This window comes from Glycine soja, chromosome 16 (assembly GCF_004193775.1).
Source record: "Glycine soja cultivar W05 chromosome 16, ASM419377v2, whole genome shotgun sequence".
Lineage (NCBI taxonomy): Eukaryota > Viridiplantae > Streptophyta > Magnoliopsida > Fabales > Fabaceae > Glycine > Glycine soja.
Window position 1 is genome coordinate 27316960 of NC_041017.1, and position 144179 is coordinate 27461138.

General features: G+C 32.3%; 9 protein-coding genes, 1 long non-coding RNA gene and 2 pseudogenes across 17 annotated transcripts; 6 read left to right on the forward strand and 6 right to left on the reverse strand.

Moving 5' to 3' along the window:
• The first annotated feature begins 4973 nt into the window (after window positions 1-4973).
• LOC114390058 lies at window positions 4974-12184 on the forward strand. Of its 2 annotated transcripts, none has more exons than XM_028350739.1 (10): window positions 4974-5135; window positions 5630-5666; window positions 5828-5961; window positions 6881-6949; window positions 7989-8018; window positions 8749-8781; window positions 10173-10243; window positions 10570-10651; window positions 11566-11658; window positions 11801-12184. In XM_028350739.1, the coding sequence occupies exons 3-10, from the start codon at window positions 5830-5832 to the stop codon at window positions 11855-11857; spliced, it is 567 nt and encodes a 188-aa protein (XP_028206540.1). In that variant the 5' UTR covers window positions 4974-5135; window positions 5630-5666; window positions 5828-5829; the 3' UTR covers window positions 11858-12184. The 2 variants fall into 2 exon arrangements, with proteins under 2 accessions (XP_028206540.1, XP_028206539.1); XM_028350738.1 differs by having other exon boundaries at window positions 4975-5135; window positions 5814-5961.
• Window positions 12185-24592: 12408 nt separating this feature from the next.
• Window positions 24593-26373, reverse strand: LOC114391133 (SKP1-like protein 1A). Its single transcript, XM_028352127.1, has 2 exons — window positions 25873-26373; window positions 24593-25045 (listed from the first exon to the last, which is right to left on the reverse strand). Exons 1-2 carry the CDS (start codon window positions 26164-26166, stop codon window positions 24872-24874), a joined length of 468 nt encoding a protein of 155 aa, XP_028207928.1. The 5' UTR covers window positions 26167-26373; the 3' UTR covers window positions 24593-24871.
• Window positions 26374-33501: 7128 nt separating this feature from the next.
• LOC114389447 (protein MID1-COMPLEMENTING ACTIVITY 1-like) lies at window positions 33502-38746 on the reverse strand. 7 transcript variants are annotated; one of them, XM_028350126.1, is made up of 9 exons: window positions 38603-38746; window positions 37833-37934; window positions 37241-37668; window positions 35875-36284; window positions 35452-35552; window positions 34877-34948; window positions 34449-34555; window positions 33932-34025; window positions 33502-33715 (listed from the first exon to the last, which is right to left on the reverse strand). In XM_028350126.1, the coding sequence occupies exons 3-9, from the start codon at window positions 37649-37651 to the stop codon at window positions 33663-33665; spliced, it is 1248 nt and encodes a 415-aa protein (XP_028205927.1). In that variant the 5' UTR covers window positions 37652-37668; window positions 37833-37934; window positions 38603-38746; the 3' UTR covers window positions 33502-33662. The 7 variants fall into 7 exon arrangements, with proteins under 7 accessions (XP_028205927.1, XP_028205928.1, XP_028205926.1 ...); XM_028350127.1 differs by having other exon boundaries at window positions 38670-38712; XM_028350125.1 differs by lacking the exon at window positions 38603-38746 and adding an exon at window positions 38303-38596.
• Window positions 38747-54614: 15868 nt separating this feature from the next.
• Window positions 54615-57552, forward strand: LOC114389426 (F-box protein At4g35930-like). The gene is made up of 5 exons (XM_028350097.1): window positions 54615-54714; window positions 54801-55249; window positions 56347-56421; window positions 56526-56635; window positions 56955-57552. The coding sequence occupies exons 2-5, from the start codon at window positions 54842-54844 to the stop codon at window positions 57214-57216; spliced, it is 855 nt and encodes a 284-aa protein (XP_028205898.1). The 5' UTR covers window positions 54615-54714; window positions 54801-54841; the 3' UTR covers window positions 57217-57552.
• Window positions 57553-58920: 1368 nt separating this feature from the next.
• LOC114389913 (GDSL esterase/lipase EXL3-like) lies at window positions 58921-60851 on the reverse strand. Its single transcript, XM_028350618.1, has 5 exons — window positions 60623-60851; window positions 60253-60383; window positions 59900-60139; window positions 59299-59554; window positions 58921-59120 (listed from the first exon to the last, which is right to left on the reverse strand). The coding sequence occupies exons 1-5, from the start codon at window positions 60840-60842 to the stop codon at window positions 58921-58923; spliced, it is 1047 nt and encodes a 348-aa protein (XP_028206419.1). The 5' UTR covers window positions 60843-60851.
• A 5689-nt stretch (window positions 60852-66540) lies between these two features.
• On the reverse strand, window positions 66541-68763 carry LOC114389366 (annotated as a pseudogene).
• Window positions 68764-74358: 5595 nt separating this feature from the next.
• LOC114389914 lies at window positions 74359-76712 on the reverse strand (annotated as a pseudogene).
• Window positions 76713-86395: 9683 nt separating this feature from the next.
• LOC114389084 (GDSL esterase/lipase EXL3-like) lies at window positions 86396-88905 on the reverse strand. The gene is made up of 5 exons (XM_028349676.1): window positions 88522-88905; window positions 88273-88403; window positions 87936-88169; window positions 87291-87546; window positions 86396-86653 (listed from the first exon to the last, which is right to left on the reverse strand). The coding sequence occupies exons 1-5, from the start codon at window positions 88805-88807 to the stop codon at window positions 86460-86462; spliced, it is 1101 nt and encodes a 366-aa protein (XP_028205477.1). The 5' UTR covers window positions 88808-88905; the 3' UTR covers window positions 86396-86459.
• Window positions 88906-101813: 12908 nt separating this feature from the next.
• On the forward strand, window positions 101814-102864 carry LOC114388905 (sulfate transporter 4.1, chloroplastic-like). Its single transcript, XM_028349446.1, has 3 exons — window positions 101814-101865; window positions 102288-102364; window positions 102469-102864. The coding sequence occupies exons 1-3, from the start codon at window positions 101859-101861 to the stop codon at window positions 102793-102795; spliced, it is 411 nt and encodes a 136-aa protein (XP_028205247.1). The 5' UTR covers window positions 101814-101858; the 3' UTR covers window positions 102796-102864.
• A 90-nt stretch (window positions 102865-102954) lies between these two features.
• On the forward strand, window positions 102955-104221 carry LOC114388906. Its single transcript, XR_003661647.1, has 4 exons — window positions 102955-103019; window positions 103676-103747; window positions 103938-104024; window positions 104187-104221. It is a non-coding gene; the product is annotated as an uncharacterized LOC114388906 (long non-coding RNA).
• A 9993-nt stretch (window positions 104222-114214) lies between these two features.
• Window positions 114215-118058, forward strand: LOC114388943 (rac-like GTP-binding protein RHO1). The gene is made up of 8 exons (XM_028349491.1): window positions 114215-114331; window positions 114601-114839; window positions 115646-115733; window positions 115814-115923; window positions 116102-116165; window positions 117299-117363; window positions 117473-117538; window positions 117625-118058. Exons 2-8 carry the CDS (start codon window positions 114741-114743, stop codon window positions 117724-117726), a joined length of 594 nt encoding a protein of 197 aa, XP_028205292.1. The 5' UTR covers window positions 114215-114331; window positions 114601-114740; the 3' UTR covers window positions 117727-118058.
• Window positions 118059-129040: 10982 nt separating this feature from the next.
• LOC114391105 (cell cycle checkpoint protein RAD17) lies at window positions 129041-134790 on the forward strand. The gene is made up of 12 exons (XM_028352089.1): window positions 129041-129455; window positions 129672-129729; window positions 130957-131042; window positions 131126-131173; window positions 131609-131665; window positions 132008-132110; window positions 132393-132703; window positions 132791-133121; window positions 133237-133362; window positions 133503-133701; window positions 133784-133841; window positions 134250-134790. Exons 1-12 carry the CDS (start codon window positions 129258-129260, stop codon window positions 134487-134489), a joined length of 1815 nt encoding a protein of 604 aa, XP_028207890.1. The 5' UTR covers window positions 129041-129257; the 3' UTR covers window positions 134490-134790.
• Window positions 134791-144179: the final 9389 nt, after the last annotated feature.

Here is a 144179-nt window from a genome sequence, read left to right on the forward strand (position 1 = left end):
GTAGGGGGGTTAGATGTAACTCAACACATCTGCTTAAAACATGGACAATGTATCCGCTCTTGTGTATTGCAATGGTGACATGATTCCAATAGACGAACGGATAGTGTTTGATTACCCTACTGAACCAAAAGTCATCACAATAATTGAGGACACGTCGCTTGCTACCTTATGGAAAATAAGTTTTTACGCCAACAGAGGCTGCAAAATTTTAATAAATGCTTTTTTAGCATCAACCAAAATATATAGGTGATGATTTTGTTGCATATGACTGTGTGGAGATCCAACATGATGATGATGTCGGGAAAATATTTTTCATCTATTCAAAATACAGTAGCAAATGTCTAATTGAGTTAAATGAAACTTTTGGGCGTTCTCTAGAGGAAATCCTTACCCAACTGCGCAAACCAAGAATGGTTGATGAGTTAATTTCTCTGATGCGTGATGAATCTTTGTAGTCATTACGCAAAGTACTTGTTGTCAGTTTAGAATAAACTTGCAATTCATAAATGGAATTTTGTTGTTGCTTTCTTTTTAAACATTATCTACTTTAATCGTGTTAGTCCCAGAGGATTATGATGCTTGTCTAAGTTTCATCTTTGGAATTTTTGTTGTTGCCATTCATCATTCGTCTTCTTCAAACTAGAAAAATTTTGTTTTCTTTAAGGATTAATTATTTTTTTAAAAAAATACTATTTAAGTAATAATAGTTTTACATAAATTAATGCATACTATTAAAATTGAAAATGTTGTATTTGTTTAGGGAAAATAATTATATAACTTAATTATTTGTATTTTTGATAAATATTTAAAAAAAATATATTTATATTGAATATTCAAATATATGCATTTACTATTCACCCATCAAGAATTCTACAATATTTTATCCTCTGTGCCAGAAAAAGGAGTGGTCGAGATTGCATTGACGACAATCGATGACCCATAACACATTCATGTAAAAAAGGTTACTATTTACCCGTCAGAAATCTTGCATAGCTTTGTCCTCCATGCTAAAAAAGGAGTGGTTGAGATTACACCGACGACAATCAACGACCCATAATGCATTTAGGTAAACGAGGTTACTTTTCACCCGTCAGGAATCCTATAGAGCTTTGTCCTCTGTGCTAGTAGAGTGACCGAGATTGCACTAATGACATTTAACAGCCTATAACGTATTCACATTAATGAAGTTATTGTTCACCTATCAGGAATCCTATCCTTTGTGCCAGAAAAAGGATGTGTCCCCACATTGCTTTTCCCCATACGATTTTTACCTCACATTGCATGTTTCAAGACGATGTGACTGAACAATGCTTTCTACGAGACAATTAGACTAAACATTGATTTTTGCGAATAGCGCAAACCAAAAGTAGTTAATTAAGACTCGATCTAAACTGTTTATATTATCGGTAAGATCTTAGTCGTTCATATCAGTCACGTGAAAACAGTAGATTACCTATTATATATATAGTAGGGGGATTAGCTCCAGCTCAACACCTTTGTCTGCTACTCACCCTTTCTCATCATCCTCAAACTATTTATTTTTCTCACAAAGTTTAATTCATAATGGAAAACAATCCATGGGAGCTTCTCAACATTGATAACTCAAACCTCCCATCATTTGTTTGCCCAACTAATCATTCATCCTCCAGTTCAACAAGACATATTCCTGGTCCAGCTAGGGCCGTACAAGCTGCCACGATGAATCAACAATCTAGGGAGTCACTCCTAACTCAAGAATTCATAATGCGCGCCCACCAAGTATGATGGAAGCTTGCTTGTGGGGCTTCTATGGAGGCTGGATCTTTGAGCTTCAATGAGGTCCTTTAATGGTGATTTTCCACCATGAAGATGCAACGAAAGACAAAGGATAAGAGGTGAGAGGAGGCGTCATCCACTAGGGAATAAGCCATGAAAAAAGGAGCTTCACCACCAAGATGAGCCTTGGATAAGAAGCTTGGAGAGGATGCTTCAATGGAGGAAAAGAAAGAGGGAGAGAAAGAGAGAGGGGGGAGCACGAAATTGAAGGAAGAAAAAGGGAGAGAAGTTGAACTTTGAGTTGTGTCTCACAAGACTCTCATTCATCAAAGTTACAACAAGTGTTACACATGCTTCTATTTATAGACTAGGTAGCTTCCTTGAGAAGCTTTCTTGAGAAAACTTCCTTGAGAAGCTTCTTTGAGAAAACTTCCTTGGGAAGCTAGAGCTTAGCTACACACACCCCTCTCATAACTAAGCTCACCTCTTTGAGAAGATTCCTAAAGAAGCTAGAGCTTAGCTACACACACCTTTCTAATAGTTAAGCTCATCTCCTTGAGATGAGAAGCTAGAGCTTAGCTACACACCCCCTATAATAGCTAAGCTCACCCCCATGACAAAATACATGAAAATACAAAAAATTCCCTACTACAAAGACTACTCAAAACGCCCTGAAATACAAGGCTAAAATCTTATATTATTAGAATGACCAAAATACAAGACCTAAAAGAAGAAAAAAACCTATTCTAATATTTACAAAGAAGAGAGGACCCAACCTTGGTCCATGGGCTCAGAAATCTAGCATGGGGTTCATGAGAACCCCAAGGCCTTCTTTAGCAGCTCTAGTCCAATCCTGTTGGAGTCTTCTATCCAATATCCTTGGGGGATAGGATTGCATCAAAGTAACCTAACATGAATTTAAAAAAAAATTCATGGTTATATACTTTAGATTTCTTTCGATCACAAGGTCAACTACCATTAAACATTTATTGTATTTCATACACCTAAACATTCAATTGATTGTTGGATTCATATAATTATAGGATCATAAATGTTTATGACACGCCTCACGGGACACTGTTAAAGTTCGTTGATCATACTTTTGACCGTGTACCTTTAAGGATCATCATTGTCAAAAGTTATACCTCCAAAGATTTTGGCGACATGAGACTTATACTCAAGGTAGTTCACTTTAATTTGCTTTCTAACGATTACATTGCTATTTTTCGGATATGCATTCATGAGAGTTTTAATTTCACGATTCTACAGGAACTATTAATGCCATCATGAAATGGACAATTATAGAAGGTCAAGATTGTAGCCCATATATGACGGACATTCACGTTGGTTCTATCTTAGTTCCGCGAGATGTAACTTTCTTACTCTTGTTAATTTCTTACGTTCTATGTCGTATAGAGTTTATTTTTTTATTAAACTAGATGGTATACTCAACAAGCGGTTGTGTTTTATCCTTTTCCTCTTCACTCCAAATGTTATTTGTATATTACATTGCACAATATTGTCAAAGTCATGTATATGCATTTTAGGTTACCAATAATTTTGGTATTAACAAATTTGCATTGGATACCCATATCTTGTTCATATTTGACGCAGGTGTTTCCGAAGGAGAATTAACCTCTTGTGAAGTAGTCTTTGTTTTGTGCGTGCAACATGTTATCAACTTTCTTTCATCAATAGCTTTATCATTTATCTTTCTTTTTATGTGTAATGTTTTATTTCGTGCGTGTAATGTTGTTTCATTTTATGGATTATTGTTTATGTACTAAGGATTTGGGAAGACTATTTACATCGGTAAAATTGTTTGGTTTCATTTAAGGATTAATTATTTTTTAAAACACTAGTATAGATTAATTCATATTAAAGTACTCGTAGTTTTACACCAATGCAAACTATCTAAATTGAACATGTTTCATTTATTTAATTCGTTTTGCTAAAATAATTACATCACTTAAATATAAGATTTTTTTCATAAATATTTATCCAAATTATATTTATAGTAATTATTTAAATATGTGGATTTTTATTAAATGTTTTTCTACCTAAATTCTATTTAAATTAGTGGACTAAAAAAAAATAAAACAAATAAAACCAAAAACAAACAGTTCATTTTAAATGAAAAGGCAAACAAAATAAAAAATAATTTTAAATAAAAAAGTAAAAAAAACTCAACTAAATAATTTAAAAAATAGTTTATTTTTAAATAAAAAACCAAAAAAATAAAAAAAAATAAATAAACAAAAACAAAACACTCAAATAAATAAATATAAAAAACAGATAATTTTAAATAAAAAAACAAATACAAAAAAATAAATAGAAAAAAAATTTCTCAATTGCATTTTTTTAAAAGCTTTACTACATTAGTTCCCCATAAACCGATTTCTTAACGCAAAATAAAAATAAAACATAGGTGAAAAATCGGTTTGGGAAAACCGATTTCTTACATATGAAAGGTAAATTAAATCATGTATGTAAATGATTATTGGCTTATATTATTTGGATAAATATTTATTTTATTTGTATTATTAGGGTCAAAAATTCGTAAATATGTTTTATTAACCCAATTATGTGTAATGTTTTAGTTGTTCCTTTTGATTTTCATTTTGCATGCTAGTTGCAAACAGAAGGAAACTTTTAGCATAGGGGACAAACTGGTCAATCATTTCACCTGTGACTAATTCTGTTTGGGCTGAAATTTTACTAGTAACTTAAGAAAAATGATACCAAGGAAAGAATTTCAAATAGCTATATTATTTTAGGAATTATAAAAATAAATTGATGACCAATTTTTACTAAATCCGATGTTAAGGAACTAAAACTAAAAAATGAAAATTTTATATTGACTAAAATCAGAAGGAATAAAGTTTACCAGCATTAAAAATCAATTTTAAAATTTTGGAAGAACTAAAAGTGACAATAGAACATGGTGTCATATGATATACTTATAAGACTTATAAGTGACATTTTTTGGGAATGTCATGTGATACTTTCATGAAGATCTATTTGTCATGTTAATATTTAACGATTGTCATGTTAATATTTAAGACTAAAAATACCAACAAAAAATTAACAGAAAACTAAAAGTTATAAAAATATATTGAAATTCTAAAAATTAGAATATGAATAAAGTTTATAAACTAAAACTTAATTAACCCAGCAAATAAAAATAGCTGAGAGGCGCAAAAATAATCTGTTTATGGAATAGCTGGAAAGCGGAGTCAGTCACATCGATAAAAAAAAAAAAAAAAGGGCGGGAAAGGAAGGGTGTGTCAAAATTTTGAGAGCCACTCCCAGTTTTGCACCCTCCCACAAAATCAAAATCTTCGTTCCGTGTTTTAGCAATCGGTAGAGAGCGAGACACGGTATGCGATTTCTATTTACACTATCGATTCTCCTTTCTGCAATTCTCTTTGTTACTGTAATTAGGTCACAACCAGTTTTGCTTCCATCACCGATTGATTGTTGCAACTGCTTTCTTCAGAACAAACAATTGGCTTGGATGGAGTGATTTAGTGTGCCGTGAATTTAAAATTCTCGTTAAATTCTGGCAATTTTACGGTGTATTTAATTAACTGAACAGGAATTTGAAAATTCATCCAAAAACTCTCCCTCCGCACTGTCTCGGGTCACTCGCTCTCTCTGTTGGTTCTGGTCATTTCTGATGTTTATGAATCTCACCTAATGTGTGAATATGTGACTTTAAACTTGTTTTGACAACTGGTCTGTAAACAAGATTCCAAAATTTGATAATACTGTAGCTCATAATGCTAGTAAATGAGTGTCATATGCTTGTAATTTTGAGCCAATATCCATCTACTCAATCTCATATGTAATCTCAACATGCTATTTCTTTCAGGTTTCTGCATTATTGCTTTCAGAGGGACTCATTGCAGGTAATTGTTGCTCACATCTTTGCTTCAAAGTTCACTCATTTCAATGACATATGATAATATGATTTGCGTGCGTGAGCTTCACCTTCCTTCTTTTGGATTTTATTTCTGTTCTGTTTGTTCTGTTCTGTGTCTGATGATTTTTCATAGTCATTGATTGTAAGCAATGGAGAAAACGCCCAAACAAGGTTCCAATGCATCACTTTTTCCTTCTACTGGAATTGGATCGAGGTTCTCCAATTTGAACAAGTCTTTCAAATATTCTCTCAGATCTTTGCTCACTTCATGCTCAAAGGAGGTTCTTTGTTTCTTCTTTCTTCTCTCTTCTCATGGCTGTTTTTAATTGTGTTATAAAATGAAAAGGGAAACAATAGGTATGTAAAAAAAATTAACTTCTTAAACCTGCATGTTGTTTCCAATTATAATAAATTTGTTAGTAGAGAAACTGAATATCCCCAACATTTTAAGCTTTTAAGTTAATAGAAACTATTTGACCTAAGGGGAAATCAAGATGTGAGAATTGAATTCCCCACCCCTAACCACAGCTTCCTGGGAAAAACCAGGATCAACAAGTATTGCCTAGTTTTTTTATTTTTAATTTTATTTTTATAAAGACAAGGATCAACAAGTATTTACTGTGTTTATTTTATTTTATTTTTTCATGTATTGGTCCCCTTTAGAATTTAGATTTGTTGATTCTCACATCACATCACATCACAAGCACTAGTGCCACACCCTTCTTATGTGCTAGTCCTGTAACTAGTATGAAGAAGTTGGCGAGGAGTTCAAGTCAATAAACTAGATGACTATGCCCATTACAAAGCTAGACCAAAAGAAATGATTGATGATAGGTTGATATTGGGGATTTCTTGAATAATACCTTCTGACACATACAGATGAGTTGGTAACTCACATCACAATTGTGTGGTATCACTCCCTTGTAGTCTATAGACGTGTAAAATGTTGCCCACATTTATCTCATTAGTTCAGATCAGATGCTTTTACTCTAAAAAGAGAGCCATGGCATGTTTATGCTGTGATATTGGCTAAATAGAAATTTTAAAAAGATGTTTTTGCACTAACCCATTTTGTGATAGCATACCTCATTATCTCACAGTTAGAGTAAGACTGCTCAACAATAAATCTAAGATTATGTTGATATTTTGCATTTTAAAATGGCTATATATTGATATATGTTTCTGTTTTGATGCTTAAAGGAATTTTATAAAGCATTTTCAAGTTTCTCTAACACTGAAAAGGAATTGCTCCATCGCCTATTTCTTCAGGTATGAACTCTTGATATTAATTTGTTCAAATTAGAAATATATTTCTGAATGTTACATTGAGGTTTTGCCAATAAGAAAAATGTGACAATGAGTTTGACCTAGGTCATCATTTTTCTTTTTCATATCTGGTTTTCCAAATCAATTGTGTTTTGAAATCAGGGCAGTGATCCCTTGGATTTCAATGATATCCTTTATACTGACACTCAGATGAGAATTTATACTGACAATTTATGTCAGTGTTAATCTTGAAAACTTTTGGTGCAACCTTGTGGTTAGAGTTATATAATAATTATATTCCTCAGCCACTTAATACTAAGTAGGTCCACAGAAGGTATTGACTATTGACTATAAAAAAGAGGTCAAATTAAAAAAGTCATCTTTACACTTTACATGTGAATTAAGTGAAATGAATAAGGCCTTAAATGTGATTAATTAGCAACATCTAGTTAGATTTGAAATCAAACAAGACATTTGTTGGTATCAAGCATATATGTCTATCGAGAAACATATGTATCATAAACCTACTATCCCAAATCATTGAGTGAAGGCATAACAGGCCTGATGCCCCCCTCACACTAGTGCCTTACAAGACTTGAAGACTTAAAAGTTCAGACAATGCACAGGCACACTTTACCTTGTGTTGAAATTTAACTTTTCTTTTAAAGCATAAAGGCTCTAATACCAACCTACCTATGAACAATTTCTAAGTGCTTGCAAGAAAATAATCTCAGCCTGCACTGATTTTATAAAATACAAGATTATACCATAAAATATGTGAATTATTGGGATTGATGGTTTAATACTCCTATTTACCTATTTACAGCAAGTATTCACTTTCCTAATTATAAAAGGAATCAATGAATATTATTAGCTAATCAAGCTATATCAACACTATGGATAGTTGTATATCATTCCTCATATCTCAACTGAATGCGATGCACATAAACTCCTTTACTCTATTTTTCCAAGGCTAAGTGTCAATAAATGCTCGGAGTTTCATTTATTTGTATTGTGATTGACTTTTTGTATCATATTTCAGGTCATTACTTCGTTGCATGAAAACTTAGAGGTACGTTTCTGATAAGTGCTGATGTGAAATTATGAATCCATTCCATCGCAAATATAAACACTTGACGAGATCCTCATGCAATGATTGAGGATGCTATCTAAATATCACTTGAGATGTTTTCCTTCAGTCAAATCACCTATTTCTCAAGTTAAAAGCCTGATGAGGTTTCACTATTTCAGATACTTGGTATTGATGTCTGTCACGTGTCATCTATGGCTTGAGTCAGTAAACTAAACTATTTTCTTGAAATTGTGTTAGTGTATGTTTAATGCATGCAACAGAAGTTCATTAGAATATCTTATCCTAGTTCTGCTTTTTATCGGCTTAGGAACATTGGAGCCTGTTTGGTGGACATTTTGGATATAGAGGAATGTTTTATAATTTGTAAACAAACTGTTATTGTTGTCTTCTTCATAAACTAAATCTGAAACTAAGGTTTCCTTTTAAAAAGTAAAAACAGTCCTAGATAGTTATGTAATGGTTTTTTAGTATTTATCTTTTATTTCTTTTAAAATGATAGGATCATATTCATGATTTGTTGTAACTGTGCAATTTTGTTTTCTTGCTTTTACCTTTCCTCTTTCACACACATGTTGATAGATTTCAGATTTGTCAAGAAACATTGTATCCTCTAACTATTTATTCACACGTTTGAAGCATTTTAGCACCAAGATTTTGTTATTATGATAAAAATGTTAATTTTAAATGCTCTGTCAATTAATTTTTACAGGATGGGTTTGAGACGGTCTGTCTTCAAACACAGGTATAACTGAACTATTGTTTCTGTTGTTTTATTCTAAAATTTACACAAAAGATTGTATAATTTTGTATTTGATTGCTCAACATTTACATAATGCAATTTAGTTAGGATTTCAACAATACATAAGGCTTGCATTCAACTAGGCATGGCAACGGAGAAGGGCAAGTTGAATTTTGCCTTCCCCCTTCCCCTTCCCCGCCACTGCCACCACCAAGGATGGGGGCAGGTTTGCAGTCAGGTTTGAAGAAGTGGGGATGAAAAAATTAAACCCAATCTCATTCTCATTGGGTTCGAGGGGACCCCATGGAAAACGTGTCCCACCCTATTTGTTTTCTTAGATAATTTTTTAAAATAAATCATATATCAAGTACATTTTAATTCAAATAATAGATAAAAGTTGACATAAAACAAATCTTTTGAGTCATTTTTATGAGAGTGTTGGAGATCTCACATTGACTGTTCATATGACCAATATAGAGTATGTAAGTTGGGGGCAACCCTCACCTTACAAGCTGGTTTTGTGAGGTTGAGTTATGCTTAAACTCAAATTCTAAGATGGTATCATGGCCTATTCTAGCGATTGTTATTAGGCCTATCGGGTCACCTGCTATCGGGCCATTTCGAACCACCCAAAAATGTCCAATCCTGCAAACTTCACGTTCAAGATGTCTAGTCCTCGGCATGAGGAAGAGGGTGTTGGTGATCCCACACCAATTAGTGATATGACCAAAATAGAGTATATGAGTGTGGGGTAACCCTCACCTTACAAATTGATTTTGTAGTGTTGAGTTAGGCTTAGATCCAAATTGTAAGAGAGTGAAAGGAGTAAATCCAAGTCATACATGGATGGTTAAGATTTAATGTCACGTGACTTTTTAAAAAATTCACATCACTTTATATGTATTAATTTTGACCATTCATGACCTGATCTAATGGTCAATATTCATTCTTCTCACTCTCACATAAGAAAGGTCCTCTCAACCAATTGAAAGTGGGTTTTCTTATTTTAATTAAATCTGCATTTAATTCAAAATTATGAATATTTCAATTAAGGGAATCTTAGAACATGCTGAGATAGTTAAGAAGTTGAACCTTTTTAATTCTATCTGAGTTTCAACAACCAGCTCTCTACAAGTTATGCTTTGGCTTTGGAGATATTCTTTTTAAAATCACAGCACCATTCACAGTTACACCCTTTCCCTAAAGTGAAAGTATTGAACACTTTTATATAACTTAACATAGGTCAGAGAGGGGGGGGGGGGGGGGGGCAGGAAGGGGCCATATGCAGGCTTTGATACTCTTACTGCCATACTCTGTGTAAGACATAGGGATGCGCTTGCAATATTCTACTATATCCTAGTTAGTCTGTCATTTTGAGTTCATCTTTCTTGCAGGCAGGAGCTACTCTTGATGCTGTGGAGGAAATTGTGGAAGAACAAGATCTGGATGTCTTATTTTCAGATAGGTATTATTGGATTTTGCCAAGAATATTTTAAGTAGTTTATTGTAGGATGCTATCATTATAATAAACGTGAGGTGGCCTTATTGAAAAGTTCCATTCATATTAACAATTAGTGAAGCTTAATCTTCAACCTCACGTGGTTCTATTTAGTTAATCCCAATTTTATATATGTTGATAGAGGTTTCAGATTATACTTGGGGACCAATGCTGATTATTATTTTTAACACGATAGTTATTCAATTTGCCTGCTTATCATACATTTATTGGTTATTAAATTTACAATATGATGGTTATTTGAACTAAATAGTGAAACATTGATACAAATGCAGGAGTAACATAATGGATGTTGCTGAGAATCTGTCTATGGCAAAGAAGAATGAAATCCAACACTTAAAGCATATGGTTCAATTGGTAGGTACACTATCAGAATGCATCCTTGTCAAATTATGCTGCAAGTGGACTAGAAAACAAGTACTTTCTAGTATTATTCATTGATTAAGGGATTGTACATCTTGAGTCTTTTTGACCAACCATCTTCATATTATCCTATCCCTTCTTTCTAATCAACAATTTATGTTTTTCATTCTCAAATTGGAAAAGACAAAAAAGTTTGTCTTCCTTGGTCGTGTGGAACTAACCACTTTGTTATGGCCTTAATCTCGAGTTATTCCTTACAGTGCAACAGTGATAATCTTTGCCTACAACTCTACATGCAGTTTAAGGTTACAGAGAAAACCTGTATTAAACGGCTTGTGAATGTGAATATTAATCACTTTAATAGACACTAAAACTTGAAATCATGTGCAAATTTGTATATACGGCTGAAAGATAATGTCTTGAACTTGAAAAGTACTACAAACTAATTTTGGCTGGGCCACAAATGACATTACCAGTTGTGGTTTTCCTTAGGCCTTTACATAGTGTTTGGTTAGAAGGAAGTGGAGCCAAAGAGAGGTACCTTTATATATTTTTTCTTATTTGGTTCAAAATTTTGGAGCGGAGTGGAGGGAAAGTGAGGGAGCTAAAATCCCTCTATTGAGGGGATCAAGAGGGGAGGGGAAATGGTTATAATATTTGGATTGCACTTACTAAATTATCTTGAGATTTTATTTTTTTTCTACCCTTTTCATTAGTATTACTATTTATAAAGGTATAACATTGTTTTACTTTTATTTTTTGTCCACTCCCCTTGCAAACCAAACAAATATCATTCCCTTCTCTAACCAAACCAATTAAGAGGATATACCCTTCTCTTCTACTTTTGAATCGTTTTTTCTCCTTCGAGTCTTGTATTCCATTTGGCTGATCATCATATTGATTGTTAGGGAGAGGAACATAATCAAATGTTGCGCACTCGACTGCAACTCCTTAGAGAAGGCAATCAAGTGTTATCTGGTGCCTCACAAGCTGTTGAGAAGGTGAAAGTTTTCTGAACTTCTCTTAAATCATTCCATTGGTCCAAAGGTTATAATTTTGATGTCTTGTTATTATTTGGGGGTTTCTTTTTTGGCTGATGTGTGGCTCTCCTATCTGTTGTTTGTTTATATGCATAATTAACAGTTCAAAAGCATGAATGTAAATTATGGGGCAAACAGCGGTGATGGCCATGATGTATAACATGTCTTGCTCATTCTCTCCTGCAAATTGACGAAGGTTCATTCTCTGGTGAATAATTCCCATTGTTTTATGTTGTAGCAATGTTTCTTAAGATTCTTACTTCACGAGTAAGTCTACCTTAGTCCTTGAGATTATAGGGTCATGTATTTTAGAAGCTAAGATTTTAAAAATCGTGCATTAGTTCCTGACTTTATAAAACATACTAATTTGCTTTAGTCTTTTTTATATTTTATTTTTCATTATCGTTTTTACACTAGTAAGAACTGAAGTGAATGTTAACATTGTATATTATCATTATTAATTTAAGTTCTGTGAAAAAACAAAGTAGCTTTTGTTATCATCAATTCTTGCTTTAGTACTGTCTATTCTCAGCTCTGTAATTGAGTGACTTTCGGTCTTTTTAATGAGCCTTCCGCAGTGTTGGCAGAGTGTATATATGATGGATTTCTGAATCATCCTTTCAAACACTTTTAAATCTCAGACCAGCGGACTAGTTGAACTGATTCGATCATGGATCATGAACTAGCTGTTTTCAATTTGAATATTTTCTGGTTTAATCGCATTTTAGTCATGGATCATCTATAAATCTAGTTTTAGTCATGAATAAAAAAGTTGACTTTGAGGTCTCGATAGTTAATCTCTATCCTGGATAAGTTAAATTTTCTTACTAACAGACAGTACTCATGAGAACACGACACACGAAAACAATATTAGCACAAAAGAAAATCATTTTTACCTGGGAGTGGGCCATTTTCTTTTTTCTTTTGGTGAATGAATATTATTCAGGAAGACTAGAAGCCTCTAGGGAAACAAATCTGAGCTATATCAGCTCTAAGCTCATTTACAATGAAATTAGGCGGAAAATGAAATATATGGAAATCAACTTCTGTCGTTAGAGCATACTCCATCGGTTCCAGAATATATGATGTTTAAGATTTTTGCACAAGGATAAAAAAATTTAATTAATTTGTTGAATTTTAAAGAAAATATTAGGTAACTTTTTAATGTCTTTTATCTTTTTAATTAATGACTTATTTATTCTTGTTATGCACTGCTCATACTAAACATTTATTAAGGATAGTCTTAAAAAAAGTATTTAATATAACGATTTTGTAAAACGACTTATATTTTATTTTGAAATGGAGGGAGTAGCTGGCTAATCTATCAGCAGTTTGATTAGCCTCTCTCAAGAAATGGTTCCAAACAACATTTCCAGTGCTATTATGGATAGCGTGAATGGCTTTAATAATACTGAAGCTAGGATGCGATCTGCAGCAACATGAAGTCAGAAGCTTCACAACTAGAACTGAGCAACCTCCCAAGTTAGAGATAGATACTCCAATGAGTTCCCCGGTACTGTCTCGCAAAACACCTCCACAAGCAGACTTATTATCTCTGTCCGTTGGAAAATATTCAAGTCCCACATCGACTGCCTCACTTCTTGGAGTACAACTTATATATTTGTTGGATAACTTCAATTAAAATCAATTGATTTTAAGATGAAATCTAACCCTGTGGGTCACAACTCCATCCAATTAAGAGCAATATAACTTGGAAACATCCACGAGATGTTCAAAACATTTGAGCCCATGGAGAGGTTTGAAATTTTTTGCATTGTCACTATAAGACCGTGCCATGTTGCAAGCTGTTGTGATGATGTCTTGAGCATTCCACGCCTTTCCTTGGAAAATCACCTAGTTTCATCTCCACGAAATGACACTAAGAAGAACCCCAAACATCAGACTCCACTGAACACCATGATACACATTATTAGAGGGATCCGATAGCATCCAGTTCTTCCAACTTTCATCAGAATAAAACGCAACTCCTCTATCACAAGTAAATACAAGATTAGCGTAACAAACAACAAGTAATTCTTGAAGGTGGTCATTGGATGTGTTTGTTTAAATTATATTTCTTAAGGGAGGATACTATCGTTGTCCCATATGCTATGGCCTATGGGCTAGTTGTCCATCTTGGGTCATTTTTGTAAATAAAATATCAATGAGTCTATTACGAAATAATTTTGACCACTAAATTTAATGTGAACAGTCATCTTCTCCTTAAATCTACTAATCAAAATAGTAATTTTTGACCGATCAATGATTAAAACCGACTCATATCTTTTAATTGTTTTAGAACTTACTAATATTTTGTTTGTTAAAATGACTCAATGCTCAATTAGCCTGGCATCTACTGCCACATTGGTAAACATCTGCAGGACATGTATCAAAAAGGGTAAAAGATAAGCTAGACTTTGCTCCTTCCTTTGCTAACGAATTCACAGCAAACTTGCCTTGTCTCAACGTATGCTTGAAGTAGAGATCCCAAGAGAATTGCATGAAGGAACGAATAGCATCCACAATGGCAACATGAGGGTGAAAATCGCAACTCCTTTATATATGAATTGTAGAGACATAGTTGAATCCGTATGACAAATTACATGCATGTAACCATCTTGTTTAGCCACTTTAAGACCATAATAGATAGCTTAGAGCTCAGCAGTGGTATTTGTTGAAAAAACCACAACTACCCAGGTATCTCAAAAGCCAATTTCCCAAAGCATCGCGAAGCAGGCCACCAAACCCAGAAGAATCGGGATTACCGAAAGAGCTTCCATCAATGTTAATCTTAATGACATTGAGAGGAGGTGGTTCCCATTTGACAAGAGCTATAGGCTTGAAGTGCTCTTTAAACACAGCGAATCCGTTGCTCTAGAAGGTGTAGCACTTCAAAATTCAAATAGGTTGCATTTGATGGGCTAATGTGAACAAGATAAAATATGTTGGTTGAAGTAACAAGATTTAAGCACAAACTTTTTTTTAGCTTGACCTAAAACTTAACCTAAAATTATTTCAAAAGAGCATGTTATCATTTTTATGGTTTGAAAAATTGAAAGTTGAAGCAATATTAGCAATTGGATTAATTGTTAGAATTAATGTCTCATGTGAGAGGCATGTGACTTATGTAGAGATTAATAAATAAATAATTAATAATGAAGGACTAAGTTGTAATTGGGTTAAATAGGAAAAATTTCTGGAGGTAAGTGCTACATGATGAGAGTAGTGGGTATAAAAGGGGTTAATACCTACTAACGTGAAACAAGGTCCCCTTCCCGACATAAAAGTTCTCTCTCACCCATAGCCATTACGAACATAAGTGAAATCTTGTTTCTCTCCTCTTCTAAGAAAATCAAAGTACACCAGAGAGAAGTTTTCCTATGGAGAAAAGACACACATTATGTATAATGTGTTTATTTATTGTTTGTGAGAATCATAGGTTTCAAGATCCTGTTGGTTTCCTATAATTGATAATCTAATAAATCCCTTAAAGTTTTACATGTGGTATCAGAACATGTGTTATGAAATTCATGATTCTCCAAGAATGATTTATTTTCTCTAAATTATGCATAAACCCTAATTAGGAAATTTAGGGATTTTAATTTCTGTTACATGTACTTTCAATTATATGTTTAGATAATGTGCTTTTGGCATTAATTATGTTTTTCCGCTGCAAAGTATGAAATTTTGTATCAAAGGAATATTATACAAAACTTCATGAGAAAGCTTCTACCGCCATGTACGCACGTTAATCATTTAATTAGAATGAAGAAAGTACACGGATCATTTTGAACGTGGAGAAAGCCATTAACGCTGCCTGTTTTTATTTCTAATGAAGAAAAACTTATGATATTTACTTTGAATTGTACATATAAAATTTGGAAGAAAGATTTCAAATTTATATTTTGTGCAATCTGATTTGATTCAATGATAATGGTGACTGGTGTTGGTGTTTTTTTTTCATATAATGTGAGAAAGCCATTACCGTGATCGTAAGTTTCCAATTCTTTGAAAAGCGCCGCCTGCATGTACTTGTTTGCAGGGATGAAAGATTCTTTTTCAAATTGCTATTTGCAAAACCCATTTTGCTATTCTCAACCCCACCTATTTTTTTTCGAATACTATTTTTAAACATGATTAAAGGATTGAAATTTTATGTTCTACAATTAAATTAATGTGAATGATTTGAAATTATTGGTAGCAGTAAATATGTATATGTTGCATATCTCCTTGAACATGTTTGAATGCAAAAAGAAAATAAATGTGAATATTATTTTATGGCCTAGAATGAGATTAATAGAATGACTATGAATTGTTAATAGCAATAAGTATGTGCAGGCCATATATATTTGGTTGGAATTAAGTGTATGATAGATTTGTTAGTCACCAAAGTGGCTAAGTCTATAAGGTTATTTAATTCCAAATTAATGATTATTTCAATTACTCATAGAATAATGGATGCTAAATTATATGATTATTGGTTTATGGGTACATTGAAATTCATTGTTATAAGACATTTATGGATCGCCCAAAGGTTGATTAGTTGTTCTTATAATTAATGAATATAATTGTAGGCGATTTGTGTGTATCATTAGTTTTATTTATATACCTAAAGGAAATAAATACTACTAATTGGTGCATATTTAATTGCCAAATAATGTTAAGAATTTTTATTAGCATCATCATGTTTGTATGTTGTGTGTTGGTGTATCACCCAAAGCAGAACATCAATATACATTGATTGTTATCTAAATGAATCATATGTATGACATGTATTTTATGTCTCAAAACACTTATGTGAATTTTATTATGTAATACATGTCCCCAATTCACTGAATTCTAGTGTATCATTTGTGTCAATTTTAATGGGCTTAACTTTTCTAACTGGAATGAGCAAGTCCAATTTCATCTCGGTATTTTGGATCTTGATCTTGCTATGTTGGAAGATAAGCTTGTTACTATTATTGATGTTAGTAGCAATTAAGAGAAACCCATTATAAAGCTTAGGAAAGATTTGATAGACTCAGCCTAATGTAAATGAGAATGACTGTTGCAAACAATATTAAGACAACTCTCCCTAAAATTGAAAGTGCTAAAAAAGTTTATGGGATTAGTGGGAGAGCACTCTCAAACAGCTGATAAGTCTGTTCCTGGGACAATAATGAGTACACTGATCACCATGAAGTTTGATGGTTCACGTACTATGCATGAACATGTCATTGAGATGACAAACATTGCAGCAAGACTTAAGACCTTGTGAATGGCTGTGAATGAGAACTTTCTTGTTCAGTTTATTCTAAACTCATTACTGTCTGAGTATGACCTATTCCAAATGAGTTATAATATCATGAAAGATAAATGGAATGTGCATGAATTGCACAGTATGTTAGTTCAGGAAGAAACAAGGCTTAAGAATCAAGGAAGTCACTTAGTCCATTATGTAAGCCACTAAGGGAATCAAAGAGCTGGAAAGAAATTTATGAAGAAGCATGATAAAGGAAAAGAGTCATTAAAGATCAATGACGACTGTTTGCAAATCCATAAGAAGATATCAAAGGGCAATAATTGTCAATTTTGTAGGAAATCAGGACATTTCCAAAAGGATTTCCAAAAGTGTAAGTCTTGGTTCAAAAAGAAAGGTGAGCTTAATACTCATGTATGTTTTGAATCAAACTTAACTGAAGTTTCCCATAATACATGATGGATTAATTCTGGATGTATGACTCATGTTTCTAACACTATGTAGAGATTCTTTACAATCCAAACCATAAGCCCAAATGAGAAGTTCATCTTCATGAGGAATAGAGTGAAAGCTCCAGTGGAAGCAATCGAGACTTATTGTTTAAAACTCGACACTAGACATCGTTTAGATTTACTGGAAACTCTTTATGTACCTAGTTTATCTAGGAATTTAGTTTCATTATCTAAACTTAATGTACTGGATATTCTTTTAATTTTGGTAATGAGTGTTTCAGTTTATTTAAGCATAATCATCTCATTGGTACTGGAGTTCTTTGTGATGATTTATATAAATTAAAATTAAATGGTTTGTATGTTGAAATCATTTTAATTCTGCACCATAATGTTGGCATTAAACTTAGTTTAGTGAATGAACAATCTGTTTTCTTGTGGCATAAACGTTTAGGTCACATTTCTAGAGAAATGATGGAAAGATTAATAAAGAATGAAATTCTTCCTGATCTAGATTTTATGGATCTAAATGTTTGTGTGGATTGTATCAAGGGAAAATAAATAAGACATACAAAGAAAGGAACTACAAGAAGCACTCATCTTCTTGAAATTGTGCATACTGATATTTGTGGACCTTTTAATGTTAGTTCTTTCGGAAGGGAAATATACTTCATCACCTTTATTGATGATTATTCACGTTACGGTTATGTCTACTTACTGCATGAGAAATCTCAGGCAGTGAATGCCTTAGAAATTTACTTGAATGAAATAGAAAGACAATTAGACAGAAAGGTGAAAATTATTAGATCTGATAAAGGTGGTGAGTATTACGAAAGATACAATGAAACTGGGCAACACCCAGGTCCATTTGCTAAGCTTCTTCAGAAACGTGACATTTGTGCGCAATACACAATGCCTGATACACCACAACAAAATGGTGTATCAGAAAGGCGTAACACAACTTTAATGGATATGGTTAGGAGTATGTTAATAAATTCAACTTTACCTGTATCTTTATGTATGTATACCTTGAAAGCTGCCATGTATTTATTGAATAAGGTTCCTAGTAAGGCAGTTCCAAAGACACCTTTTGAATTGTGGATGAATAGGACACCTAGTATAAGGGCACTTGCACGTTTGGGGTTGCCAGACAGAAATAAGGATTCATAATCCGCAAGAAAGAAAATTGGATGTAAGAACAATTAATGGATATTTCATTGGTTATCTAGAAAAGTCAAATGGGTATATGTTTTATTGTCCTAATCATAGTGTGAGAATTATCGAAACTGAAAATGCAAGGTTCATTGAAAATGGTGAAATCAGTGAGTACAGTTCCACGAGAAGTGAAAATTAAAGAAGTTAGAGTGCAAGTCCCTTTAGCTTGTGCCTCTAGCAGTAAGGTAATTGCTCCTTCAGTTATTGTTACAAAAAATATTGAAGAAGCACAACACAATAATGAGCCTATGATACATAATAAACCTATTGTGGAAGAACCGCATGAAGTAGCATTAAGGAGGTCTCAAAGAGAAAGGAGATCAGCTATTTCGAATGACTATGTAGTATACCTACATGAAACAGAAACAAACTTAAGTATTAATGATAATGATCCAGTTTCGTTTTCACAAGCTATAAGCTGTGATAATTCTAAGAAGTGGTTAAATGCCATGAAAGAAGAGATAAATTCCATGGAACATAATAGTGTTTGGGACCTTGTAGAATTACCAAAGGATTGTAAGAGAGTTGATTGTAAGTGGGTCTTCAAGACTAAACGTGACTCTCATGACAACCTTGAATGTTACAAGGCTAAACTTGTTGCTAAGGAATTTACTCAGAAAGATGACATTGTTTATAAAGACACGTTTTCACTAGTCTCACAAAAGGATTCTTTCAGGATTATCATGACATTAGTGGCCCATTATGACTTAGGGCTACATCAGATGGATGTGAAAATTATCTTTCTTAATGGAGATTTAGAGGAGAATGTTTATATGGACCAACCAATTGGGTTCTTAGTTGAAGGAAAGGAACACATGGTGTGCAAATTAAAGAAATCAATATACGATCTTAAGCAAGCTTCCCGCCAATGGTATTTGAAGTTTAATGATACCATTGCTTCCTTTAGATTTAAGGAAAATATTGTTAATCAGTGTATATATCTAAAGGTTAGTGGAAGTAAGGTTATTTTTCAATTATGTATGTTGATGATATCTTGCTTGCAACTAACGATCTTAGTCTTCTTCGTGAGACTAAGAAGTTTCTTTCTAGTAACTTTGAAATGAAGGATATGGGTGAGGCAAGCTATGTGATAGGGATAGACATATTCTGCAATAGATCACAAAAACTGTTAGGCTTATCTCAGAAAACATATATCAATAAAGTACTAGAGAGATTTAGGATGGAAAGGTGTTTAACATCACCTGTTCCAATTTAGAAAGGAGATAAATTTAGTCTCACACAATGTCCCAGAAATGATATGGAACGAAAACAAATGGATGCAATTCTATATGCATCAATTGTTGTTGCATCTATCATGAAAGCTGAACTTGTAGCATGTTTTGAGGCTACAATTTGGGCTAATTGGTTGTGGAACTTTATTTCAGGGCTTGAAATTGTCGACAGTATTGTTGGGCCGCGGAAAATGTATTTTGATAACTCCGTAGCAATATTTTTGTAAGAATGACAAGTATTCTAAGGGGGTTAAGCATATGAAATTGAAGTACTTTGTGGTGAAGGAAAAAATTCAAAAACAAAGAGTGTCAATAAAACATATTAGCACAAACCTTATGATAGTTGACCCTTTGAATAAGGGATTACTGTCCAAAACATTATAGAACATGTTGAAAGTATGGACATTATTATTATTGATAATCATTAAGTGTAACTTATCTTATGCATTTTAATCACACAAGAAAATTCAAACTTACGCAAGTCTAATCTTGCTTTACTCAAACTAATCCTGGCAAGTATTAATGTATTATTGTAGGTTATTAATGGAATACCTTTGTTCCTGATTTTCTATTGATTGTGACTTATTCTATTATGAGAAAGTTAGAGATTATAGGAGTACGAAAAAAGCTACGTGAGTTTGAAGCTTGACAAAGACTTTGATAGGCTATGGGGTGTGATCTTTTGTTTGTGTTGATTCCTCTCATGTTTTTTGAAAAATGATTAATGAGTGATTATGCAAGCTCTGCATCATTTTCCTTATAAACCACGGGAAGTTTGCCATCCACAAAAGAGACTAATTAAAAAAAAAGGGCAATGTGAGCTGTATCACCTTATGTTATAGTATACAATTTGCGTAGTCTTTATGAATATATATAATTAAATTTAATTTTAATCATCAAAAAAATATTACTTATTGTACTCATTATTTATTTTAAAAAAATCTTATCATCACTTAATTGTGAATAATAAACATTTAAGCATGCCAGTTATTAATCATAATGAGACAACACAATTAAGTGAGAGTTGTCTTCCTATTCTACATAACGGTCCGATAACAAATAATTTGATACACTCAACAACTCTTTAGATAAATTTTGATACTTTTTTATAATCTATTTTAAGTAATTTAATTATAAAAATTAACTCATATAAAGTGATTCCTTATTCATATATATTATTTTAATCCTAATATGAGATCTCTAACATGACATATCTACAAGTACTTCACATTAATAATAAGTGATGATATGAATCAATTTTATAAATTTTAGAATTTGAGAACTAAAATAATAAAAAAATAGAAAACTAAAATTATTTTGAGTTATATTTTTTATTTATCATGATATTGATATGAAATATTTATTAATTTTATTGATAATTAATTTTTATTAAAAAATCCGGCTGACAATCTTTAATATAAAATTTTTCCAATAATATATTTTTTTATTTACAATACTCGAATTAGAATCTTGCTTAAAAATTTAAATCCGTACATTTGATTGGATCAATGACATGTTAATTAGTCAATTTCAACTATATTTATAGACACTAAAAAAATATTATCATAATTGATCCCATGATAATAATTAAATGATAGTATTTATTGACCTTTGGCAGAGGTCAAATGCATAAAACTCTATTCTGTTCATATTTTACATAACAAGTAGAATAGAATTTCCATACGTTTTCTTCGATGATATATCCCAACCTCACTTGGAGGAGTATACGGGGTGCAAGAAATGGATCCTGGAAGAAGTAGATGATTGGCTATTGCTACAGCAAGGTGGGGTTATGGTGCTTCTAAATTCAGGATGGGTGGCTACCTCTTAAAATGCATCGTGTTTTCAATTTTTACAAATGTTAATCGGTATCTTGTGACATTAATTAAAGAATATCATTAAAAAGAAAAAAAATAAAAAAGAAAAAAAAATATTGGAATGTGAAAATTTATATTATTCATAATGTTCTTATTTTTTCTTATTTATACCTTTGAATAGGAGAAGTTTCTAAAAGATGATATTTTGAATTAATATTTTATATTAGTCAAAAGATAAGTTAATTATATTTTGAATTAATATGATTATATATTTTAATTTGACTTTATTTTTAGTTGATGTGGGACTTAAATTTTTTTATTAATCTTGGATATGTTCTCATATCATCTTAGCATTCTTAAGAATGTAAATTTAAATTTAATTTAACCTCAAAAGTTAGTTAAGAGGTGAGAGTTACTCCTTACTTATATATTCTAACTTGATTTTATTTTTAGATGATGTAAGGCTATGATTTGTTGTCAACATTACGTCATGATATTTTGAACTAATATTTCATGCTAGCCAAAAAAGACAAGTTAATGATGCAAGTGCAGTGTAAAAGCAAATTCCCATAATCTCAACCTCACTCTCATTTCATTTCGCTCTAGATGTGTTGTGTGCGACTATTAATTATTCCGCCAACTTTTCGATTTTAGATATCTAGATCTTTGTAGCTTTTTGCCTTAATTAATTTTGTTTCCATTTTAAAATGAGTCTTCCTAATCAAGTGTCCTTAGAGTTGCATTAGAAAATATGAAAGAATATACCTTTATACTATTCAATATTCTTTTCATTCCAAAATAAATATTGTTCTACATTGTTTTATACGAACAAAGTAAATTTAATAAATAGACTAAAGAGAATAAATTTTTTTTATAAAATTAACCTTATTAAATAGATGAAAGAAAATAATATTAATTAAATTTCATGAAAAAAAACTAGAAATGAAAAGAGAGCTTTAATACCATAAAAGAAATATCAGAGAGAATTTAGAAATTTGAGTTGAGGTGAAAGAGATATTATTCAAGCCAAGAGGAAAATAGATTACAACTCAATTTTTATAATCAGTACATGACTGTGACTGTCAACTAACCTGGGTTAGTTAGTGATAGGTGTCAAACAATTGTCCTAACAGCTAACTAACTAATTATAGACTAACTATTAGCTGTCCTTTAGCTTTTACAGATTAGCTAAGAAAAATAAAACTACATTATCAAGTAAGATACTCCTAAAAACTAAAGTAATAATTAGTAGGAATATCAGGAAAAAAGAACAATTAATATTACATTGAAAAGTTAAATATAACACTTATTTTAAAAGGTAGTAAAAACTTTTCACTTTTGATAGAGGTAGTTGCATTGTGTGATTAACATAGAATCATAATATCATCCCAAGTGATACTCAATAATACATATGTGGTATCATGCCAACACATGATTTCCAACAAAATTTAAGGATTAGAACTGTTAGTCTGTTATAATGAATGCTATTGAGGATGGAATAAAAATATCAATTTCAAAGATTGAGGAGATAAAAACCAAAAAATAAAATTATCAGGAACAAAACTAAAATTTATTCATTTTACAAGGACAAAAGTGATGATTTCAAATTATAAGGGATAAAAACTAAAGAAAAAATGTATGAGTCTACTATTTTTTAGATTATGTACATACTAGTGATTTTATCCTCCTGGTTGCATGGACTAAACATGTTTCATAATTAAGTTATAATAAATAAATAGATTTAGCGAACATATGTAGGGATGTTGGGACAACAATGATAAAACCTTGGGAACTGGAAAGGTATTATGATATTTTTTCTAATATCATCATAAACATGAGAAAACAAATAAATTTAGACGCTCATGTATAATAAGGGAAAGGTGGAGTGGGTAGAGTTGAGTACTAAGTTATCAGTACTCACACTTGTATAAGTTAAAATTTGTAACTAATTACTCATACGCTACCCCATAATACTCATTAAGTGAGTAATTATCCTTTCCATCATGCGTAATTTTTGTGGGATACCCAATACCATCCCCAAAACATATGCAAGTATGCACATGCAAATGTGTTAATTATTTATTGTCATTTTCTCTTAATCATAAAAAATAATTCTCACAAAAAATAATTCAATTTGAATTATATATCTTGTGTTCCAATTATCTCTTTTCTCCCAATGATATCTCTCTTTATTATATTCTATTTTTTTATAAAAAAAACTCAACATTTATTGCAATTATATTTTTCTGAAAAAAATCTAAATAGTCTTACATTATTTCGCATTAAAACCACATCAAGCAAAGACAATTTATTTTTAAAAAAATCCTAAATAAAAGAGGGTGGCCAAAAATAAAATGAGTTTCAACTTTGGGATTAAAGGTTAGGCAAAGGAAGGAAGGTGACTAGATAAAAATAAGGAGTTGGGGATTTGAATAGAGGGGAGTGGGGCTAAGGAAAGGGGTAAAAATGAGGGGTTGAAATTTTGAGATGGGGAAAATGGGAGGAAGGATGGGTAAATAAAGGGAGTTGAATTTTGTGATAGAATAATGGGTCAGAGAAGGTGGCAAAAAAACATTAGAGTTGAAATTTCAAGATGAGAGAAGATAATGACATGAAAGATGAATTTTTTTAATTTTATTTTGAGAGATAATTGAATAAAAAGAAACAATTTTTTTGTTAATACAAAAAAATAACGCTAATAACATGTGCATGCATAAATATTGGGAGAATGAAGTTATTTGCACAAGGATTCAAGTTAATCCTTACTATTGTACAATCAATTAAACTTTTCAAGAAAAATAATGAAACACAATTTTTCGTCTCCTTCCTTTCAAAATTTATTTACTTCTATAGAAATCTCATTTTAACATTCTAATCACGTTATTTTTGCTAAAAAGTGAAAGTTTAAAAGAATTAAGAATGAGATCTTCACACTTGAAGTTCAAAAGTTCTTTTTCTCCACTTTAAAGGATGGATATCTAGGAGGATCAGAAGTGTTTGACAATGAATTAACAATAAAGCTGAGATACCAGATTCAAAAGCATTCCTCCCACCATATTCAACTATTACTTACAATTTCAAGATTGCCCAAGTTCAAAAAAGAAGACAAGTTTGATACGCGAAACATAAATAAAACAAACAAAATAGTCAGAAACATAAACTAGAAACTATAGGGCATATCTTTTCATTGAAATTTCAAAAGCAGCAGAATCATAAAACTTATTCAAACGCCCATTGGTTTTCCCTACGAACTTCCTCCTCTTCCTCAGGGGTGAAGTCATTCTTGATGTTGAATGTCTTGCGAATTTCCTCAGGAGTCTTTCCCTTGATCATGTCTGCTACTGTCTGGCAAGTAAGGTCCAAAAGGCTCTTGATGTTCAAGTAGTTTGCAGCCTGTATAGGAAATTTTGAAAGAGTGTTAATTGACATAATAAAGAGTAAACCTAAGATTAAAAATATGCAAACACAGGCAGACAAAAGTCTACAATGGTTAACACATTGGAAAAAAGACTATAAGACACAATCATAAGCAGAGGAGTTTGGATCCCCTGAAATCTTAAAAAATCAAGAGACAGATCTAAATAATAATCAACACTACATTAAAAACAAGAAAAAAAAAAAGAGCATAGGGTTTTGAGGGTAGTGATTTTCACTAGAGAGAATAGTATCCATTCCCATGGGCAGAGACAACCACAGACCAAAGAAAAACCATTATCATGAGAATGTAACCACGATTTTCAGAAACTACATAAAACATGCTATAATCAATTATGAATAATATTTTTCTGATGCAATTTTGCCTAAACACAAGGGTATGCATACATATCCTCAAATTTACTAGAGTTTAAAAACCACTATATCAATAAAACAATAATGCTCTTTGTTTACTTTAGAAGAAGGTCTTGTATACCAAAAGAACCAGAAAACTAAATTTAAGAATCAATTTTTCAATCCATATCACACAAATACAACAGCACAACAACGTTACTCACTAACAATATCATAAGACCAACGTATTAATAAAACAACATCAAAAGAAAATTCCAAATTTCAAGAAAAAAAAAAACATCACATAATAATAATCGAATCCAAACCAAACCTTCAAGCCACATAACCCTAACAAACACCGAAACCCCCAATCGCAAAAACCCGAACCCCCAATCCAAAACCCAAACCATAAAAAAACAGCCAAAAAAGAAACATCGAAGGAAAACCCTCACCAGAATGAGATCGAAGAGAGTGGCCTGATCAACGTTGACGAAATCCACGTCCCAAGCCTTGAGCACATCCTCACTGGGCTTCTCATCAGCACTGTTCGCCTCAACGTGCTTCTTGCAGTACTCGATAACCTTCGCCAGAATCTTGCTGGTGACATTGGGGAGAGGGATTCCACTGTCGGCGCAGTCGTCCTCGATCATGTGCTTGATCGTCTGCGACTCCAGCGCCACCGCCTCCTCCACCTCGAAGGCCTCACCGTCCGAACTCTTCAGGGTGATCTTCTTAGTCGATGCCATCTCTCAAAATCCCTAACCCTAACTTTTCTTTTTCTTTTCCCCTCTTTCGATTCTATGCGTTTCGCTTTCTCAATTGAGAATGGATTTTTGTAGGTACAAGGTGTGGCCTGGCTCCTCTATTTATGCGCTGGGAGGCTTCACTGTGTGCAGTGTGGGCCCAACCCCTCCATTTCGTAAACCTCTTCTAGTACGTTCTCCTCATCTTTAATATTAAGCTTTTGACTTCTTAGAAGATGAATATATGAGATGATATTATTTTTTAAGAAAATATGTTTTTAATCCTTTAAATAAATATTTATTGTTTTTTTTCTTTTTTTTAAATTTTTGAAAAGTTAATTTTATTTTTATGTTAATGATATTGCAATTTATGATAGTTTTTATTGTTATAATATTTTTTATAAATTTAATTTCTATGAAACATTATGGGATGGAATGATGAGCCACTATGAAGCATTGAGACACCTGTTAGGTGGCGTTCCCCGTTCCTAGTACTACACAAGGATGGGATAAGTACGATGAGGGGACAATGTTGACTTATTGAATACGGGTGATCAAGATGATCTCATTGTTGACTTATTGAGTACGGGTGATCAAGACGAGGATGGTGTCCTCATTTTGTAGGGATGTATTAGGGGGATTTGGATTCTTTGTTGTCCCTTTTCAAGTTGTCTATGTGCTGCCTATTCAAAATGATATCGCATAACAATTGTGTTAATATTTAATCGTAAACCCACTCCATAAAAATCATGAAAACAATATCGCTTCGAAGGAATAGCACAAGGACAGCTTGAAAAGGAACATTAGAAAAACCAAATGCATATTGGGGACCACGAGGGACTACACGTGGTGTCCCCACATTTCTTTTCTTTTTTCTTTTTGAAAAATAAAAACATAAAAAAGAGGAGGAAAGAAGAGAATGCACATTTCACTTTTTAAAAAATTAGGACTTCTTCTCTTTCACTCTCTCCTCGTTGGGCCACCACCAGGTGAACAACTGATGAACCACAAGCAGAACCACCAGCAAGGTTTGCTTTCACTCTCTCTCTCTCTCTTTCTCTTTGAATTTCCTTTTTTTTATACAATAAGGGCCCACCATTGATAAAGAAGTCGCTCACTGATAAAGAAGTTGTAGTCGCCGCTGTCTTCTTCAGTCACCGTTGCAATCCTCTTTCAGCAAAACCCCTTCTTCCCATTCACACTCTCACCCATATTCTCACACACACAAAATAAAAAACACAACACAACACTGACCTTGGTGGCACAAAGTGATAACATGATACAGGATATTTTTGTAAGTAATTCAAGAGAGGGATGAGTAGTTAGAATAACAGAATTTCCCAATGGGGAAGCTGTTAGACATAAATAGAGGTTGATCCCTTTGATTCAGTTTGGATTAGAATTTTGTAAAAACACTCTTGTATCTCAATTTCCTTCCTAATAAGATTCGGATGTCGTTCTTTCATTGGCTTCCCTACTCTTCTCTGTAATTCTTCGAGTCTCCTTCTAGAATTACCTTAACAAGTGGTATCAGCCTATAACCTTCCAAGTGTGACCAGACATGGCAGATGCTACACGAAATCGTGTTCTTGAGCATGAAATTGAAGATTGCGTGGAGAATCGTCTCAGTTCCAAGATTGATGAAAGATTCATGGAGATGGCAGCTTCGATGCAACAAACTCTTCACGATTCCCTAACACAGTCGTTAGCCTTGTCGATATCACAACAAATGCAGGACCTTCTACATAATAATAGTAAGGGCACAACTCATTCTTCAAAGGGGGAAACCCAATTCGAGGTGAGAGATCTTCTTATTCTTGCGGAACACGTCTAACTAGAATTGATTTTCCATGTTTCTCTAGTCATGATGTTAAACAATGGTTAATCCAATGTGATACGTTATTCTCTATTGATAGCACACCCGAGGAGTTTAAGGTGAGGTTGGCGGTGGTACATTTCGAAGGGAGAGCCCTTCAATGGCATAGCTCTTATGTGAAATCTGTAGGATTGCAAAACTTACCACCTTCGTCAGAATATAAAAGAATTTTAATTGAAAGGTTTAGCAAAGTATGTGATGATCCTATGGCTGAATTGATGCAATTGAGGCAGAAGGGATCAATAGTGGAGTACCATGAAGCTTTTAATGCTATTGTAGCTCGTTTGGATATGAGTGAGGAGCATAGGCTGAGTTGCTTTTTGGGGGGGCTTAAACAAGAAGTCCATATGCTTGTTCGAATGTTTCAACCAAATTCTGTCTGACGGGCCTTCACATTAGCAAAAATGCATGAGGCAGCAACTGTGCATGGTTCTGTTACAAAATCATGGAATAAGCAGTCTAAACCTGAGGCTTCTTCTAAACCACCATTGTTGCCTACACCTCCTAAAACTATTTCCAAGACACAAGATATCCCCAAAACAAAATAGTAAGCCTCTAAAACTTTAACCCCTGCATATATGAGTGATAGAAGAGCAAAAGGGTTATGTTATTTCTGTGATGAACCCTTTATGCCTGAGCATGGATTGAGTCATAAAACATTGCAGTTGCATGTGATGGAAGTGGATGAGTTACAGGAGTGTGCAGAGGAAGAAGTGTTGCTTGAAAACTGAATGGGGCCCAACTCTATAGATCCTCAAATTTCTGTCCATGCCCTCACGAGAATTGCCAATTTCCACACCATGTGTGTGACAGGCTACTACCAAAAGAAGCCTCTCTATGTGTTGATTGACAGTGGGAGTACCCACAATTTTCTGGACATTGAGGTGGCCAAGAGATTGGGTTGCAAAAGTAATGCTTTTGATTCCCTGAGTGTGGTGGTTGCTGATGGCACAAAGTTAAACGTGTCTGCCGTCGTTAGAGGATTCTAATGGACAATTCAGCAAACCAAATTCACTTCTGATATGTTACTCATTCCATTGGGATGCTGTGATTTGGTCTTGGGAGTGGAGTGGTTGGTTTCCTTGGGTGATATTGTATGGAATTTTAATAAGTTACAGATGAAGTTCTATGTTAAGGGAAGGAGACATGTGTTGAGAAGGGCCTCTACTGGATTGAAAACAGTTAAGAGCCAACAATTGGGGAAGGCTATGTCAACTGGTGTTCATTTGTCAATTTTGCAAGTATGTGATGGACAAAGGGGTCTTCTGAATTCACTTACAACTCAAGCTGCTGATAAAGAAGTCCCTCCTACTCTTGCCAAGTTATTGGATGAGTTCTCTGATTTATTTCAAGAACCTAGTGGGTTACCTCCTAGAAGACTTGGTCATGACCATTGAATTCCACTAGTTCAAGGTGTTGGTCCTATCAGTAAGAGACCATACAGGTATGCTAAACAACATAAAGATGAGATTGGTAAAAGTTGGTGCGGGAATATTTGTCGGCTGGTAAAATTCAAAACAATAGTAACCCTTTTACAAGCCCAGTAGTCTTGGTGGGTAAAAAGGACGGATCATGGAGGTTGTGTGTGGATTATAGGGATCTTAACAAGCATACTGTTAAGAACAAGTTTCCAATCCCTTTAGTAGATGATTTATTGGATGAATTGGTCAGTTCTAGCATTTTCTCCAAAATCGATTTGAGGTCAGGATATAATCAAGTGAGAATGGATCCTGCTGATGTGTATAAGACTGCTTTTAAGACTCATGCTGGGCATTTTGAATACTTAGTGATGCCCTTTGGTCTCATTAATGCACCTACAACATTTCAAGGGCTTATGAACTCAATTTTTAAGGAGTTTTTGAGGAAGTTTATGCTGGTGTTCTTTGAAGACATTTTGGTTTATAGTTGTTCATTGGAAGACCATTTGCTGCATTTACACAAAGTTTTGGCAACTATGAGGGCAAATTCCTTGTTTGCTAAGAGGAGTAAGTGTTATTTTGAGGTTTCTAAAGTAGAGTACCTTGGCCACTTCATTTCTAAGGAGGGGGTATCAACTGATCCAGTTAAAGTGCATGCAGCAGAACAGTGGCCACTACCTAAAACTTTGAAACAACTTAGAGGCTTCCTGGGGTTAGCTGGATATTACAGAAGGTTTGTCAAGGGATATGGTGGCATTGCTAAACCCTTAACTAACATGCTTAAAAAAGATAACTTTATTTGGTCTGATGCAGCAAAACTGGCTTTTTAGCAATTAAAGAAGAAGCTTACTGAGACTCCAGTTTTGGCTTTACTCGACTTTTCAAAAATCTTTGTGGTAGAGGTGGATGCTTCAGGTTTGGGAATTGGAGCAGTCTTAATGCAAGATCACCACCCTATAGCTTACATAAGTAGACACTTGAATCACCAACAACAGTCTTACTCTACTTATGAAAAGGAGTTACTGGCTATGGCTATGGCTGTCTAAAAATGGAGACATTATTTGCTGAATACTCATTTTATCATTAGAACTGATCATCAAAGCTTGAAGTTCATTTTGGATAAAAAAATGGACTACTGCATTTCAGCAAAGGTGGTTGGTGAAATTAATGGAGTTTGATTTTTCAATTGAGTATAAGCAGGGACATGATAATGTAGTTGCTGATGCCTTGTCGCGAGTGGAACCAGTTGCTTGTCAAGCTCTCGCAGTTCATCAGGTGGTTTCTGAATTGGTGATAAAGATTAAAGCCTCTTGGGATTCAGATCCTGCAGTTCAGAGGTTGATTTTAGAATTACAAGCAAACTCTGGTTTTCACAAACATTATTCTTGGAAGGATAGGGGGTTAATGAGGAAAGAAAGACTAGTATTGGGTAGAGATGATGCTTTAAGACAAGATATTCTTCTGCATTTTCATGCTTCTGCCGCTGCTGGTCACTCAGGAAGAAATGCAACCTTAGAAAGGCTCAAATCTATGGTTTATTGGAAAGGGATGAGTAAAGATGTTAGAGCTTTTGTTCAGAAATACAGTGTATGTCTGAAGTGTAAATATGAGACCAAGGCTTTTCCTGGATTGCTGCAACCATTGCCTATTTCGGATCTGATTTGGCAACACATTACCATGGATTTTATAGAAGGCTTGCCTAGTTCCTTTGGTAAGCAGGTGATTTTTGTAGTAGTTGATAGGTTGAGCAAGGCAGCCCACTTTATGGCTCTTTCTCATCCTTATTCTGCTGCTGATGTTGCTCAATCCTTCCTTGATCATGTATTCAAGTTGCATGGATTTCCAGATTCTATCACCAATGACAGAGATTCAATATTTCTCAGTCAGTTTTGGCAGGACCTTATGGCTTTTCAAGGTGTTCAGGTCCAGCTCTCCACAGCTTATTACCCTCAGACGGACGACCAAACAGAGATTGTTAACAGGTGTTTGGAAACATATTTGAGGTGTATGTGTGCAAATTCACCCGCTCAATGGTCTAAGTGGTTACCCCTAGCTGAATGGTGGTAAACACCACCTTTCACAGCTCTATTCGAGCTACTCCTTATGAAGTGGTCTATGGACAACCGCCACCTGTGAATCTGCCTTACTTAGCAGGAGCTTCTAAGATTGAGTTGGTGGATAGAAGCCTCTTGAGGAGGGAGGAGATGTTGAAACTCATTAAATTTCACATGAAGAGGGCCCAAAATAGAATGAAACAGCTAGCAGATAAACATAGATCTGAGAGGCAGTTCAGTGTGGGCGATATGGTCTATGTTAAATTGCACCCTTACCGGCAAATTTCCGTAGTTGCCAGAAGCAATGTGAAGTTGTCCCCCAAGTTTTATGGCCCATTTCAGGTATTGGAACAGATTGGTGCAGTGGCCTACAAGATCAAGCTTCCTTCGAGTTCAAGCATGCATGATGTATTCCATGTATCTCAGTTGAAGAAGTATGTAGGTGAAGCAGTAACTTCTTCGAGTCTTCCAAGTTCAGTAGAAGGAGATCCTCTAATCAAAGAACCTGAAGCTATTTTGGATCGCATGACAGTAAAGAGAAGGGGTCGAGCTGTTACAAAGGTCCTAGTAAAGTGGAAGCATAGCTTGCTAGAGGATGCAACTTGGGAATTTTTCTTTGATGTTAGACATAAATAGAGGTTGATCCCTCTGATTCAGTTTGGATTAGAATTTTGTAAAAACACTATTGTATCTCAATTTCCTTCCTTATAAGATTCGGATGCCATTCTTTCATTGGTTTCCCTACTCTTCTTTGTAATTCTTCGAGTCTCCTCCTAGAATTACCTTAACATAACAATTCAAAGAAACACATAAATACATAGACACGAACAATGGCTGGCAGATTCTGTGAGCTGAGGAAAAGGGGAGTCTTTGATATGAAGTAAAAAGTAGTTCATTTTGTCTTTCTATGTTTTCCTTTTCCTATTTTATTTTTCATTTTTACATTTCAGTATTATATTATATTATAGGAGTACTTTATTAGTTTTTATTTAATTTAATATTATCTTTATTTAATTTAATATTATCTATAATTTAGTATGTTAATAGAGGATTGGATTATCTTTAAATTTATAATAAGTTAGTGTTATTACTTATTTCTCATGTTTTTTTTTTCAATTTTTTTAAATAATAAAAAATATTTAAAAAATTGTCATTTTCTAACCGTAGTGGAATTTCTAATTTTGCCATTTCCCGTCCTGGTATATGTTGCCGTTTTGGTGCATCTAGATTGGCCATAAGCCAAATCAAAAATTTAATTTTTTTTTTCTGGGCATTTTATACGCCAAATCCAACTCCAATTGCTAGTAGCATCAAAACTGAGAGTTTGATTTAAAAGCCATTTATAACCAAGACTAGCTGTGTATAAAGCTGTTGTATCTTGGTTATAAATTTGTTGCATATTACTCATAATTGATCATAAACCTCATTTAAGTATTCTATTTGATATTTTAGATTGATTGTTTTTATTCACTGAGTTTTATTTCTGCTAAAAGTAACGTATCTTCTTAGCCAAAAACTAATTCCACAAGACGTATAAAGCCTGAGTTTTACCTCTCCTAATAATTTTTTTTTTATCATTGAACTTCTAATTCATACTCTGACTCAAATAATTTTATCGGGGTTTAATATTATATTAGTAATTCAAATATTGAGTATGTACCAACTAATCTTCCTCTCATCAAGTTAAATCCATTTTAGGGTAAAATAAAACCTTCAATAGCAATTTCATTCCTAAATTGGGGATTTTTTTTATTTGGTTCAACCACCACAATTAGGGTCTATAACTCGGTGGAATATGAGGTATCTCCGATCCCCACAAGCTTTAATTCTTTGAATCGATTATAAGATTAATCTTTGGTCTAGGGCTTAATGATACTTAAAGTGTATTTTGCCAGGTCGAACTCAGGTCTTCTCCCACAAACTCATCGTGTGTTGCATATTAAACTACACCCATTGGATTCAATCCAAGTGGGAAATTGAACGTCATACATAAAACAGACAACCTACTTTACATTCGAATAATTGATGCCGAGTGGTGTGAGAATCAAAATACATAGGCACTGGCTTCCCGTGACAGTTCTAATAGTTAATTGTCTCTAATTTATGTGTTATTCAAGCCCTAAACAAGCAAATGTTAATTTCATTTTTTATTTATGATTCCATGTACTGTGAGGGTGGAGGTCTTGTGTTGGTCTTCTCAGGACCTGCAAAATGGTTTAACAAAAACACATTTTACATGCAGTTTGAGCACCAATCAATCAGCATCATGTTAGTTCTATAAAATTCCAACAGAAAATGTCATAGTAAAATCGAAATTTATAACACCAAAGCTGGATCCAATTCAATAGGTTTTTCCAAGTAAAGGAAAGACAAGCCCAAATAATGCCAAGTGTGGAGAAATCTGAATGACGAAGTCATACCTTCAACACCACGGATCTCCACTTCTCTCCTTTCTTGCACAAGGGCACAGCAACAACACATCAAATGAGAAAGAAAATCATCAATAAAGCCCCCCTGGCATAGAATGTCAATGGCTAATAAAACATAGAAGATACTAGAAAATGAAAAAACAAGTCTCCATATAACACTAAATTCCAAAGAGTACTACAACCTTAACAAATACTACATATATTTATGTTTTCAATCAACTTGTAAATTGATCCATCAGGATCCAATAAACATAAATCAGATTTCGTATAAATTTCTAGCAGAAAAGAAACAAAAAAAGTAGTAATACAGAATACTTATATATATTAGCTAATAGCCATCAAGTTTACAAAATAGTTCTAAGTTTATCCCTTGGAATAATGTGGATATATCTTTCATCATGCAATGAAAAAATGATGCCTACAATTTTTTTATCTGAATATTTATAAGTACAACCTACATAATAGAGGGCACCTAAGGTCATGTTATGCAAAAGGAAGGAAGCATTACCCTGATGTTCAACATCTTCCGAAGCTTCCTCCTTATGCAGCAAGTATAGCAACAGCAAGATAAAATTAATGAATATGCCATCAATTCATTACATGTTTCTGCAGAAGCTGAAAACCCACAAAATTGAAATTATAGCAGCACGACCTCATTTTTTAGTGTGGCAAATGAACCAAATAGATAGTAAGAATAATATAAAAAGCAGAAAATATTTGCAACTTAAAGAAAACCTTAGTATTGATTTATATATATATATGAAGTCAAGGCAACCAAAAATAGACATTTTTTGGAGCTGAAAAATCTATATTGAATGCGCATAATGATAGCAACTTGATCTAGTCTAATTCTAGCTTTGTTAGCAACAAAACAGTGAAACAGAATTCTGAAAGATTCAAGGTTTTCATGTTAACAATACATTATAGCTCACTTACATATTGGCCTGTTATTTGCAACAGTAGCAATCTTTGACAATGTCCCACAAGGATAGAAGCATGTCTTTATACCTGCAAATCAAATTATCCAGTTATTACATTAGATGAAAAGTAAAGCAGGATTGGAGAGCTCCGTTGAGATTCTCCTCCCCTTATTCTATTGGTTTAAGAGCTAAGAGGATTGCTGAAGAAACTTGGGAGACCACTCTACAAAAGCTAGCTATTATAGTTGAAGGGCCCAAAAGCCTTCCCATACTTCTAATATGGTGTTCCATTCCTTGCAATTGGATCCTAACAGATTTTCACTTTTTCCTCAATAACTTCTTTGGAGAACAAGGGGGTTATTACTTATTATGCTCATTGAAACTACACCTATACAATTACTACAACTTAACACAAGTAAAATGCGAAAAGAAATTCAGATCCAACAATTACCCCTACTAACTTCTATCCTCACTCAATCTTCATAGTGAAACACAATGTACTTGTGATAACCCTCTGGGTGAAGAAAGAAATTATTCTATTATAGCTGACCAAACTAAAGAAAATGAAATTAACAGAACGAGAGAACATACAAAGACAAGGTTCAGAACAACAGGCAAGTAAATCAGTATGCCAATCTTCCCAATGATATGAGCCTCCAGTTGATAGCTGATCCTTTTCTGAAACTGATGATCTGGTTGAAACCAGGAATATGAAGAATCAGACTCAATTCAATAAGTAATATTTAAGGTAAAAACAGTATATTTTTTATCTTTCAGAAGTCATTATTGACTACATGGCAACACAATGAAAGATTGGAGGAAGCAGTACTGCAGGATACTTAGCATTGCGTAAGCTGGTCACAGTAATAACTAAGGAAAAACATTGAGTCTTCCTAGAGGTCAGATGTGTAATGCTCAAAATTCATTTAACTACTATAAATTAGAATGTTGGTCAAGTAGCTTTCCTGATATTACCCAAAACACATAAAATCTGGACAAGTGTGATAAGGCTACCTTGATGTGGAATGAGTATCATTCTTTTCGTGGATTTTTTCATTAGAAGAATGACCTTTGTCACCATTGGCATCAGAAAAACTGTAGTCACTGTACTCTACTGTCTTGTGACTTTTTTCAGAATGATAAAGAGCTGCAACTTCTGTGACATCTAGTAAATGTTGAATGAATTCATACTGATGTAAATCCATATTTGCTTGTGAATGTTGTAGCTCTACTTGAAGTTTTTCATTTTCTTTTTTAAGTGCTTCAGTGAAAGAAAAGTTGGGGTAAGAACAGGAAAGAGTTTTCTTCAGCACCACAGCATCAACTTTTTCGGGCTCAGGTTTCAAAATAACACTCTGCACCTTTTGCTCTTCATCATCTAATGTATACTCACATTGATCCTTTTCAATAACTTCAAGTCTCTCCTGAATATTTCAAATAAGCAAGAGATTGTTAACAGTATTCAGACCAAATTTATGAACACAAATGTCCATGAAAGTTACTATAAAAAGTAGATCAGTCTTAAGGAAGGTTCAGAAATTTGCAAATTCTGATTATTAATACAAAAGCAAAATGCTGTAACTTGTGTGCTACACCACATCATACCTACTCACAAGAACCGGGATTTCACTAATTCTTAAAGGACTACATGTTTGAACTTGGGATACTGACTTTTATATAGATGCTTTTAGAAAAGATAACTAAGGCTATGAATGGAATGCAAGAGAATGAACTGAAAGGAAAGGGATAAGAAGGCCTATTTAAAACATTTTAAAATAACCTTTGATCTTGGCTAATGCATTGGAGTTCTGCATTATCAAATGTCACCTTTTCCTTATAGCATGTAGTGAAACACAAATCATCAGGGGATATAGTTGTAAATATACATGGAGGGAAGAGAAGTAATCTCTATAAATTGAGTTTCAAAAAGAGTGGATGCTCAAATCTCATTTAGACATGTACTCTAAATGGATCCTTACAAATGCATATTTCATATATTCAAGAACACTGCCCATTTTTCTGAGTTGTGTCTAGCAACAAATAAGCCACATTATGCGGTTGGCTTGCTGTACAAATTCAGCACATGCAACTCACTGACACAGGACCCTGAATTTTACAGGCCAGGATTTTACGATTGCTATGCAGGATTTTATCGCTTTTGGTAGAGGACCTGCTGAATTATATCCCTAGGCAATACTTAAATTTCCCCTAAATAATGGCAAACTAACAAAGATGACTTATGCAAACAATACAAATTTGAAGTAGGCACAACCTTAGCACGATAATGATTGATCAATAGCAACAAAGATGTTCAAAGAATAATCCCAATGACTAATGAGTATTAAGCAAGACAATTGTACAGCGAAGAAATAGCATATACCCTGACTCGATTATTATCGACTAGTGAAATGAGAGGAACAAGGTGCAAGTATCTGTCAATTTCACTCTGAGCCTTCCTGAACTGATAAACAATGTTCCATCCCATGGCCAGCAAATAAAGATAGCTCCGGTCCTGACAACTATTGACCAAAATGTAAGACCTTCTAAGGGCATCTTCTAGCTGCTCCAGAGGCTCCCGGGTTTCGGGGTACTTCTTAAGCTCCGAGATCTTTAGCTGGTCCAGCAAATTCCCTATCAACTTCAGATGCTGAGCAAATTGCCTGCAATTCTTCTTGTGCATCCGTGCTGTATTTGCAGCTTTCACAATCATCCCAATTAACCTCACCGCATCTATGCCCGTTAGCTGAGCCACATTTGCAATCTCCCCAAAATATTCCCATGAAGATGCCATCCTCTCCCCAAATCAACCTAAAATATCCATCTACATCAGCTCATATCACAGTTCCAAACAAAAAAAGATCATAATCATTGGTTTAATCAGCAGAATTGGAAAAAGAAAATGTAATTGATTCTTTACATAAAGGGTTAAAACCATTGTAGACTTTAGATAGTTCATTGCTTCATTTCTTTACCTTTGATTATGCAAATAACATTGACATCTCAAGCCTTTGAAATCTCCCCCTGTATGGTGTTCTCATTACTCAGAAACAACATTGTCTTTCAAGATCTTGGCACTGCAATGCAACACATGGCAAATGCAATTCAAGCAGCTGAAAAAACAAAGCGGAAAAGTGCAACCAAACAAATCTTGAGAGTGTGAATGACTCTTAATCTCTTATTCATTCCCTTCTATAAACACCATTTTTCAGCCTTTCAAAAAAAAAAAAACACAATTTTCACCCATTTCACAAAAACCTGTTCAGATTAATCACACTATTTTTTTCTCGCTTAAGAAAATAAAAAACAGTATCTGGGTTATCAGTTAAGAAACCTGTTAGAATATTCAAGGCTTCATGCTCACAATGCGTAACGGAATGCAAGGCTTATGCTTTAAACAAAAAGAGCAAAACATTCATTAAAAGAAAGAAGAAAAAAGACTCACACGCTACAACAACTACGTCAAAATCAGAGAGAGATAAAAAGGAACATAGAGTTCGAGTAATGGCACGCATTGCTTTGCGTGAAGGACCTTTTGTTGTTTTGTAGTAAGGAAAAGAAAAAACAGAAACGTCCCCTGAGAAACTGTCTCTCTCTCTCTCTCTCGTTGGTTTTATCGCTTACGGTTTCGGTTCTTTGTTGCTTTATGGTAATGGCCTCAACTCAAGTGAATGTAACTAGCATGTTTGGAAACTCGTTGATTATAGAAAAATCACATTTGAGACGTGGAAGTTATAACTATTACTTTCTAAAAATCACGTTCCAAACATGAAACCAAACAAGCTATGAGTGCTTCTGTTCTGTGCCTTAACTTGGCCATAGCCCCATACTCTAACATCATGGGCAGCGACACTCGAAATGTGAAATATCTTATGTTTGAATTTGTTTGGAACTTAATTTGGGGGAGAAAACTTATAAAGCAATCTAAACAAGGTGTTTAGAATAGCATAGCTGCTGGTAGTTGACACCGACGTGGAACCAATGTACGTGAATGAGTGGGTAGCTTGCATCTTTCTTTCTGTTTTGAGATATCTCTAAAAGTGATTAGTGCCAAGCTACCTACCTGTCCTCACCTTTTTTTTACCCCCAAAATGGGGGAAAAGATTCTTGTTTTCACAAAATTGCATAAGATTTCAGCCCTTGATTAATTTTAATTTATGAAAGAGAGAAAAAATATGCATGAATAGTAAGATAGCCTTTGTGTCACTCAAATATTAAAGCTTTCCCAGCATCTCTAAGAATCAAAATTTAAGATACTTACTTTGAATATGTCAGAGTATATTAAATTACTTTTTATTCTCAATAAACTTTGGAGATGGGTTGTTTATATAAGATATTCACCCCAAAACTTAAGAAATCCACAATATTAAATGAACTTCTCCAATACCAAAAGAATAAAAATATTTTAAAGAACTCATCAAGCATCTTCCATTGGAGATGAACTGATTTTTTTTTACCACTATACATCATATAACTGATTTTTATTTTCATCAAATTATATGACCCACCAAACTTATTCTCTTTCTTTCTCTTTCAGGGTGTCAAGTAATATAGATGTGTATATGCATCTTTATTCAAAATATTAACATGATACTCAAAAAGTATAATTTGAAAATTTAAAAAAATTAAACAATGAAATTGTGTTTCAATTACAAAAGAAGGTGTAAAAATATATATAATTAATGGAAAGACGATATAAGTCGGAACTTTGTTTCTGTTTACATATTTTATATACCCATTCCAACAACGAAAAGGTGATTTTGTGACATTCAATAAAAAAAAAATGTTCAAGAGAGACCACATACAGTTCACACTCTCAAACCCTTTCTTACCCCCAAACCTCTCCTCACAACAAAACCTACATTTTCTTGTTCCCAAACTCTTTCTCTCGTCATCGGACACACCCTCTCCTTTGCCCGAAGAGGGAAAAGACTGTTTTGTGTCGTGATGGGGTGGAACGAGCTGCAGTGGGGTGGGGTTGTGTCGCGAAACACAAATGGGAGGGGGTGCAAGGATTTAGTGAATTGGCAAAAGAGAGATTTCATATAATGTGTGGGTGAGAATAGCAACCCCTTTTGTTTTTTATGTGAGCAGATCCTCAGTTGTAATTTGGTTTGGTGTTCGGGCTTTATGCCCCTTTCAATAAAATTAAAAAAAAAACTCGGGTTTTTGAAAGAATAAGAAAAAAAAGGAAACACGGGAAAGGAAGGTTTCTCCCAAGTTTTGCCAAAGTTTTTTATACAATAGAATAATGTAAAACACCAATAAATGAAATAAAATAAATTTTAAAAATTGTGATATTTTATTTAAACTTTTCGTATCGTAAGAATTTCAAATGAGAACATTTATACAAATTAAGGTGGGACTTGGATTAGAAGTTACGGATTGAGAGGGATATGAAAACCAACCACGTTTTTTTTCATTCTTTTTCGTGAATTAATAGTAATATTAGCCAATTATAAACGGGAAAATGTAATTAACACGGAATAATTCTTTTACGTGATTTTTTATTGGCAAAATTGTAAATTTGGTCCTCCAATTTTGGATTTGATCCCCAGTAAATTAATTTACAAATTTTGTCCTCTTATTTTCTAAAATCATGCAATGTTGGTCCTCAAGCCTACAATTGGATGTTAACTGTTTGAATGTTAAATGTCACGTGTCACGTTCTTATTGGATGATGACTGTCACGTGTCATGTTCTGATTGGTCAATGAAAACAACAATGTATTTCATCTTTCATGGAGTTGACATTCAATCAGAACATAACACGTGGCAATCATTATCCAATAAGAAAGTGACACGTTGCAGTCAACGTCACTTGCTAACAATCAACGTCCAGTTGTGGGCTAGGGGATCAACATTGCATGATTTTAGAAAATAGGAGGACAAAATTTGTGAATTAATTTATTGGGGGACAAAATTCGGAATTAGAGATAAACTAGGGGACCAAAAATGTAATTTTGCCTTTTTTATATGATACCGTCAAGTAAAAGAGAGGTCAATATAAAAATAAAAGATTATAAACGAATTATTAGACTATGTTAAAATTTATTAATTTTTTATCTATTTTTTATGCTATCTTATCTCATTAAAAATGTACATAAAAATAATTGGTCATTCAAATGTAAATAGGACTCAAGATGAGTCAAACTGAGTCGAGTTCATTCTAGGTCGAATCGGCTTAATAAGAAATGACTTAGCTTGCAGTTTGACTCGAGTTCGACATAAATATTTATTTTTGGCTCAAACTCGACTTAATAAAACTCACGAACAGATTGATTCAACTCATTTACTCAACTCAATTTAAAATTATAATATTTTACATACTTTTATTAATTTATTCACTTATTTTGCAAAGTAAATTTTTGTTCATGAATCAATCGAAGTGAGCTATACATAGCTCAAGTTTATCTCGTTTATTTAACGAATTCATCTTAGCTCAAGTTCAGCTCTATTGGTAACCAAATATAAAAATTCACTTAGCAAAAGTTGGTTACAATCAAAAGATAGAGGGCAATCTTAATAGATGGTTAGTTGTCGATACCATACAGGGTGTTGATATTGGGATGTCGATGAAGATAAAGCATTGGGCCTTAGACTTGTTAAAGCCTAATTGACTAAAGGAGTCCATTAGCTACTCACTCGTGAAAGGATAAGGATTGAAGGGGTCAGAATCGAGTGGAGCAATTAGGATATAGGATCCCTAAAATTAAGGAGCAAGGCTTAGTTAGTAGGCTAAACTTATTTTGATAGTGAATACCGATTAAAGTGGATTAGTTTGTTTATCTATACATATTCAAATTGTAAACACCAAACTTTCTATTATTTCTAGCATTTATGAATTCCCTTTACTATTTTCAAGTTAGTTTTTGTTACTTCATCTACACCAAGTGCTCTCTAGAGTAACTTGAGAATCCATTGTTAGGAAGCAAATTTTCCTTTCTAATGTCAATTTCTTGAACATTATTTTGGAATTGTGTTGGAGCTTTCAGCTAATACAATTAGACAACAAAATTGGTACGTCTGGTGGGACCAAAGTAGGTGAATTGATAGATCAGTTTGAATCTAACGTTGGGTTGCATCAACTTATGCATTTATGCTCTATTAAAAACTACAAGAGATATGAATCCACAACAAAAGAAAACCTGCAGCAAGAAGACAAATGAGAGAATGACTTTGGGTCATTACTAAAAAAATCACTTTTTATGACGATTTTGAGGGGTTTTTTACCATTGTTTTCTACTGTCAACGATTTTCAAATTGTCTTAAAAAAGTATAATTTTTAAAACACTTTTTCCAAAAATCGTCTTAGAATATTTTTTAAAAAAAATTGAAAATATTGAGGATTCTAAAACGGTTTTTTTGGGAAAAATCATCTTAGAAAGTAGAATTTCTAAGATAGTTTTTCAGAGTATCGTCTTGGAATATCTCTTTTTAAAAAAAATTATAAAAAAATAAAATAATGAATTTGAGTATAACACAATTTTATTTCAATTTCATATATTCTTATGATCATTCATTTCACATCACAAGTTTCATAAATGTTGAAATAATCTAATCATCAACTATATATAGTTCCATTTTTTTCAAGGTGGAGAATGTAGGAAATAAGATGAGTAAATTAATTTTCTTATCAAAAGTAATTTTGTTCAAATTGAATAGAATTGCCATGATGATTATTCAACTAATATATCCAAAACTGGAATGTCAAACCACTAAACAAGAATACAACAAGAAGAAATCATGGGCAAAATTATTAACAAGAATAGAGAAGGCAAAATTGATCTATGTAAACAAAATTGATCTATGTAGGCAAAGATTAAATTTACTTTAAACATGCTTTCACTTTAAGTTATAGTTGATCATGATTAAAATTAAGAAAATGGAATAAATTTCAAACATTTATAATCTTAAAATATCATCATTCAATACAAATAGGAAAGAATGACCATTTCAAATTTCCTGGCCTTTCTTGGAACAATAGGTTCATTGCCATAGGCTTGCAACCATTGCTATAGCCACCCCCCGCATTACTAATTGACAAGCAACTTACACCATTGCTGGTATATCAACAGAAAAATACCTTATATATTTGGAGGGGGATGAGATATATAAGAATGATGGACAAAAGAAAATTACTTTATATGTCTTATTAAAGAACTATATCATTGCAGAAATTCTAGTGTTGAATCGTGTGCCCTCAATTTCATTTTACTTATCATTGTAGAAATTCCACTAGTACTCCATGTTTTTTAGTCTCTCAGATTAAAAGAAAATCAAGGAATAACATGAGTTAAAGTTAAAGTCCTTATCAGAACAAGACCCACAACTTCGTAGTCTCAGGCTCCCCTAACCCACCCAAAGAAATGAATATCTATATCTAAAAGTATAATCTAGCACAAGAGGAAAAGCAAATGGAATTACTATGTCCACGACTGGAAATACTATGTCCACAGTTGTTGCTAGATGCTTTGCTAAATAAGACAAAGTGTGGAAACTTTGGACAAGGCTACAAATTCAACAAGTTAACATCTTTACTCTCATAATTTCAAATGTAAATTATTCTATATGATATTTTATGAGTATTTATTCCATACATTGAAGGGAAATTAATGAAAAAGGAATTGTTAGTAAAAATGTTTCCATTTCAAGAACATTTAACCACACAAATGATTTATTGAATCAGTGAGTGGTTATTCATTAACCACTTGTTGAAAATTACTGATCAGATGCATGGTTCATTATTCCAAAATTGGAAATACTTTCACTAAAACTTTATTGTAATGTTCCATAATTTGATAGGGTACACTAACTTTTCAAGTTTAAAGGAAATTCTCTAGCATAAAGAGATCACCAAATAGACATTTCACTTATCTATGTTTATTGGGCAACCTCAATACGGTCACGAGGATCTTTCATGGAATAAACAAACTTCTTTCTAAAATCTGTGAAAGGAATAGACAAAATTATTAGATAAGAGCAATAATACAACTTAAATGAAATTGTTCAAATGAGAAAAAAAAGTTAATAAACTTTAAAATTGTGTAGGTTATTCTAAATTCAAGTAAATTACATAAATTGAACCAAGCAAAATCATCCAATTCGTGAAAACCCACTCAGTGAGTAACACAATTCCTTCTAAAATGACCCTTAACAAGAACATAGTAAATATATACATTACCTAATTACTATATCTGTATGTCAGATGATGCTGAAAGCATATTCCATTGATCTTAATAGACTTATCCCATTAATTGAGGAGAGAGCATAAAAGTAAGGTAGCAAAAATCATTACCTAATTATTAGTATTTTATATAACATCTTCAAGATGGGGCAAAGCTCCACTCGGGCAACGAGCTTGTTTTCTTTAGGATTTAGGACATTTAAGCTAGATTGACTAAGTAGCTCATAGAATGCTTTAACTGTAGAGACTCCCTACAACATGCACAACAAAATATATATCATTGATAAGCAACAACATAAAAACTTGAATGAAATTCTAATTAGACAATAAGAGCCACAAAATATATGCCTAAATTGTCCCCTTGCCCTTGATTTTGTCACCCATTTCAAGGCTCAACTCCCCTTTAGCCAACTACAACATGAAATAGTATGTCAGCCTCTGACTAATATCAATTCTATTCTATTGGTCTATTTAACGCAAAATTTTATTTGAAAATTGAAAATTTATTCACAAATTATTTCTATTTGATAAAATCAAGACCTCAAGAATGAATGATTTAAGATATTGAATATCATCTTCTAGTAACTGATTTCGATTTTGAAAAAAGAACTAATAAGCCCCAATCCATTTGAGAAAACATTCAAAGCAAAAAATTTCCATCTCAAAAGTTAAAAAAAAAAAAAAGATTCAACCATTCAAAGCAAAGCACAATTCACACCCTTGAATGAAACGAGTAACTTGAGAAAGCATACAAAAATTCATCCTTAAAACAAATGCATTCTGATCCCACAAAGTCAACCACTTCAGAATCAAAATTCCAATCCCCATTCTCAAGAAATACTCATTATTCAAAACACAATCCCACAAGAACCAGAACACTACAAATCCATCTTGGGAAAAAAAACTTTTTTTAAAAAAAATAAAAGGTGCACAAGTGAAATTTTTTTTATTTTTAATAAAGTAGAAACAAAACAAAAATGAAAAGGATTATGATGGGGTTACCTTGTTCGTTGCGCGCGATGAAGATGATGGTGCCGGTTTCGTCACCGATGAGGCACTCGGTGATAAGAGTGGGACAAATGTTATGCAAAGAAGAGGGTCCTCCCTTCGGCAAGACAATGTTAGAGGACAACACCTTTGCAACCATAGTGTGATTCTTAGTTCCCGATTTCAGCTAACCTCCTGCAAAGTGAACGACGTCGTTGGGGTCGAGGGAGGAGAGGAGGGAGGGGTGACATGGAGGGAGGGAAGGGGAAAGGGTTTTGGGTTTGGTTTGAGATATATCAAGGCAAAAGGAGAGGAATGGGCACGAGGGGAATGAAAGGTTAAAAACGAGCAACACTCTGAGAGTGCATGAACCACGAAAAATAAAAACCCACTCATGACTGTTTCTTTGTAAAATTGACGTTAAGTATCTAATTTCAAGGGCAATTTTTACAAAAACCATAAAAAAAACTTCTTTGAAAAGATGTTTTAAAGACGTTTTTGCAAGAATCGTCTTTGAAAATTTGCAATTATTTACAAAAATACCACTAATACCCAAATGACGACGATTTTTTCACAACCGTCTTTAAATGTATGCCATAAAAAACACTTTTTTTAGTAGTAGGTATGCCAACATCACTATTGCTGACAACACAACCTATTTTGACAATGTTGATGTCCCCTCCTATGGTTATCTCTACTGCTTGATACCATGACGGTGGCAACAAAAGTGCCTGGTATGATAACTACGTTGCTCATTAGGCAACAAATTGATTTAGACATTCATGATATAATGTGCCAAGTTTTCGAACAACTTGTTGATATTGTCAAACCAATGGTACACAACAAATATCATAATGCAAAAGAGTCAGATAGGAACATAATAGAAAGGTCAACATAATCCTATGACATAGATGATGCATATTGGTGGAGTTGTTCTTTCTATTTTACCTAGTATTACCTTCTTACAAATATGAAAAAATATATTATTATCTCCACATTCTTGGGAATCCAAAAAGATATTGTGAAACAAACATCTCCTAAAAAATATGTTCAAAAGTAAATTGTTACTTGCAAACTTAATTTATTGAGAACAAAAACTTGGGATATTTTTTTATAAATTATTTTGCATTCTTAATTTCTTGAGTAAAATTATTTTTAAACTTCAATCCTAACATAACATGCATTAGTTTTTATGTTATTGTATAGTATTTTGAATTTCTTTTATATTTTTTCAAGTGTTGATTAGTTGTTATACATGATATTCCTTTATCAACCATCTCAAGTTACTGCTGAGATAGATTGTTTTATTCATATCAAAGGACTAATGCATTTAGTCAATCCATTACTAAAAAAATGGTCTTTTACGATGTTGCTTTTACGATGGTTCTAAAAAAAATTGATGTCATAAATTAAGCGGTGACATTTTTTTAAATAAATGCAACTTTTTAAAGACGATTTTTCCAAAATTGTCTTGGAAAATGTATTACGACATCGGTTTGTTAAGAACTGGTGTAGAATGTGAGAATACAAAGATGGTTTTAGAAAACCGTCTTGGAAAGGAATGAAAGAATGCATATTCTAGAACATTGGGTTGGGTTTTTCTCTTTTCCCTTTCTCTCCTCTAATTTTTGATTCCAAAAACAGCTAGGGTTTTGAAATCGACCACACCTTCTCCTCCATGTTTCCCCAACAACTAGGGAGATTTAGGTTGTGTTTGACGACGACAGTGACCCCGATCCAGCCTCCAACAGGGATGTTGTCATCTTCCTCCCTTAGTTTTCGCCGACACAACCACCTTGACTAGTCCCCCCCCTGACTAAGATGATGAAGCAAGTATTGCAAAGTTTGATTCTAAAGATCAAGAAGAAAAAAGACCAACATGAATTAAGGGTTGCACCTATGGGTCACTTTCCTACAAATTGATGAAGATGCTTTGAGGCTAACTTGAAGAATCACTTTGGAAAGTCCAATTTACAAGACAAGAAGCATTCATAGGTTGAGTTGATCAATTTTGGTAAACTATTAATATTGGGCTGATTAGATAATAACTAAGTCTAATTTCTGTCATTTTATTTGTAATTTTCGTACCAGTTTTTTGACGTAATTTTCTGGTGATTTTTCATTTTCTCTTATCCTTACTAAATGCTTTCTAGAATGCTCTAGGTCATTTAGTGGCTAGTGGGAATTTATTTTCATTTAGTGGCCTACAATTATAAATGCATTTGGTAAATGCATATTAGTGGGATATAACATTATAATATTAGCCTATAGGGAACTCTTGTATTGTCCAAAGGCAGAATTTGAAGATGAATGAAATTTGAGAGTTTCTTTATTGTGAGATCTTTTCCTTTGTTCTTGGTTAAAAACTTAATAATGTTGGTTCTATCGGCGGGTCGGGTTAGGGTCACGCTCCTTTTGATAACTTTTGTTTTATAGGAAATTCGCGGTTAGGGTCAAGTTCCTTTCTTTTTATACCTGTTTTCAAGACGATCATAAGTGTTCTCTTATCAGCTTCCAAATTCGTAGTATCTACCATGTACGCGTGGACTATGTTGTCTTCTTATAATTTTTATTTAATCATATTTCTAATAGTATTAACATAAAAAGAAACAATTTGGAAAGTGCATGTACATGCTTGAGTTTAAAATAATGAGTTACTAAATCTAATTTAAAATATGCATGCAGTCCTAAAACATCAACCAGACACTATATATATTGTTCCAATCCAATCATAAAATTCAATATTTAAAATTATAAGGGTTACAAGAGAACCAAAATATGAGGCGGCTTCACCTTGTTGATAACCTTCTCCTAAGGGTGACTTTTCCCTCATGATTGTTTCCATCAAATTGAAAATCCTTGCTTATCTTAACTATAGTCATATCATATTATCTCATCCTTCAATAGGGCTCTATCTTGTTGATAACCTTCCACGTGTTCCATTGGCTCCATCTAATGGGTAGTCTTTCCATTCGTTGGTGATTAGGGTTGTTCATGGTTTGGTTATTCAAATAATCATAACCATAACTACTAAATAACCAGATTTTGATTATTGAAAGCAAAAAGTTTCAATTTCAATCATCAAGCCTATGTAACCTGCTTGAAGGTGTATTTGAAGATAGAAAAATGATTGATAATTGATGTCACACAAAAGGAATAAATCTTGTAGGGCTTGCTCTAGGAATTTCCTATTTATTATGAAAAATAGCTGAGTTGAAGAAATATGTCTTTTCACATAAGAAAACTTTTTTAAAAAAATTATAAAAATAATAATAATAATAATAATAATAATTTGGTAAGGTTATGAAATAATAAAATATAAGGAAACTTTTATAAAAAAATTATAAAAAAAAGACATTCTAAGACGATTCATTGAAAAACCGTCTTAGAAAGTCTACACTAGAATTTTCAATTTTTTTTTAAAAAAAAATATTCTAAGACAATTCTTTGAAAATCCGTCTTAGACTAGTTTTGGGAAAATCTTCTTAGAATTCTCATTTTTTTTAAAAAATACATTCCAAGACAGTTTTTTTTTCTAGAAACCGTCATAGAAAATAACAATGGCTTTAATGACTCAAATAAAAGGCACCATTTCAAATTCGTAGTATCTACCATGTACGCGTGGAGAGAGAAATGTATAGGATTGGGTTAGGTTAATAATTACAAATTAAATAAACATGATCAAACTATTTGATCATTTTTTAAAAAAATCAAGTTTTTTTTAAATTTAATTTGACTTAACTTGTGTTCACCCTTGTTTTTTAACTTAATAAACACATTTTTAATCACAAGCGAAGCTTTACAAAACATTTCTCCATTTTATTATCTCTACTCCACTCAAATATTATTATTTATATATTTTTAATTTCTTTGTCAATTTTAATCATATGTCAAATATATTCAAATTATGCATCTTTCAAAACAATATCATCCTCTCATCTTGAAGTATTCTTCAACTAGTATCTTACAAAATTTGCATTTCATGTATTTTTTCCCACTTTCTTATAAGGTAAGAAATAAGAATAATATTGATACCAAACACTAGTACCTGAGTTGAAGCATATCACCTAATATAGGTTGAGTCCGAAAAAAATCCATTAAAAGCCCGTAAGAATCGAACCTTTTTAGGACTTGAGCTTTATTATTTAGGCCCAAAATGAATTCGTTTTTTTTGCTCCAATCAATTATAGCTCGTAACCTGTATTGGGTTGGCCTACATTGGGTCAGATAACTTTTTTTGCCATCTATACAACTGAGGAGTTTAGTTCATTTTGTTGAGAAAGATGTGAGTTATTATAATACCTTCAATATTGTCTTTGATTCCTTGAGACTCTTTTAAGAGACCTTTTTGCTTGTGATGTTGATTCACTACTCCTCACAACCAATTGATTAGCACACTGAAAAATATAGAAAATCCACTTTCTACTAATATTGTCACCACATCATTAATAATTCAAATACTCTTTTATATATCTAAAGCATTTCACATAGGGATTCAAAACACTTGCCTCCTTATCCTATCCCAATTCATGTCCCACCACTAATATAATGGCATGTCATTTAAAACAATTTCTTATATCTTTTTTCACATTATCGTTATTGCCCTTAATCCTTTTCTCTTGCAACCACCTGAATGCCCCAAATCCATTCGCACACATCATCATGTTGCTTTGCTCCTTTTTGTCCTTCTAGTACCTGGTAGCAGTGCCTGACGATGAATTGGACCTATTGTTGAATTTGTATGAAGATGCTTCCTCGTTGATCTCTTACAGCTCTCGTCTTCGTCAACAACAAAGATTTTGGGAAGAATAAAGGAGATGGCATCACCAATGGCGGAGAATTGGTGTTGTGACCCGTAAGGTTGGTGGATGAAATGAACCATTTCATTAAAAGGAAAAAAATACATTAATATGATAGCAATAAAATAAAACAACCCCTTCCCTTTTCTTTAATGAACCTAAAACCCTTCCCCTTCTTTTCTCAATCTTTTCCTTTTGAACAAAACCCTCCATTTCTCATAGCTCTTTCCATCCCCACCTTTATCAATTTCTCCTTTTATTCTACCACCCTTGTTCCTCCATTTTCTCAAAACTTATAAATTCCTTGCACCTATAAGCACTCAGGCATGGGAAAGTGACTTGAGTTGAGAGGAAAATTTTCAATTCCCTTAAACATTCTCTACTTGAGCTCCTTGAGGTAAATCTTTAACCCATTGAGTTAGAAGAGTATTTTTATGACATAGATTAGTTATGGATTGTGTGTGGCAAGTTAGAAAAATTAAATAATAGGATTATTGTGGTTTACTCAAAACCCTAAACATGTTAAATTTGGAGATTTTATTTAATCTTTTGTTCTTTTAATTTAAATTCCTTGATTTCGTGGAAAATACAGTGGTGGCTCCTCCCAACAGCATTGGAAGACATTGATTGTGTTTTCTTTGGTTGTGAGTAGCTAATATACTCAGTTACAATTTTAACTGTCTTTAGGAGAAACAAGTAAATTTTAAAATAAGCTCGTTTGGTGAATAGGATTTCTATGAGTACTTGAGGATGAACTATAACATTTATTTTACTTAGTTGGAATTGATTCTTTGTGATCCTTAATGGTTTGATGAGTATTTTAATATAACTTGATAATGTATTTTAAATGTGAAATTGGTTTATCATTGTCGATGTTGTGATTGATTTTCGTTTATTGCAACGAAGAGATAATGTAGCATATGAGTCAAATACTCATAGTATATGTATTCTATTTGCTACAACGAAGAGATAATGCAGTCTATGAGTCAAATACTCATAATATATTTATTTTTCATTCGTTGCAACAAAGAGAGAATGCGACCTATGAGTTGAATATCCATAGTTCCTATTTTTCGTTTGCTACAACGAAGAGATCATGTTGTTTAGTTTATCATTCATCACAACAAAGAGATAATGTGGTCTGTACGCACATAGTAATAAATGAAAGTTCATATAAAGTTTATTACATTTGATTATGATGTTGATTATATTTCCAATGAGCTTTCAAAGGAGTAAATATTAATTTTCATGAAAGTGAGTTTATTTATTTTCACTTTTATGACATGTTGATTCAAAGATAACTCATAGTATATCTTCGAATACTCATAGTATATTAATTTTCGTAATTGCACGTTGATTACATTTCAATTCTTTTTGAATGAAAAACTCGTGCTATGTTTGTTTTGTCCTTCTTGTCCACTTTGTATTTTATGTTCTCCCTAAGTCCTCATGACTTATCCCTTTCTTCCGTTTCCCCCTCAGATACATGGGTGGCTGAGTAGCCAACTTCTTGGGATTTACCGACTTACCTAGAAATTTGTTCATCTTTTTTATAGGCATTTATTGCATATGATGGAGAATATATTTTGGTGACTTCAGTATGATGCAACTATAGGGATAAGGATAGACATACATAATGAGAAAATTCCTTTATTTTGAGTTGTAGATAATTTATCCTTAGATATATATGCTAATGATGTAATTACGATGTTTTAAGACACTTTGATGATTACTATGTATAAATTGTATTAATACTAGTTGATATTTTGGATATTATATCAAGGCCCTATGTTGTCATTTATGGCCTTGATACACACACACACACACATATGTGTGTATGTATACACACACATGGATATATGATATGTTTTCACAAATTATTTAATATGAGGTTTGCTATGTTTTTAGGGAGAACTCTGTTGGATTTTTGATAATCCCTTTGGGTTAGTGATTTATTTGTGTTTAGTGTGAGATACTATTAGGCTAGCTAGATTAGGAAAGTCATAGTTTGTGTGACTTCAATTCTTTAAAAAAATATTTTAATATAATAAAAAATGAAATCGTGCTTTCATATATAATTTTTTCGTGATGAAATCATATATTAAAATACGATTTATCCATTTTCATAATTTTATAAAAATATCTATTTTGATAATTTTTTTTTAAAAAATATATCCATTTCCATAATTAAACCCAGGGTTAGAAGACATTTTTTTATACGGGAGGAAAGGATACAGGTGATTTGAATCCTTGACAAATTTGGTAAACAAACTTGTCGTCATTATTTTAAGAAGTCGCGGAAAGATTACCAGCATATACCATAGCATATCATTACTTGTTAGACTTCAGACTTATTACCACTTGTTGGGATATTCCAGTGGATGAATAAATTGGAGTCCTAGTCAAAAGACAATATGCGACTTCCTTTTTAAGTTTTAACCATAATAATTAACGCTGCAACCTGAGGACCTACACAGTCAACATTCAATCAATGAATTAATTTGATTGCCAAATCGAAAGCCTAGGATCCTATGCTCTATTAGTTAATCATTAAAAGTATCTTTGGATGAAGTATTTAAATAGGAATTTAAAATTTTTTAAGATAAAATTTGGTGTTTAAATATTTTATTTGAAAGATTTTAAAATTCAAGAAATTTTAAACATAAATTTTAGTTAACTAAAATTAAAGAATTTTAATTTGTGACTAAAGTGAGAGAATTTGAAATTTCTCGTTTACTCATTTTTCAGACTTATCCTCATACTCTTACTCGATTTCTTTTTCATACTCTTGCTCGACCCTCACACACTCTCACAATTACTATCACTTTCATAGTTCCATTGCTCTTTCTCTCTGGTTCATTGGTTTCTCATCTTTGCTTTTTTCTTATTCTAATCTAGGATTAACATGACTTTTCCTCTTTGCAAATTGATCCGATGCCAACGGGCTACATCAAATTTCACAAAATATTCTCTTCATCTTTAAAACCCAAATCCAACCAAACCCACTCAAAAGGGCAAGTGTGCTGAAAGTTGACAAAAAGGAGATGTTTGTGCAAAAATATAATGTTTGTGCTTAAGAAATTTAATTAACATTTTCAAATAAAATATTTCTTAAGCACAACTATTATATTTTTTATGATACACAATATTTAGTAATTCATGGTGGTAATTAGTACTTTTTTATTTAAAGATGAAGAAAATTTTGAAAATGAAAAAATTTAATTACTTTATTTAAATACAAAATTTTAAAAATAAAAGGATTTATTGTAGAGATGCATGTGCACGAGGAAGCAAAACAATAATTTATCCTAGTTGCATTGGGAAAGCCTTGGAATTCATTAGTGATTTTCGTATAGTTCGTATTGTGTTTTTCTTTGACTCAAAAACCATGAATACTATCATGTTAATATTTCTTAATTGATTAATCAGCATTCTTAGCATTCTTAGAATACTGATTTATTAAGAAAATGGGAAGTAATTCTTTTATTAAAAATTAAGTTAAAATATAATAAAAAAGCCATAATAAAAGTGTAGAAATGATTAACGTTTTGGTATATTTATTTCTTATTTGTCAATCCATCAATTTGATGAGTGCGCTTCCGTTTTTCGGGTAACCGTAACACAATCACAGTTGCTAATTCGTAGTCCTATACAGTAATTTTTTTGTTTTTTTGTTAAACTAGCTTTCAAAAGCCAAGTTAATATTCACCTGGGATTATTACAAAATAGAAAAATATTTTCTAATGAGTCTTTCCAAAAACATAAAAATAACAAATTTGAAAGTACATGTTATGTGTTACTGTACATGCCGTCTTTTGTCTGTTCTATCGGGTAATTTTGCGAAGCGCGGAACTCACGTGCGAGTGATGAATTAATAAAGGGGCGATTCCGTATTTTTGCGCATTGAATCACTCATGAGTTATAATATGACACGAGGGTTGCCACCTTCTCAGGGCACAGCGTTCAAGTGAGGGCAAATTAGTCATTCAATTATTATTAATTTTCTCATTTCTTCTCCAACATACCAGATTAACTTCCAATGCAAAAAATATACTTTGAAGTATTTAAAATACATGATCTTTTCCTCTATTGTCATCGTAATATTATTAATTTTATAATAATCATGTCAAAAGTCTTCTTAAGAATAATTTTATCATCAAATAGGTATATCAATATAATTTAATTGATAACAGATAAAAAAAAGAAATATAAATTTGTAAAAAAAAATCACATAATATACTTTTGGGAAATGATAAGAAACCTTAAATATAATTAAATTTTGGATCCAATAATTACGATGCTAATAAAAAATGCATATATCAATTGTTATAACTTTTTATTTACAAATTAACGAAATTATTAAACTTTAATTATAAATGTATTTTATTTTATAATTATGTAGTAAAGTAATGTTTCTGTCCCTTAAAAGGCGTAACTCTCAAAATGGCAGAGGCCACTGGGCAGCTCATTATAAATTTTAAAACCTAATTAAATGAAATAACCAAATAAGGATAAACCACTAGAAAACAAATAATCTCCCAATTCCAACCTCCCCAAATTAATCGAAATCCACGCCGTGGCACGAGGTCCGCAATCAATCAGTGACTCCTGCGGGACCCACATGGCCTAGGATACCAAAAACAACCAACCACAACACGCCACGTCATCAAAGGTAGATCGAGTGCAGGCACCCCCACGAGTCCGATTCCTGTGGAGCAAAACAAAGCACAGTTCACCGAAATTTGGCGGGCACCTTAATGTGTGACCAAATTCAAACAACGAAGAATAAAAACCCTAGCGGCCCCATTATTCACTCACTTTCTTATTGTTAAGTTTCCCTCTCTCTCTCTCTGCTCCTCCGTTTCTATTTCCCAGTCATCATCATGTAACAAGCTTTCTCTCTCTGTTTTTTTTTTTTTTCTCTTTCTCCCTCTTTTTATTATTTTTTTTGAGTTTGTGATTATTTTTCAGGTTGGGTTGAATAGTGTGAGCGAGGAACAGGAGAAACAGTAATGGGGAAGGTGTCGCTGAAAGAGAAGGGTTGGAGGGTTAAGGGTCGGAGGCAGGTTCGGAGCTCCGGGAACAAGTACCTGAGACCCGGAGCCCTGGCTCAGCTTCGGTGCTCCAAGCCTTCAGGTTCGGGTGGTGGAGGTAAGTGTTGCTGTACCGATCTCGGAAAAAAGAGAGTGGCGGTGTTGCACTCCAGAAAGAGTGGTGGTGGTTGTGGCGGCGGCGGCGGTGGTTCTGTACAGCAGCGGTATGTGGAGAATAATATTAGGGTTTTCGATAAGAGTCCTGTGATGTTGTCGCCGGTGAATTTGGTGAAACACAACAGTGGTTTCGTTGGGACCCCCAAAACCCCTCGCCTCGACGATTCGCTGTCGGAATCGAAGCTTGAGTCTCTCCCCATGGATTTGTTGGTATGTTATGGTTTTTGTGGAGTTCCCAATTTAAATTAATGAGTTTTCCCCCCCTCTAATTTGGGTGTTTTTTGTTTGATATGTGCTTGTTTGTGAGGGTATAGATGGAAATCGTGTGTGATTGTTGTTTCCCGGGATTTAAATTAATGAGTTTTCCCTAATTTGGGTTTTTTTGTTTTTTGTTGTTTTACCGATTTAATATGTGGTTGATTGTGAATTTAAATTGAGAGAAATGGTATGTTGGAAGGGGAAAAAGAGATTATTGTTGTTTCTCTGTTGCTGAAAGCCAATGTTAATGGGTCATGATTGTAGGTACTCTATTTTTTTTTACGGTGGTTGCCTTGAACTTGAAGGATGTATTGGGATATACTTGTGTTAACTATTTGTTTGCCTTGCACGTGATTGTATCTCAATTTTGCTGGTTTGATGTTTTTGCACACTGTTTCTTGTATTCTTGTATTGGGTCATTTTCTTTTTGTTGATTTTGATTTGTTGAATTTTATGCCTTGCCGGTGTTTTATGTATTTGTAATCTGTGGGTTTCAGTGTTGTGTCCTCACTTGATTGAATGTAGAAGATGTTATTACCGTGATAAAGTAGGAATACAGGAGTATTGGTTTTGTTGATTGCACAGTATTATCTTGCGTATGTGCTTTGAAAGTGGTGCAAAATACTGATGCCATTGGAAAAACTGACTGAGATTGATAGGGGATGGCCTGTTTCTTCTTGCTTGCTTTTATTGATTTGTATGATGTTCAAGAGCATATCTGGTTTTCAGTTTATTTTTGCTAAGTATATTATTATAACTGAAATCTCTTTATCCACCTCTCTCTCTCTCTCTCTCTCTCTTGTGTTTGTGTGTTTATTGTTTTAACCTATATGCTAATTTTAATTATGGAGGAAGTCAGGAATTAATCAATCTTGTCAAGTATTATTAAGGTTGTCAATAGCCGCACAACTACAAACACAAACATATGCAGACTACTTTTTTATATTTGCATTTTACTGTATTCAATTGATTGGCTTAAGTTATGTATTAATTCTTATCTGTTTGAACCATTTCTGTTATGTTGACACGTTCTCTTTCACTTAATTGAGGTTAAAATTCTGTGCCACCTGCACCATGACCAACTGAGGGCTGTCTTCCATGTTTCTCAAAAAATTAGAAAAGCTGTAAGTTGTGTCTCTGCTGTGTTTATATGCCTTTAAATGTTCTCTTATGATTTTGCTATAGTTTTGGCTGCTTTTTAATGACTGACTCTTTCTAATATTGTTAGGTTATAATTGCAAGGCAGTTTCACTTCAATTATACTACTCCAGATCGCTCTCGGCAGGAGATGTTAAGTACAATGACTCCTCGTCCTACTGAGCATTGGCCTTTTTTGTGGTAGGTGTTTCTGACAGTAAGGTCCGATTTGGATAAACTTGTCTATAGACACTTATAGGGAAAGAAAATAAGGGAAAATGAATTAAGGTTTTTTCATAAATTAAAATCAATTGTTACACCTTAGCTTTTGGAGAAGTTAGATAAGAGAGCTTTTACAAAAGTAAAGTGCATAAGTTGATTTTAACTTGTAGAAGAAGCTCAATTCATTTTACCTATTTCCCCCATAAGTACTTATGCAGAAGTTCATCTAAATATGGCCAAAATATTTTTCTGCTGTTTTTAATGCATGTATTAATCAGATTGCTATTAATTTTTGCAGCAAGGGTGATGGGAAGGGAGTTAGGATTCCAAGCCCACACACACCTAAAGCACCTAGACATGGCCCTCGACCTCCTTCTCGCCTAAAAATTTCAGAGATGAGGCAGGTTACAGCTGTTCTTTTCCCAGAGTCAGCATTCCCTTCTCATTGCTTGGTGCCATCAGTTATATCAAAGCCCCTATGCAAATCCTTGGCTTCGAATAGAGTTCTCTTCTATGAAGATGAACTATGTCAGGCAGTTGCTCAGAATAAACTACGCTGAAGCAATTGTCTTCAAAATTCCTTTTTCTTCACTGCCTCATAGTCATGTTTCTCTGCTGTGTATATTCTCTTTCGGTCTCTCTAGCAAATGTTAGGATAGTAAAAATGCAATTTTGTAGTCTGTCTTGGGGCAGTTTAGCTGGTGTGGATATTTGATATGTCTAAATAGATGTGGAGGGTTGGTTATGTTTTCTGGTGCAGTTTAGCTTGTGGTAATAATATTATAATATAATCATTACTTGTATATGTTTTGTATGCCTGGAACAATTGAGTTTCCTTTATAAACAATTGAAGGATCTACTATATTAGTTTCAAAGGTTGTGCTCTTTTACCTATATGCTTTCTTGATTGCAACGAGTTTGTTGAAATCTGTTGGCAAATAGTTTTGTCGAAGTGCAAGTTGCTTCTACTTTTAGCTACAATATTATGATTGAGAACGACCAGTGGTTGCATGTATGTTATCGTGTTTGATGGAAATTCATTGAATTAGTTTTTCTAAAGTTAATGCCTAATCGGGTAGGTGGAACATCAGGCAAAGGGAATGCTACAAAAATGGCTGATTTGCTGATGTAAGTTCTGTTTAGTTGGGTGAAACTAATTTTTAACTGTTCAACATAATTCAGACACGTTCTAATTAATTTGATTTTAGATTTTTCTTTGGAATGTGTTTGCAGTAGAGGAAATTGATTGAGGATATTTACCAAATACTCAGTCACTCATGTATTGTGACATAAATAATCTCTGATTGAGGATTTTTCACTGGAATGTGGTCTACATGAGTTCATTTTTTAACCCTTCAATGTTAGAACTCGTTTATGTAAAAAATCTAAATAAATACGAAGCTATTTCTGTGGATGGTAAATATCCCAATGCATGCCATATATTCTGATTTCACCAAACAAAAATAAGAAACATATATTCTGATTAGTTATAGATAAATCCTACAATTGGAAAAGGCTGTGTACCCGTTACCCCGGACATGTCACATAATACAATCAAAACCATGAAATATCACAAGGATTTTTTTCTCCTTATATAGATGTTAGGTCACATTCTATATATCCATAACAGAGAGGGTGGGAGGGAAAAGGGCAGGCTGAACGACGATTAGAAGAGGAAGATTGTTTTTTTAGAACAAACAGAAAGGATTACATTTTTGTTTTTAATTCTTCAAAATATGAAAATTTCAGATGGAACAGAAATTATTTTCATTATGTTTTTATTATTTCAAACATAAAAATCGTCCCTGCATCATCTATCCGTCACTATTTGCAAGGTAGACTGCATCCAAGCCTAGTGTTTGTAGTGCTCTGCGTCAAATCGTCAAATCATAGATTGTGGTCGTTATTGATGAAGACAAAAAAGACAGAATGAAATGATTTGGGTCCCAGCCAGTAACCACATAAGGTGTACTTATTGTGGTAGTATCAATCTAATTTCTTGAGATTATCCATCTAGAGGACGATTTCTATTTTTTGGTTCATTAAGAGATAATACTTCTATATCTAGCTATATAAGATTTTCATAACATTTTTAAAAGTTTGTATACTTCACACAAAATATTAAAAATATCGGTATCAGATATGAATTATATATAAATACGTAAATCAAATTAAAGTATCAATATTTCACAAGTTCAACCTCGTTTCACACCCATAACTCATCTCAATTGAATTACGAAATCGGTACAAAAAGGAGAGGATTTTCAAACAAACTTATGAATGTTCTTTTTTACAATATCTGAGACAAGTATATTATAAGTTCGCTCTGTGGGGTGAACACTGTCCCAGAACACATATTTAGTTGCATCTTCACATATTTTAAAGGACAAAGAATTACAGACAGGGCCTGGTCCACAACATGCACTATCCTCCACTTCAAATCCTGATCCACAAGCAACGAGTCAGTGAATCATAATTCATGTTGTAATTTGGTTGGTAATCTTTTTCTTCTTCCAGAGAAATACTCTAATCATAATAAAAATATTAGGACCTAATATAGGCTATATAGTGCATACCATGAAATTTAGCTATGGTGACACAACAAAAAGAGTATAAGGCTAAATATAAATGAAGAAACTTACCGAATTGTTTGTGGTGTTGGATTAGTTTATTGAATTCACTATAGTTTTCAAGGTAGACAAGTCTAGCTTCTGAAAGCTTTTTGTTGAGAGCCATTATTGAAGAAGAAAGCTTGGAGTTGTAGACCGTGGCTGCCTGGTTTATTGATTCTACACAATCCCTTTCTTTGCCTCCCCCTATTGTTCTTTGCAACGGCACACATCCTATTGGTGATAGGCTCACTACTCCAATCTTTCTTGCTCCAAATTTATATAGTTCCTTCCATTAAATTTCATGACATTTCCGTCAAATTGTGACCTTTTCTAATAAAAGGGATGTTATTGTTAATATAATAAGATGACTTAAGCTTCTTTTTTCATGAGGTTCTAGATTCAAACTTTAATGCTGTCATTATACAGCAAAAAACTTATAGCTTCTTCAATTTTAAATCCTAGGTTGTACTAATTATTGTTTCTCTTAAAAAATATTTTGCCAACAAAATGCAGGATCGGACCTTTCAATGAGTTAAGATTGATTATTAAAATGCATTAACTGATAATATAGTTGAACTGCACAGGACATTGATATTTTTTTCTATCTTGGATTCAAATATTTTTCACATCAAAAGCATACCTGTAGAAAATTTGAAGATATATTGACTAGCATACTTGTATACTCTTGAATATTATACTCTCTGCGGAATGATGTCATAAAATATGTTCCTGCAATGTCATTACTTCCCATGCTGATGATAAATATGCTTTTTGCTAGAATGAGAGCTGTCCTTGCTTCTCCCACAGCTGCCTTCAGTTTTCCTATGTATCCTTTGAACATATTCAGTTGATCCTCCACTGACAACACTGACTGATACAACATAAATGCAAAAACTGTTTTGGAATAGTGGTAAAACAAAGTTGAAAATAGGATTGAAATGTTAAGAGATACAAAGACAATGGTGGCTGCAGACTGATGATTACTGCTATTTCTACTGTTAGATGATCATATCCTGAGCCGGCAGAGGCAAAACACACCCCAGTTAAGAGGTCTTCGACCTTCAGATTTGGATCAAGATAGGGTGGCAAGGTCTCCTTTATTCCAAGTATTTCAGCTGAAATTATATGCAAATTTCTAAGTATAATGAACCATGACAGCATTTTCTGCCAAATTCTGTTTATAGTTGTGTTATACATTCAACAACTCTTTCTGTGTCTATCTTTTTCTATCGCATCATTTATTACATCTCATATTCTCTTTTCCCTCTTTTCTCTCTTAATTGTATAATTTGTTATAAAAATAACATTTCTCTTCTATTTGTAAGCTATCTTTATAAGCATTAGTAAGAAGTACCTAAAAAGTCTGAAGGGATCCTGCCATTGCTAAACCTTCCCGTGGCTTGTCCTCCAATGAAATCCCTCCCATATGGTTTGAAATTTGCCTTCACTATTGTTTCAATATAATTGTTGTTCCCAGTATCCAAGACTGAATCACCAAAAGCTATAAGAGCAGGAAATGTAAAGTTCCTATATTTTGTTTGTGATGTGGCTGTTACAGCAAATGGATAAAACATAACAACTAAAAGGCATGCATCAAGAGATTTAAGGGATGAAAGCTTCATCATGTGATTTGAATTTGACTCTTATGCTACGGTTTCCAGCAATATAAATTTACAATGGCGATTGTTTGACATATTTTGTTGATTGGAACTCGATAATCATTTACTTGTTGGTATTAGCTACTACTTAAGTGAGGCAGCTGTAGTTATTCAACCATTAGGAAATCTTGTTTTCACGTTTTTTACGAAACATAGCTCATACATATAATGTGTTTCCTTTAAAGTACCTGTTTACATGCATAACTAGTCATTTTTCCTGTTGATAGGAAACCACCAGCAATCGTCCATATGCTGCTTGGACTCCGGCTTTTACTTAGGGAAAGTAAATCTTTAGATCAGAGATAGCCAAATATTTTATATAGCTATATCTAGTATTTTTTTTTATCAATTTAATGAAGAGAATGGAAAACTCTGAAAACTATTACATGGTAGAGAGCATTTTCTAGTGTCTGAACATAAGTTTCCAATGAATCCCTTGTCATGAGACGTGTTTGATGTGTTCATCACAAATACGGGTTATCATCAAACTTGGATAATTATAAAGAGATTAGGTCATCAAATAACGGTTAGTGATAGCGATTTGTGTCTCTTAATCAAGTGGTTTAGGATTCGAATCCTGATTGATGTTTGGGTATGAAATAAATAATGTTAGGAGCATCATACCCATCTTATGTGTGTACACGGTCCTCGATGAAGATTAGTGATTGCTTCTTATGGGATAACTTCGTACTAATATCATGGTTAGCAAAAAAAAAATAAAAATCCCACACACATGTACTGACATTTAGGGTTGGTAGTCCAACCCATCTCAACACATCCTATAAACATGTCAATCCAACCAAACTCACTTAAGGTTGAGTCTTGAAAATATTGGCTTAGTTTGGCCCACCACAAGCTAGTGGGTTAAATAGTTTGACCCATCAGTCCACCTAAAATTAAAAAAAAAATTATTTTTTTTAAAAATTCAACAGAAAATCAACTTTTTAAGAAAAATAAATTTGAATAAATCAGAAAATTATTAGTTAAATGAAATCCTCCACTATCCACACACCACACCTACAACAAAAATATATTATCACAAGGTAGAACTATAATAACAAAAATTTAGAAAAATGACAAGCATTTTATGTTTACATAATAGTCTAGAATAAAATAGTCTTGAACAAGACACTAAATAAACAAAATTGAAGTCTAGAACTTTGAAATCTTAAAATAATATTACAAAATATTAAGAGTCTAGAACTTTGAAGTCTTTAAACTATTATAAAATACTAGGTTTTTTTAAGGTGGGTTAGGTAGACCAACCAGACTCATTATGGGTTCAACCCAGATCGTAAGTGGACTGAGTCTAGTTTCTCAACAATTGCAACTTATGTGACTTTTTTGGGTCCAACTTGAACCCATGGAGGTGTGAATGTATGTATACATGATTTTGATGATATCAAAAGAATAATAAAACAAAGTTGCTTCAAAAGATAAACATGGCTTCAAGATTAATACAAGATTGCTTCAACAAACAAAGTCTTGCTTCAAGATTAACTCAAGATCAAGCCTTGCCTTAAAACAAAGTGTTTTCAAGACATTCAAGGCTCTGGTAATCGATTACCAAGCAATGTAATCGATTACCAAAAGATAGGGTTGAGAAATAGCCGTTGAAAAGGGTTTTGAATTTGAATTTTCAACATGTAATCGATTACCATATGTCTGTAATCGATTACCAGCAACGAAACTCCTGAAATTCAAATTCAAAAGTCACGACCCTTCAAATTATAACTATGAAATCGATTACACAAACATTGTAATCGATTACCAGTGGAAAATTTTCAAAAAATATGCCAACAGTAACATCTTTTCATTGGATTTGTGAATGACCATCAAAGGCATATAAATAGGTGACTTGGACACGAATTTTATAAGAGAGTTTTGCTAGTCCAAAATGTCTTATCCTCTCAAAAGAAAATGAGAGAGATTCCAAGAGAATTTCATTACCAAATGCTCTCTCAAGAACTCTTGGGCAAACACTTGCAAATTCATTAAGAGTTCATCCATAGATCTTCATTGTAATATTCTTCTCTTGAAGAGAGAATTCTTCTTCCATTCTTCTTACTCAATGAAATTGATTAAGGGACCGAGAGTCTCTTGAGTTGTAAGAATTCTTGAACACAAGGGATGAGTTGTCCCTGTGTGGTTCAGGATTTTACAAAGATAGTGGAAATCTCAAGTGGGTTGCTTGAGTACTGGACGTAGGCACGGAATTTGCCGAACCAGTATAAAACTGTGTTTGCATACTCTCTTCCCTTATCTTATTTATTTTGATGCAATCAATTGTGTCTTGCATGTTTAAAGAACATTATTAAATTGATTACTGCTTCTTCTGCATTCTGAGTCTATCTCTTTTAGAAGGGGGGGGGGTTAAAAGTTTGTTAGTGGAAAATTAATTCACCCCTTCGTAAGTTATTGAGGCCACAAGGTCCAACAGGAGGGCCGGGTTAGCCCATGGGTTTGGGTTTGTTTTGACGAATTTACTCACAGTTGCACATGCACATAAAATATAGTGACATCTTGAACTCGTGAAAACGCCATGGATTAAGCCAACATTTTAAAAAAAAGATAAAAATTGGCTAAAATATACAAATGGTCCACTAACTTACTTTTTTGTTTTTAAATTAGTTTCCTAATTCTTACAAGTTTTAAAATGGTCCCCTTATTTAATAAAGGACATATTAGTCCTTTTGAAAAGTTTGTCATTTTTGGTTTTTGGACGCAATTTTGAATATTTTTTTTATTGATTCAAGATGTGAAATTTATCCTATTAGATACACCTACATGAAAAATATGAAACCAACTAACTTTTGAAACTAAAGGATAATAAACGTAATAAAAATTACGGGAAAAATGAGTCTCATGAACACAAAAAGAATATAATATTAGATTTTTTAGTTTTTAGGTTACTTGTGAGAGTCACCATGTAATTTTACCTTGTTTATGTCTAGATAAATTTAATAGAAGACTTATTATGTCTGGAAACAATAAACAAAGTTTAAAATTATGTTTCAAAATTAAAAATTATAAGTTTTATGAAAAAACTAATGGATTAATTAAATAAGATGACTATTTTAAAACTTTTAAAAATTAAAGGAACAATTTAGAAATAAAAAATTACTTGTTACAAGACCATTAGTATATTTTAGCAAAAAATAATTAAATGAGACTAAATATATTTTAACCTAAAGAATAAATAAAATCACAAATTAACCAACAATGAAAATTAAATATAAAAATATATTTTAATCTATAATAATATTTTAATGAAGATGATATAGCTACTTATTATAGTTATAGTTATAGGTAAATCCTACCATTGGAGAAGGCCACGTAAACTTTGCCTCGTACACAATACAATCAAAATCATGTCATATCGAAAGAATTATTATTATTATTATTATTATTATTATTATTATTATTATTATATAATACTAATATTATGTTGGCTTAAATATACAATTTTTTTTATAAATTAATTATTTTTTATTTTTATTTTTGTCCCTATAAGATTTTTTATTTATAAAAAAGTCCATATATAATAGTTGTCAATATTTTTTCATTTAGTCATTGTCATTAAAAATTACCAACTGCGGTTGACATCACAGCAGGAACTAAAAATAAAAAAATAATTATAGGACATGTTTTTTTCATAGGAACTAAAATAATAATTTATAATAATAATTTATAATGACTAAACAAAAATAATATAATTTATAGGGATTACTAATTTATAAATTTATTATACATGGCAATTTATGATTAGACATCGGTATAAAATTATTTTAAATTATCATCAATTCTACATTGTTAGTGATAATCTATTTTCTCACAAAATAAATATATAATTAGAACCCTATATATAAATAATTTAGTTTTTATATAGTATAAAATATTTTTTATTATCAACAAATTAAAAATCATGATGACTTTTCAGTAATTTTTGTAAGAATGATTAAATTTATCAGACATAACAATTTTTTATTAAATAACAATGTAAAAACTTTTTATCCTATTAGTGTATAAACTATTTTCTCTTTTCATAAATCCTTACTAATTGTCAATTAATATAATAATATTAAGGCTATGTTGGACACACCATTTAAGTTATCTTTTTTACTTTTATTTTTAGTTGAAAAATTTGTTTAATTGTTTGGTAAACATTAAATAAGTTTACTAATTTCTAGCACTTTCTGACTTGCTACTTCAAATAATATTTTTTAAAAGGTCAACTTTTAGTTTACTTTTTTTTTTATTTCTTAAAATATTTATTAAATTTTTTTATTACTCTTTTTAAATAAAACAAGATTTATAATTCATTTGTTTTGTTCACTCATTCACACGTTTGAAATATTACCGTTCTTGCTCATCACATTTTTTTTCACTCTCTTTTTTAACTTTATTTTGAACTTAATTAAGAAAATCTTAAGATATAATATAAGATTAATAGTAGAATACATAATATAATATGTAAATAACTTATTTCTAAATAAAAAATTGTAAGAGTTTAAAATTATTTAAAAACTTGAATTATATGACACACCTGTATAAAAATGGTGTTAGATTTTGCTTGTTCCGTCTTCCTAAAATCATATGACACCCCATGCCATTCTCTAAAAAAAATGACATACCATACCATAATGCTTGATCCCTTTACATGTGGAATTACCACATTTATTAATTGAAATCTGTTTTTTTTAACTATTTCATTGAGTCAAAAGTCTTACATTACTTAGGAGTTGAGGTCAAAGATAATTTAGTTTATGATATCGCACTATTACAAAAAACAACTTCTATGTCGATTGATTTGGGCATTCTATGACGGTTGTTAACTGTCGTCGTAGCCAACATCATAGAAAGTCTTCACTTCTACGATGGTTCCATAGAAAACCGTCTTAGAAAATGTGTTATTCTAAAACGTTTCTTAGCTAAAAATAATCTTAAAATAATACATTTTTAAGACAATTTTTATTTAAAAACCGTCTTAGAAGGGTAGACTTTCTAAGATAGTTTTTATAAAATCATCATAGAATGTATTTTTTTAAAAATAAATATATTGAGGATTTTAAGACGATTTTTTTTAAAAATCATCTAACTTCTTCCTTTTTTGTTCGTATTTGATACAATTTTATTAGATAGCATACATACATAATTATAACTACATTGTTTAAGACTTTCAATTATGCTTGTTTTAAGGGACAATGTTTTTTGTTCCTTTTTTTTCCTTGTATCTATTAGCATGTAGAGTATATGAAATAACATGTGGTTAGGAATAAAAATATGAGATTCAGGGTAAAAAATTTATATGAGATTTTTAATTTTTTTAAAAAGAAACACATTCTAAGACGATTTTTAAAAAATTAAAAATCTCATATACATTTTTTACCCTCAATCTCAAAATTCTATTCCTAACCACATGTTATTTCATATACTCTGCATGCTAATAGATACGAAAAAAAAGGAACAAAAAACATTGTCCCCTAAAACAAGCATAATAGAAAGTCTTAAACAATGTAGTTATAATTATTAATGCATGTTATCTAATAAAATTGTATCAAATATAAATAAAAAGGTAAAAGTTATAATTTGTAATTTCCTTCTTGGTGGAACTTCGCTCACCTAGCAAAGAAAGACAACTCCTTGGACTATGGTTGTCATATCTTACAAGCTACCCCAGACCCTACTGATATGTTTTTCTTTGTTATTGACGAATGATTAGGGAATGTTGTCAGAGTGCAAAGAAATTTACATTAACAAGCATAAGGGTAAAAGGACACTGTTCAGAATCACGCATATACAAGTTCAATATTCAAATTCTGGTGATTTCCTTGGCTTTGTGATAATGTCACTTTTCCTTCAATAAGTTGATCCTTGTTCCAGTTCTATTGGCTCATAAAATTATATCAAGGTCTGCAAAACATAATTATTAAACCGAGAAACCAGGATAATATAAAAAAAGATGCAACTTGGAGCATGTGATAGTATAGACATTTAACATATACCAGATGACTATATTATATTCATTACACTATCCATTAACTCATCATCCATCACCCATCATTTACCAGAAAGTAACTGGGTTTAGATATCTTATCATATCCATTTGTCTTTAAATATGCTTAAGATAAGAATTGTACAAATATTTGAATGTACGCATCTCTTGAACAATGAAACTAGGCCTACATATTAAAATTAGAAGTTGAAAATATTTAACGTACTTGTTGCCAATGTGTGGGCAGGGCTTTAGGTGCAGTGGACAAGAGTAGTGTAGGGTCTCTCAAATTTTGTCTTTGTCTATCCACTGGATGATCGTCAACAAGTGAAGTTGATAACTGAAAAATTATTGGCTCTGGTGATAGCCTAGTAAATTCAACATCAAACCAAAATGCAAAACCATGTAGTGGTGCTGGAAAAAACAAAAAATATGCATCAAGGATTACTTAGATATTACAGGCATGAGAAAAAGGAAGTGGAAAAACTAGCATCATTGATCTGACCAAGGGAGAGGTGACACGTTAGCTATAAACAGAAATTGTAGCAGCAAGAGACAAGATGCTCAGGGAATGACAACTCTATCTCATGATCATAATGATCATTGACAAAACACATGGTCCTTACAAGGTTGGTCCCATCCAGGCATGGAAAATAAGTGATACTTGAAGCAATATGCCTCATTATCGCTAGTATCTGTCTCATGATCTTCTTGTCACTCTTTTCCATTTAGACACTGAAAGATTAAAAAGAACAAATAAAAAAAATGAAAAACAAACACCAAGGGAGGAGTTTTTGAAGGAAGATAATTTAGTCTGGGATTCATGCACTGTTTGAATAAACTTTTCCATACACTTAGACAAATAGATAGGTAAAATGAATCAAGCTTCTCCAATAAGTTAAAATCAACAAATGAACGCCAACTTTTGGAGAAATTAGATGAAAGTTTATATACAAGTTAAGTAGATAAGTGAATTTTAAATTATGGAGAAACTCAACTTTTATAAGTTTTCATAGAGAATTTTATCTAAACAAAGCCTTAGTTATGTCAAGTTACCCACCCATTCTCAACAACCTCACTGTTAGTCTCAATGTTGAAGTTCCACCTTTCAAGCACTTCACTAGTGGCCTTGCTCATTATAACAAGGACCACCCTCTGCAACTTGCCAGCTTCAAGCAATTCTTTTCAAAATTCAAAAGCAATAATCAACAATGATACCACAACTAAATTGCTACCAAAGCATTGCAAAAAACAAGGAAATCTAAAAAATGATAACAAATTCAAAACCATTTCTTAAAATGAACTTTTATACTATGAATAAATTAATCCAAAACAATAATTCCCAACAAAACAATGACTTATTGTCATTTCTCTACAACTTCCAAGAGATCAAAAAAGAACCACGACAAAAGAAACAAATTAGGGATGTTAGTTACCAGAGAGCTGAGTAGTTAGATTTGCTAGAAAAGATTTGACACCCTCATATTTCGTTAGCAACATGGGGAGGCCGTATTTCTTAACCTTCACAAAGCTTTTTTTCTAGATAAACTCCACAGTTGTAGAGAATGCTGATCAAATTCCCATATTAAAATACTTATAAATATCACAACTTTTTCAGCCACATGCATAATTGCAATGCAAAAAAATAAGGCCCAAAATAAATTAAAAAAAAAGCAGGATACAAGGATCAAACTTGTTGGCAGCATATCCTGATTTGAAAAAATCACAAAAAAAATCAGGAAAAAGTTCACAAAAAAATACACTAATTTCGAAGAACTCGCTAATGATTGCTGCGAAACCGCGAAGAGTGATTATGTCTTTGGCAACTGTTCTTGTAGCCATGTCTTTTCTTTTGTAATCAGAGTCTAATTTCGAACAACAAACGTTCAAGTTTTCGACTTAGGGTTGGGTGTAACTTGTTCGCACGATGAAGCAAAATGGGGAAGCTTTTGTTTCGATTGTGGGAACACTAGTAAGTGAAATGAACTGGTTTTGAAAAGGGGAAAATAATGGCAATAAATTAGGGATTGGAAGTGGAAATAATAAAACTTGATGGGGAAGGACCGTAACGGCTACAAAAGGGGTACCAGTGCTGCAAGAAGTTGGTGGGTCTTTTTGCAAGTCCTTGAGCTTCTTGAGGATGCACTTTGAAGCCATGGGAGGGACGATACACGTTCATATCTAAAAGGGAAAAGGGATCTGAATACATGGTTTTGGTTGTGCGGCACCAAAAACCATAACCAGTGAAAGAGGGATCTGAAAGGGAAAGAGGGAAAGAGTGAGAGTGACAGGTCTATGTGGCTCTCGCTTACGGAAAGTGAGAGCAAACGTTTAAGCGTGTGAGAGGGAGACATAAAAATTAAAAACATACTCCCTTCTAAGACAATTTTTACAAAACCGTCTTAGAATGATAATCTTTTAAGAGGGTTTTTTCAAAATCGTCATGAAAGGGTAGTTTTTAAGACCCCATATTTACAAAATTGCCACTGTCTTTGCATACTAAGACGGTTCTTGAGGAACCGTCGTCGTTTTGCTGATGTAAAAAATGTTTTTTCTAGTAGTGTTGTTAGAGTCAGTGATTCAAATTAGCGTTGGAGATCAAGTAATTAAGTCAATTGGTCACGTCACGAAACTGTCTAACAGAGAAAATAATGATGTTCAGGTAGGTCTTCCTCTTGGAGATGGATGATTCTTTATGAAGCATTGTGGGTAGACGTGCTTGGAAGCGAAAATTATGTTTTCTTTTTTGTTGTTTTGTAGTCATTCATATGTGTATAGTGGGACCAACTTAGGATTTTATGTATTACTTTGCAAAGAGATATAAACATGTTTGTATATGAATGGTCTATCTTTGAGTTTTGTTTTCTAATTTCTAGTTTTAGATCTTTGAAAAATTGTCAAGCGTGCTTTTTTTTTCGGTTAAAAATAAGAAATAAAATCTTGGATTTTGTTAGATACATAACTAGGCAGGTCATTACAACTTCAAGTAGTATTTTTTTAAATATTAACTTTTAATTTTTTTATTTTATTTTTTATTCTTAAAATATTTATTAAATTCTCTAATTACTCTTTTTAAAATAAAACAAGATTTATAATTTATTTGTTTTGCTCACTAGTTCACACGTTTGAAGTATCACCCTTCTTGCTCATCACACTTTTTTCACTCTTTTTTTTTTTTACTTTATTTTGAACTTAATTAAAATATCTCAAAATATAGTATAAGATTAATAGTAGAATAGATATGAAAAAAATATATAATAATTCAATCTAAAAATATAATGACAATAATTTATCTCTATATAAAAAAATGTAAAAGTTTTAAATTATTTAAAAACCTAAATTATATGACACAACCTGTGTAAAATCGGTGTTACATTTTGCTTGTTTCGTCTTTCTAAAATCATGACACCCCATGCCATTCTCTCTAAAAAAAAAAAGACTCACCATACCATAATGCTTGATTTCTTTACATGTTGAATTACACATTTGTTAATTGAAATTTGATTTTTGAACTCTTCAGTAAGCCAAAAGTCTTATATTACTTAGGAGTTAAGATCAAAGATAATTTAATTTATAATATGATTAGAGTCAATGCATTCAAATTATTGTCTACTTTTGTTTGTTATAAAACATCCTAATGACTTAAAAAAAGAAAGTCTTAATAAATTATTATTAGTCTTGACTCATAGGTAATGTGACTGGCGCATTACGGTATAATGTGTTGGACCTTGTGGCCTCAATAATCTTAAGAGGGATAGGCTTAGAATGCAGAAGAAGCAACAATATTCAATTTAACAATGTTCTTTAAACAAGCAAGACACAATTGATTGTAACAAAATAAATAAGATAAGGGAAGAGAGAATGCAAACACAATTTTATACTGGTTCGACCACTTCCTGTGCCTACGTCCAGTACTCAAGCAACCCACTTGAGATTTCCACTATCTTTGTAAAATCCTTTACAAAGTCTGAACCACACAGGGACAACCCATCCCTTGTGTTCAGATGCTTTACAACAAGAGACTTACAGTCTCTTAACCAATCTCATTGAATAAGAAGAATGGAAGAAGAATTCTCTCTTCAAGAGAAGAATATTACAATGAAGATCATGTAAAAATCCTTATAGATTTGGCAAGTGTTTGGCCAAGGATTTCTTTTGAGAGAACATTTGACAATGAAGTTCTTTTGGAATCTCTCTCATTGTCTTTTGAGAGGATAAGACATTTTTTTTTATCAATCAAGACTTTCTCTTAAAATTCGTGCACAAGTCACCTATTTATAAGCCTTTGATGGCCATTCACAAATCCAATGAAGAGATGTGACTGTTGGCATATTTTCTGAAAACTCTTCACTGATAATCGATTACAATGTTTGTGTAATCGATTACACAGTTATAATTTGAAGGGTCATGACTTTTGAATTTGAATTTCAGAAGTTTCATTGCTGGTAATCAATTACAAACATATGGTAATCGATTACATGTTGAAAATTCAAATTCAAAATCCTTTTCAACAGCTATTTCTCAACCTTGTCTTCTGGTAATCGATTACACTTCCTGGTAATCGATTACCAGAGCCTTACACGTCTTGAAAGCACTTTGTTTTAAGGCAAGGCTTGGTCTTTAGTGAATCTTGAAACAAAGATTTGTTTGTTGAAGCAATCTTGAATTATTCTTGAAGCAAATGCTTATCATTTGAAGCAGCCTTGTTTGATTCTTCTTTGGCATCATCAAAATCATGTATACATACATTCACATTCTCCCCCCTTTTGATGATGAAAAACATGTGATTTCTTTTCGACATCATCAAAGCTTGCATGATTCACATTCTCCCCCTTTGTCAAGCAAATTCTTTTTGATATTATCAAAACCTGCATGATTTACATTCTCCCCCTTTTTGATGATGACATCCACCTGTAGGTTAGGAGCAACAACAAAGAAAAAATATCTATTTGCATATAGTTTACTCCCCCTTGGTTTTTCAATGTTTGCTTATATAAGACAATTGAAGATTTCATAATTTTTATATATAAAAAGTTTTCTCATAAAAAATAGATAATTTTTCTTATTATTTTATCTTTTATCTTTCTCTCCCCCTTTGTCAACATCAAAAACAAATCATGAATAGAGAGGAGAAAAAATGTTACCACTTGTTGTAATGTATGAGAATCAAGTGATACCAAAAGGCATTAAACCAATCATTCAATATTGATCAAGCAAAAACAAGTATAGTAACACATCAATCAAAAACACAATCAATCAAATATACAATAAAAAACAATCAACAAAACACAATAAAAAAACAATTATCAAAGACAATCAAAAGTTAAAAATCATAGACAAAAATCATCAAAAGTAATCAATCAAAGACAAGTGACCTGTTGGTATCATTTGATATTACTTGTTGGGGTTGTTGATCAAGTGGCCTTTGTTTGTTGTCTCTATAAATCGCATATTCACTTTTCTTGGGGAGAAATGTGGCCTTCGTTTGTTATCTCCATAAATCACATATTCATTTATCTTGGGGAGAAATATGAATAAATTTTGATGCATGCCATGTGTTTGGAGAAATTGCTATCAATGTATCGACTTTGCTCTTCTCCATTTTCATAGTCTTTCATCATGATACCCAGACTTATGATTTTCTTCTGTGAATCACTTGAATAATTTATGACATTATCTTCCCAAGTGATATATCATTTCTTTTCTTTCTTCTCTTTGAAATTCATCTTGTCGGATTTTTCCATTCTTCTTTTAGACACAGGACAATTGAATCTCATGTGCCTAAGTTGATCGCACTCAGCATTTTGGGGCTAAAGAGGAATCTTCTTCTTTCTTCTTTCATCATCATCTTCTTTCTTCTCTAGTTTTTTTTTATGTAGTTGCATTTCTCTCTACCATTGTAGGAATAAATGAATCAAATTCAATGGCTTCCCATATCTTTAAATCTATGGCTTCTACAAAGATATGCATTCGGGTTTTCCAATAATGATAACCTTCACCATTGAGCATAAGATAGATGATGCCATATCTATTCTTGAAGTTTCTAAACTTTATACAAGAATCCTGCTCTGATACCACTTGTTGGACCTTGTGACCTCAATAATCTTAAGAGGGATAGGCTTAGAATGCAGAAGAAGCAACAATAATCAATTTAACAATGTTCTTTAAACAAGCAAGACACAATTGATTGTAACAAAATAAATAAGATAAGGGAAGAGAGAATGCAAACACAATTTTATACTGGTTTGGCCACTTCCCGTGCCTACGTCCAGTACTCAAGCAACCCACTTGAGATTTCCACTATCTTTGTAAAATCCTTTACAAAGTCTGAACCACACAGAGACAACCCATCCTTTGTCTTCAGATGCTTTACAACAAGAGACTCACAGTCTCTTAACCAATCTCATTGAATAAGAAGAATGGAAGAGGAATTCTCTCTTCAAGAGAAGAATATTACAATAAAGATCATGTAAGAATCCTTATAGATTTGGCAAGTGTTTGACCAAGGATTTCTTTTGAGAGAGCATTTGACAATGAAGTTCTTTTGGAATCTCTCATTGTCTTTTGAGAGGATAAGACATTTTTTTATCAATCAAGACTCTCTCTTAAAATTCGTGCCCAAGTCATCTATTTATAAGCCTTTGATGGCCATTCACAAATCCAATGAAAAGATGTGACTGTTGGCATATTTTCTGAAAACTCTTCACTGGTAATCGATTACAATGTTTGTGTAATCGATTACACAGTTATAATTTGAAGGGTCATGACTTTTGAATTTGAATTTCAGAAGTTTCATTGCTGGTAATCGATTACAGACATACGGTAATCGATTACATGTTGAAAATTTAAATTCAAAATCCTTTTCAACAACTATTTCTCAACCCTGTCTTCTGGTAATCGATTACACATGTTGAAAAGATGTGACTGTTGTCATATTTTCTGAAAACTCTTCACTGGTAATCGATTACACAATTATAATTTGAAGGGTCATGACTTTTGAATTTGAATTTCAGAAGTTTCATTGCTGGTAATCGATTACAGACATACGGTAATCGATTACATGTTGAAAATTTAAATTCAAAATCCTTTTCAACAACTATTTCTCAACCCTGTCTTCTGGTAATCGATTACACTTCCTGGTAATCGATTACCAGAGCCTTGCATGTTTTGAAAGCACTTTGTTTTAAGGCAAGGCTTGGTCTTTAGTGAATCTTGAAACAAGGCTTTGTTTGTTGAAGCAATCTTAAATTATTCTTGAAGCAAATGTTTATCATTTGAAGCAGCCTTGTTTGATTCTTCTTTGGCATCATCAAAATCATGTATACATACATTCACATAATGCATAACATAAACCAAGCGTGTTACCATAGTTGAACCTAATTTTACAACATAATCCATTAACCGGTTCCATATATTAATTTAAAAAAGAAGGTATTTTCAAACAAACTTGTCAATGTCCCTTCTTATGACATCTGAGACTAATATATTGTATCTGCGCTCCGTGGGGTGTAACTGTCCAAGAATACATAATTACTAGCATTTTCACATACTTCTGAGGTCAAAGAATTACAGAGTGGGCCTAATTCAACATTTGCAACGCCACAACATGTACTATTCACCTCTTCAAATCCTGATCCACAAGCAATGAGTCAGTGAATCACAATTCGTGTTACCATAGAAATACTCTCATCATAATAAAAATATCAATATAGGTTGCATTCATAGCATGAAATTTAGCAAAGGTGACACAACATTAAGGGTACAAAGCTAAATAAATATAGATGAGGAAATTTAATTTTCCAAATTGATTGGGGTGATGGATAAGTTCATCTAATTCCCTATAGTTTTCACAGTAGACAAGCCTAGATTCTGGAAGACTTTTGTTGAGTGCCACAATTGAAGAAGAAAGCTTGGAGTTGTAGACCACGACGACCTGGTTTATTGATTCTACACAATCCCTTTCTTCGCCTCCCCATATTGTTCTTTACAGTGGCCCATATCCTATTAGAGATAGGTTGAGTACTCCAATCCTTCTTGCTCCAAATTTATAAAGTTCCTTTCATTAAATTTCATGACATTTCCATCAAAGGGATGTTATTGTTAATATCTTAACTAATGAACTGTTAAATGACTCAAAGTTTAGTCTTATTTAAAAGATTATCAGAAAAGAAAGAAAAAAAGTTGTATCTTAGGACAATGTTCAGCTGTAGGTAATTTAACGGGAAGTTTTAATTTTAAATCCTTGTTTGTACCAATTATTGTTTCTCTTAAAAGAACAAGTTGCCAACAAAATGCAGGATTGAACCTTTCAATGAGTTATGATTTAATGATAGAATGCATTAACTGATAACATAGTTGAAGTTCACATGACATTGATATTTTTTTCTATCTTGAATTCAAATATTGTTCACATCAAAAGCATACCTGTAGAAAATTTGAAGATATATTGACTAGCATAGTTGTATACTCTTCAACATTGTACTCATCTCTCCGGTATTGTTTCATGAAATATGTTCCTGCAATGTCATTACTTCCCATGCTGATGGTAAATAAGCTTTTTGCTAGAATGAGAGTTGTCCTTGCTTCCCCCACAACTGCCTTTAGTTTTCCTATGTACTCGTTGAACATATTCAGTTGATCCTCCACTGACAACATTGACTGATACAACACAAATGAAAAAAAAAATTGTTATGGCATAGTTGTAAGACAAAGATGGAAAATGAATTGAAATGTTAAGAGATAGAAAATAGACTATGGTGGTTGAGTAGAGAAATGATTACTGCTAGTTCTATTGTTATAGGATCAAATCCTGTGCCAGCAGAGGTAAAACACACCTCAGTTAAGAGGTCTTCAATCTCCAGATTTGGATCAAGAAAGTGTGGCAAGGCCTCTTTTAGTCCAAGTATTTCAGCTGAAATTATATGCAAATTTCAAAGCATAATGAACCATGGTATTATTTTCTATTGGAAAATTTTATTTAATAGACAATCTTTATAATCATTAGTTAGAATTTTAATTTGAAGTACCTAAAAAGTCTAAAGGGATTCTGCCATTGGAAAACCGTCCTGTACATGGCTTCTTCTCCAATGAAATCCCTGCCCTATGTTTTGAAATTTGCCCTCATAATTGTTTCAATGTAATTGTTGTTCCCAGTATCCAAGATTGAATCACCAAAAGCTATAACAGTAGGAAATGATAAGTTCCTATATTTTTTGTTTGATATGGATGTTACAACAAATAGATAAAACATAACAACAAAAGGAAACACATTAAAATTTTAACTGAGGAAAGTAATTTATCAAAGAATTTAAATTTTTGTAATCTAAAATTCATTGTTTGGATATTTTATTGTGAAGAATTTAAATTTTTGATTTAAATTTTTGGAATTTTAAAACAAAATTTTAAACAACTAAAAACGTGAAGTTTCAATTTTCTTCTAAAAGGTGAAAAATTGAAATTTTCTTCTTGACATAAGAATCTTCTAAAACGTTCGCCTATTTCTTTATAACATTCATCCTTTCTTTCACCTGAAAGTTCCCGAAATCCCGTTCTTGAACTCGCGACTCTTCCCTCACGCCGATGATCCTCTTCTTCAAGAAATACCATCTGAGCTCATGGAGCATCGATCGGGTGTAGGCGTAAGGGGGCATGTATAACTGCACCCACCAATCAGGGGAGCAGCCGTCGCTATTCATCACACAGCGGAGGTGTTCGCTGGCGCGGAGGGTCTGGGTCATGCCTTGAGCTGTTGACTGAATGTTGTGGTCAGGTGTGGTGGTGTACGCCGTCATATTCCAATTCTCCTACAACTTCCCATGTCGCATCCGTATTCTTCTCTTTGGAAGCACACCAACCATATCTTCTCTTCTCTTTGCATTCGTTTTCTTTCACCCTCAAAATTTTAATTTTTTTTGTTCAAACATAAAATTTTAAAAATAAAATAATTTCAATTGAAGTATTTGAAATTCTTTAAAAAAAAATTTAAAATTTAAAATTCTCTATGTTTGGATAGAGAATTTTAACTGAGGAAAGTAATTTATCAGAAAATTTGAATTTCTATAATTTAGAATTCATTGTTTGGATGTTTTTTTTGTGAAGAATTTAAATTTTTGGAATTTTAAAACAGAATTTTAAACAACTAAAAATCTGAAATTTCAATTTCCTTCTAAAAGATGAGAAATTGAAATTCTCTTCTTACAGTCTTATTCAAGAAACACCATATGAGATTGTGAAACATTGATCGGGTTTGAGCGTAGAGGAACACGTATAACTAGCAGACCAATCATATATTTTCTTTTTTTTCATTCATTTTTTTTTCACCCTCATAATTTTAACTTTTTTTATCCAAACATAAAATTTTGAAAATAAAAGAATTTCAATTGAAGTATTTGAAATTCTTAGAATTTAAAATTTTTCAGAATTTTAAATTCCTCCATCCAAACACACTCTAACAGATTTAAGGTTGGGAAGCTTCATCGCATGACTTGAATTTCACTCTTATACTACGGTTTTCAGTGATATAAATTTATAATGGCGATGGTCATGTTTGACAATTTTTTTTGTTGGAACTCAATAACCATTTACTTGTTGGTATTAGCTAGTTAAGTGAGGCAGCTGGATTATTCAACCATTAGGAAATCTAGTCTCCAAGTTTTTCACGAAACTTGGCTCATACATATAATGTGTTTCCTTAAAAGTACCTGTTAGTTGGTATTACTAGTCATTTTTTCTAGAAACCATCAGCAATCATGCATATGCTGCTTGGACTCTAGCTTTTAACGAGGGAAAGTAAATCTTTAGACTAGAGATAGCCCAAATTTATCAATTTAATGAAGAGAAAGGAATTTTTTTGGAAGCGTTTAATTTCTGCGTGTAAAATTAACTCATAAATCATATCACAATATGTATGATTTTTAAGATGAGATAACAATTTACGATTAAATATCGATATTTACATGTACTATTTACTCATAAAAACATTAAATGGTAATATAAAGCGCATTTTCTAGAGTTTGAACAAGAATTTCCAATAAATTCCTTGTCATGGGGCACGTTTGATGTTGTCATCATAAATACGGGACATTATCGGACTTGGGTAATTATAAACATGTTTGAATATTTTTTTTATAAATACTTATAAGAGAAGAATATAAGAAGAAAAATGAAACAACTTTTTTCACAAGTTAAAATTAGTATTTGCTGATGAAGTTAATTTGTAGAAGTTTTCTTATATTAATTTTTTTATAAGCTTATTTTTATGTTATGTTTAAGCTAATTTTAACTTAAGAAAAATATTTTTTTCTTCTTATAAATGTTTAGTGTAACACTCTCTACCCCGACATATATATAATCAAAACATAATATCATTCAACCAATCAATAATGGTCAATACACAAGCGTTATGCAACAAATATACTAAGACTCAATCCTATATGCGATGTGGTACAATGTTAGTGAAAAATCTCATCGGACACCTAGGAGTACATGACAAGACAGACCACACACTGGTAAGTCAGGTCACTCTCACTAGGTAAAATCATAGGGAGACCAGTCAGGGTCACACTGTTTTACAAGAATGCTCCAACCATGTGGGATCGACACAAATTTAAAGGAGCACTCAAATTGGGTGTATTTACTCTCAAGGCCTAGACTCCGAAGAGTTCATTAGGGTCTCCCTCCTTATTTAGGTCCAACCCAGAAAACATTTTAGTGCACATACTCTATCTATGAACTATACAAAACACATGACTCCTCAATTGTTCTCAAAATAATTTTATTTCATCCCGCCTCAAAGTGATTAAACTCGTCGGGTTCCCATAGTGGTTTCCATCCCAATGCTCGTCGTGCATTAATTTCTCACCCTTAAAGGGTCTTATGGTCATGCGATTGTATGATTCATAGCTCACAATTCAATGCACACAACATCTCAATACACATGTATCTCACAATTAGTCACTTATTTACAATTTCATGATCTCAATATAACAATTTATCATGCTAATCTAGTAAATCTTGTAAAAAAATACAAACAATTTATATAACAAATGCTTCTCACAACATGAGGAGTAAAACCCGTTAAATAATTTCACATAATCATATCAAAATCAAGGAATCAAAATCATAGACCAAAAACATGAAAACACTAACAGTACTCAATTTTATCAACCAATTCGCATCAGGACATCAATTGGTCCATCAAACACAACAATATCATAATTATAATCATAAAGGAACATTTATAATTCAATAAACATCCCAAAATAAATCCTAATTTAATTCTTTAAGGATCCCTACACATATTCATTCTAATCCCAATTGCGATAAACGATGCCTTACCTCTAAGCGGGCTCAGGAGTGTAGTCCGACAATGATAGCGACGTCTCTAGGGGTTCCCTAAGATTCCTCAAACTTTTCTTCTGGTTGCTCTGCTAGGGTTTCCAAGCGTTAGAAAGAAGGAGAAGCGATTGAAGCCTTCATTCCATTGTCTACATGCGAGGAGTAGCTCTCCCTCCAAGAGCATTATTTTACAAATCCTAATGGTGAAGATGTGCGGAAATGCTCTAACATGTTGTTCAAATTTCCCAAAGATCCAACGGTTAAAAATTCCAGGATCATAGTTTTACTTAGATAGATTTGGGTGTATGTGTGAAAGAAAGAGAGCTCCATGTGAGGGACATTTATGTCACCACAAACACTATTGTGAAAATCTCAACGGTGGGGATGTGAAAACATGAGTTCTAAACCTGGTGTTTAAATTTAACAATGATCCAACGGTTAACAAGTCTAGAATTGTAGTTTTACTGGGATATATTTGAGTGTATGCTGGAAAAAAAAGGATTTTGAAAGAGAGAAGGAAAAAAGAGAAAAGAGAGAGCGTAGTTACATATCATAAATATAAACTTACCTAATATGTATTTATTTATAGTTAAGGTATTCTCAGTTTATTATTTACACTTTTTTTTCTTTATTTTATTATTTTACAAAAATGAATTATATTTTACTTCCTATCAAATGAATAATTAAAACATCTTTTTTTTTTAATTTTCTAAGAACATATATTTATTTTATTTACCTTAAAAAAATATTTTAATTAATAAAATTGTTTCTCCTTATTTATTTAATTACAAAAATCTCATTATTTTCCTAAAAAAATATTTATTTTTAATTTATTTTATGGAAAATGGGATGTTACAATTCCACCACCCTGAATAGAAGTTTCATCCTCGAAACTTCACTGAAAATTTGAGAAGAAAGAAATTACACATCTAGTTCCCAATACCAAGCTGTGTACCCAGTTGAAGCGCTTTTCAGTGACTTCAACCGCAAGACTCATTTGCACTTAACGACTAAGTCTGGCGATTCTCGTTTTCTCAATGATAGTATTTCATAAGTCAAGTTTTCTCACGATAATGACATCTCAATAATAATAGAATGTGAATGGCATATTATTTCAAGTTGAGTAATATCATAGGAGATATTGATGAGAATCTAAAATGAACAAACAGACACAAGGAAACACAATTAGCCATATGACCGACTCTTTTTCGAACATGAGACTATTCAAGAAAAGAGGTATAAGTTTTGAGATTCCAATGCTCTATCAATCCTAGTCCACACGTGACTCTCGAGAATACATGACTTACCTACCTTCAAATCTAGGTCTTTTCCCTCAATACGATCTTCCTCACTTCGGTATACTTGACTTGTAACTCTCACTTAGGTTCAAGGGATTCTAATGATTTCACTCTAAGGTTTTGTACTTGATACTAATTGGGTGCTAACTGGATAAGCAAAGCAGACTCCTCACTTTCCTAAACTTGTTCTAGCTTAAGGTAATCTTGACACACCTATACTTATGCCACTATATAACTTTGAACTTAAGGTCGAGTGTTTGACTGTTGTTTAGGGTATCTAACTCTCTAACTAGGATATTGGTCACATCAAGGGTTTCTTACTCAAGCTCCAATTACTAAGCTAGTGCTAATGGTTGAAACTAAACTCACAACAAGATTCTTAAGAATTTTACTCATCTCTTATACCTCATCTTTAACTTTTAAGGTTCTCACAACGTATTTGAGTAACAATAATGCCTCCAAAATGTGAAGGTGAAAACCATGGCTACCAACTCTAGATCATGCATAGATAAATCCTTTTGTGAGTCTTGAGCCGTCGAGAAAACATAGGCTACTGCTTGGCCTTCTAGATAAGCATTCCTTTAAACTGAAAGCCTACTCTGGGTACTTCACTACCCAACAAGAACCTGCTCTTCTAAGATAACACTCAATGTTTTACGCTGGCCAACTTCTCTATGAAGTTAGGGTTTACTTCCTAGAGGGGTCTCACTAGAAAGCTTAAGCTTACTCGAGTCATATCTAACAAGGGTTAAGGTTAATTCAAGGAATCATAGAACAACTTCTTGGTTCATCTACTACTTAGGGGAGTCTAATCTTAACCTTAGGTTTCCTCTCATTCCAAAATAACTTATACTCAAGAAGGATCTATAATTATCTTTCACCTAGATGTAGCATACTCTAAGGGTCATCCTCGTCTAGCTAAAATGCGTACTAAAACACCTAGCACGAAAAATGATTCTCAAGGGTCTATAACTACCTTAAGATACTCCACATACTCCAACTTAGCTTGAAACACACTAAAGCACTAATCACCGAAACCACTACAAGAGCTAACTCAGGGTGGGAGATCCTATCCATGCAACCCATGAACACATAGGGGCATCAATCTTGTTAGACATGACTAGGTACACGTAGAGTCCACAACAGGTACTAAGGTAGTCATCAAAGCATCCTCAAACTTTGCCCGGATTAAAGGTAAAGAGAACTAAGATCTATCTCACTAATCATACAACTATCACCACTAATTCTTTAGGTCATCTACCTTATGCAAGAACACTCACTCTCGAACCCCTCTATGCTCAACAAAACAACGCCCTACTAATGACCTTACACTTTCTTAAGGTTTCCCACTAAACCTCTTAACTACTCTTCACAATTTTCTAAACTACTCTATATGCTCTACAACTTTATACCAAACATCTCTACGGTTACAATTTTCTATGGGTACTAGACCTACTAGATTCTCAATCTCGCACTTAGGGGGTGAACTAAGCACATCCTCAAGGAACACAAGTACAGGACTTGCTAAGCTTGACTATCGTCTACAGGCAACAAGGATCATGCATACTTGGGTACTTCCTCTCGAAACACCTTAACATGATTGGCAAGGGTGAAGATGAGTTCTAAATCTGATGTTTAAATTTCACAACGATCCAATGGTTAACGAGTCCATGATCGTAGTTTTAGTGGGATAGGTTGGTTTGATTGTATGTGGAAAAAAAGAGGATTTTAAGAGAGGGAGAAGAGAAAACAAATTTGAGAGAAGAGAGAACGTAGTGATGTATCGTAAATGTAAAACTGACATATGTTTCTATTTATAGTTAAGGTACTCTCAACTTATTATTTAAACTATTTTTTTATTTTATTATTTTATGAAAATAAATTTTATTTTATTTCCTATCAATAAATAAAACTTTTTTTTATTTTCTGAAAACGTGTATTTATGTTATTTACTTTAAAATTATTATTTTAATTAATAAAATTATTTCTCCTTATTTATTTAATTACAAAAATTTTATTATTTTTCTAAAACTCTATTTATTTTTAAATAAAATTCTTTTTAATTTATTTTACAGACAAAATAGGTGTTACATTTACAGAGAAGTTTTTCTAAATAAATAGTGATAGATACAATATAACTAATACCTTTTCGTATTTCAACATTGATTTTGTTTCAAGCACAAGCAGGTAACATCCGATTTTGAACTGTGTTCTATTAAAGAAGCAACGAAATAAATAAAGCAAAGATACTTAACAGTTACACCACTGACTCATCAACTATGAACGTGTGCGAAGATTAGGACTCTGGGTTTGAAAAAGGTGCCGGGCTTGTGTCATCTTGAACTCATGGAAAACGCATGGATTAAGTAAACAGTTAAAAATAAAGATAAAAGAAAATGAGACAAATTAACAAATGAGTAAACATAGAAAATTAAAGATTAAAATTTAGCCTATAATAATATTTTAATGAAGGGAAAATCATGTTTGAGTGAATAACTAACTGACTTCATCAAGACCTTACTTATATTCATTACAATCAACCTGTTTCTTAGAGAAATTTAAAAAATAAAAGACTTCTTAGATGTGGCAAAATAATTCATTTGTTCATGATATATCCATATAAAATTCAATCTAATCCATCAAAATGTTTTTAAAAAATAGTTGGAGTGGATTGGATGGTCATATAATTAGATGGATGGACAACAACAATCCATCTTATTTTATTTTCAAATTCATTGGATGATCAAATTAATGTTTTATGAGCCAAAATCAGTCTAACATGATTTTTTATTTCATATTTGATTTCTTAAAATTTATTAAAAAAAATTAGAATAGTTTCTTCTTTATTAATTTTATGACTTATTTTGAATATTATAAATTTTTAAAAATAACTATTTATTTTTAAAGATCATCTTAAAAATCAATAAAAAATTTATTTAAAGTGAATTAAACAAAAAAATTATACTTTTTTTAATAAAATGTAGATAAATGAGAGAGAGTATTTTGAAAGTCATAAAAATATTTGACTTTTAAAATAATTTATAAATCCATCCATAAAAAAATTCAATGAGTCGATTGAATGGATTTTATTATATGAATCATGGAAGATGGACTGATTTTTTTAAAATGAATTGTAAATGGATTTTTTTTTATCCATCATTTATAATTAAAAAAATTATTTAGCCCATATGTTTAATTGGCCTATGGTTTCGCGATCGCGGGCTATCATCATACTAAATGTAGATTGTGACGGATAAAAAAGTTAAGAATGTGCTTTTTAGAATTTGTAATGTACATTTCCAAATTGAGAAAAAAATATTAACCACACACCCACACCATTCAATTATAATTCATCATATATATTAAATTTATTAATTTTTAAAATAATTTTAATAATTTATAATTAAATAATAATATAAACTTATTTTACATGATATTAAACTCTTACAAATTTCAAGATACAACATAAAGAATAAATAATTTATTGTTATGAGAGTAAAAGTATTTTAAATTTTCCCAACTGTCGTACAAACATACACGTAGTTTCCCAATTTTAATATCACTCAGCATACATATATTAAAGGCAAATTTAGCCTAATAATAATAAATAATTGCTGGAACAAATAAAAGAAAATAAATATGTTCAATATATTCTCTTTACAAAATAATGATAGGTTCATACAAATACAAATACTCCGGACTTATGCGATATATAGTTACATGGAGTTAGAGGTGGGTAAGCAGATCCGTCCGTTTCACGTAAGGGGCCAGTCTGTGTAAGTTTACATTGGCAGCGGACTGAATCAACCCACCTCGCACTTTTCCACATATCTAATAAATTGGTTTATCCCCGCCTCGTCGATCGTGTGGGTCAAATGGGCTGGTCCGTGGGCCTAATTTTAAAAAATTACAATTTCAACAAAAATATAACACAATCAAATTAAGATCAACACAAATGTAAATAAAATCTCAACAATTAATCAATTACATCAATAAAATAAATAATGTCTTAATAAAAGAAAATCCAAATAAAAAATCTAAAATATGAAACTTAAACATCTTCAATAACAAATGATTTTTTAATTGAATGGAAGTAAACGTTGTATCACATACAATGTATGAATGAGTCTTAAAGTCGCACTTGTACTACAATTAATGTGTGCTACAAAATGCTAATGATACATCTCTTACCGTACATGTTTTTAAGTAAAGTTTGAATTATTTTTCAATTAAAATTTAAGTTGTAGTTAGTAATTTGTATAATAAAAATTTATATTAAAAGATTATACATATTATCAAGATAAAACTTTATTAGTTCTAATTTAAAAAAATAACACAGATAGTACTTAAAAGTTACTCTAGTAAAGAAATTCCATTTAAGTTTTTGTCTTATTTAATATGCACAACAATGCCTAACACTTTTTGATTTTTAACTAAAAATGTATATTTGGACTTAGTAAGCGGGCTTACGGACCAACCCGCGAACCATGTAGACCAAACCCTATGGACCATAGATTGTTTAAAAAAATTGATTCATTACCCGCGTGAATCGCAGGTCAATCCACGGACCCGACCCGCTTACCCACCCTTACATGGAGGCGTTTAAATTTATAATACTCCTTACAACAAATTCTAATTTGAGTACACACTACTATTCACTAGGAGAACGAGAAAATGACTTAATAAAGCTAATTAAGGGGTGTATAAATTAGGATTTCAAATCATTTTAAAAGAATTTATTTTTTACAAAAAAAGTCTTGTGGTATTCAATCGGTATAAAAAAGTTTTGTGGTATTCAATTATGATTTTGAAATAGTATGAATAAATTTTATAGTATTCAATTAAGATTTTTTAAAGAAGACAACAAAATTAGGTAGTATTCAATTATGATTTTCTTATAACTTATAGAAAGTCTTTTGGTATTAAAAAATATACAAATTTCGATTAACTATTTTTAAGAAGAATTTTGATGGATTTCATCAGATTTTTCAGTAGAAAACATCAATCAGATTAACTATTCTTTTTCTATTAGTTATTAAACTATTTTTTCTCTCGCCACACATACCCTTGTCCCTCTTTTAATATTCTTCAAGATGCAGGTATCATATATATTTTTCTATTCTTTTAGAATAAAAAATGTCAAATATATTTCTCTCTTATGCACTTTTTTCTTTGTTTTCTAAATTATATCAATGTTTGTCTTATATGCTAAGACTAACCATGTTTTTCTCACATTAAGTATGTTCATCATCTCTTTAACACAATACTTTCCTGACTGTCATCATCTCTTTAACACAATACTTTCCTGACTATCATCATTAATTTCGTCATCCACATAATTCGGTAATCTTCCTACCAAATTTTCACCCTCACTCCTTTCTTCTAGTATATACTTATTATTGAACCACATTTAAACATGTTATTAGATTTATCATGAAATAATTATAGTAATTAAAAAAATTAGAAAATCAATATATAATTTTAAATTTATTGTTTAAATCCAAAAGTGAGAATGAGAAGATATTATTGCAAGAAATGTTATTATAGGACATAAAGTTAGAATCAATATACCTGTCAAAAGATTAAAAAAATATATTGATTTTTTTTATCCAAACCTCATCATTTCTTAGTATTTTTTTCACTGACTCTTGTCGTTTTGAATATATTTTTAAAAATTCATAAAATCCTTTTAAATCTTATAAATCTATAAAGTACTTTTAAATCCTTTTAATTTTTATGATATAAATCCATTAAAACCCAAACGATCGTAAAAATCTAATAAAGAAATCTAATAAGTCATTATATTCTTACATAATCTTTAAAATTCATAAGAGTTTTTTTTATGCTAAAATGGTCTTTTAAAATATTAATCAAATACAGATGACGTAGGCACTCCAATTGTTCTCAGAAGAAGTCCTTAATTTTGTTATCAAACACTAGAGAACTAAGGGCAAGATAAGCCTCCTGTGTAGGATGATAACTGTCCCAGAACAAGTAGTGAGTGGTGTTAGAGCATGTGTTTATGCTGTAACGGTTGCACAAAATGCTCACTTCTATATCCCCCGTGCCACAGCATCCTTTCTTTATCACTTCGAAACCTTGACCACCAAATATTAAAAAAAAAAAACGATGAGTCCAAGACATGAAAAAAGTGCTAGTGACAAGAAATTCAACAATAGACTAAATCACTAAATCAACACAACTTAGGTAGATTATATAGAATTTCTCCTACATCATAACCTGTGTCATGATAGTACCCCTGCCACACGAGGATCTTATTCTAGTGCTTTATTGAGTTGAGGGTTTTCCATGCTAATTGGTAGGTTGCATGGAAAGTACATGAAGGAGAGACAGAGTAAACACAATAATTATATGAAGATGTAAATGAATTTTTGCAGCTAGTTACTGATATCTTTTATGACAAAATATCTCTATGAATATAATATAATGTTACATTCTAAGTGTGACTTTGACGGTACAAATAATGACATAAAATTGGTGTACATAGGCAGCAAGGTATAATGGATAGATTGGTGTACAAATTATTATGAGGTGGTCCTGAACTACCATTTGTTCATGATCTTAACTAATCTTTATATGACATGCATTTAAAATTTTTAATTTATGAAAAAAAATTTAATAACACTTGCTTGATTATATGTTATAAAGATTAATGAGGACCATGTGATCAAAGACCACCTAGTAACGTAATGAATGCGATTGATTAGTGATTACCAAATTTAGCAGGATTTTGAAGCATGTTAAGAAATCCGTTGTAAGAATCAAGATAAACAAGCCTAGAGTCTGAAAACTTTTTTCCAAGCACAACCATCTGGGAGTTGAGCTTCGAGTTGAAGAGCATTGCTGCTTGGTTAGAAGAATCTAAGCATGCTCTATTCAAGCCTCCACCGAGTGTTCTTTGTGAGGGCACACACCCTATAACTGATAAACCAAATACTCCAATTCTTCTAGCTCCTAGTCCATAAAGTTCCTGCATCCCATTTATTAAATGTTTTTTTTCTTTTCTGAAAAAGATTGGGGAAAGAGAAATAAAATAAAATGTATGAAAAGAAAATTCCAAAGTCCAAAGTTTGGTATGTGGTTTATCAAGGAGTGGAGAATTCAAAAATGAGAGATGCCATTCATTCTCCCCTCTTTAAAGAAATTAATGTAATGAGCAGAAAAGTCATAAATGTGAGATGCCATTTGTCTACCACTATCATGCTGCTCTACCTGAATTTGATTGTTGTACAAAGGGTGGCAGTAAAATGACCAAAGATTGAAGATTAACATTTATTTATCCCTTGAATTTGTATTTATAAATTAGTTAAATTCAAAACTCACAAGAAAAGTGCACATTCATGACTTTCCAAAGCATACCTGCAAGAATTTTGAGGCTTCTGAAGCCATGAAGTCCGTGTATGAAGGAATATCATACTCAGCACTCCTAAAAGGTGATTGATAATAAGTATTGGCAATGTCATCACTTCCTACACATACTATGTATATGCTCTTAGATACTATCATTGTCGTTCTGTTTCTTCCAACCGCTTCATTTATCTTCTTTATGTATTCCTTGAACATGTCTAATTGATCTGACAATGACATCACATTCTTGTGACAAGGAGAAAATAGACTGGAGTTAGCTCTAAGATGTGCCAAAGTAAATTATTAATTGATAGATAGCATGAACAAGGTTGAATATATGGTTATGTACCACTAATTCAGCTGTTAGAGGATCATATCCGGCACCGCCTGAGGCAAAGCTTACACCAGTGAGGAGATCTTGAAGTTGCAAATTTGGGTCAAGATAAGCAGGTAAAAGCTTCTTGACTCCAAGTTTTGCAGCTGAAAATGAAGAAAAGAAGTTAGTAAGAAATTTAGCAAAGAACAAGTTCATTCTATTCTTTATCCATAACTATACAAGATACATGTTTTAAGAGCATAAAGGTATGTAACTTTCTACCAATTATGTCTGATGGAACTAAGCCATTGCTGAACCTCCCAGTTGGTTGATTTCCTTCACCAAAATCTCTACCATATGGTGGGAAATTGCATTTGACAAGTGTGGTGATATAGTTGTTGTTTCCCGGATCTACTATAGAGTCCCCAAATACCATCACCGCTGGCACAGTCTCATTGTTTGGTAGGCTCATAACAGAAACATGTTGAAAGATGGGGGCTATAATAGAACACCAAAGAATGGCTATAAGCCATCGAGAAAGGAGCTTTTTTTGATAGAGTAAATTCATGTTTCTGTGACTACTGTTTCCCACCTTTTCTTCCTTTTGGAAGTAAGGTATCTTTTATACCTGCCTGACAACCTTGCGGTGTAGATCCCCCAAGTGGGTTTTATCCCGTTCAACAAAGTTTTTTTCATATGTACAATCAGAAAATTTAAAGACAATATGCTTAAGAAACTTACGTTTATCAACTGAACTTTGTTGGTGTCATACGTCACTAGTTAATTGTTTATATGTTTATCAGAAAGCCTAACAATATATCTATACCTTAAAATAAATATTAGAGACAAAAAATAATGATTTCAGATTTTAAAGAATGAAAAATAAAAAAAATTATATGACAAATCAAAATCTTCTTTTTTTTATAAGGATTAAAAATATAATTATCAGTTTCAATTTCAAATACTATTACACAAACCAACTTTTATAAATCTCTTGCAATTGATTGACTACAGAAGGTTGGAACTTTACATAAAATTCTTATAATTGATACAATTATACTTATAATGCACTCTAAAAACATCAATCCAATATTTGTGCCTTTAATTAGATGTTTATGGTTAATTTTTCATAACCATAGACGAAAAAATCCAATTCAAAAAAGATCAGGGACTCAATTAAAAAAGTTTATAAACCTAATTAAAAATTTGTTAAAAGTACAGCAACCAACAGAATAATTAAACAAAAAATAATCAATGTTTTCTGGATATAAACCGAAATTTATAAAAAAAAAATTAAAGAAAAAGAGGTTGTTTTCATGAACGTGAAAAAATTGAAATTTACGATAATTTCTCTGCCCATTTTTTTCCCCTAAAAATATATTATGCTAAATTATCCGTAAATTTTCACTTTTTTTTTCTCTTTCACTTTTTTTTCCCAACCGCCTGTTTGTTTTGATTTCGAAGCCCACTTTAGGTGCATTGGCCAGAAGCTATACCCCATTACTTTTGCATAAATTTATACAGGATAAAATATATTTGGGTTCATCTAAAATTTAAAAAATATTAATTTTATCTTATAAAATTTTGGATAAATAGTCACTTCAGTTTTTTTATTTTGTAATTTGTTGGCACTTTAGTTCTTCAAAGACGAAAAATTAAAATTTTGTTGTTGAATTTACGAAAAGTGTAACAATTTAGTCCAAATGTTAAATATCTTTATCAAAACAAATGAAATATTTTACTTGACATTTGTGGTCGGATTTGTCGGCAAAATTTTTCCTATGTGTGTTGTTGACTCCGTTGATATGTAGGATGAACTAATTTGTTAGTAAATTTTTTATGGACTAATTGTTTTTTAATTGAAAAAGTTTTGTAAGAAAGTAACCATTGAGTTGCAACAACTATTCCTTCTCCAACCACCATTATATGTTGTTCTCTTCTAGAGGTAGTTCCATTTTCTTCTCCCAACTTCACCGGCTATTTTTTTTTCCCCGAGTTGAACACAATTTTTCTTCTTCTAGTCTTCAACGCAAGTTTTGTTGTTCTCCCTCTATTGCACAAATTTTGTGGAAATGGATTGCTAGGTAATAGAAAAGCTATGATACTTATATTCCTAATTCTACAACTAAAAGGGATAAAATAAACAATTATGAATTCTTCGTTCCTTTCTCAAAGATACCAAAAGGCTACATAGAGCTAAAACACTGAGGATACACATGTCCACAATTCCAATTCCAATGATAACTACAACTACTACCAACTAATAAAAGGCTGAACTTAGAACAAAGCTATTTCTATTGAAATCAAAGTTGAAATCCCCTACAAGATCCGAGGTCGTCATGTTCCTTCTTGGACTTTCAACAGCATGAGGCCCAATATTGGTGATGGACCTTTCATTCACACGATGGGTATGGTGGAAAAAGAAGCCATGGGGAAGGTGGGTCGTCCAACAATGGTAGTGGTAACCATGAGTGTAATATTGAATGCTGGTGTGAGTTGAAGGCCGTAATAAGAACATCCAAAACATCTAAAAATCCAAGCTCAATCCTTTGGACGAGGGGTGGATATGAAAGAATTGAGAGTAAGGACAAATGCCTTGCAAATGGAGTTAAAGATAATCAAATACTATATTTTTCTTTTGCTTTTGGTCATGGTTGCATGTTCATGGTTGGTTTAGGGGTGGTAAATGGGTGTTGAATCATGTAACTGACTCAAGTTTTGTTTGATTTTGTTTTTTTTATTTATAAATTTGTTAGCTAGTTGCTAAATTGAGGAATGTATTTGACATATTATAAATTTTAGTTAAGTTCATTACTTAAAAAAAAACTTTTATTATAATCCAATGATTATAACTCGGTTGTTAATTTACTCTAAATTTGTGAGGGAAAACTTGAGTTGATCTCACACAATACATCTTTAGAAAGAAATAAATTTTTTTAAGTGTGATTAAGTCTTAGATTAAAATTAATTTTATAGTCAGTCCAAAAGACTGAAATTTGTATAAATACCTCATGTCTCAATAGAAAGTTAAATATTCTAATTACAATATTTTTTTTTCTTAAGGGAATTACGATAGTTAAAAAATCAATTATATCATAATTAAGTTTAGTTATTTTAAAATAAACAGATCTTTACATTGGCTGGAAATGTATGTAGCTTAAAACAAGCATTTTTTTTCTTCATAAAATTCCAAAAAAACGAGCTCAAAATTGGCAGGACCATGCATACTCAGCAAATCATTTCATAAGTCTTCTTTAACTACGTGCACTGTACAACTAAAAGAAATTCTTCGATATTTTCTGACTGAGGAAAATTTCTTACTTATAACGTAAAAAAAATATTTAACATACCACAAAATTAAGTAAAAGTTTCTCACCTAGGACACGATATACCAAAGAGACCTCTTAGCTGTAAGATCACGTAAAATAAAATAAAATTAAATAGGAATACGGCAACCACCGACGAGGCACATCACATGGGAACATGCATGATTAGCAAAGCCATCCAATATTAATGATCATCAACGGAAGTGGAAACAGCCACGAACTTTTTATGCCATGCCTGTAGGCTTCAACAAGATTCAACTATACAGCTAATTTATTACGTTACGCCCTCCTTTTTCTCTTTTATTATGGCAAGATTATGAACAAGCTTCTTCTAACTAGTTATAAGAAATTTATCCACGCACATGCCAATACTCTTAATGTTGTATTTCCTGCCCAATTAACATTAACAATATATTCAATATACAACTTGAATAGAGTATATTTTATTTTTTGGCAGTGTAAACCTTTAAATTAGTCTTTAAGATTGTATGGATATATAAGACATTTTAATCCTCGAGATTCTAAAAAATTTGTTAGTCCCTTATGCACAAAACATCTTTCATATTTTAGCTCTTCTTGATGCAAAACATGACAATGAAATACAAGAGAGAAAAAGACTAAATGAATGACATTTTGTGAAGTTAGAGACTCCTAATAAATGATTTTCAAAATCTCATACACTAAAATACTCAATGTGTACAAAAAACTCGAAAACTAATTCGAGAGATTACCCTTTGCTTATCTCTAATTGCCTTGTGCTTTTATATGATCAGTTCTAATATTAATTATAGCGTCTTCATCCCCAGTTGTTTACTACGTTGCTTATTTAAAGATATTTTTACTTTTTTTTTTTTACTATTAGAGAAGATCTACTTGTTTGTTATGTTAAGTTGTTTAAAAGTTCCCGTTACTCGACTTTCATTTTTTTTTACTATTTTTAACAAATAAAATAAAGTGAAAAAGAAGGACGTTTTAGTGATTATCTATCATTTTTTATACTCTAAAGTTGTGCAGATCAAATTGGTTGGTGTGATGGAGAATCCAATATTAGATACTCATTTAAGAGCAAAGGATCCATCATTTTGGTCAGGTGACAATTTAATTTTGGAAACTCAAAGAACAAAAATGATGCTTCAGTCCTAAATGTGTAAAAAAAATGTGACTATTTTGTCATGTTAAATTTGTAGGACCATTTTGTTATTAAATTATAAGTTTAATTATAAAATTTATTTTCATATTTTGTCTATTACACTAAATCGATTTCTTATTTTTTAATTCACTATTTGAGTTCTTTATATTTTAATTATGGTCTTTGACGTTAGAAGAACATTCTTTTAGTATTACACTTAAGTGCTCATTTTAATATTTTTAGCAAAATATAATTTTATGTGAAATAGTTTAAAATTTAATTTTTTTTAATTTATTATATTTTTATAATCTTATATATTATCTTTAAAAATATAATATATAAGATTAAATTCTATTTTCACATAAATTAGAATATATATACTTATATAAGCTTTATTTTTATTTTATATATTATATTTTTATAATCTTATATATTTTTATCACACTATTCAAAACTTATTTTATAAAGTAAATATATAATATGAATTTCATCTTTAATGTATATTTTTTTTACATAACTTATAATTTCATAAAATGATAATATTTTATTATCTTTTTAATATTTATATATGTGATTTAATGATAATATTTTTTTAACCTATATTAAGATATTCTTATTATTTATTATAATAGTATTTTTTTTATTTATATTTAACTTTATTTAATCACATAATTTTTTAAAAAGAATTAAATTATATAGTAAAGATATATAATTAAATAAAATGACAATATTTCCTATTTTAAAAATATTTATGTATGTAATTTATTGACATTATTATTATTTTTATCTATATTATAATAAATAGCATGAATATCTTAATACAGATAAAAAATATTGTCACTAAATCACAAGTATTATTTTAAAAGATAAATATAATATATAAAATAAAAACAAAAATTATATAAATATACATATTCTAAATTATGTGAAAATAGAATTTAATCTTATATATTATATTTTAAAAGATAAAAGATAAGATTATAAAAATATAATAAATTAAAAAAGAATAAAATTTAAATTTTGAACTATTTTTGCATAAAACTTATATTAGTATTATATTTTTGCATTAAATATTTAAATGAGTACTTGGACGTAGTATTAAAAGTGTGTTTTTCTTATTTCAAGACTTTTGTTCCTTTCTTAAGCATTTTTTAAGTTATTATTTAAGAAAATATTAATCAACTTTCTAGTCTAGTCAACGTTTATATTTAGTGTAATAAACAAAATAGGGGAAGGAATTTTGTAATTAAGCCTAAATTATAATGTTCAAATATTAATTTGACATTTAATTGTATTTTTCAATGACCTATTTAACATTAAGTTGTAAAATTCAGGAATCAATTTGTCATGAAAAAGTTATATGCAAGACATAATTGTCATACTTTTTATATATTCAAGGTCTAAATTAGAATTTTGTTTTCTCATAGACTAAATTGTTATTGATTTATACATTTATGAGTCAAAATGATTATTTATCCATTTATTTAGTCTTGAAAAGTGTCCTTATAAAATGATTCAAAAAAATGACCTAATCAATTTCTAGTTCATTGGAAAAAATTGATTAAAAAATTCATTATATGTACGTAGTGAATACAATATATGTATAATTTTTCATTATGGATCATCCCTGCTATTTTGGGGGTAGTCCAGAAGAGGCGAAGCAAGATGAGGTGAAGAAAAGAGATTCGGATCAACCATAGCAAGAGTCTTTAGCTAGACAAAAGCTGAACCCAACTAGTTAATGATGATATACTACGTGGCTTACGTCCTTTAACATACATAGGAAATACGTCAAGATCACAGTTGTGCTTAGCTTTTAATTTACATCAAAGATAAATATGGATTTTCCACATTTATACATTAAGGAAGTTGTAATAGTCCCATATATAATGGATTTGCCTACATCTACATGGTAGCAGCAAATCTGATTGATCTGCAAGGTCTCGTGTTTTCGTCTCATATATTTTCTTCGTATGTGCCTACACATATATATTTGCAGAAAGCAACGCAATAACTAACTGTTCAATTCACGTATCTTTTGGCCAGAATTAATGGTTAACTTCTTAGCTTGGTAAACTATCGTTGCATTGCAATGAAATTAGTATTTATTTATTTGTTTTTTGGTGATTTGCAATGAAATTCGTATGAATCAATCTATGCAGTCATTAACAATATCGTATAAGCATCTCTTGTAATGTTCCACTACTAGAAAAATGACTTTTTACGACGGTTATTAAGTGCTTTTAACAATGGTTGTAAACCGTCGTTGTATATAATGTCGTTGAAACGCAATTGCTTTTTATGACGGTTATTATAATAACCGTCTTTGAAAGTTAGAACAATTCAAAGACGGTTATTATGTAATAACCGTCTTTGAATGCAGTGTCTGGTTCAACATTCAAAGGCGGTTATTACATAATAACCGTCTTTGAATGTCGATCAGATGTAACATTCAAAGACGGTTATTATGTAATAACCGTCTTTGAATCTCGAGGAGATGTAACTATCAAAGGCGGTTATTACATAATAACCGTCTTTGAATGTCGATCAGATGTAACATTTAAAGACGGTTATTATGTAATAACCGCCTTTGATAGTTACATCTGGTCGACATTCAAAGACGGTTATTATGTAATAACCGCCTTTGAAAGTTACATCTCCTCGAGATTCAAAGACGGTTATTACATAATAACTGTCTTTGAATGTTACATCTGATCGACATTCAAAGACGGTTATTATGTAATAACCGCCTTTGAATGCAGTGTCTGATTTGACATTTGAATTCAAGGTATTTATTCCTTGGCAGAGGCTATGATTGAGAGTCTGAGACAACAAATTATAGAATTCCAGGGAACAGTTACTAGTAAGTAATAGCATGGAGTCTATCTTAATTTTAGCATTTGTAAAAACACACCATCACAGACAAAATTAGGAAGCTCTGAAATGGCTTCAGTACTTTACTCATGGCTTTTAGTAGGAGGAATCATCACATTTCAAAGGAAATAAAATTAGGATTGCAGTAACTCAGTATCTGATTGTAAATACCTCTAATCAAATGCATAGGGATCCTCTGCATATGGATTAAGAGACCCTTCTGAAAACAAATCACCAATGTTTGAAGGATGAGGATGGCCTCCTCCTTTGATGCTCTACATCAGTGATGTGCAAAAAAGAAAAATCATATGGATTAAGGCAAGCTAGATTTTCTAACCTTTTGTCGAGATCTTTGAGTCTTCAAGATATACTTGTTTGGCCTTATATTAGGTTAAGGCATTTCATAAGATACGGCCTAGGGGCCAGGAGTCTCCAGGTTGAAATTTTCTGGATTGTTTAATTAGTTATAGAACAAAACATGAGCCATGGCCCATTTTAACTAGTTGGACAAAATTGCAAGATATCAAAAATACTCATGGGCCTACTTAAAAATTGTAAGACTTTAAAAGTTAGTACTTAACATGGTATGACTGCATGAGATCTCCATGACCTAGTGATCAAGAATTCAATCCTTATTGTCCCAGTCTGATAACTAAAATAAATTTCAGCAATAGGTTTAAGCACTGAGGGGGGAATTATAAGAAAATTACCATTCTAGTTATAAACTTCAAGGTTTAAGCGTTAATCCTTGACACTAGATGTTTCAACAAGATAGGATAACCCTGGTTTCAACCAAGGCTCTCTGTATAGTGAGGAGTCTCCTACAGAGAAGCTAGGACTCTAATTCAAGGAGGGCTGCCACATGCTTAAATGCTATAGCATTTTTTATTTTATATTTGACCATGAACCTGACACAAGACAACCAGACACAACAATTCCAGATAACTAACAAGATAACCGGAAATATTCAAAGCCAAAATTTACTGGGTGTAACAAGTCAAACCAATGTATGGATAATTATATAATTATAATCCCTAAAGGCAATGGTCTAATCACAATTCACCACAAATCATCAACCTGGTATATGGGTGCTCTAAATGAACTAGATGTTACCAAGAGTCTCCTCCCATTTGCATATAATGCCATCTCATGTCTGCAATATTTTGAATCATTGAGGGGGTAACAGAACCTATGGAAGGCAAAAAAAAGGTCATGCTATGAATTATTTCTTCAAACAAGTATAAAACCAAGGATAGGAGGAACCGGGATAAAAATACTTTAGAAAGCAAGCCAAATACTCTAAATAAAATATTTACACTTATAATATTGGGACCCCACATCGACTAAAAAAAATATGGCCAATATAGTCATTATAAGACTCGGACAATCCTAACCTTTCAAACCAATTTTATATTATTGAGTTGTTAGACCCAAAGCCCAAATTGTAATTAGGATGTTATAATTCTGTATTAGGAAGTTATCTAGGATTAGGCATTTATATGTTGCATGATAGTTATATATAGGTTGTGTGACTAATTTGTAGAAGGCAATTAAGATGTTTGATTGGAATTTCTGGTATTTTGAAAGAGGAAATTCCTTGTTAGGGAGAAACCCTGTCTTTGTTGAAGTTTGTACTAAAATCTGGCCTAAAAAAACCAGATTATTTCTATAATTTATTCATAAATAATGAAGTCTGTTTACTTCTTGAGTCTGATATGACAATCCTCTATTTCATGCATCAAATTTTCCTGCATTTGGCTAATAAAAACTATTTTGAGCCGCACAAAAGAAAAAAGAAACAGTGTACATCTAAGTGTAAGGTGTCAAACTAGAAATATACCTACTAGAGTCTCTTGACCACAGGATTTGACCTTGATTTTGCAAACTCCACTCAAAAATTTGACAACAAAGAATAAATTAATATAAGTGTACAACCCATTTCACAAGCTGGAATAACATTAAATTTATAATACTTACCTTCCCATCAGAGCCCAGGCTAAAAATGCTAGTCTCATCTGGAGGCTCTATTTTCTCTTAAAGCCAAGTCAATATTGACAATGATCAAACACAAATCCATAAATTTGTTCTAGTTCTGAAAATTGATCTCATTCAAAGTTATATAAAAAAAGTATGCATAATAGTTAGTGGAAAAACAATAAAATTGTTTTAATATGCACAGTGAGATATGTCCATCACATAAATTTACAAACATCCTACGATTAAAAAAAAATCCTAAATTATTTTTTCTATTTTTGGCCAAAAATTAAAATGAAGAAAAAATATAAGATTTGATATTATCTGAATTTTGAATGTTCTTATAATTAATATTAAGAATAAAATCCTAAATTATTTTTTCTATTTTTGGCCAAAAATTAAAATCAAGTAATATTGATGAATTAAAATACCATAAAACTTATTTTCATAATTAATATTAATAATATAACATTTAATCTAATAATTAAATTATATCAGTCGATATAATTGTAACAAATTACTCAGAATCATACTCACTAATACAGTTATTCGGATCTACCAACCAAGTGCCCAATTAACCAAACCTAGAAACCACCCACAAGTTTGAAGCTTTTATTTCTTAAAATTAAATGACAGCTCACTTGAATTGGTACAGATATTTTTCAAGAATAGGATTTATGAGCCTCTTGTAAACGCTTTCTATGACCAGTCTGAATTTCTTTCAAAGGAATGAATCTCATGAACCTATCACTATACATTCCATATATTGTTCTTGTAGGTTGTGGTGAACGAAGATTCTATTGGGGATGTAATTGCTTTACAACATCAAATTCGACTTTTGAAGGTGGTATCAGTTATTTCTTGTAGTATAAGTTTTATGTGAGTAGCTAATTTAACTAAAATGATAAATTTTTGGGCCAGGGACAAGTTTTGAGGCTCTAGAGGTGCTAATTTAACATCATATATTGTTACTTATAAGTCTACACTGACCAACAAAGAACAAGAAATAAGGGAGCTTATAGATAGGAAGCTTATAATATTTTTTTTCCTGAACCTCATATTTTTGAATTTTTTATTTATTTTCTAATAATATCCTCTTCGCATTTGCATATTTGAATTTTTTATTTATTTTCTAATAAAATTTTATTTTGCGTTGAGTCCCTAATAAAACAACACTTTTATTCTTGACCTTTGATACTTTAATTAGCGAATTTTGTTTTAGTTCTGACTAATAACTAATAAAAAATAATTATTAGAGAACAAATACAAAATTTATTAAGTAATGAGGAACTACAAATAAATGTTAAGAACAAAAAAAATTATTCTTATTAAGAACTTAACACAAAACAAATATTTATTACAAAACAAACATAAAAATCGAATATTTATTAAGGATGTATACTATATTTAAGGTTTTTTTTTTAGTAAAACCCTATTACCCGTCATCTTCTCAATAATACAAATGTCATTTACTATTCTGTTATAACACTATTGAGGACAATACTGTGGGCTGACATTCAGAGAAGGATTTACTGAATTTGCCATGTAAATACTTCATACATCCAAAAATTTCCCATAACTGTGTGCAAGTTGGTGCTATTTTGTTTCATAAGACCACAACTAATGATTGATATTTTAAGGTTTAGTTGTACTTTTTGTTCTTTTGCAATTTTCAAGTTTAATAGTTTTTCTATTTTTAAAATTAAGAAAATTCAAAAATATTCAAAATGCAAAAAAATATTCAAAAATGTTATAAGATACAACTATATTCAAAGCTAGACTTGAATTCAGAAAATAGTAGAGCACTGAGTGGGGAGCTTTCTCAAATGGTCTCCCTTTAACCAAGATGGTAATTTTCTTTCTTGGCCAAAGAAAGATGGTAATTTCCCAAGAGAACTATTATATAAATAAGCACCATTTTGTTATTTGATATTGCAAATATAAAACTCACTCTTTCAACAGTAATTTTTAAAATAATTATTCAAAATATATTTTATTTAAAAGCATACTCCTTGTGGACCAGATTTTTAAGATGATGCAGAGTTATGATCATATTATTGTCAAACAAGAGCAATGTGTTTTATTGTATCCGCTAAAAAAATGCATATAATACCCACCCTATAATTAATTTTCATTTTGTGTTTTGTTTCCATTGGGTTGTTTCACTTTAGGTTGAATCCAATTTAAGTGAAAGAAAAACAGTTTTAGAGGTTTGTGAGACAATTGTAAAGCGAGGTGGGAACTTAGCTGGTGCAGGAATAGTGGGGATTGTACAAAAAATGGAAGAGGATCAGATACGTCCAACATTATTTTTTTTCCTCATAAACATAGTATTGAAATTTGTATTTTATATAAAATACTCAAGTCTCTTGTTGCTAGATCTTTAAATAATTTTAGTGGATTGGTACAGTAATCAGTGTAATTTATATAACTGTTTTTTATAGTAACGTAATTTATATTAAAAATTACAATTTTTATACAAAAGAAAGAAATAAGAAGAGAAGAGAAAAATGTGTAATAAAATAAATGTTGTGATAGAGAAAAATAAAAATGTGAAAAAAATTGTAAAAATGTAGTATTAGTAACATTACTTATAATGCAACTAAGGTTCACTCATAATGCAACTAACTAGTAACATGAAACAATACCGATATTTGAACAACGACATGTTACAATCATACCACTTTTTAAAAATAGAGACATACCTCGAAAGATGCTCAGTGTGAACGACAACGAGTGCGGGGATGCAGTTACAGGGAAAACACTAACACAAATGTAGTGATGACGACATATAATCTGTACCATGGGGGAAACTATCAGCTGGATCAATCATACTCAAATAACAATTCATCATGTTTAAGGTTTATAAAATAGTACAACCAGTAAAGAGGTTTATTTTAACTGAAATAAGGATAATTTAAATATTTTGTCAAATGGAAACAAATTAAGTTTTGGCTAGTGTTGTGTGCTAGTGTTGTGTGGTAAAAATTAACTTTTTTTTTATCAGCAAAAATAAGTATTTATATTAATAAAGTACCAGAGGTACTCAAAAGTACAGATAGATGGGTCAGATTTTTGGTTCCATGGCAGACTTAATGTAGTGTAACATAGAACCAATTTCTGGGTACATAACATATAATAAACTCTAGTAACAGTCTAACATTACACCCTGAGCTACCTACTAAAACCACTTGTGATGTTACTTGACCAGTGGTTGTAATGGGTAAGAAAATCCTTCTTTAAGATTCGAAGCCATGTCCATAACAAAAAAACTGCATCGTCCAGCAGTTTGGTAGCGTCAAATGTATCATTAGCAAAGATGATTTTGTTCCTATGCTGCCAACTTGATTTCGTGCCCAACTTGCTTTTTTCTTAGTGTGGGTGCCAAGTTCCCATTTATTATTAGAATGGAATTTGTGGTTCTTTCATTTCAAAGTTCAAGTGGGATGTTATATTCTTAATTATTTTCAAAGTTTAAGCTACCCTTATATGCAACAAATTCTTAATTACTTGATCATAAATGCTCTAATAAAGACAAATCATACTGGATGTTGAAGTGTCAAAATATAACCTCCTAAATCAAGAGAATTCTTGTTATATGATTACCATTGATTATCTTTGGACTTTTGAGATTTTATTTTCATTGTTAAGCTATTAGGCAGTGCAATCAAAATAACAACATTCTGATAAATACCTGTGTTTTCGTCCACTTAAAAATAAAAATAACTAAGATACTTGCTAGGAAAATGAAAGTGTGGTAGCATCATAATTTATCAAAACTATCTTCAAATCTAGCAAAGAAAATATTGATGAATAGGAGCTTATGCTTACCAATGACCTGGAGCAGTCTTTGTGTTGGTGTGTTGTCTACATACCCAGTATTTTAATGAAGCTTCACAACCTACATTTAAAAGAAAAATATATTAGGTTCAAAATAATCGTGTCAAAACTACAAACCAGATCAGGACATGGCAAATACATTTATATATACATATAGTTGAACATTTTGACAACATTAAGTGATATGACAAACAATCATGAGTTTCAGCAGGTTCTTAGTTGAACCATGAGTTTTTTTGACAATATTTTCCTTGTACTAAGGATTATTTTGATTAGGCAATATTTTTATTTTGCAAACACAAGTTACATCAAGGACAGGTAATGAGAAGTGAGTTGTAATTGACATTTTCCCAATCAAGAGCGTGCCTTAATTCATTTAGAGTTCTCTTATCAGGTTGCGTGAATATGAAGTTGATGTTGATCATTCTAAAAGACGTGGACCTGAGGTTGAAAGAATTTATTTTGTGATTCTAGAGATGGCACGTAAGTCTTGCTTGCCCTGTGCACAAAGAGGCATATGCTGTATTGTTCATGTGTTTAACTATTTAAGCTAACATATTTCTTAACATGTTGAAATTTTATTTAAAGAGTAAATGAATGTGAATGTATAATTATCGATGTGTACTAGTGGCACTAATGGTCAATATGACTCAATTGATTCATGAGACTATCAAAATGCCTAATTTCTAATGGTGGTTAACTGTGTCATAACTGGATCGTGTGGATGCTGTGTGAGACATTTTCAGCAGGTGTTTATCATTTTCATTACTTTTAAGTTACCTCAGATGCTGAATTACATGAACCACATTGTACTGAAGTTTGTGAATGTTGTTTTCCACTACAATTGTTCATAACTAAACAATGAAAGGGATAATGATAATAATTCTGACTTCTGATGACTGCAGCTGTGACATACATAGATTCTAGTGCTGTTCAGGCTTTGAAAGACTTGTATCAGGAGTACAAATTACGGGACATTCAGGTAGAATAAGATTGTGAAGTTTCAACTACCGTTAGAATTCTTGAAATAATCGCTACAGGTTTACAATGTCCCCACCAACCAACTTGAGCTTATTCTTCTTGCAGATTGCAATATCCAATCCAAGTCCAGAAGTTCTGCTTACCTTGTCTAGATCGGGTCTGGTGGAGTTGATAGGCAAAGAATGGTACTTTGTGAGAGTACATGATGTTGTTCAAGTTTGCTTGCAACATGTTCAAAGCTTGAAAGGAGCATCTAACAGTCCACAAGCACCATTCTCTTCAGTAGAGAACAAACCAAGTTTGTTTGCACGATTATCAAAAGAGAGACTGGAGAAGCTTTCAATTACCGACTTGGAGTCTGGTAATGGCAGGCCTCCACTCCCCGAGGAGAGAGATTCCAAATTGGAGCCATTGTTGTCTAAAGATCATTGAAGTCTACTTTGTATCATAAGGTAAAAAGTGTATTTAGCCATTCTTTTAGAAAAAATAAAATGAATAGGTTAAAGTTAAACCGGGTGTAATCAATGACAGTAAAATCATTTACTACTCATGTTTTAGTTACAAACTAATTTGATTGGTTCATGTTTTAGAGACCTTAGCTGGAATCAGTTTACTGGACATATACCATCAGAACTTGCAGACAATATGACAACTATGTACGTAAATAGTCAATTTTTATTTATATATTTTGTATCTATATATGATGTTCTTGGTTTCCTTACTTTCACAGTATTTATATAGAATTTGTAGAAATTTTTTGTTTTGGATGACCACCCAAAGTCTTTATTTACAATAAACAAATAAGATCAGAATTGATTACCTAAGATCAATTTAGTAAAAAAAATGCCCACAATTAAGGGAGGTACTGTTCATCAGTGAATAGAACACACATTGAAAGCGTGAGATGCACGCGCGTGGGTTATTGGCTGGAAAGGTCACGAAGCTTCGGCCGTGAAGTTTAAACTGGTTATTGAAAAGGTCAGCGGATGGCCCACTGGGGACAGTGGATTCCGGGTAAGACAGGATTTTAGTGATACCTCATCCAAGGATAAGAATATTTTGCTCTAATATCATATAAAAATGTTGTACTATTGTAAGTTGTAAGTTGTGTGTGTTTTGATCATCACATGAAGCCTTTATTTAAAAAAAGTAAGTGAGATCAGTATTAATTACATTCATCAATCTAATAGAGTAACAAAATAAATCTCTAATTACTATCTAATAATAAATAAGAGAATATTATGTAATTTAACAATTTATTTAGCTTAATCCTATAGCCAATTAATTAGTCATAATTTTCTTGCTATTGCAGTGTTCTATCCAATAATAATCATCTCAATGGATCAATTCCTCGAAGCTTCATATACCCTCATCTTCAAAAATTGTAAGAAGATTCTTGTCAACCTGTGTTTCACATGATATTTATTTAATTATTTCATAACAATATCTTGAATTTTCTTAAATAACTCTCTATGTAAGAAGCAAGTTGCCATCTCTGGAATTTAGCGAGACTTCTATCCAAGTGAATTTGTTTGCACATTGGATTGATGTTTTTGTTTCATTGTTAAACACAGGTCACTTGAGAACAATTTACTGTCTGGATCCATCCCTGCTAGCATATGGGAGAACGTGGCCTTAAATACTAAAGATAAACTTACAATGTAACTTCTGAATCCGGGTTACTACTACAGACTCGAGGAATATTGAGTTTAATTTTTGCAACAAACTAAACAATTTTGACAAGGAACTTACTGTTTTAAATTGAGTGTATTTTGATATTTGTTGTTTCCAAAATAAATTCATTTTTTCTCTTATCTATGCAGTAATCTCCAAAACAACTCGCTATTGGAAGTTTTGGGAAATCTAGAATAAGGTACATTGAATTAAATCGAGAATAAGGTACATTGAATTTCCTGCAAAAGTTGGGTGATATGTTCTCAAATTAATTCCTTTGTCATGATTAACAAAATCAGATAAAAGACTTTGAATCGATCTATGCAAAGTCGTATCAAAGGAGAGTTTAATTACCTATCACAAATTCTTGGTCAATGGTCATAGACATAAGAGTTTACAAGAGAACAAGGAGGAAAAGTTTGGTGAGTTTACAAGAGAACAAGGAGGACTTTTAAAAGTTTGGTGATTTAAAAGCAGAGTCAACCCTCAGAACTCCAACTTACTTACAGATAAAATCTTCAAAAGTTGTACTACTTTGTTAGTATGCCTCAACTAATTGAAGCACTATCAGATGACCGGATCTCAACATATAACTTGATGGCTTACTGAATCAGCATTCAACATAGTTCTCTTCTAACACTTCACCAGAAATGATTATGGATATCACAAGTCTCATACTTGCTCTGTTCATAGTTTACTGTTTTTGTCAGTGTTTAAGTTCTGCCAACAATACCATTACATCAGGCCAATACATCACAGGCCCTCACACTCTCATCTCCCCTAACAGTGTCTTCAAGTTAGGATTCTTCAGCCCTCAAAACTCATCAAATTGCTACCCTTCAAGTAAGGATTTTAATTATAATTCTAATTAAGAAAGTATCAAGGTTATTTTGTTATTGCTCAATAACTACTTAAGTTGAAATTGTTGCCTAGAACTTGTTGTCTAGTTACCCTTTTGTCCAAATTTTCTCTACACTCAATATGATAGCTGTGTTGAATAGCCTAAGGTAGTGGCAATGTCATACACAAAAAGAAAGAGACTCCTAGAATGACAGGGGCAAAAAGGGTTTTGCTACAGCACCTGACAAGGGCAAAAAATATCCTTAGTTCCTAATTTTATAAAAACTTTCACTTTAGTTTCTAATATGTTCCTCTTCCTAAAGGATATAAAAGCCCAATTGAGTGCCCTAAAATCAGAGAGAAGGTAGAAACCAACTTAAATGTTGTCAATTATCATTCTCTGTGAATTGATTTGAACCTCAACATAGAAATTAAACCACTGAGAGGTTAGCTGAACTGATAGGAACACCTTTTTGCTGAAGCTAAACTAAGTTGATGCATTAAGCTACTGTCAAGTCATGTTTGGACACATACATATCATATTTTTTGCTTTACTTCACAGTGATGATGGATTAGTTAATTTTCAGGTTGCTTAAGTGTGATGCTTCCAATAATTCCAAGTCAATTATGATTCAAAATAAAAGAGGTAGTATCATACTATGATTTCAAGGATTGGCCTGTAACAGGAGAATACACAAACAATCATGGCAACTAATTTGGTTTGGCACCATTTGGGCTATATGTCTATATCTGCATATAGTACTCAATTATGTATTGATTTTACATTGGGGGAATTCTCATAATTGGAAACCATTATTAGCATCAACAAATCCTGAGATTACTTGGATTATTGATAGCTAACAGTTGACTGGCCACCAAGAGTGACCAAGATTAGGTTGACATATAAAAACAGACAGACCAGCAACTTTATTATCATCATAACAATTACCATGTCAAGCTAACATTCAGTTGTATATGAACAAACTTTAACATATGAAAAAAATATAAAATTAATAAAACATAATACGAACATCAACCAGAGCTTCAATAAAAAAAAAAGTCACTGACCCGTTTGCAGCCCAATGGTAGTAGTGAGTAAAGCTAAGACAAGCCTAATAGTTTCTCTTCTTTTGCAAGTAAATAATCCAAGACAAGATTCAACAAGCCTAGGCCTAGAATGACAAGTAGAAATGATGTAAGTTTGAAAGCTAAATTAAATCATCAATAATTCAATATAGAGCTCACCCTCAACTTGAAAAGAAAGACATAAAATACATATCAAATTAAAAGAGATTAAATAAACATGGTGAAAATGAATTCTCCAAAGACCTTTACTAAAAGATAAAAACTTACTAATAAGCAACTTCAGAACTAACTAAAGAACTTTAGTTCTTCACAAGTTGCTTATTAAGCAGCCTATGTGAGAACTAAACTATTACTATAGCCATGTGACAGTAAATTTAGGCTGATTGAAATTCAAGCAGAAAATATAAACTCGTGAAATTATATTAGCTGTGATGTAAGCATGCATGTGTGATGCGTAAAAATACCATGTAGGTATTTTTTTTTTGTTTATTCAATATTACTACTCTGTAGCCACTTAAAAATCAAAAGTAAATCAGTTTTAATTGTAAGCCAGGATTCCAGTAATAGGCAACTGCCTTTGTAAAATCGAACAACTACCTAACCTTAATCATAACAGAGCAACTGTAATTTGTTTCAATCATAATAGAGCAAAGATATTAACAATTTGCATCAACGAATAAAAGCCAAGATATGATCCTCCTCATCCATTGGAAGAGCATTTACTTTCTCCTTTGGTATTATGCAGTTTATGGCAACTATAGCATGCTATATAAGGATTCCAAAACCTAACAGTTCAATTCTAGTATCTATGTACAATATTTTTCTGTTTATAAATCAAACAGATCGTTTAATCTACAGGGTTTTATAGCTTATTGGTTCATAGCAGCCATTGTTGGTGTGGATGATCCACTAGTTCTATTTTCTCATAGTAAGTAAAAATATATCAGCCTTGCAACCAAAAGAGCGCATACATCCAGGTGTTGAACAATTGTAGGTTTATAGTTTCAGCAAATACGGTCCAAAACATGAACACTATACCAGCTCAGAGCTTTCTTTCCTTTACAATTTCCAAATTGAATAAACACTATCCTCAAGGCTCAATTTACACTCAACTATCACGTACAATGAGATCAACAATCAGCACGTAAAAAAAAATACATCAATTAGGAAAAAGAAAGCAGGTAAAATTTTAACTTAAACACCAAAATAAATTTTAAAAGAAAATTACAAAATTTAAATATACGAACTTCAAATTAATTCAGTGTACCCTAAAAATTCTTTTGGTTGCATGTTCAATAGAAAGCAAAAACAAAGGAATAACAATTCACAATAACAGCTATTCATTTACATAGTTCTTGTTCCTTTCAAAATTTGAAAACCAGCATAAAAAATAATAAATTATACAAATAGGAAGAATAGTTTTCCTCACTACACATTTACAGTATAATTAGCATCTAGAAATATGAAGTATTAGCCATGCCCCCAAATTTGAGGTACGTGGTCTTTAAGGCAATGCCTGAAAATATTAATTGAAAATATATTTATTGCAACTTTGCAAAATTGAATTAGTTCAACTGGTCTACAGTCATGTACACCATGAAACAATCCTAAATCCTCACACTTCCCTATGCCATTTCAGCAAAGCATGTGCTTAAAATGTAAGCTAAAAGATTCAACTCCTGAACACCCTATTCTTCAAAATCTTTTCTGATTCACTTACACTCAAACGCCTGAACCCATTCTCCTTCGACCATCTCTTCCCCCCTCCCATACATTACATGGTCATAGACAATGAAAAAACAAAGGCAACACATTGATGTTGAGGAGCAGACATTGAACACATGGGTACTTACCTTTGTCGGAAAACTTCTCTGCTGCTGCTTCGCAGAGATTGAAGACACAGAGGCACAGTACACTTCGAGGGCTGTAATATAAACACAAAGGCACCCAATGAGGGAGTCAAAGTCCAGGACAAAGACGAATTTAAGGGGCTTTTCAGAGAGTAGAGGACTACCTTCAACAACGATGAACAGTAGCTAGGGTTACGCGCGCAGGACTCCTGAGTGTATCGAAGAACAGTAGCTAGTTTCGGGTGCGGGACTCCTGAGTATATATATCACGAATAAATTATTCAAAAAATTAAATTTTAAAACATTATTCAAAGACGGTCATTATGGAAAGACCGTCGTTGTTCCAGTTTGGTTGCTTATTAAAGGCGGTTATTACAATAACCGGCGTTGTAAACATTGTTAATATTACAACAATGCCACCGCAACTATTTCTACGACGTTTTTCTAATGACCGACGTAGTAGCAGTGTCGTAAAAAGACATTATTGTAGTAGTGTTCGTCTCACTTTCTTCTTGCTTCGGTTGGCGGCTTTGGGACGACAGAGTAGTAAAATAATTCCTCTCAAATGTGTTGTAGTAACAACTTTTTTATTTACCAAATTAGTTCATTTCAATAAATTTAAATATTTAAATTAAAGAAACAACACAATAAATTTTATATATATATATATATATATATATATGAAATGTAACATAAAAAATGAATTAAAAAAATCAATATATCCTTTAGCTTTAAGTGTCACTATATATACAGGGAGGTTATTCTTGAACAACAAAAATTAGTTCTTTTTTGGTTTTAACTGTACCCCGTCGGCAATGAGCTGATCACGTCACTCACTTTCAGTTTTTTTGTGCTTCATGCACTCAAGACTATAGAGTTATATACCTCATTGATCATAAGTAGACCATGTCTCAACATGGTGTCCACTCGGTATTCCAACAACCATAGGACGTGTCGTAAGACTTAAGAGCATGATCTTAACATTACTTTCATGTAAAATTTTAAGGGTTTCCTAGATTAATAATTATAATAAATCAACAGAATTTTAAAACCTATGATTCTCACAAATAATAAACAAACAATGCATACCTTTTTCTATAGTAAAACTTCTATCTGATGTACTTTGATTTCTTAGAAGAGAAGAGAAACAAAATTTCACTTCCTTGACTATTATTTCTGTCTCTCTAAGTTTTGTGATGAACAAAGGTTAGAGAGAACACTTTTCTGTTAGGAAAGAGACCTTGTTTCACGTAAGTGAGTATTCACCCATTTATAATCACTACTCTCACCAAGTAACAGTTATTTCTAAAAATTTCTCCTATTTAACCCAATTATAATTTAGTCCTTAATTATTAATTATTTATTTATTAGTCCCTAAATAAGTCACATGTCTCTCACATGAGACATTAATTCTAACATTCTCCCACTTGGCTCATATTTTTTGCAAATCAACAAGTATAGGGACTCTTTTGAATGAAACAACCCTTTGACCTCTCCTTTTGTAGCTAGAAAATTCTCCTTCACTTCAAGTGTTTCACTTATCTTTTTTCTCTCTTGTGTTTCCCTCTTTTTGTCCTCACTTTTTGAACTCTCAAGTGTTTGACTCTTTTTTTTTCAATTTTGTGCACTCTTGCCTTTATCCACTCTAGAATTCTCCTTGAGTTCTAAAGCAATTCAAGAGAAAGTTTACACAAAGTTCAACCACCAATTTGTGACAAGGAAAAAGCTTAGGGTTAGGTTAACAAAAGCTTAGAACAAGAACAAAAATTCCAGCAACTACAACAATGGAATTTTTTTTTTGAAGGAATTAAACTTCAGAATTTGGTAGTTCAAACCTTCTAACAACCAATTATATTACCTTCAAGAATTTTTGAAAGCTATTATAGCATGAACCATTCAGCCAAAATATTTTTTTTTAAAATAAGTTTTCCTTTTTTTTAACAAGAAATTAAAGGCCTAATTTTTGCAATGATTTAGCCTCAATAAAAAAATAGCATGAACAAGGTAATATAAAATGACAAAGAAGAAATTAGAAGGATGTTACCAAGAAATTTCAGCCCAAGCAGTCTTGAAAAACCCTTGAACCAGAGCTCTGATACCAAAATGATGTAAACCCATTTGCACAAGGTTTGAGGATGAATCTTCAAAGGTTTTGTTTTTACTTGTATGAAAATTCAGAAAATGGAATGGATAAGGAAAGAGAAAGTGATGAGTTTATGGAAGGCTGAATGGAAGGGATTTGGTTCAAAGTTTAAATGTGTTTGGATGGAGAATGATGATGAAAATGATGGTGTTTAAGTGGGATTAAAGGCTGGTTTAGAATGATGAAGAAGGAGAAAGAAGAAGGTGGTTGAAAGAATCACTCCTCCGGAATTGATGTCACACACAAGGTGATATTCCTTGATAAACCAATTTCTTGAATCATTCAAGGAACTAAGGAGATTCACTCTCACACTTTAGAAGGTGATTACAACTCAATTCAAGGTCCATTTTTTATTAGAAAATATGCAGCCCATAAATAGGAATAACATCAAGTTGGTTACAAAAGTGAAAAGATGAAATGGTCACCAATAACAACAATTGATGGTGTCATTATACCTAATTAAAACTATAATTAAGACAAATGATCACCAATAACAACAATTGATGGTGTCATTATACCTAATTAAAACTATAATTAAGACACAGAAACATGTGAAAAAATGCGCAACTTCTGACTAGTCAAGAGGCAGCCACCGACCTAGAGTTTTCACCTTATTAAACCTTAATTTCTTCAAATTAAAACAAGTCCATAGGTGGTGCAAATCCAAAGAGAATTGATATCCACTTTAACAAAAGTTTGGGCCTTTATTTCAACTAACAAAATGCTAATAAAATCACTCAACAAAGGTGGTGCCCTCTACTCTTCTTGGAACATGGTGCAATTGATAATCTAAAGCTTCTCCACTTCTAACTTGGGCCTAAATTCAAATAGCATGGTTAACACTTATTGAAGAGCTTCCTTGGTCTTCTTTGTTCTAGCCCTTGTTATAGGTCCTCCAAGTCCTTCTAAAGGTTCATTGCCCTTAGTCCTTGTCATGTCCTCATCAACTAAGGCCTATATATGATTCAAATAAGATTATGATGAATCATTTTAGTCCAATAGTGGCTCCCTCCCTTCTCCCTCATGGGTGAAACTTAATGTCGATGGTACTTTTGATCCTATTTCCCGGTGGCATAATAAAAAATGATAGTGGAAGATTCATCATAGGCTTCTCCATCAAGCAAGGGGAATGTTTAGTGGGTCAAGCTGAGATATAGGGAATTAGTTATGTAAAGTTTCATTTATGTCCTATGTCCTACAATTTTTCTACTCGAAATGTTAGGGTCATCTTAGACTTATTGACTTTATATATAAAGATAAATGTAATAATGAAGTGATTAACAAATTCTCTCTACAATTTAAACCTTTGTATTAACATAAAAATATGTGGAATATGTTTTGAATTAGTCCATAATGCTTGTCTCCTTTACACCTAACACAAAGAGTTCAAGAATACTCTAACTTCTTAATTACTATCATGCTTTGTGTTTGTCAAACCATTTTAAGGTTCAATGATAATGGTTTATTTGTGTCTCAACTATATAAATAACAACTTTGGAGGCCTCAAGGTTGCCAAAGATGCAGGCTTTGACAAAGTCATTTGTGAATCAGATTTGGCTTCCACTATCAAGTTCATCACGGATGGAGTTTCTGATTTCCACTCTTATGCTCCTCTGATCAAACATACTTTACAACAAGACGATGCTTGTGTTGATTGCTTAGTTGAGTTTGGAGCTACTTCGCATGTACCTTTTATGCTTTTGGTGGATTTCCCTTTCTTTTTTTCTTTGTACCTCGCAACTAATGTTGTAGGAACCCTTTTCTTTAGGCAACAGTCTTCCTTTGTCTATTTTTTTCTTATGCATAAAAAAACATAGCTTGGACGAATTAGGTGTACATGTTTTCACCATTATATAGTTATTTTATACGACCTCCAATTCTTATGGACTTTTATATATCAAATATGTTTTTGATCCTTGATATATACTTGAATTTTGTATTTAGTCTAATAAAAATTTTCTTTGCGATAGGTCCCTAATATTTGAAAAGTTTTGTGTGAGGTCCTTGTTGTTAGAAGATATCCATTGATTGTCGATGTGGTTGTTAACTTGACACGTCGACAAGTTACATGTGATGCCACGTCGGATTAAATGTGACATGTAAGCTGACCACGAGTCGTCTAACATGGCATCATATTTTAATTAAATTAAAATAAATAAATAGGAGTTATATCGCCGAAATGGACCCAAAATGGACGAAGGCAAGGGAGGGTACGGTTAGAACGGGGATCTTATGGATCAGTTCTGCCATAATGAAGCTATGCATGTCGTCATTGATGAGGGTTTCTTGGGCGAGGAAGAAGACAATGATTACGAGGACCTTTACAACGACGTCAACACCAAGGAAGTGTTCCTTCAATCATTGCACAAGAACGACAGTTCGGGGTTCCAAAATAGCGACGTTGAAGAAAAGAAGCCTTCATCACCGTCGCTGGTTTTGGATGTCGTCGGGGTTTTGATTTCGGGTGTTGGTGGCAATGGAGAGGGTGCCATTGGTGGTGGAGGAAGAGAGGTTATGGAATCTAGGGTTTCGGGGAGGGTTGATGGGTTTCAAAATCAAGGGTTTATTGGGAATGAGATGGGTGCCAAATGTGGGATTAGGGTTGAATTAGGGAACCAATCTAGGAATTTGAGTGAAATTAAGGATCAGGGTGGGAATGATGGTGTTGTAGTGCAAGGGATTGGACAATAACCACATGGTGGGGTTGTTGGGATTGTGGGAAATGAGGATTTGGTGATAGAAGGTCAAGATGGTGTTGGTGGTGGTGGAGGAAGTGGGGAATGCTAATAGGGTAGGTGGAAATGGTGTTAGGAATAGTGTGATTGTTGTTAGTCATGTTAATACTGGAGGAGTTGGAGGTGCTATTAGTGATGGTGTTGTTGTTGTTGGTTCTGGTGGTACTATATTGTTTGTGGGTGATTCGCATTGGTGGACTATTGATGCTGAGCTTGAAATTGAACTTAGTAAGTATAAGCCTATGAAGGAAGTGCAATTTTTTTATGAGAAGGCGAGTGGGAAGTCGAAGGGTTATCACTAGGCTGAGTATTTTGACCCTTCTACTACAATTGTTTTCAAGGAAGGAATGAATGTACATGTTTTTTCATTTTAATTTAATTAAAATATGATATCATGTTAGATGACACATGATCAACTTACATGTCACATTTAATTTGACATGACATCACAAGTAGCTTGTTGACGTGTCGAGTTAACAATCACATCAACAGTTAATGAATCCCTTCTAATAGCATAGACCTCGCATAAAACTTTTTAAATATTAGGAACCTATCACAAAGAAAAAATTTATTAGGAACCAAATGCAAAATTCAAGTATATATCAGGAATCAAAAACATATTTAAGTCATATATTCATACATTAAATTCACATAAAATTCAAACAATTATTTTCAAATTTTAATATTTATTTATAAAAAAATCTAATATATTAAAATAAGCTTTTGATGAACTCTATATTTGTTTATACTTTTGTTTTTTATTTGTTTTGCATAATTCTTTTTTAACTCTTGGGTTGTGAGAATTGATTGTTATTTTAATTCGTCGGTAAGATTATCAAGATGAACTTTGAGAAACTTTCACACTTGGCATATTTGGTTTTGTTGAGAGTGTGAAGTGACACTGGTATTTTTTTTATGGTTCAAGTATTTGTGCCTTTCACCTACAATTACTACAATGTATACCAACTTACACGCTTTATAAAAAAAATTGAAGGTAAGTCATGTCCTTTTTATGTGACGTATCCTTTATGCAAACATTAAAAATTATCTTAATCTAGTAAATTTCATTTCAAATCACATGAAATTAATAAAAAGTTACTTTTTAACTCTGTTTAGATTAGGGCTGAAATAACATTTGAGTTTGAGATTAAATTTTTAAATTGTAAAATAATCTGTCTTCTTATTCTTTCTTTAATCAAATAAGAAATTTTTAAAAAAATTTCTTTTTTATTGGTTTTGTACTTTCCCTGTATGCAAACATTTAGTATTATAAAATTACTTCATCTCCTTGGCCAATGCTCTTGCCTTTTTCCCTTGGTTAGATCTTTTCTTCAATTTTTTTGTTATTATAAAATAATTTTTATGAACACATAAAAATGAGTCACACGATCCGAACATTCTTGAGAGGAAACCGAGTTTGGTTGCAATTGATGCGCCGTGTAAAATTTCCTCCAAAAAAGGAAAATACACAAAACACAAGAAATAAAAATAAAAAATGAATAAATAACTGTAATTATAATTGTTAAAAGTAAAAATAAAAAAACAAACAAAAACATAAACAAACAATAATAGTAACAAAGTTGGCAAAGATTGGTTCGCATAACGAACGCTTCAACGGCAAAATTTCTCGGGCTAGAAAGGTTCTTCTCTCTCTCTCTCTTTGATCTCATTCCGCAACAACAACTCACCTTCCCTCATGCATAATTTCCATCTCCTCCAAAAGGGTTAGGGTTTCTCATTTTCCTTCTTTCTCATCCCAAATTCCTCTCTCCCCATTTTCTTGCACTTTCAGAATTCATTTTGGGCCTATTTCTTTTTTGTGTGTGTGCATTTTCATTTCTTTCCTCTTTGCATTCATGGAAGTTTCTAGATTTTCATTTTACCTTAAACATATGCATGATTGAAGTAGGAACTGTATTAATTGGAGGAAGAGAAGAAATCGGAAGGGTGTGTGTGTGTTGTGTGCTAGGGTGAGTTTTCTATCAATCAAGGTCCTCAGGTGAATGATCTGAGGGTTTTGTTTTTGAGGTGAGTAAAGGATAATTGAAGATGAGCGCTTCTAGGTTCATCAAGTGTGTCACTGTCGGGGATGGAGCCGTGGGCAAAACTTGTTTGCTAATCTCCTACACCAGCAACACCTTCCCCACTGTTAGTTCTTTTATTCCTCATTTTTTGTTTCTGTGTATTAGTGACAATTTTTTTATTTCCCTTTTTTGGAATGCATTTTAGAGCTTTGGATTTAAAAAATGAGTTGCTATAACTACTGTTCAATCTAAAAAATGCAAAATTAATTTTGGGTCAATGTGATAAATGTTGACAAATGGATAAAAAGGGTTGAAGGAGAAGTTGAGTTTTCCTTGGTTGCTCTTCAAGAGAAACTTAAATTTTGAAGTAGAATTAATTGCTTGCAAGGTTCTGATTAGTTTATATGGAATCTTTGCTTAGCAAATTTACATGATAAACTCAATTGTTTAAGGTTAGGAAGATGTAGTCTTTCTAAAGCTTTTTCTAATTTATTAGATGCCAATTTTTTTAACAAAGAAGAAAGAAAAAGAAAACCATTGGGGGGTTTATGATTTATTTTGAATAAAAATATGTTTTTACGTCATTGGGGAATGACAAAAGGTGCCTAACATGCATAACGGAAGTAACAAAATACTTTCTTTAAAGTTTTCATGAATAATGATGAAGAAATCAACGTATGTTGTGCCTTATTTTGATTTAATAATAATAATAATAATAAGAATACGAGAATCACATGCACTGATGTATTCTGAATTGATTTAAATGTGATAAAGGAAATAATGAGAATTTGGTTCTAAATCTATCATGAGTTGTCATTATTTTTGGGATTAATTGTGTTTCAATGCTATATATGATATCCTCTTATAAATATGCTTATTGAGAAAGAAAGATAATTTTTTTTTTCATCTCTTCACTTTGTTTGGAAATAGGATTATGTGCCAACTGTTTTCGACAATTTCAGCGCAAATGTGGTTGTGAATGGAGCCACTGTTAATCTAGGATTATGGGACACTGCCGGTACTGCTATTATTTTTTCTTTGTCAATTTTGGGATGTTGAGTTCTTTTTAGATTTTTATTATTTTATTACGTGGAATAGGTCAAGAGGATTATAATAGATTACGACCTTTGAGTTATCGTGGTGCCGATGTTTTCATATTAGCTTTCTCTCTGATTAGCAAGGCCAGTTATGAAAATGTTTCCAAGAAGGTACTTTTCCCACTATTTCAAGGTTTATGTTCCTAGTATTCCTCAAATTTAAAATGCACTTTTACAGGTTACATTCGATGTAAATGTAATGTTTCCATAACAATTGTAAAGAACCATATCTTATTTATATTAATTTAAAAGTGTTAATAAACGGTGTATGTGTTATTTTCACTTTCAGTGGATTCCAGAGTTGAAACATTATGCACCTGATGTTCCCATTATTTTGGTTGGCACAAAGCTTGGTAAATTAATTTCTACCTAATTTTTTAATGCTTGATATTATGATATTGTGCATTAATTGGTTACTTGCTTTCTTCTAGCATGTTAATTTATAATACTACTAACCAATTTTGTGTTTTGGAATCATATAATTATATAGATTTAATGATCCATAATGTTGTAGTTAGATATTTCTTTGGAACTTTACTTTATAAATGTGATTGATTTATAATATTTTTTTATTGTGTTCATTTTATAAGTGATGAACTAGGATTTGTTTTTATCTAGAAAGAAATGAAGGATTGATATTTGGTATATTTTGTGCATCCCTCCTTTTATTTAAAGTTTTCACCTCTATTTGTTTTCTCAATTACAATTATTGTGGTCATACATGTATTATTTTTAGTTTGATGTTACTCTTTTTGTTGTCTCTTTGTACTAGGATGTTTTGCAAGATAGGAGTTTTACATATACTTACATTGACATTTTACCATCAACTAATTGCTACGAGGGTTAACGAATTGATAGTGTTGAACACTTATTCATCATTAGTGAAGTTTAAGACACATTTAAATAAATATGTGCACATGAACTTCTTTTTTTTGTTTTCTCTTTTTTCCTTTTAATTAGACATAGTGTTTTAACTCTTATGGACAAATATATTAAATGCAATCGGGAGTCAAGTGCAATGCTAGAAGTCTTAGCCATCAAGCTTGACTTTGTTTTTTTGGATCTATGATGTATTTGTCAAATGCAAAAATAATATTTGAAACTTGTTAACTTGGTATTTTGGTTCAAACTATCATTTTTCCCCTTTAGAGATGTGATATTATCTAACATTAAACAAAAAAAAAAGTTTCTTTTAATATTAATCTTCTAAAATTTTAATGGCTTGCATTAGAAATTATTATTTACTGTCTTCAAGTTTTTATTGATACAGTGTATGTAAATTGTGTATGTCTAGATGGGTTGGTCCTATCTTCATATAAGTATTAATACTTCTAAATAATATGTGAATAACTTTCGTATGTGTTGTTCTATTTAAGGGACAAATGATTTTGTTAAAAATATTCTTGGCCTCTACATATACTATCACCAATTGTTCTTTCAATTAAGAGTTAGTTATTTACCATTTTTTGAATTTGAAATGAGACAGACCTTCGAGATGATAAGCAGTTCTTCATAGACCATCCTGGTGCTGTACCCATTACCACCGTTCAGGTAATTTTTTTTATTTTTTTTTGTGTGATTCTCTAGTTGTTTTACATTTCTAGTGCATTCTTGTAATTAACTTTAGTTTTTAATCTAAAATTTGCTTATCTTCTTGAAGGGAGAAGAACTTATGAAGCTGATTAATGCACCTGCTTACATTGAATGCAGTTCGAAATCACAACAGGTATATAATTGAATGAATTTTTTCTTTTCATACCCAATGGTTAAGTTAATTGGTAGTCATAAATTTATCTTTGACCTTTATTGCAGAACGTGAAGGCAGTATTTGATGCAGCCATAAGAGTTGTCCTTCAACCACCAAAGCAAAAGAAAAAGAAGAGTAAAGCACAAAAGGCATGTTCAATATTGTGATTCACTATGTCTAACCTTTTGATGACAACCATTTGTTCTACCTAATGTTGCCCTTCTCTTCTTCCATTTCTTCATTTCGTTGAAGAAGTCAGAGTCTTTTGGGTGTTCATTTGACATACTCTAGATCTCCTTGAAGCATAAGGTGGTTGATGCTTTGCTTTCTTGGAGTTATTGTGAATTCTAATTGTCAAATTTGTTTTTTTATGGTTCTCACCTTTTTATGAACTTATGTTTTATGCATCAATACATTGGAATATCCCAGTTAGGATAGCATCCTTGTTTGCTCGAATATATTTAAATATTTGTATTTCATTATAATGCTTCCTATGTTAAAAGATTTTTAGTTGTTTTTTAGTAATTGTTTAATAGTTTTAAAATTAATGAGAGTTTTTTCTTATTTCCCTTAACAAATTTTTTTAGGGTTTGGTTGAAATTATGGATGAGGAGGTTTTATTTCGAACACATACTGTTAGGCTCTAATATAAAGCAAGTGCATTATATTTCAAAGCTAGTGTGATACACAACCAACCATTTTTTACCTATAGTTAAATTTGATTATCACTAAGAGCTGTATCTACAATTTGAGATGTATGTAGGCAAAAGTCATTAACATATACCTACAACCTTCAATCGTAGGTAAAAGCGAATAAATTTTACCTATCGCTTCCAATTGTAGGTAAAAGCTATATAATTTTAATAAAATTTTTAGCTACACTCTCTATTGCAACCTATTTTTGTTCCCAAATTCGCTTGCACCAAACAACATTTAAATTTAAAAATATTACTGTTCTACTACAACCTATTCAGATTTTTTTTTGTTCCCAAATTAGCTTGCACTATACAACATTTAAACTTTTACTATGGTGAAAGATAAAATTTATAAACAAAACCAAAAGCAATGTCCTTAGATTTAATGTGATTCCAAAAATAGTTTTATATACCTTTCAAAGGTCAAGAAATTTAAATCATAAGTTAATACTTCATGTACTATCAATGTCCTATTGGTTTTGTGTTATCAATACAAATAGAGCTTATATATAAACCAATGAAAGAATGTGTATGTTATAAAAATTCACTATAATACCAAAATACCAAACAATAAAAGTGGATTATAAGCTGAACTTTCTCCATATGAAATTGGAGAGCATATGGAGAATCTCTGAGAGACAACATTTTCACTTTGCCTCCCTAATTTGGAATTTTCTGAATAAGAATGTCTTCTTCCTTGCGGTTATTCTTGACTTAATCTATCAAATAAATTATCTAAGCTTGTCATTCTTGATTGGATCATAGACAGAACATCCATTATGCCGATTATAAACATCTGAAAGTTATTTGACAGTATAATAAATAAAAGGTGCCCCATAAACTTAAGAAACCACCACACAAAGGAAAATGACTAGCAACACCAGAGTTAAGAAAATTAGAATCACATTTTGTAGAATCAAAATTAAGAAAACTAACAATTTCAATCAGTGCAACCGAAGCTGAACTTGTTTTGCGTGTCATCTAGTCACTGTTTTAGAGCATCTTGGATACTAGCAATAGTAGTGGAGAGAAGGTTGTGTTGGAGCACTCGTATCTTGAAAATGAGAAGAACTTTTAATATTTTAGGCAATGATGAAAATAAAATATTTAAATAAATGTTTATTATTAGCTTTCACTGGCAAGATAATTTTCTAGACATTCAATTTGCAGCTTATTCAAACACTACTAGGGAGATTCTGGCCTACTAGGAAGCTATAATAACATAATACGTTCATGACTCATGAATTCACTGCTTTAAGCTTTATTTACAAAAGCGTGACATCCAATAGCAATACAATCCTCAAAACCAATAAACCAATAAACCAATAAACATAATTAAATTTAAGAAAGAATCTAATTGTGCAAAAATAATAACAAGCAATGACACCTCTGAGTGCCTTGAAGGGATGTGCTAGTGTTATTTCCTGTTGACTAGCTATTACTACTACTTGTCCCAAAAAACCTATTGACTCCTCCAGAGTGACTGCTACGAATAATGAACTTGCTAAGAAAGAAAAACATGCTTCCAACTTGACTACAGTTCATTTCTCTGCAAGATTTAATTTTAGTTTATCAGGCCACATGATAGGCTTTTGTGGAAACTGAAAATTTGTATAAGTTATCAACATAGTGGAGAGAGTAACACATCATGACATATTATGCAATGAAATTAAGTGTATTTTGATTAGACCATTCTATGGAACTAAAGTTCTAACATGTTTTCTCCTTCATCATTAGTGAATCTAACATGCATTGGCTGAGAACCAAAAATTTTAGTCAAAGTGATTGGTAAAAAGCTATAAAATAAAGGACTTGGAAAATCTTTTCACACACTTGATGTATATCTCCCATGAAGTAAGAAAAAAACAATAACGCCTAGTCATATTATCTATAAGATCATAAACAAAAGGCAGATAATCAAATTTAATGGAATTATTTTTTTCTATTTTCTTAGTATAATGATAGTATAATTATTACAATAATATTTTGACCATTATATTATAAAGGTCTAAATATGTTTTTGGTCCCTGATATATATCCGACTTTTATATCTGGTCCCTGATAAATTTTTCTTTCGAATCGAGTCCTTAATATTTGAAAAGTTTTGTCTGAGGTCCCTATCGCTAATTGAGATCTATTAACTGCTTACGTAGCCATTAATTGAAATACATTGGCATGTAACGTGTGATGCCATGTGTACTCGTTAGCTTAGTGGAATTACACGTGTACACTTAAAACATTTCTTCTTCTTTTTTCTCTTTTCTTTTTTTCTTTCTTTTCCCAATCTGCCCCTTTGGAAAACCTTTTTCTTTCTCTATTGACTCTCTTCTCCCTTTCTCACTGTTGGGAATGACATTGGCAGCGAAGTGTGTTATGGTCCGCCGTGACCCTTTCGGAACTCCTCTTTACCTTGGTCCCTGCCGCCCAACCCTTGGCCTACCCCCTATCTCCAAGTTCTCCGTCACTGTCGTGGGCCTAGCCCCCTCCGGCCGCATCTTGGTGGGCGTGAACCTAGACTTCCCTAGGCTCTCCCTCCACTAACCTCAACCTGAATGAGGAGCCCCACCTAGTTTCCCTTGCCGTCTCCATCACCCCCTATGACCCCTACCTAGTTCCTCCAAGAACTTTGCGTCGTCGTCGACATCTAACACTGAGGTGTGCATTTCGCGCATTGGTGATGGGTTTCAATATTTTTTTGTGTTTTTTATTCTGATTTCAAGATTTTTTTTGTGTTTCTGATTCTACCGTCACTGTGGTGGGTTCGCGGTGTTGGTTGGTGGTGGGTTTTCTGGTACTTTGGTCATTGCCATTGCAGTGGTTTCATTGTGTGCTTCTTTTGATGGCGCCACTGTGATGTCGTCTCGGCAGTTTTTCGTGGTGGTTACGGTGGAAGAAAAGGGTTGCAAGAGGAGGAGGAATATGGGTTTGTGCTTGTGTTTACACAACATCGTTTTTACTTTAAAAAAAAAAAAAACAATCGTACACGTGTAATCCCACTCAACCAATGAGTACATGTGGCAGCACATGTCACATGCCAACGTGTCCAGTTAACGACCACATAAGCAGTTAACAGATTCTGATTAACGGTAGGGACCTCGGACAACACTTTTCAAATATTAGGAACCCGATTTGAAGAAAAAATTTATCAGGGACCAAATACAAAAATTGTGTATATATTAGGGACCAAAAACATATTTAAGCCTATTATAAATAATAGTAACAAAATAGCTAGCAAGCACACTATTTCCAAAATCTCTAAAAATCCTCCAAACTTTATCTTCATCAGATATCTCTAGTCCTACTTTGTTTCCAAATATATTGGTTGCTTCTCCTTTACATGTTCACACCTAAAATGCCGCAATAGTAAGTAATACCTAAGATTATCATTGCCAAAGAAAGTTTGTTTCCAATGAAAGCATAACTAAAAGAGGTAGTGACAGATGATATAAAATAGTGTGTTGCTTCCATTTTCTTCATTAATTGCTTGGTGATGCAACTTAATTCCATCTTTTAGAAAAAATGATTGCATAAAAGAGAATGCATTTACAATGAAAGAATTAATGATAACATAAACCACTCACCTTTTTAAATAAAAAAACTCTTTCTTTTGACTTCTGAACTCAACAACTTGCTTCTAGCTGCTACTTCTACACTGTCCAGGAATCTACCAAGGATTATCCTTATATCATGGAATTATAAATATTATCAAAACTAATTAATATGACAAAGATTCCGTTTTCAACATGTTTAGTAAAACAATTATCAACAATGAAGTTTTGCATTGCTTTCCATTTGCATATATAGAAAACACCTATTACTATGTTTGAATGTGCTCCCAGATTTAGCAAATTTGGAACATTATAAACTATTTGCACTAAAGTCAATGAAGAGTTAGAAAACACACCTATGTTCCAATGTGCTATAAACTAATTTTAGCTGCTAGATCATCTTATTTGTATAAGACTATAAGCATACTAGAAATAAAAGGTCAAATTAGAATATTGTATATACAATGTTTACCCAGAAATAGCAAAACAAGTGCTCATTGATGAAATCTTGTTGAACCTTCTAGGACGCCTTTGCTAAAATTAGAGAAACCAGAAGAGAAAACAACAAAACTAGAATACATTTTTATCCCAAATAACCAATCAATATATACAAAATGAAATATGCTAAATAGACTTACAGTTTCATAATACACTTCCAAAAACTCCTATAAGTTAATCAATTAGCATTCATATAGTAAGCTTATTGCCAAAAAAAAAATGGTGCAAATTTTGTAGAAATTAATTTTCCTACTGATTTCCTTGGCCAAATTAGGGGATTCAAATTTATTCTAATGCAACAACGTACATAAAAGGGAATTAAAAATTGAAACCTTAGAAAGTTAAGAACAAGCTATGAAGAAGAAGAAGAGAAATAATGACGCTAACTGATGTTGATGAAACTAGTGGATCCCAACGTGGTATCGGCGACTTCATACATTGTGGCCAAGAGCACGGTGTCGTTGATGATTTGGTTAAGGATGCCATCCATGGCAGCGTTATCGATGGCGTAACACGATTGTTGAGGGGTTGCTCTGGGAGAACCTTTGCTTATCCTCAATTTAGGATTACTCTAGATAGCATTTTGTTGTTGTTGTTAAATGAAAAGAGGATAAGTGTTATAGCTTGTTGACTTAACAAGAGTTATCTGTGTTGTGACTCTTGACGTGTTAATGGTGATGTGTTGATGCAAAGGTACATAAGTCAACGACTTCGACCATTTTGTCGTTGCAGTGTGAGTTGTGCTCTAATAGTTTTAATTGTGTTAGTGAGTACACACGTAAGTTTGGAGTTGCTTGGTGGGATCTCATACATAGTGTGGAAGGGGTTAATGGAGGATGGATTTCCTCAGGGATGGATGAATGGACTACTCTGCATTTTAGGCTAGGATTTCTATAGATCTAATGTTGTGGTAAGCCATTACCCATATACTTCTATCCTAACATGACCGTTATATCACTCTGTAGATCAGGTTTTGCACAAGATATCCCAAATAGTTTTTAGCACGTGCCAATGTTATTTGCTCAGTTGGGGTGTTGTTGATTTTACTTTGATTAAGGGATTATCTGTACATGTGATTTTGTGCATGTGATGATCTCGGACTACCCACACTTGGTTATTCATCCGTTATACTCGATTCACATGTCCTTCAATGGTCAATCCCATCAAGATGTTATCACAAGAAATGGTCAACAGATGGGAGGCATACTCGTCACATATGTATCTTAAGAGGATGCATTGTCTTCACGTGATGGACTTCGAACCTATAAGTATAGACTTCCTTTTCAAGTCTTTGGTCTAGCATCACCTAATGGGTCGACAGATGGTAGTACAAGGGAACCTAGTCATAACGATGTTACAATAGTGATTCGGATGATACCACGTCTCTTTTGTCTCTAGAGTTTAATGGTAGAGGGAAGTTCTTTAGAAGACTCTTGATGCTTATTTTTTTAGATTAGTGTACAACCAACATAAGTAGTGCATGATGTATCCCTTTCCCTATTTTAGATGTATTACAATAGGTAGTGGGTATTCTGTTGATGGTTTCATACATTTCACCTAGCTTTTCTTTTGAAATATTTTAAATAATCTTAGCTTATATCTATATCCAAATAAACATGAGGTAGATGTTCTCTTATATAGTGTTTTTTATCAGGTGTATGACTTGTTGAGATTATTCGTATGTTGATGTATGTCTTCGATATATAGATATATCACAAAAAAATTACTCATATTTTTATAAAAAATTAAATAAGAGTTTTAATGGAGTTAAAATATAATAGAAAACTTTAGTAGCACTTGTTGAACTTTCATTGGAAGCAAGCAAAGCATAACCCAAAAAAGGAGTATAGATGCCAAAATTATCATTTGACCAAACCCAATTATCACTCATTAATGTAACAAATCACAGTCTATGTGTTGCATGAAATGCATGAAATTATTAGGAATAAAATATCTAATACCTTGCAGGTTCCATGCTCCATTGATAATAATGTCTTTAAGACATAGATTCATATTAGCATAATGAACAATGGGTACTTTATGGCCCATGCATATCAAGGTATACCAAAGAGAAGAAAGACTACTACCCGTGCAAAACTTGAAACCTAATTTCAGATCTTCTTTGTTAGCCACTACTCCTCTCCAAGTAAAGGAATCACTTGGACAACTATTAATATTGAGAAAATTCTCTTGACTAAAGTGCCTACTTCTCAGCAGATTTCCCTATAAACAATCTGTATTTTCTAAAATGTGCCACACAAGCTTCCCTAAGAGAGAAGTGTTTGTATGATGGGCTTGACGTACTCCCAAACCCCCGTCAGACTTCGGTGCTATAACAATAGACCAATTTATTAGATTCTAAGATTTGTTACTTGTTGAATAGCACCAACGGAAACTCTTAAAAATCCTACCTATCTCATCAGACACATTGTTAGGGAGGGAAGTTATGATAGATTTGATCAAACATTGCCTACCTGCCTTATTCAAAAATTTACCTTTCCAAGTAAAGAACTTTGAATCTTGTAATGGAGAAAGTTGAATAAATCCTTAGTGATCCTTCCCTTAACCTAGGGGAACCAATGTATGTAAAAGATTCTCAACCTTTCTCATTGCAACAATTGAATGCAATCTCATATAAACATTCCTTCACACCCTTTTAAAGCATATAAATTTAGACTTTGCATATTAAGATTGAGCCCTGATTCTGAACAACAAATATCAAGAATAGACATCATTAGTTGAAACAAAGACTCTTTAGCCTTGCAAAATAGGAGTATATCATCAGCAAACAAAAGACATGACACCCTCAGCCTGCCTCTATTAATACAAATTGTTCCCAAATCCCATCATCAACCAATTGTTGGATACACACACACACACACACAAAGATAATTTCTCCATACATATAACAAAAGGGTATGAGGATAAATGGTATCCTTGCCTCAAGCCCCTCGAGGGCTTAAAATACTCAATTTGAGAACCATTCCACACCATTGAGAGAGAAGATTTGGTGCACCATATAACGAGAAAGATAATGTTTTGAGGAAAACAAAAGTCATGAAGAACCTTCTCTAAATAATCCCAACTCGCCTTATCATAAGCTTTTTCAAGATCTATTTTAATAAAAGCTCTACCCTTCTTAGCTTTGGATAAATGTATGAAGTGAATCAACTTTTGAGCTATGATGGCATTATTAGTGGCACCCCTTACAAGAACAAAGCTTCCTTGCAAAGGGCTAATAATTTCTTCAAGAAAGGGACAAAGTTTGTGCACAATAACTTTAGTAATGATCTTATTGACAATATTACAAAGGCTTATCGGCCTAAAATCGTTAAAACAAATAGGATTATCAATTTTATGGATAAGCACGATAAGGATTTACATAATATTATCCTAAAAAAAGCCATTAAGAAAAACATTCCTAACAAGAGATTAAATATCATTCTTAAGGATGTCCCAATAAGTGACATGAACTTGTCCAGGTCCAATTATTTCAAATCTCCTTTGTAATGGATGGAAGACTCATTGACAAAAGTAGAAGTTAAAAGAAGCAAAAATGTTTTTCAAATCTTAATCATGGAGTTGCAAGCTGAAAAAGATTTAACTAAATTAAAGCCCAATCCAATAATTATCTCACACCTACAATTTGAAGATTGTTTCAACAAACTTGAAGAAAAACTCAGCCCAACACTTAAGACTCAAGTTACATCTATGGGCTGGAGTTTATTTGGTGGATTTCTTAGCTTTTGAGCTAAAAACTTAACTAATCCCATTGTCCTAATTTTCCATGTAATTTTCATATTTATGTTGGGGGGGAATAAGTTCAAATGTCTTTAAATGTTACATAGGTCAGAATTAAGTGTTTTTGAGCTTCCCAAGCCATTATGATGGTTAGTGAGAATTAATGAACCAGTGTGATGGTTAAGTGCGAAGTAAAAGCTTAGTGGGAAATAAATACTTAGTGGGCAACTTAGTGGGAAGTTAATGCCTAGTGGGATTGTTAATGAAATTTTACTTCTTTTATTTTCAAGGCTGCCTAGCATAGCCTATAAATAGGAGACTCTTGTAAGCTTCCAAAGCAGAATATTCATATTAACCAAATATAGTGTTTCTCTTTGTCAGAACTTCCCTTTTGTTCTTAGGTTAAAGAACTTTTTAATGTTGGTTCTACCGACAGGTTGCGGTTAGGGTAAAGTTCCTCTTTGTCTACTTTACTTGTTTTTAAGATGATTCATTAGTAGATTCATATCAATAAGTCTTGAAGAATGGTGGTTGAAAGCCATCTAGGTTAGGAGATTTGTATGATTTCATGGATATGATAGCATTCTTCATCTCATCAAGAGTAACCAAAGAAATTAAAGAAAAAGGTGTTGCTTGACTGAGTGAGGGAATGTTTCTAACCTACGGAGACTCATGAGAGGAAGCACAAGGCAAGCAGGAAATACCACAAAAATACTCCTTAGCATGTACCCCCAAAGCTTGGGGATCATTGCACCATTCTTTAGACTCAATAAGAATAGGATGGAAATGGTTCCTCTTGCGTCTAGTCTTGGTTTGGCAATGATATAGCCAAGTATTTTTGTCACCCAATCTTATCCATTGTTCCCTAGATTTTTTATACCAAATAGGCTTCTATTGATGTTGAATCTCCTTATACTCATCTTGGAGTTGCTTTTCCAGAATAAAAAATACTCTTTAAAGGATTAAAGTCTAAATGTTTCTAAATCCTATTCAAATAGGTCTGCACCCTCCCCTTTCTTCTAAATATGTTACCAAAAACATTATACCATTGATAAGTGGCTTTCACCAAATCTAGTTCCTGGCTAATCGCAGGAGTAAGGGACTTCCAAGCTTGCTTGACAATATCATGATAGTCATAAATAATGCTTAGTCCAAGAAGTTAAAAACCTCTATGGTCTCTCTTGTTTGGAGGGGAGATACCTCTTTAGATGAAGAATAATGGGACAATGATTTGAATGAATACGACAAAGATTAATGGTGTGAACATTGGGATTAAGGAGGTGCCAAGGTTGACCAACCAAAATTCTGTCCAACTTATTAGCCTTTGAAAGTCCTCTTCCTTCCCTACAAAACCAAGTAAATTTACTCCCTTTAGCTTCAATGCCCATCAAGGCATAATCATCTTGTGTTTGGAGGAACTTTTGTGCCCTTAATTAATTAAATATACCCCTTCTAACCTCAAAAGGATAGGCAACTTCACTGAAGTCTTTTAAAACCAACCAAGGAGAATCTATGGCAAATCTAATTTGTTGGAGTCAGAGTCAAAGTTGGTCTCTAAGGGCAGCGACATGTCTCACATAAAGAGTTGAACAAACTCAAGAGATGGAGTCCTTGGAAATAAGAAAAGATATGCTTTGATGTTGAGAATTAATAAATAGAGAGAAATCTCTATTGGAGTCAACAAGCACCCAAATCCCTCTCCCATGTGACCTTGTGCCTCTTGAACAATACAACCATCATCCCAGCTTAAGCCAAAAGGCTTTAACTTTAGAAAACTGGCAATGTTTCTTGAATAAACAAATGTTTTTTGGTTTATGACCCCTAACCAAAGTAGAGGTAACTATTTTGCCATCTTTAATGAGGGCCTCACGAATATTCCAAGAGAGAATAGAAAATTGTGAGTTACCCATAAAGATGAGAAGTAAACCCAACAAATAGAGAACTATAAACCATAATCATGCTCATTAAAGAAGGTGTCCATTAACTGAGCATTCTCATTTTTATCTTTGATAGTAGGGGTATTATCCATCTTATACCCCTCTAGGGAATCTTTAGGAGGCACTTGGGTCATCAAAAGAAGTGAGGGGGCCTCTTCCATAGTATTGTCATCTTGCCTGAAAAGGTGTTATTACATTTGACTAGACACTCTTCTAGGGTACGAAAACCTCCACAGTAGACTTGAGGGGTTTTGATTTACGTGTCAAGTCAGCTTGAGGGGTCTTCCTGTGATACCTCAATCTCTTTCTCTCAGATATATTGGCAATATGCTTGGGGTTTAACTTATCTTTTTGGACCCCCTATTGAGACATCGATTCTGAGGCATAAGATTTATTGCCATTACCTCGTTAGGGTCTCCATGTAACTAAATGTGGTGATGATGATGTTTGTTGAAGTTTTGGAAACTCCATAGCTAAATTCAACATTTGGAAGAACAACCTTTTCATCCCAATTTTCCTTAGAGGGGATCCCATTATAGTTTGAAACAATCCCTTCTTTTTATTTTTATACTTTAAATTTATATTAAATAATTTCCAACTAATTAGCAATATAAAAGAATCAAGTTAATTCTGAGATATTAGATTTTCAATAAAAAAATAATTTAATTTTATATTAAAGGTGTATGAAAATTAAACTACTTGATATTATTTTAAGTAATATATTTACACTAATTTCTTTTTGACGAGGTTTACACTAGTTCATAATACCAATTATATCTTTTTTTTAAAATAATACCAATTATAAATAGTAGAATCTCTTAATTATGTTGATTAGAATTTGATTCTTAGTTACATGTTGGTAAGAAAATTATCAATAAAGATAAAATCTATTTTACTTATTTCCGTACCCAAAATAATTCTAATTATCGACAAAACTACTATTACAAAAGTATAAAAAAAAACATTTTAACTATTTTATTATTGATTTAAAATATATTATTAATTTAAAATAAATTATAAGACATAGTCAGATTTGTCAGAGAGAATTAAAAAAGAGGAAAAAGAAAAAAAAGAAAAGAAAGAGAACCCGCGTAGTTTCACTTTCACATTTTGCGCTCAAAAACCAAAACACCCCAAACCCAAAATTCCATGTTGGGGTTTTCGATTTGGTTTCACGGCCAAGGCATTACGAATCTGACTATTACGAAGAACTGAGCTACTAATTTATCCCTTTTATGTACAACAAATCCCTAATTTTTTTTAGGGTTTGGTTTTGGTGATGGCAAAGCGAAACTGCGTCGTCATTCTGTCATCGGAAGACGAAGAAGAAGACGGTTTCATCGTTCGTTCGTTGAGTTCGAGTCACAGCTATAATACGAAGACGAAGTCGAAGTCGAAGTCCACGTCAGCATCCTCACGTGGAAGGAAGAGGGCACGTGCTTCGGCTTCTCGCTCTCACCTCTCCAAACTGCACGAGGTATCCATTTTTCACTTTGTGCATGTGTGTGTTTATTATTCACATTTTTGCGAGGAAAATATTCATCTTATATGAGCTCACGGTGCTGAGGAACATTAGTCACTGCTTCTGGCCGGGCTACTGGTACCGATACCATAATCAGAAAAAAAAAAAGAAAAAAAAGCTTTCACTAATCACTGGGAGAGGAGGAATTTGATGAGTTTGTTTTTATTGCAGATAGACTTATTTGGAGATGACTTCAATGAAGTGTTTACTGGGTCAAAGGTATCCGCTGGTATGCTGTTGCTGTCTTTAAAACTGTTTTTTTTTTTTTTTTTCATATTCGTATATGTTTGTTTGCTTTGACACGATGCTGATGGATTTGGCTCCTCCAAAGCGAGTTGCTTGCTTTAGAAACTAGAAAATAATGTAAGAAATCTTAGTAGTTGCTTAAGAAATCACAAATGTGATGTTAGAATTTCGACTGTTCCTCTTATCATCAACTACTAAGATTGCTTATTTTACACTTGCTTGCTTTAGACAAGCTAAATCTGATAAGATTACTGATCACGATGCATAGTTCCTTCATAGTGAGGAGGTTTCACTTTAGAGAATAAAGTGCATTTATGACCCTTTTGAATAGAAACTCAATGCTTGAAATTTTAACAACTCGTTAGTTGGTTATACATTTGTTTGTGTTTTATCACAATATCAACCAGTTAATTTTCTAATTGACAGTTATAACTTCACTTTATACTCTAAAGTGTGCCCCCTCGTTTTGAAGGATGCTAGTTTTTTATTTATTTATTTTCAACTCAGCAATTGAAATTATATATGGAAGGTACCAGCAGTACCGAAAATTACATCAAAGAAAAGAGTATCCATCTGAGAGCACACAGGTTAAGGTGTATATATATCCAACACGAGATAAATACTACTTAACCCCTAAGCTAACAAATGAGATATCTGCGTGTGGAAGTCAGTACCATCCTACATAAAACAGATCCTCCACTACCAAAAGACCCTGCAAGACTAAAGGTATAAATCCCTTGTCATGTATGTGCCCAATAATACCCGAAACAAATATCATTCACACCCCCCTTCCATGCATATTACTCCCATCACCAGAACGCACACAATCTGTTAACCACTATGACAAGCTGCAATATTGCTACTCCATTGCACGTAAGAATAAGTGAAGCTTGGAGACAATGATCAAAGCCAAGACCAAGCCAGGAATTTAATTTCCTCCAACAGTGAAGGACGCTAGTTGTAGTATTTCAGTGGTTCCTCAGTGGTTCTTTTTCAATTTTGATACTAATATAGGGACTTTTTTAAAATTTAAAACAATAAAGGTTTGTTAAACAGACTGTCTGAGTTATCGACTTCACACATGCATAAACAATAAGTAAAATAAATTTGAAATCTTCAATTTGCACTTTTGTCCCAATTGTTGTGGCTTCTTGATCTGTATCTTTTTTTCCTGTTCAAATATATTGTAAGTGCTAAATGGATGCATCAGGTACTCACAGGCACTATGCAGAGGATCTATGGATTGATAAATACAAGCCTTGTTCACTGGAAGAGCTTGCTGTTCACAAGAAAAAGGTTGATGCTCTGATTCCTAAGTTCTTGATTTTGATAGTGATATGAATACCATCCCATTTTCTCCTTTTTTGTTGTATTTACAGGTTGAAGAAGTTAAGACATGGTTTGAGGAGAGGTTGAAACCTTCAAAGGTAAATCTAGGAGAAGACCTGTAGGATTATGATCAATTTATTTGTCTTATAATTGTTCTCTCTTTTCTTTTCACCCACTAGAATTTGTAGCTTTGTAGAGATTATTGTTCCTGTAAACTTGCAAAACAATGTTTTTTTTTTTACAGAGATGGAGTATTAATAATAAAGTAATGTCGAATTGTCAATAGTTTAAGAATGTTTGGGAGTTTTCACTTTGTATAAAAAAGAGAAAAGCATCATCTTCTGGCTGTTGTTGTTGAGTCTTCTAAATTCTCCCTCTGATGTGTTTAGTCTTCTCAAAAGAAATTTGTTCCCCTGCACTAGGATATATTGATGTAAGCGGCTATAAATGGTTCTCTCTGAAGGCATTATGTTGTTTTTATTCCATTCATATTGTGAGTTCATTTTTCTTCCCTTTGTATGGCAATTCTACAGGGTGCCTACTGTAACAATGTTCTTGTCATCAGTGGGCAGGCAGGAGTCGGAAAATCTGTATGTAGCTCTTCTCTCCTCAATTTAGCCTAATTTCTTTTACTGGCTCAGCCACTCAGGACAATTTAGAAATGTTAATATTTGGAACTTCAGGCTAATGTGGCTTGGGGTCAATCTTTTCTTTTATCTTTATTTTCTTTAACTTGATTCCTTATTTTTTTGTGTTCTTATATATGCAGAATTTAACTTAATTATTACTGAATAGCACTTCCCTTTTAAAAACTCTGCCTATATATAATAAAAATGTAGAACACTGTACATTGCTATGAAGAACCTTATTTGAATGTACTTTGATAGAAAAGCCTTGTTGATATTGAAGCATTTTTTCTTTACATTATGTAGGCGGCTATTCATGTAATTGCGTCTCATCTAGGAGCAGTGGTTTGTGGGTGGAACACACCTACACCTGTAATTTGGCAAGAACATCTTTATAATTCTGGCACAGGTGGGTTAAGACAATGTTTTTGATGAGCTAGTATGAGAAATACTTGGTTCTCATCCCCTTTAGCTTCTCTTGTTAAATCGTCTATTTTTTTTTTGTGCAATGGTTAGTTTCCATGAGGATGTATTGTTAAAATGACAATGTGCTTTGTGTTCACATTCCAAATGGGAAAATACATACTATTTTTTTTTTTGTTTTTTTTGGGGGGTGGGGGATTCTAATAATTGAAATTTGTAACTTTTTGGATTGTGACTGTATTTTTCTAATTTTCTGATTCATTGACAGGGACAAAATACACATCCAAGTTAGATGAATTTGAAAGTTTTGTTGATAGAGTACGGAAATATGGATTATTGCTAACTTCCCATACTGGGGAGTCAAAGCCTTCCGTCATACTTTTAATAGATGATCTTCCCTTGACTAATGGGAAATCTGCTTTTAGAAGACTTAAAGATTGCTTGCACGTTTTGGTGAATTCAACTCAGATACCCACAGCAATATTGTTCACGGACTATGGAAATGCTGATTCAGCAGATTATAATGCTCGTTGTCTGGAAGAACTGAAGCTATCTCTAGAGAGTTCTGGGGCTTGTAAGGTTACGTCCTTGAAGAATTCTCTTGTGGTTTTTGATGTCTTGTTATGAGAGAATACTTATGTAAAATTTAGTTTGGGAAACTTTCAGGTTGCATTCAATCCAATTACATTGAATACTATGAAGAAGATACTTTTTAGAATATGCCAAATGGAGCATTGTGATGTGACTGCTGAGTATGTTGATCTAATTGCAAAAACTAGTGGAGGTGACATCCGGCATGCAATTACTTCTTTACAGTTTTTCTGCTTGAAACCATCTACCTGCTATCGTGGAGCATTAAAAGAGGAAAGTGATAAACCTGTTAGATCAGATGATGGATATTCCTTGCACTTTGGCAGAGATGAGACATTATCTTTATTTCATGCTTTGGGTAAATTTTTGCACAATAAAAGGGAGAGTGGAGTTTCAACAGAATATGGTGCGTCTTTGAGCAAAATTTGAATTTCATCTTTCTTTCTACTCATGGAAACAGCAGAAACATAAGTAGGTTAAGTTGAATCTCTTTTTAACTACTTAATTTTCTTATGTGGTAGATCAAGATGGATTTCTAATGCAAGAAAGACTTTCAAGATTACCATTAAAAATGGATGTCCCTGAGAAGATTCTTTATCAAGCCCATGTTCAACCTGGTCCAGTTGCTGATTTTCTGCATGAAAATGGTATTTTCTTCATATATGCTAGTGTTGACATTCTTTGTGAAAATTGAAAAAATGTTTATAAGGTAAAGTAAAGATGATTTATTTCTTTTATTTTCTAAACCAAATCAAGTTGCTTTCTAATTCTTGCTATTTTCTTGCAGTTCTGGATTTTTTGAATGACGAAGCAATAGATGATGCATGGACTTTGTCTTCGTATCTGGGTGATGCTGACATTCTTCTTACTAAACTTCGGGGAATGCTAAGTACTTATAATGAGGCAGAGAGTGTTTTACGGTCAGCTGCTGCATCCATAGCTGTTCGTGGGGTGTTATTTGGAAATTCTCATCCACTATCCTCCAGGTTAGCACTTATTTCCACTCAGTCTTTGGTGTGAGAAAACTTTATGTTTCTCAGTTATATTTAAATCTGTTCACTTTTACAGGTGGCATGCAATTCGGCGACCAAAGCTCTGGCAAGTTGAGAAAGCATCATTATACAAGGTAAACTTATTATGGCTCCTCTATTTGTTATATTTTCTTACTCTGCATTTTTTCAATTATCCATTTGAAGTAGGTAATTTGAATTTGAAATGTGTTGCATTTTGTTACCTTGGGAGAGATAAAAGGTTTTCAATTATATATTTGAAGTAGGTAATTTTTAAATTTCAAATTGTGACATTACCTTAAGAGGGGAAAAAAAAGGACACTGGAGAGCATCAACGAATATAATACTTCAATGCTTCTTTTGATAATGTTCTTTTTGTGCTATTTAATTTTTGTCTACATTACCTACGGAGGTTGTGTTGGCAAGGTAGCTTTCTCACTAGAAGATTGAAATGTTTCATCTTCTAGATTTTTGTTTCTTGCCACTCATGAAATTTGACTTCTTTTCATGATCTTACATTGCAGAATGAGGTGGATAGGCTCAGAATCCCTGCCTGTAGACGGTTTAGTTCTTATCATATGTCAATTATGACCACTGAGTACATGCCCATGCTTAAATTGCTTGGAAATGGAGCATGGGGTGGACATCATGAACCAAGTCCGGAATCATTACTGAACTTGGAAATGGAAGATTTTGATTTTGACAAAATGGATTTAGATGGACAATCTAGGGAGATTTCTGATGATGACATAGAAGATTGGTAGGGTATCCAATGTGTAAATATGCGGTGGTTCAGTTTGCAGATCTTCCTTTAATGCATATATTTTGTGTTGAACACTTATCTTCCCCTCTTATCGCTGTTATTCATCGAGGCTGAAGCATTACATAGGAAACCTTTAGTTTTTGTTAGCTCTACTTTCAAACCTTGATGAGATGATGGGTTTTTGGAAACAAGTGCTTAGTGAGAGAGGATGTGCCACTGTAAATATCTCTGTTACTTAAACATATTTTTATGTTAAAGTAAAACAAACTTAATATACACACGTGAAGCACGGACATTGTTCATTGTTGAGGTGTTGAAGTGTGAGACGCACTTTTGACTCTCCTCAGTAGGTGTTTGATACGAGTTAGGAGCAAGTGAAAATTAGTTAGAGAGGAACAGAAGAGTTTGTAAGAAAAGTGGAAACTACTTAAAGAGGATTCATTCCCCTTTTATTAGTCATTCGATAAAATTGGCCAATTTCTTTTTTTTTTTTTTATCATTTTTAACAAATGGAACGACTTGCTCCTTCTGGTGTGGTAAAAAAAAGTGATTTGATGGTGTTGAAGGTGAGCAGTGGTTAGTAGCTACAACCTCTTGTTAGATTCAAGCTTTTCCTGAGATCAAGAGTACTGATGCAATTGAAGAGCTTAAGTAGATACTCTGTAAGTGGAGGGACGGGGTTAGAAGTAGCCATGCAGGGCGTGTCTAAGAAATTTATATTGAATTTTTTCTGGTACAGAGCATATGTATCCTTTATTGGAGTAGAATAACTATTATGGAATCTAGTCTAATATAAATTATTAATTCTCATTTTATTCTTTTAACTTATTAAGCTGTCAAATTATTGACAAATTTTTATAATTAATATTTTTAATACCTCACTTTCAACAGATAATGCAACTGATTCATTTTATCTTAATTGGTTTCAAATGAGATTAAAATTGTTTTAATTTAATAAACTTCTTTCAATGATAATAAAATTATATAATATGTATAATACTTCTGAATTTAGTAAGTTAATTTTTCAACTTCTAACTTTTAATTATTGATTAACTTTTCTGCTTTTATTTAATTTTTTAACTTTCAACTAGTTTTTTTAAATAATTTTGTCGAATATAATCATAATGGTTTGCTAACATACTCTTCTTTTTTAGTTGAAGTATGCTAACCACCTACACATAAAGTTCAAGACAAAAAAAAATCAACATCTATTGTGTTTTAATTAATTCCTTTAAAGGATATTATAGTCTTTTAAGATTTATTCTTTTTTATAAAAACTTAAAATAAATCCTTTTCTCACCTCTGCACTTGCCCTCCTCCATCTCACTTAACATTTCTGATCTCTTATTGCAAGCTAAACCCCCCATTGCAGCTAGACATATCAGATAATCCCGTAGGGTAGGTATCATCTCAAACTCATCTCAACTTTAACATAAAATATCTGCTTTGATAGGGTATTGGAATGGGCGCAAGTATTACTCAAAATTTTTAAGCTATGATGAAAATGGATATCAAATTATACATGTACTTGTATCGGCCATCGCTATATTTTTTATAAATTTTTTTGCCACAATATATATATACATAATATATATTAAAGATTTTATTGTTATAATTTTTTTGAAAATATAAATCAATTACTTTAATAGTTAAATAATTAAATAACAAACTTAAAAGTATATATTTAACTATAAATATAATTGAATTCTTAATTTTTTATCTTTAATTTTTTTTATTCATTATATTTTTATATTGTTTGAATTAAAATACAATTAAAAATTTAGTATATATACTTTATTTGAAATTATAAAAAAGCGTTGTGAGTGACTTGCGAGTATACTAGAATCTAATAAAACTTGATGAGAATGAGAATAAGTATCAAATTTTAAACTCATCTCTTTATATCCATCCCAACTTCTGCAAGACAAGGAGAAGGATAGCCAAAATTATCTCAACCAGTCCCATTGTCATCCGTAGTTGCAGCGTTAAAGGGTGTTGATGGCAACAAAGGGAGCATATAAACAAGAAAAAATTTATGTAATCTTACTTTAAACATCTACTTTAAGTTTAAGTTTGTTTAAATTAAAAAGAAAATGTTTTGGGGCATATCATAAAATATTTTAAATTAAGCACTTTTTTAATAAAATAAACATTTTTTGCTTTTATGATATGCTTGTTTAATTTATTTTTTTTGAAAAAAAAATTATGCTTAGCAAAAGCAACTATTGTTGCTTTTTTTTATAAAAAAAATAACTTTTTAAAAAAAAATTAAAAAAATAACTTTTTTAGTTTAAACAAACTAACCCTGATTAGACAGGAGTTGCTTCCTAGTAAAAATGAAGAATTACTTTTTTTAAAAAATAGTTTAAACAAACATTCAAAAATAGAAAAAAAAGGATTATTTGATTAAAAAATGCCGATTCTGAATGAACGATACATTACTCCGATTGAGTTTTCATGTTTGGTCTTCTCTTTCTCCACCTTTGCTCTCAGGTGTTCCACCTTGGCGCGCTTCTTCGTGACACGGTCCTTGGGATCAGAGGATTCCGACATGGAACGCGAGCCATGCTTACACTCAATTGATTGAAGCTGAACAACCTTCTTCTGAAGCTCTTTCAGTGCAGCATCCAACTTCTTCTTCTGTTTATGCTCCTCCGTTTGTTGAACCACAATGGCATGAATATCTTCCAACAAGCTCTTAATTCCTTTGGACGCGACCTTGTCCGGAGTATGATCAAGAGCAAGGTTCCATTGTTCACATAGGGTGTATATCTTTGACTCATCAGCAGATTTATTTAGAGGGTTTCTGCTAAAGTGGTGAAGGTTGAGCCTAAGCCAAGCTGTGAGAGATTGGATATAATCCCTGTGGGCCTTGAAGAGGTTGCCGAAGGATTGGTGCCATTGCTGTATTCCAACTTCTCGCTGAAGAGTTGATTTCCTATGAATCTCAGATGTGGGGTTAGTTGATGGGACAGTGTTGTTGAGGTCTTCAAGCTGCTTAAGTATGTGATTTTGAGCTTGATGGTGCTTATGCAATATGCATGCTTCTCCACATGCTCTTCAATCTGCAAAACAGATGAAGCACCCTATGCTGAGACAAATTCAATACTTCCAAGTACTTTATTAAACAAACGTATTTTTTTTTTTTTTTATGTTGAACTTGATTTTTAACATAGGGTAGGGGTATCCGTCCCCTTTTGCTTTAAGTAAAGGAAAATGACCCTTTAAGAAAACAAGGAGTTGAATTGAAACCGTTTGACAAGGATAAAAAATTATAGCATTAGATGTTGTGTTGCTAGCTCCAACAGAGTTACTAAGCAGAGGAAATTAGAGAGTAAATGTACAGAAAATGAAGTAGGTCCAACTTGTTATTAGGGGACATATATTTGAGTGTAAATTGTGTGTAAGTGGTGTAAGTAACATTGCTGTTGTTGCAAGTTAAGTGAACGCCAGGTTTAGAACCAGTATAAGCCCTTATTCTAAGGAACTTTATCAAAATGAGATTCTAGTTGTACAGATAGTACATCTTAAATTCATGGGTGGTCAGCACTGTCTACAGGAAAGCAAGTTAAAAACAAAAGCAAAGTAAGATCAATAAACAGCAGTCAAATCAAAAGCATTATTATACTACTACGCATGTACAAATACCAAACTGAAAGCATCAGAAATTCTAGTTCCACTGCCTACTGCATGCCTTTCTGATAACTTATCCTACTTTTTTTGTTCAACTTGGTCATAAAGAGAAACTTTTCCTTAAAGAGGAGACATCTTCACTAGACCAACAAAAGAGAAACTTCTTTAACCTTGTCACTTTTCCTTTTACTATTATTATTCAAAAAACACAGGAAAAGCTATTTATTTATGCATCAACCTACCTTGGCCTCTTGGCACAACTTCTTCTCCAATGTGTACAGTCTCTCCACAGTGGAACAGTGGCTACCATTTACATCAGCAATAGCCCCAAAAATTTTCTTGCACCGCTTTCGAATCGAAAACCGTGACCGCAACAATGGATTCAAGATCCATCCATAGTTGTACACTTTACCTGCAATACAACCAGCAAGTAAAAAAATATCACACAAGCTTCTCACAAAAAACAGAACCTACACAACCATATCTTCTAACACTAAAATGATCAAAATAAATAAAAGAATTTAATTAGAATGCCCAATAAGTTTTAATGTCATGTAATTATAGATTGCTAATAATAACTGTAAAATTCATAATTCAAATTGTTAATAACTACTTTAAAAGTTGTTCTGAACATCATTTAGAAGATTTAGGCCCATACATATGAGTAAACAAAGTCAGTACATTGACTCAACCCCATATAACATTTAGACTCTTAACATTCACGTTGAATGCCAGAGTACTTGCGGTCACACTACTGGAGTTCAACTTCTTAGAGCAGAGTCATGAATCTAACTTAATCCTATAAAATCGACTTATAAGATGAGTGTTACCTCCCACTTTTATATATCTCTAGCCGATAGACTTAAATTTTTTTTCAGTACAATTGATTATCTGTTAATATCTTTGCACTTATAACGATAACAACAACAACAACTTATTCCACTAAGGTCAACTACATGATCACACGACAACATTTGGCACAGTAAAAATCTTTGCACTTACAATTTATGAATATTAAACTCTAAAGAAAAGTGCATGGAACACTGTTTGAGAGGCTTACTTGCTTTACAAGGATTAGAAAAGGCAGAGGTTGGAACTTCAAGGAGCAAAGAAACATTGGTGCCGGCATCAGCAGCTTTGAGAAAGCAACCGTGGACCTCTTTTACACCTGAGGACCACGAGACACCACATAAAGAAAACCTGATACCCCACTCTAACCCAAAACCTTGAGGTTTAAGTTTATGAATCTTCTTCTCACTTTTACATGATGTGGGACTTCACCTCACACTTGTAATCCAACAGCCAATGCATTATCTGAAACGGGACTCGTGGGAAGTGGTTGTGGCAGTGATGTTGTTGGTGAATGGTGGTGGAGAGTGACTGTTTCTTTTTCTTCTTTTTCTTCTGTGTTTGCGAAGTGAACAAGTGCAGAGGCTGTGGTGTGAAGAGAGCGAATGTACATGGAGTGTGACGATGAAAAGGAGTGTCGTGCTTCAACAAAGTGCTTCATGCAACGCTTCCTGGCCTTGCAATGCGACAGTGCCGTTTCTTCCCTGGCTATTCTTGAATGCCAGCAGCAACCCATTAGAACAACAACACAGCAACCGAAGAAAACAAAAACGGGAATGGCAATAAACCTTTGTTGCTTGCTGTCTGGCTGGCTTGTGTTTGTTTCTTTTTGTTCTGCTAAAACGGTGCCTTCTTTGGCAACGTAAAGCTCAGGTTCGGTTCGGTGGGGAGTTGCAAGCTGTGGCTGATAGAAACTGTGACAAGGAACTGAAGAAAGATGTAAGTTTTTTTTTTACTTGTAGGAATTTTATTTAAAAGATGCAAGGATTTTGGTATGGTTATTTTTCTAACAATCTAAAAAGGGAAAGGAAAAGAATTTCTCCCTAACTGTTCTAAAACAGTAAAACTCTTAAATTTTTAAAAATACCATGGAATTTCTCTTTTTATAAAGAGATTACATGTAGATTTGTTGATAGGAATTAAAATATGTAGTACATTGTTTAGATTTAAATAAAATATTGTCTATTGATAAAAAAATAAAATATTATCTTATTTTTAGGATATCGTTTAGATGTAGAGATATTATCTTTAAACTATAGATTTATTTTCTTTTTTAAGATTAGATTATAATGTTAAGTTTATAAATAAATATTCTTAATATGAGAAAAATTATTCAATCTTATCACTCTAAATGAGGAAGGGACCATGTGAAAGAAATTACATGAAAGAAAATTAGTAATGAAGATGAATAATATGTTGGAGTTTCTCTGCATAACATATATCATGTTTGTTAAAAGATAAGAGTATGTTTGTTAAAATTAACTAAAAAATGAAAGAATTAACTAATAGTTGAAAGATTAAAATTGAAAATTGAATGTTAAAAAATTATCTTATTAAATTATAAGTATTCGATAAAGTCAAGTTGAATTAGCTGAAAAGTTATGAATGAATGAAAAATAATAAAATTATGATTTATTTTTTAAAAAAGGATAATTAGAAAATTAGATAAATATATTAAGGATAAAAATAAAAAGATATAAAAATTAGAAATTAAAATTTTAAAAAACACATTTCAAAAAATATTAAAAACAAAAAAAACTTGTTACCAAACAGTTAAATAAATTTTTTAACTAATAAAAAAAATTAAAAATTAATTAAAATATCTTTATAAATATAATCATATTATTCTACACAGAAAATTAAAAAAAAAACATCAATTTTATATCTCACAAGAAAATAAAGTAAAATTCAAATCAACCGAATGAGTTTAATCTTAAGAAATACTAATCTACTCTTAATTTTAGGAAATACAAATTAACGTTCAATCTGATTATAAGAATAAGTGGGTGTGTTGGGCCAATGGTTGTAAAATTGAATTGACCGAAATTAGTTTCAGTTAAAAAATGAAGTCCGTTGGTAATTGTCTTATAAATTACTTCATAACGAACTGAATTTATCCCGATAAAAGAACATAAAAGAAAAGTTTGAGTAAAAAACTTAAAATTGATTTTGGAAGAGTAATTTATGTTTGTATGCTTTTATTTTAAAAGCAAATTACTAATAAAACTTTGTATAAAGGTTTTGATCTAACAATAGAATTAATTTAAAGTTATTTAAATTATTTTAACCCAAAATCAATTTTAGATCTAAACATAATTCTAAAATAAAGCTTGTCAATAACATTTGGATGTTGTTAGGTGCATCGAACATGATTACTGGTGCATTCAATATTTTTTAAAAATGTTAAAATTGTCTCTGCGCTTTCTTTGTATTTGTGATAGGTATATGTGAGGGTGATTCGTAAATCGTACGGATCAAATTGATTTGTATGTTGATATTAAGCGTATACGAATTAAGTTGATCCGTGAAAGGCTTACGTAAGACTTCTACGGATCAAATTTATCCATAAAAAGCTTACGGATCAAGTTGATCCATAAATTTTTAGAGATCAACTTAAAAAGCTTATTAATCAAGGATATTTTAATCTTTTCTCTTTAAGTGTTGGGTATACCAACAATGATGCCGGATGCACCTTGAAACACCCTTAACATTCTTGTGTGAAGGTGTTGGAGGTTTCAACATGAAACTTCGCTCTCATAGCAGGAAAGGTAAAATGATGCAGTTCAGGTTATTGGTGGCGGTCTCTGTGTGTGTAACAAAAGATAAAGAAGAGTTAGCGTAGTTTAATTTTGCTGTTATTATTTTTTTATGTTTTGCTGTTATTTTTTTATACCATAAGTTTTAAACGTTTAATTTTGATATTTTAAGTTCAAAAGTTTAACTTTTGATTATTATTTTTTTTCTATTTCCATTAAGAACGTTGATGGTTCCGTTAAGTATTGTTTATATTTTAATTTTTTTTCCCTTTTTCTTTCCTCTTTCGTCTTCCTCTTTCTCTTCTCCGACGCACCTTGCCCCCTCCACCCACTGCAAAGAAAGCATTGTTTTATCCTTGTTCTGTTGCCTTGATCGGAAGGGATTGTTATACGGTAACAGAAAACAAAGATTATTGTGGAAGGGGAAAGGTTGATCGTAGATGTTGATAGCTCGATCCCGAACGAGATCTGGTTCGTTTTGCGATGATTAGCTCGATCCCGAAACTGAACAACAAGATCAGGTTTCATTTTGACGGTGCTGGGTTATGGGGGTTGCAGATCTGGGTTGAGGGGGTGGAGGGATGGTTCGCCGGTGGGTTTGGGCTCGCTGCCAGCACGCGATGGTCGTGGCGTGATGATGCGGTGGTTGTGGAAAATCAAGAAAAAAAATTAATAAATAACTTAACTGAACCATTAAGGTTTTTAACGGAAATAGGAAAAGATGATGTAAATGAAACTTTCAAAATCTTTTTTAAAGGATAAAAAATTAAATGTATTAGAATAAAATATTATGTGAAATTTAATAGACTAAAATTAATATTTTTTATCTTTTAATTTTGGTAGACATTGACAAAATTGCCCCCACCCAAGCTTCAACATCATGGCCATCCAAACAAAAAAAATTAAAGACATACTCCTTTAGAAGAATTTATAAATAAAAATAATTACTTTTACATCCATTAAAAAAATTAGTTGAAATTATTTAATTTTGTTAATATTAAGTAAAAAAATAAGATTATTTCTAAAATATTTTTTATTGAAACTTTAATATCATAGTATAATTTTTTTATTAATTATTAAAGAAAATATTTTATAATTTATTTATTTTTAAAAATTATACAAGCCGATTTTGTATTGTTGAGTTAGAAATATAATTCACTATGATATTAAAGTTTATGGTTAATTAAGTTTTTAGTCCTCAAAATATGGACCTTTGAAATTTTGGTCCCTAAACTATTTTTTTTTTAAATATTGGTCCCTAAAGAATTTGTCGTTATTAAAAATAGTTTATGTCATTAATGTCCTCTATTAAGTGATGAAGTGTCATAAAATAAAGTAAATTAAATATCATGTGTATGTTATATATATGCTAAGTAAGTTTTATTATATTTAGGTAAATAATTATAATATTATGTTATTAAAATGCAAAAGGAAAAGAGAAAAATCGTTGTTCATATAACAACCACTCATTAGAAGATCTGTAATGTGGAGCAACAATTCATTCTCTCCATCTATAATGGTGATATTCGTTATCACTTAAGTAGACAATTTAACACTTAACAGAAATTATTAATGATAGGGACTATTAATAATTATGTAAAAAAATTCATGGACCAATTTTTTTTTTAAAAAAAATAGTTTAGGGACCAAAAATTAAAAATTTCCATAGTTTGAAGACTAAAAACTTAATTAATCCTAATATTCATCGAACAAGTAGTGTTAGACCTATTTAGCAATCTGTTGTCGAACCATCCAGACATGTCTACTAATTGACATGAGGAGAATGTGTTAGAGATTCTACATTAAGTAGTGATATGACCAAGATAAAACATATAAGTGAGGAAACAATTCATATGCCAAAATTATAGGGTAAAATTAAGCTTATAACCCACCTTTTAAACTCATCCATGTTTTGTCCAAAATATGCTAGACACCTAGACTTGGAAAAAGGATGTAAAAGGAACATATTCGTTAAAAAGTGTCTATCATTGGCTAATAAAAACCAAATATTGATTAACACTCTACTTCATGGTTGGCAGTGGATTGGAAGAGTAAGTTACCGGTCAATATTCATTTTTTCCTATGGTAGATTTGTCACGCAACCATTCCTAGTAGGGCTATCCTTCACCATAGAAGTCTCTGCCTTCCTCCTCTTTGCTAGTATGCAATTTAGACGAGGAGACTATTTTGCACTGTCTTTTTAAGTGCCAAAGGCTAAAATGTTTTGGAGGCAATGGTCCCAAGCATTTGAAACATGCACGTCTCTAGCACGCATGAAGAGTTAAATAGATGAATAACAAAAGGATTTAAGCAACATGGGACCATCTTTCTAGTTGCAATGTGGATACTCTGACGGGATAGAAATAAAAAGGTATTCGAGGAAGCGACCAATTCATTTGATATGTTGTGGATGCAAAACTATGCCTACACCAAATATTTAAATCATGCACACA

What these genes read in the sequence shown, in the direction of transcription:
- LOC114390058 (XM_028350739.1), top strand. Translation starts at nt 5,830, where the DNA reads ATGGAGAAAACGCCCAAACAAGGTTCCAATGCATCACTTTTTCCTTCT. An exon ending in TCACTTCATGCTCAAAGGAG is followed by an intron (nt 5,962 to 6,880) that starts GTTCTTTGTTTC and finishes TGATGCTTAAAG; the next exon opens with GAATTTTATAAAGCATTTTC. An exon ending in TCCATCGCCTATTTCTTCAG is followed by an intron (nt 6,950 to 7,988) that starts GTATGAACTCTT and finishes ATCATATTTCAG; the next exon opens with GTCATTACTTCGTTGCATGA.
- LOC114391133 (XM_028352127.1), bottom strand. Translation starts at nt 26,166, where the DNA reads ATGGCATCGACTAAGAAGATCACCCTGAAGAGTTCGGACGGTGAGGCC. An exon ending in CTCTCTTCGATCTCATTCTG is followed by an intron (nt 25,046 to 25,872) that starts GTGAGGGTTTTC and finishes TTTCCTATACAG; the next exon opens with GCTGCAAACTACTTGAACAT.
- LOC114389447 (XM_028350126.1), bottom strand. Translation starts at nt 37,651, where the DNA reads ATGGCATCTTCATGGGAATATTTTGGGGAGATTGCAAATGTGGCTCAG. An exon ending in GATACTCATTCCACATCAAG is followed by an intron (nt 35,553 to 35,874) that starts GTAGCCTTATCA and finishes GGTTTCAACCAG; the next exon opens with ATCATCAGTTTCAGAAAAGG. An exon ending in TTGTTCTGAACCTTGTCTTT is followed by an intron (nt 34,949 to 35,451) that starts GTATGTTCTCTC and finishes TTTGATTTGCAG; the next exon opens with GTATAAAGACATGCTTCTAT.
- LOC114389426 (XM_028350097.1), top strand. Translation starts at nt 54,842, where the DNA reads ATGGGGAAGGTGTCGCTGAAAGAGAAGGGTTGGAGGGTTAAGGGTCGG. An exon ending in CTCTCCCCATGGATTTGTTG is followed by an intron (nt 55,250 to 56,346) that starts GTATGTTATGGT and finishes CACTTAATTGAG; the next exon opens with GTTAAAATTCTGTGCCACCT. An exon ending in GAGCATTGGCCTTTTTTGTG is followed by an intron (nt 56,636 to 56,954) that starts GTAGGTGTTTCT and finishes TAATTTTTGCAG; the next exon opens with CAAGGGTGATGGGAAGGGAG.
- LOC114389913 (XM_028350618.1), bottom strand. Translation starts at nt 60,842, where the DNA reads ATGTTTTATCCATTTGCTGTAACAGCCACATCACAAACAAAATATAGG. An exon ending in ATTTTCTACAGGTATGCTTT is followed by an intron (nt 59,555 to 59,899) that starts TGATGTGAAAAA and finishes ATTTAATGGAAG; the next exon opens with GAACTATATAAATTTGGAGC. An exon ending in CCAACACCACAAACAATTCG is followed by an intron (nt 59,121 to 59,298) that starts GTAAGTTTCTTC and finishes TTATGATTCACT; the next exon opens with GACTCGTTGCTTGTGGATCA.
- LOC114389084 (XM_028349676.1), bottom strand. Translation starts at nt 88,807, where the DNA reads ATGAATTTACTCTATCAAAAAAAGCTCCTTTCTCGATGGCTTATAGCC. An exon ending in AGTTCCATCAGACATAATTG is followed by an intron (nt 88,404 to 88,521) that starts GTAGAAAGTTAC and finishes CTTCATTTTCAG; the next exon opens with CTGCAAAACTTGGAGTCAAG. An exon ending in CTCTAACAGCTGAATTAGTG is followed by an intron (nt 88,170 to 88,272) that starts GTACATAACCAT and finishes CCTTGTCACAAG; the next exon opens with AATGTGATGTCATTGTCAGA.
- LOC114388905 (XM_028349446.1), top strand. An exon ending in ACAAATTACGGGACATTCAG is followed by an intron (nt 102,365 to 102,468) that starts GTAGAATAAGAT and finishes TTCTTCTTGCAG; the next exon opens with ATTGCAATATCCAATCCAAG.
- LOC114388943 (XM_028349491.1), top strand. Translation starts at nt 114,741, where the DNA reads ATGAGCGCTTCTAGGTTCATCAAGTGTGTCACTGTCGGGGATGGAGCC. An exon ending in TTTGGTTGGCACAAAGCTTG is followed by an intron (nt 116,166 to 117,298) that starts GTAAATTAATTT and finishes GAAATGAGACAG; the next exon opens with ACCTTCGAGATGATAAGCAG. An exon ending in GCAGTTCGAAATCACAACAG is followed by an intron (nt 117,539 to 117,624) that starts GTATATAATTGA and finishes CCTTTATTGCAG; the next exon opens with AACGTGAAGGCAGTATTTGA.
- LOC114391105 (XM_028352089.1), top strand. Translation starts at nt 129,258, where the DNA reads ATGGCAAAGCGAAACTGCGTCGTCATTCTGTCATCGGAAGACGAAGAA. An exon ending in ACCTCTCCAAACTGCACGAG is followed by an intron (nt 129,456 to 129,671) that starts GTATCCATTTTT and finishes TTTTTATTGCAG; the next exon opens with ATAGACTTATTTGGAGATGA. An exon ending in AGAGGTTGAAACCTTCAAAG is followed by an intron (nt 131,174 to 131,608) that starts GTAAATCTAGGA and finishes GCAATTCTACAG; the next exon opens with GGTGCCTACTGTAACAATGT.